At 44.0% G+C, this 144,179-nt stretch overlaps 1 long non-coding RNA gene across 1 annotated transcript; it reads right to left on the bottom strand.

The window, feature by feature from the left end:
* Window positions 1-33,833: 33,833 nt before the first annotated feature.
* Window positions 33,834-92,004, bottom strand: LOC136645930 (uncharacterized). The gene is made up of 3 exons (XR_010794177.1): window positions 91,746-92,004; window positions 72,220-72,289; window positions 33,834-33,913 (listed from the first exon to the last, which is right to left on the bottom strand). It is a non-coding gene; the product is annotated as an uncharacterized lncRNA (long non-coding RNA).
* Between the last annotated feature and the right edge of the window lie 52,175 nt (window positions 92,005-144,179).

Genomic DNA, 144,179 nt, shown 5'->3' with positions numbered 1-144,179 from the left:
GAGCTCCAGAAGGATCTCTCCAGACTGGCAGAATGGGCAGCAAAATGGCAGATGCGTTTCAATGTAAGTAAGTGTAAAGTCATGCACATTGGGGCAAAAAATCAAAACTTCACATGTAGGCTGATGGGTTCTGAGCTGTCTGTGACAGATCAGGAGAGAGATCTTGGGGTGGTGGTGGACAGGTCGATGAAAATGTCGACCCAATGTGCAGTGGCAGTAAAGAAGGCCAATTCTATGCTTGGGATCATTAGAAAAGGTATTGAAAACAAAACAGCTAATATTATAATGCCATTGTACAAATTGATGGTAAGGCCACATCTGGAGTATTGTGTCCAGTTCTGGTTGCCACATCTCAAAAAGGACATAGTGGAAATGGAAAAGGTGCAAAAGAGAGTGACTAAGATGATTACTGGGCTGGGGTACCTTCCTTATGAGGAAAGGCTACAGCGTTTGGGCCTCTTCAGCCTAGAAAAGAGACGCCTGAGGGGGGGACATGATTGAGACATACAAAATTATGCAGGGGATGGACAGAGTGGATAGGGAGATGCTCTTTACACTCTCACATAATACCAGAACCAGGGGACATCCACTAAAATTGAGTGTTGGGCGGGTTAGGACAGACAAAAGAAAATATTTCTTTACTCAGCGCGTGGTCGGTCTGTGGAACTCCTTGCCACAGGATGTGGTGCTGGCGTCTAGCCTAGACGCCTTTAAAAGGGGATTGGACGAGTTTCTGGAGGAAAAATCCATTATGGGGTACAAGCCATGATGTGTATGCGCAACCTCCTGATTTTAGGAATGGGTTAAGTCAGAATGCCAGATGTAGGGGAGAGCACCAGGATGAGGTCTCTTGTTATCTGGTGTGCTCCCTGGGGCATTTGGTGGGCCGCTGTGAGATACAGGAAGCTGGACTAGATGGGCCTATGGCCTGATCCAGTGGGGCTGTTCTTATGTTCTTATGTTCTTATGTCCCTTTAAAAACATTTAAACAAGAATAAATAGGGAGGAAGCTTCCCTTATCTTGCGCGGCAAGCTTGCGGGCAGTCTATGGTGCTCCTGGAATCTATTTCCAGATCACGTGAGCACCCTCCATTGGCCCTCCACTGTGGAAGCTATCCCACCAAAGGAGCTGCCCGGCACCTTGCAACACAGCTACCACAGTTCCTGCTGGTCTCTCTCTCTCTCTCTCTCTCTCTCTCTCTCTCTCTCTCTCACACACACACACACACACACACACACACACACACAGAAGGCTGTGCTTTCCTCAAGCACTGTGGTCCCCTTTCCCCCTCACCAGTCTGCCCCCCTCACCAGGTCCAACCCCTCAACACAAGTTGCCCCGGCTCAAAGGAAAGTTTAAAGAGACATCCCTAGTGGCACTTCTGTGAAGCAATTGGCTGAGATCAGCCTGTCTCTTTGACTGCTTGTTTTTTTGGTTCACTCACATCCCCTTAAAAACATTTAAATGGGGGGGGGGGGGCGGGTTGGCTTCTGCTTTCTTGTGTGTTGGGGAAAAGGGGAGCTTTGTGGCTAGCTGGCTTCATCTTGCAGGTGAGGAGGAACTGGAACCGGGCAAAGTGTGTGTCAAGTCTGAACTCTGCTCAAAGCCAGCCGAGCCGCAAAGCTTCTCATAAAGGAATATTGTATGAAGTGTGCTGGCCCTAGCACTGTGACAGCTTGCTCAAGCAGCAAATGTGAGACACCAATAAAGGGCAGCAAATGGTCAGTTACTTAATTTATTATTATTTTTTACTGCTGTTGTGTTATGTGTGATTATCTGCTGTTAGTGAAGTGCAAAATGTTGAATATGAGGAAGGGATCAGGGTAGGCAGCTGAGTAGTTATCATGAACCAATTATATCACTGTTGGTACAGCATCTATCAGGGCCCATGTAAAACCACCAGTTGGTTATAGGACTGGTAAACTCCTCCTGAGATTCTGAAAAGTGGGGTTCATAACAAGGTGCTTCCAATCTGAGTTCCGAACACAAGGCTACACATAATATAGAGCAGATCTCAACAAAGAAGTTTCTTATATTCTTAACTATCTTATAAATGTGACTGACATCTTGCTGTAATGCTAACGTCTGGCCTGGAGGTGTAACCTTTCTATGTTATTACATTTTCCTGCCGCTTGGTTTGGTCTAAAACCAAGCCATAAAATTAATGCTTTTGTTGGAGGAGTTTTGTCATATGCCACAAGTTCCACAAAGAAAATTAACATGGACAGTTTAACCCAAGTCACTATAAAATCTAATTAACTGAGGCCTCAGTACCACTCAGACAGAACTGCTTAATGATATAGTCCTGTATAACTAAGAATCTCTTCTACATGATGGTATTTGTTCTGTTGTGTCTGCCAGTACTTCCATGAGGGAAATGACATAGGAAAAGTTTACATCTGTGCCTGCTCAGAAACCAACCCTGAGTAGGCTGGGAATCTGGATGCTTCTTGAAGTATCTGTGTCAACTTCAAGAAGACCCAGGTATAAATCCTTCCTAAGTCATTCATTTCAGTGGTAGCTTTCAAAAGCACTTCCACAAATGTAGCATAGGAAGAAGATACTCTAAAATACATTGTGTTCATATGAAAGATTGAAGGAAATGTGAGAGTGCAAATGCAAGAGGGACTGGATCGTTCTCTATTTAGGACCCTTGCTGTGACACTGGGCCAAATTGTACTCATCGACCTCAAATGTATTTGTAACATGTTTGTTTAGAATGTGTAACCAACTTTCCTCCCCAGTACTTTAGGCCTGCTTTCTGAACTGCAGCTGGCAAGAAAGGAAGACAAGGGAGAGAAAGAACAAAGAGAAAAAAAACAGCAAAAAACTATTTACCGGAAGCCCAGGTCTTCCTGTAGGTCCCTGAAAAGAAACACAGCAAAGGACAAGTTGGCATAAAAAAACTTGGAAATTGGATCAGTGCAGAGAAGCAGTAATATATAAGTGAGTTGAATTTTGGTCATGGCAAATGCCACTCCTCAATGGTGGGAGTGAATGTGCTTGCACCTATAAGGGCCAGGTTTTAGTCCCTGTTATAGTCAGTTGAATGTCCAGAGATTACAAAACTGAGAGCTGCCTGACACTCTGGCAAACTGCCACCAATAAAAGCAGCCAATACAGAGCTGTATGGACTGATGATCTGACTCTGCACAAATCACCTTTGTGTATCCTGGAAGACCTGAGAATCACTCATGGGGATTAAAGCAGGATAAGTATCTTATTGCATGTCACCATGGATCAGTCACATTGCCATTATTTGTTCCTTCTACTGTGCTCTCAACAAGTGGATTTCTATGTTGGGTTTAACTGGCATTAGTAGGCCATACAGATTCACTCTTAGACAGGGAAGTTCTCTGTGTGAACAAACACACTGCATTAGTGAGAGAGAAACCAGTGGAATCATATTTGGAACAGTTAGTTAAAATATACTATTGCTTTTCAAAACAACCAGTTCAAAATACGTAGCAATCCTGATTCCTCTTCAGGTCCAGTACATTTAAAGTAAAAGAAAACAGGAACAATAACTGCCGTAACAATAACACACACGCTCACACACACACATGGGGCTATATTGTATCAATATTCTAGCAGCTCTGTGCTGGAAACAACTTGTGACAAGCTGAAACAAAAAACTGTTAAGCAAATCAACACTCTAATCTTATTTACTAGACTTTGGCTGAAATCCTTCCATCAACTTTGCCGCCCCGTTTGTTAGCTGCAAAGCTGAGAGGCCACTTTGGTTATCTGGGGGTGCAAACAGAAGTGATTGTGACACTTGTGCAAACAAGCGTTGTCCTTAGTGAGGGCAGGGAGCAATATTTCCTGCTTCTGTACTCACTCTAATTTACCTTCATGATAATTCCACATGGCATCATCATGAAGCCAAGAAAGAGGGGTAGTAGTATCAGGAACTGCTCCTTCCTATTCTCACTCTGATGTCTTCTGGGTAGGAAGCTATGAGAGCCTTTAGCATAAGTAAGTCAACAGGAATTTAAAAAAAAACACACCACCTGGTGTAGGTATTCAAATACATTTAATGCAATTTAACTTCAATGATGGATAAAATAAAGCATATTCAAGGCACCCATCAATTTGTTCTCATGTCAAGAAAATAAGTGCCATGTGCCCATTACAGTATATTGGCTTTCAGCCAGGAAAATCAATGCCCAGGCTACACCACCAGCCAAGAAAATAAGACAGCCATGACCAAGTGTAAAAAAAAAAAAAATTTCCAACTGACAACATAAACACAAAGCCATTTGCTTAATATGAAACCATTATGCTCATTGTTTCATGCTGCTACCATATACACATACCACACACAGTTAATTTGAAATGGTTTGCATTCTCCATGCAATTAATTCCAGACCATGTAAGTGAGTCCAGGTAAAATTATCAGGAAGGTGCATTCAGGATTGCAGCCTAAAAGGAACATTGGGTGTAGCTACTTTTCCTTTTATATTTACTGTACAGCTCTCAGCATTGGGTCCAATGTGATGGGGGGGGAGGAAGTAGGAGGGCCGTCTGGCCTGGGCCTTCTGCTAAAAGAGGGTTTTAAACACTTGTGGTTTTGTTTGTTTCTGCATTTGATAAGTTTCTCAGTTTCTTGTTATGTGCATCTCCACTGGACCAAAATATGACACTTTCTCGGGAAATAAGAGACTTGAAAAAATACATAAATATTCAAATTATGTCTCAGAGTTTGCTTTGGTGTTTATTTTGTTTACATGCATCCTCATTTTTTATTTTTATTATCGCTAAGGGTTTCAAAAGCTGGAAGTGGCCTTGGCCTCTCTGGACCTCTGAAAGGGCCTACCTAGTGCACCTCTGATGTTGCATCCTACCGCCGTGTTTCTCAACATTTGTCCACCATACCACTTCACATGGTCCACCAATTTCAAGTACCACCAGAAGTAACTGATGATGACATCATCACCAGTTACTTGTGGGTTGGGAGGCCAGATGCAAGGTGACAAACACCAGTAAGAGGTTCAGGATAGACAGGAGGGATTTTTTAAGAGTGGAAAAGCACGCTTTGGAGCTCTGCCTGCTGAGCCAAGTCTCCTATCACTGCTTGTTGTGTCATGTTCCTGGTTTTGCTGTTGGGCAGTAGGTGTCCAAGGGTCCCATGAGTACCACCAGACACCACTCAAGTACCACTGGTGGTACCCATACCACTGGTTGAGAAACACTGTCCTACTGCATTTTTCTGCAGAAATGCTCTATGGCTGACTGTTTCATGCCTGCAGTACTGAGTTGAAGCTATTTTGCCACCCAATCCTATGCATGTCTACTTAGAAGTAAGTCCCGTTGTAGTCAGTGGGACGAACTCCCAGGTTAGTGTGGATAGGATTGCAGCCTAAGATAATATTTGTTCATTATCTCAAGGATATAGGAGCGATCTATGCACAACAAGGCGGCTGAGATGAGTTAAATGATTATTTTGATTGCACCAGTTTAAACGTTTGCCCTACATCTTTCAAATAGCTCTGTAATAAATAAAGGTAAAGGTTTTCCCTGCACAGTCATGGTGCTCATCTCTGTCTCCAAGCCAAGGGAGTCTCCTCGGAAAACATCTTCCATGGTCATGTGGCCAGCATGACTAAACGCTGAAGCAAACAGAATGCTGTTACCTTCCCACTGAAGTGGTACCTATTTACTTGTATTTACATACTTTCACACTGCTAGGTTGGCAGGAGCTGAAGCAAGTAACAGGAGCGCACTCTGATCTGCAGCACCAGGGTCTCAAACTCCTGGGCTGCTGACAGTCCAGTGTCTTTAACCACTGAGCCACCACGCCTCCTTAATAAATCTATAATTCTTAGCTAAGCTTGGGAGTATCTCAGTTTGTTTCTGCTGTTCCCACTACAGAACAAATTGGTACTGAATAAAAGCTAGAAGAGCAAGGAGCAGATGCTTTGTAGTCTGTGCATCTATGGTTTCTATCTTGAGAATGATGTCCTTGGAACTGAGACTGTTGTCCATATTAAAATGTACCAGAACTGCTCCCTCCCTCTTCCCTAATGTCTCCCAGTCACCTTACCATTAGATGCATTCTTCACACATAGACACAAACTTTGGTACTTACAGGGGGGCCTGAAAGAAATGAGAAAGAAAACTTAGTTAACAGTATTAAATTTGTTAATGCTACAATACCCGAAAAACCTAGTTACACCAACCTAAGAATGCCTTCAGTAAATCTATCTATCTAAAAGATTTCTATACTACTTTTCCAGTGCTCTCCCCCCAAAATTGAATTAATGTATATAGTAGCTAACAGTATGAGCTGGCAAGTCCCTGGTTCAAATGTTACATTAGCCATGAACAGGATGACCAGACGCCCTCTTTTTCCAGGACATGTCCTCTTTTTTAGTCTCGTGTCCTGGAAAAGAACTTAAATGTCCTCCTTTTTTCCTGTAAGTGGACCTATGCAGGCAGCGCATAGCCATCTTGTAATTAATAAATTTTATGTAATAAGTTACATGTAATATAGTTTTAAATTTAATAATAAGTAATATAGTGTTTAACCACATGAAATCAATATGTGAGTGTTTTTAGCTGTTATTTTGTCATGTCCTACATTTTTCTTGGATGTCCTACATTTTGGGGTACCTTGCCCTCTTTGCTGTTATGACATCTGGTCACCCTGGCCATGAACTCACTGGGGTTCAGCAATTTGGAGACAATAATATTGGCCTACATTATAGGATTGTTATAAGCATTTCTGAAATAAACTATTTCACATATTTCAGAAACTCAAAAAGCATCATAAAAATGATGATGGTGATGATTTATTGTCATTTTCATTGTAACCATCATGATTTCTAACAGACTACTACAGTGGCAATTACCATAACACTAGTTAAGCAAATTACTTAATGTAGGGTGAAAACGTTTACTGTGCAATTTAGGACAACATAATTCAAATTTTCAACTAAGCCTAAGTCAAATAAGCCTCCACACTAATTCATCTGCCCTAGTACTGCAGAGGAGGTTGAGGTACAATCTTAATTCATACTAAACAATATTGAGGCCCACAGTCCTACCCATCAACCCAAGTGTTCTGGGGGTGCATCCAATGCTTCCCTGTAATTGTAGATTGTAATTGTAGATTGCAATGTTTTGCAATGTTTTGCTGCTATTAATCTTATTGGAATGAAAACTGCTAGTTTGGTGACACCCTGAGCATTACTGAACATGTTCATCTTAGACCCAGACCAAAGTGCAAAAACCCACATGAAAATGATCATTTCCCACGGAATAATTGCAAGTTTGGATGACAAACCCATATGAGTTTTTCATGAGACATCCAGTTTTTTGCTATAGAATATCAAAATACGGTACCTCTTTCCCACTTTTTCACCACTTGGTGAAAAGCTACATTTGGAGCCTTTTATGTGCTCCCACATGCAGTAGTCATTCATATCTGTTGAATGTTGAGTCCTCAGAGGAGATGAGACAGCAGAGCCCTTCTTAGCCACAGCTCATCCTCCTCTTGTTTTCAGTTTTAAAGAGCTGCCATCTCTCTCCCTTGTTCATAGTAATTAGGGAAGATAGCAGCAAAGCAGCTTTTGCTTGATCTTTTGCTTTGTTTCTCGTTGGGATGGGGGGGGGAGGAAGAGCCACTCTCATCAGCACACTGATCCTCTTCCCACTGGAGACAGAAGGAAATGTTCACTCCCACTGGAGAGAGAGGTGTTGCTGTTTATATTGCCCTCTGCATCCTCTTCAGAAGTAAGTCCCATTGTATTCAATGGGTCTTGCTCCCAGGAAAGTGTGTACAGGACTGCAATCCAAATTATGGGAAAGAATTTGTCTTGCAAATTACTGCTTCTCCACTTGCATGGGTCTCCTTGCTGAAAGGGCCAGCACTAAACATGTGGCTTCCTTCCATTGAGCAATTCTTTTTTCTCTACCTGCCAGTCACTTGGTTCCCTTCACAAGTGTGAAGCTAAAGTGTGCTTTGCTCCCTCACCCGGCATTTTGGATCAGCATGGGATCTGGAATGGGTAAGAGGGGGGAAGCCAACAGCACTTTGGTTCTCCTCCAGTTATGTTCAAGGGGCATACTCTTAGGAAAATGTGTATAGAAAGGCAGCCTAGGTAGATAGTGAAAAGAAAACAAATGAGATAGAGGCAATGGCACCTTTCTTGCCCCCCTTCCCCATTTGTTCCTGTCTCCCCCTCCATCTCCACTCCTCACTTTCTTCCAAGAGGATGGCTCTCATCAGTGAGATGATCATATGATGATCATCCAAAGCATGCCTACTCAGAAGTAAGTCTGAGTAATATTCAGTGGGGTGTACTCCCAGGACAGTTTCATAGGGTTGCAGCACAAGTCACGCAGCAGCGTAAACAAGAGTGAGGAAGGGAAGGAGGATGTGACTGAAATATATTTGTCTGCTTTTCTGTGTGTGGGTGTGAATGAGTTGGGGGGACAGGAGAGTGCCTGTTTTGGGCATAATCCTCTGCCTGCTAGCTCAGAAGTCCCAAGGAGTGGCTGGTAGCTTACTCCTGTGTACACAGCTCAGCCCTCTGCACACTGGCACAGAAAACAAACTGCACATGAATCTTGCTATCACTAGTAACACATACTACACTTAGAAGGACAAACCTTTAGGGTGAGCTCCCATCCCTTTCATCTGCCAAGGGTTACTGATGTTACACTTACTTTGTATTTGAATTCCAGTAAGGCTCCAAATTTTCTTTTCTATTTGCTTTTAATACATTGCAGGCTGATGAAAGCAATGTTAATGGTATGAAGTCCAGTTAAATAAAAACAGGTGCTGCATTAATTGCCACCAAATAACTCGAATCACAAGAGTGTGTCTGATTAGAATCAGTCAGTGTTTCATTCTTTTGTCATTGAGTGTGATGACATGTACTTACTATTCATGTACTTATTTTCACAAAGGTAAGAACTACCTGTAGTTACATTTAAGGAGCATGGACACACACATCCCTGACACACATTCCCAAGTTTCTTTAGCAAAAGATCATAGAAATATTTGAGCACCCCACATAGAGATATGATGCTTGCTTAGTATAACTAGATATTTTGCCTACATAAAGCCCCAAGGTTTCAGGGTCCAGCTTATATATTTAAGAATAGAATGCAGAACAGGAAATATAATCTAAAGTAGTGGTATTCAAAGTGGTGGGTCGCGACCCACCACTGGAAGTAAAAAAGGCCATTTCTCCTTAAAGGGAATGGCCCAAGAATGGGTCCCCCAGCAGTGCCGCAGTGATCATGGCACTGTGGGGACCCAGGGGCTTGTCTCCCTACCTGGGGAGTCTGCAAGCCTTGGAGAGGGTCCAGGAGGCCCATAGTCCCCTCTGTGGGTCTCCATGAAACGTGCTTTTGCTCCAATCTGCAGGCCAGAGCACACTTCCGGTTTTCATGCAAAAAGACTCTCCAAGACCCACAGACCCCCCAGATAGAGAGACAAGCTCTTGGGTCCTTGCAGTGCCATGATTGCTACGGTGACACCAGGGCACATCCACCTCCCAGTCCCCGCCCCTGCCAAAACTTACCAGTGGTTCTCGAACTCCCAGAGAGTTTGAGAACTACTGATCTAAGGCTTTCATAGCCGGTACTATTAGTGTTGCAGTAAGAACTCTTTGGGCCTAATGACCATGGTCTATGAAAATTTTCATTTCCTAACATTTTTCCTATGACTACGGTAGGCATTTTCAAATGACTAGAGCTGAAGCCTGTGGTTCTCACCTCTAGTTCTTTGAAAATGTCCACCACAGTCATGGGTGAAACATTATGAAATGAAATTTTTCATAGTTGTTAAGCCTGAACAGTTTTTACTGCAACGCTAATAGAAAATAAAATGCATGGAAGAGAACATTCCATTAGGCACAACCTCCTATCCCTGAAAGGTAGAATGGAGGTCCATCCATGAGGCCAACTGAGGGCCCAATCCTATCCAACTTTCCAGCACCAGTGTAACCACATTGCAGCCCTAAAGTAAGGGAACAAATACTTTGAGGAGGCCCCTGTGATTGCCTCCCCGCCACATGCATGCCCTGTTGGTCTGGCTGCCCTGGCACTAGAAAATTGGATAGGATTTGGCCCTGAATCAGTTGCTTCAGGCAGCTGATTTGTGGGAGTCACCCATCTCTGTCTTCCTACTTGTCCATTCTCCCACTCGCTAGATTGGAAAAGGAAGAAGGGGACAGAGAATACTTCTGGCTCATCCATGAAGCCAACTTTAGTGGTGACTTCAGGCAGCAGATTGGTGGGGGTGCCTATCTCTGCCTACCTAGCTCCACTGCTTCTCCTCCTCTTTCCACTCCTTAGAATGGAAAAGAGGAGGCAGAGAGGAAGAGAAAATGCAGAGAGGTGGAGAGCACATTGGAGAGTTGGAGGAGCAGAGGCTGGCATACACCTCAGGGGTCAGGAGCTCTTGGGCCAACCCTGCATGCAGCACTGGAATGAGCTGAAGCTCTGAAAGACACAGGAATCTTCTAAGGGTTTGGGTAGGGCAACTCTGGACATTGAAATATAGCAACCACTGTACCCTGCAACTAGGACACCAGACTTGCTCCAGATACTGAAGTTCAGTACTTAGGTGAAGGTAGGACCACAGAACAGGTGGCTACCATAAAAAATGGCAGACCTGAGTCAGTTTCTCCTCTGTAACAGGTAGCTCAATTAATGGCATGTCCTGACATCATTATACTGTGAATTTTCCCATTCCTGCCACTTATGGGGTGGAGAAACATTCAACATAATGATGTGAGAACATAGGACAAATTGTAGGACATATTATGCAGGAGGCAGGAAGAATTCAACATCATTTCTTTCTTTCTATTTTTTTTTTTTTTTTGGCAAACCTGTGTTTCCTATCATGTATAGTTCCATCCTGAGACTGTAGCTAGAGGTGTTTACTATGTTACTCATCATTATGGTTTCCCCTTCCTATCTAGGTTGAAAAACCATTTCCTCAGCATTTCCCTTAGCATTAAATCCAGAGAAAATCCTGTGTGTAGTTGTTCTGCTTTCAAGCAAATTGCTACAGTTTGGAGAGCATTTTTCACCCCTAATGGAAAGGTTTTCTTCCTTGTTGTTAAAACAAAGTGATACCATATACTGTGATGTCATTATCCATTACAGTAGCTGCTAAGTGACATCGTGTGGGAATTTTGGGCTGCCATTCAGAAACCTCATCCACTCAGACACCTTGGAAGCTGATGTGATCATGTTGCGGCAATGCATGCCAGACCTCTGTCATCAGCTAAAGCAGGAACACAACCTATCTGCCAGTAAAATGCATTTCACAACACTGCTTGTGCAGTACAACCCAACTTCACCCCACCTTGCTGGGATGTGTGGATATCACAGGCCTAAAACTCTATCCTTCTCCCTCTCTCCCTCTGACTGTACATATCATTGAAAGTGTACATATAATTAATTTCTTAGTATATAGAATAAGAACATAAGAAGAGCCCTGCTGCATCAGGCCATAGGCCCATCTAGTCCAGCTTCCTGTATCTCACAGCAGCCCACCAAATGCCCCAGGGAGCACAACTGATAACAAGAGACCTGCATCCTGGTGCCCTCCCTTGCATCTGGCATTCTGACATAGCCCATTTCTAAAATCAGGAGGTTGCACATACACATCATGGCTTGTAACCCCTAATGAACTTTTCCTCCAGAAACTTGTCCAATCCCCTTTTAAAGGCATCCAGGCCAGATGCCATCACCACATCCTGTGGGAAGGAGTTCCACAGACTAACCACACGCCTAGTAATGAAATATTTTCTTTTGTCCTCTTTTATTTAGCAGGGGGAGAGTAACTGGCCCACCTCACCCCAGCAGTGTCTTTTCTAGTGGCTGTCTGCTGGTGTTGCATCTTTTTAGATTGTGAGCCCTTTTGGGACAGGGAGCCATTAGATATTTGATTTTCTCTGTAAACCGCTTTGTTAACTTTTTGTTGAAAAGCGGTATATAAATACTGTTGTTGTTGTTGTTGTTGTTGTCTGTCCTAACCCTTCCAACACTCAATTTTACATGAATCCATTTTACAATTCCTCCATTTCACAGTTTTCACAAAACTAGTTCAGTGCAGTAGTTAGACTAATTAGTAGGATCAGGGAGATGGGGGTTCAAATCTCTGCTCAGCTATGCAATTCATTCCAAGGCCATGGGCAAGTCATGAATCATGATCTATCCCTTAAGGCTATTGTGAGATATAATGGGTTAACCCCAACATGGGATGCACATAAGATTAATGAATAAAATGTTGTGCAGTATATAAACCTACCCATCTTTTTGCACACGCTCAACATTCAGTACTCATCCAACTATGGTATATTTACCAATCTACATTTCCATTCACAAAGACCACTCAGTCAGTTGGCATCCTTCAGTCTCGGAAGACTATGGTATCGCACTCTGAATAGTGGTTCCGGAACAGTGTCCTCTCCAGTGCATGAAGCCTGGGTAAGGTAGATATGGAGGATAGACTGTTACCCATGCAGCAAATCCCCCCTCTCCACATCACTGAAATGGTCCAATGGAAAGGCAGAAGCCAGTACGGTTGGTTCCAGCGGCGTTGCAGGAGTTGCCAGAACGTGACTGTGTTCCGCCATGAACTGCCTCAGGGACTCCGGCTCCAGATTTTGCCTCGAGGTTGACTCCTGAAGCCTTTTCCATAACTGGATGTAGCCACAAGGCAGTGGAGGTTTGGGATCAGAGTTTTCCTTCTTTCAGGTGAGCTGCCTTCCCAGGCTAATGAGTCCCATCTACCCGGTGACTGTTTAGTCGCCTCTTACGACAAGTACAGCCAAACTGAGGGCCTATTCTTATCCCCAGCCCCCAGGGGAAACACAAAGACCACCACCACATGTATTCCCTGAACACACAACCCAGTCCTGCAAGGGACATCTGTTCATAGAACTGACACAGATGTTCATTACAATGCTCATACAATTCACATACACTGAGCTTAACAAAAGGTGCCTGATAGAAATATGTGTATGTGTTTACATGTGTGTGGGGGGGTCACTAGCATGAAATAAAGTGTCATTTGAGTTGAATTGGGGCCTCTGACTATATTACTACTTATTCATTACTGCCATTTCTTAGCACTACCAGCTATTGGGAGCCATCCTTTATTGTGCATCCAGCTAGAATGGAGTGGGTGTATCAAAGGTATAGCTCTGATCTGTTAAAATTGTTGTGGATATGATAGCATGACTTTTAATAGCTAACCTCTTGCAAGGCATCAGGTTTAATAGCAGATAGTCACAAGGAAGATGCAAATACAGACAGTTTTTGCGACCAGCACTTTTGCAGTTCTGGAGAGAGCAGCTGTGCACAGGAATGGACAGGTAGCCTTATTCTTGGGACTTTGCTGTGCATCCCCCTTCTCCAAACCATGCCTCTCTGGAAGTATCACACCGCTGCACAGCCACATCCTAACCACTGATGTACTACCACACCAGTTATGGCCACTTCCAGTGATGTTAGGCAAGGTAGATCAGACGGAAAGCTCTTCAACCTCTCCAGACTGAGAGCAAAGTCCAAAGTCCAGCTGAAATGTCTTCGTGACTTCCTCTTTGCTGATGATGCAGCTGTCACAACCCATTCTGCCAAATATCTCCAGCAGTTCATGGATCGTTTTAGCAAGGCCTGCCGAGATTTTGGACTGATGATCAGCCTGAAGAAAAAACAGGTCATGGTTCAGGATGTGGACTCACCTCCCTGCATCACAATCTCTGCGCATGAACTGGAGGTTGTCAATGACTTTGTGTACCTTGGCTCAATGATCTCTGACACTCTTTCCCTCGATACCGAGCTAAACAAATGCATCGGTAAAGCAGCTACCACGTTTTACAGACTCACAAAGAGAGTCTGGTCCAACAAGAAGCTGATGGAACATACCAAGATCCAGGTCTACAGAGCTTGCGTCCTGAGTACACTTCTGTACTGCAGCGAGTCATGGACTCTTCGCTCACAACAGGAGAGGAAACTGAACGCTTTCCACATGCGCTGCCTCCGACGCATCCTCGGCATCACCTGGCAGGACAAAGTTCCAAACAACACAGTCCTGGAATGAGCTGGAATCCCTAGCATGTATGCACTGCTGAAACAGAGACGTCTGCGTTGGCTCGGTCATGTCATGAGAATGGATGATGGCCGGATCCCAAAGGATCTCCTCTATGGAGAACTCGTGCAAGGAAAGCGCCCTACAGGTAGACCACAGCTGCGATACAAGGACATCTGCAAGAGGGATCTGAAGGCCTTAGGAGTGGACCTCAACAGGTGGGAAACCCTGGCCTCTGAGCAGCCCACTTGGAGGCAGGCTGTGCAGCATGGCCTTTCCCAGTTTGAAGAGACACTTGGCTAACAGACTGATGCAAAGAGGCAAAGAAGGAAGGCCCATAGCCAGGGAGACAGACCAGGGACAGACTGCACTTGCTCCCAGTGTGGAAGGGATTGTCACTCCTGAATCGGCCTTTTCAGCCACACTAGACGCTGTTCCAGAACCACCATTCAGAGCGCGATACCATAGTCTTTCGAGACTGAAGGTTGCCAACTACAGGGCAAGGTGGAGTAGTGCCAAGTGGTCATTACAGCTGTGGGGCCAAATACAACCTGTCATACTGTGAAGTAGCACTAGTGGAACTCATACTATAGGTTGAAACGCACTGAGGAAAACAGTTTGTCATGGGTTAGAAATTATTCTGAAACAAGTGCACATAGGTTAGTACGTTTGCACCAATCCTGTGCACATTTGCTCTGAAGGACATTTCACTGAATTCAGTAGGACGTAATTCCAAGTAAGTGTCCACAAGATTAGTTACTACTTAATTTTGTTTGATTTGTCCAAGAACTAGCATAGAAAACACAATATACAAATTTAAATAACTGTAATGCAACTCACAAGCATTTACGCAAACAGGGAGGCTAAAGCTCAGTTGTTGCAGAGGGATTAATTTAGCAGTTGTTTGGTATTCTCTTCTTCAAATGACTGACTGATTTCATTTTTCAAAGCCAGAGACCAAACAAACATAAAATGTACACAGACAAAAACACAACTTAACTAGACTGGCCACTTCTGGGCAAATTTATCTGATTTTTAGGGGCCTCCAAATTTTAATAAAAGGGGAAGAATTTTGCTCAGTTCTATTTCTACAGAAAATAAGCTTTGAGTCTCCATGTTTGTTTTATATAAAAGTGCCAGTCTACCTTTTGAGAGGGTTTTTCAGAAAGGACATCCATTCCTCATTTTCTTCATCAACTGATGACCCCATACCAGCTAAGTGCACATGCACCCTACCCATAAAGCCTATTTTGCAATACTGGGGAGCAGCAATTTCAATAAAGAGGTTGGCCATCCACAAGACTTTTGGAATGTTGTTGTTGTTAACAGTAATTTATATACTGCTTTTCATTGAAAAGTTCACAAAGTGGTTTACAGAGAAAATCAAATAACTAATGGCTCCCTGTCCCAAAAGGTCTCACAATCTAAAAAGATGCAAAAGAACACCAGCAGACAGCCACTAGAAAAGACACTGCTGGGATGAGGAGGGCCAGTTACTCTCCCCCCTCCCCCTGCTAAATAAAAGAGGAGCACCCACTTGAAAAAGTGCCTCTTACCCAATTAGCCGGAGATAGTGTTCCACCTCTAAACCCAGTGGTTTAAAACATGACAGTGAAGAAGCTGGTCATTCAGATTAAACAATAAAAATAACCATTTAATCACTAGCAATACTGAGAAAACAGGATGTTTCACTCAGACATGCTTTGCAACAGAGTTTGAGGAAACACCTTAGGAATTGCTTAGGTAGGCAAACCTGCTGTTGTTTGGCCTGGGTCCTTAGCAGGGGAGAAAGCAGGAAGCATACTTTTCCTTGAGGAGTTTGGGGAGGAGGACTGATTATGTGATAGCTGCAGGGTGGGATTATTATGCTCAGGCCAGGATTCAAATACTCCTAAGAGAAATCTGCTTGGCTGTGTCTGGTGGAACTTGCCCCTTGTGGTATCAAATCCACTAGATAACTTTTCATTGAGCATAAAGAATTCCAAAGAGCAAGCTGGGTTTCAGGAAAAACTAGAAAGGATCTTTCACTATTGTAAATGCTAACAAAGTCTTACACCCTAGTTTCTTTTGCTAGGTAGTGCTAAGGTAGCACTACCACAAGGCCCTTTGTTGTTATCATTTATTTTCATGTTGTCCTTCTGACTCCAGAGACAGTGGTCAATCATTCCAGAAGATGTTTCTTCTATACTTTCAATGTCTACATCTTTCAAAACACCCTTTGGAAATTGCCAGTGTGTAAAACTGAAGACCTCATGTACTGAAATATTTGATTAACTGCGTGGAAATATCTGGAGCTTAAGCTGACAGGCTTGTTTCATCAGGTTCCCAAACTTTCCTCAAAATGTCTACAGATATTGCTTGTGGAAAGCAGATTTGAATACCTTTTTGCGGTTTCCTTTCAAGGAGGGGAAATGGGATACTCAATACAACTGTCAAAGTTGTAAGGGCTTTTCATATATTCTAGGCTCTTTATTAAAGGCAGGAGGCCACAAACTAGACTCTCAAGTACAAGGCAAGAGCTACTAGAGAACTTGCCCCCTTAAGCTAAGTGTTATTGCAAATGTTGCAGACCTGAAATCCATTTTTGTAAATGGATAAAATCTGCTAACATCTCCAGTTGTACAGCCTCAACTTTGAAAGCAATGTTTTTAAAAAAATAAAAATTCAAACAATTAAACAAAACAGATATTAAAACTGCTATCATGTTTTCAGTTTTGTTTTCATTCTTCCTGAAAATCTTCCCACCATTTTGGCTTATTCCCCAGGATTCTTTTACAATATCTACTAATTGACAATTGTTTGGTTCCTTCAGTGACATTAGACATGATGCAACATGACATAAAGTCATTCCATGGTGTCCACTTCCCCACACTTTTTGTTATATCACCTGCACTGTTCTAGTTCCCCCTCTCCTCTGTTGTTGGTGCTGAGTCTTAGTCTGTCTCTGCCACTGAATTCTTGTTTTCATTGGCTGGTGTTTTTCATTGTTCTATTGCTTAGTTGTTTGCAATATCATCCTAGCAATAACATTTACTGAAGGTGTAGAGTGTATTTTGTACCTATAAATAAGCAAAATATAGAACTTCCATTGCAGACAACTGCCAGTGTACTGCAGTGCATGTGGTCCTGGTTGGGGCCAAATGTGGAAGGGGGAAAGAAGGAAAATGGTTTCACAGAGTGTTATGTGGATCCTTCCCCACATAAGCAGCAGTGTGCACAAAAGGATAGACCATGAATAGTGAAGAACAAAATCTACTTCTGTTTCCTTCTACTTTCTACCTTCCTGTTGATTAGCTTTTTGACACTACCATATATTTATACCATCTTTGCAGTTGTAAGGAGTAGAACTGTACTTCTAAAAGATGAACCATTTAGATTGGAATTCTGAACATTCAAAGCAGAAGCTACATACTGCAAAAACTAGATGGGTACATGTCCATAATCAGAAACACTGTGGTAGTGGCTGGGCAACCCAATTCTGTTGGGTTGCTCTACAGCCTTGCTGGTTCCTGATGATGGAAGGTGACAGAACAGACAGAATAACCAGGTTGACAGCAACCTAGGTAATATGCCATTCAAGCAAATAGCTTAAAAGCCACACTGCTAAAGCAAAAGCATAGAAAAGTAAAAAGCTGTTTGACTTCATTTAAAAGCAAAATTGTTAGTCTCACAGAAGCTGTCTAGACTTCCGTGTAAACACTCTGGAATGTCGAAAGAGATAGTGCAACTAGGCAACGAAGGAGATAGGCCTCATCTTGGCAGAAGAACACATGCCCTGGCAAGGACGTTCAATCTGTCTGTATTTACTTATAGCTTATATTCTAAATTCATGTTTTCAGAGCAAAGGGCACACATAGACAAGAGCTAGGACAAAACAGTATTTGCCCTAGATTGTAATTCACATATGGGGACATAGTAGTCATTAGAAGTAGTTTTTGAGGAACCAAAAGGTTGCTTGATTTTAGAAAAGTCTTTAGAAAAGACAAAAGCTTTAGTTTTGCAGAGAGGCTCCACAGGTGTTCAATGTTGACATTAACACAAGGGAAAGATATGCAGATAAGATAATGGTACCAGGCAAAAGCACATTGTGTCATCTCTTTTAATGAGGTTAGTAAGAAGACCTGTCAAAATAATTTTAATTGGATTGATGGATGTGAATAAGGTTCAACACTGGGTAAATGGTATTATAGCATACCCTACTGGTTTTTGAAAACTTTGTAATTCAATATGTTTAAATGTCTAATTTTACCTTTTATGGAAACCTGTAACCTGAAACACACCTAACAGGTGTCTCTAAGGTTATCTATAGCCTATTAGGAGTTTGCCCCATCTGTGATGTGGATTTTCAGCCAATGGGAAGTCTAGATTTTCAGACAAAGGACCCCAAAATAGTATAAAGGGTCCAGTTAACATTGACAATTGCTCTAATGCTTTGAGACACTAGTCCCATGAGATGCCCATTGTTTGCAATGAAATAAAGCCTCCAAACCTTCACTCCTGAGTACCAAGTTATTCTTGAGTTGCCTTCCAACCTTGCAACACTGAGAAGCAGTTGTAAAGCACACTCCAGCAGTGTGCCGAGCAGTGCACTGCTGGAGTGCCAGCAGGAAGATTGGAGCCTTCCCACATGCATTGCTAGACAGCTGGTCACTGTGGAGCAGGTAAGCCAGTGGAGGAGGATGGAATGGGGGTGAGAAAGGGTGAAACTGGGCAGGGTCGGGTGAGGAACGGGGATGGGGAGGCTGCAAGAGGGGATGGGTCCAGTGGTGATGGCACATACCAGATCATATCCCCTCTAGCAGCAGCCTTCCTGCCCTATCTCTCCTTGAATTTGCACCAGCAAAACAGCCGGTGCAGGTCCAAGGAGACCCATTGAGGGGCAGAAGGCTTATGGAGCGGAATGGGAATTTAAATCCCCTTTCCCTTCCAAAGTTTCCCTCTCTGCCCCTCTGCTGGATACAGTGAGTACCTTTTCAGTGTGTCTGCATCAGCAGAGGGTGGGGGTGGGAAAAGTAGGGTTGGGCTATAAGGGTATACTAGAGGGTCTACCAAAAATCTAGGGCCATACTAGATAAGTCATGGGAGACTGGTGACCAAATCTCCTGACATTTTCTATTTAAAAAACCTGAATAGCTATATGGGCCCCCAATCAAATTGAACCCATGACTCTGGGAGGAATTTTTACCCTTTCCTCCATGCTATTTTTATGTCCTAAATCAGTGTTTTTCAAACTTTGAGGGAGCTTTACTCCCTCAGTAAGTCTTTGTGGGGGAGCAGCTAGGGCAGTGATGCAATCCCCAGGATCCTGTCGCTAAAGGGGGGTGAGGGGGTACTTTCCACTTACTTTATGTAGGTAGGGCTGCAGCAGACTGCAGGAGGTGTGGGCAGCCCTGTGCAGCCTTCCGCAGTGCTCCCTGAGGCTTGCAAAACAGAAGTGCTTTGTGTCCACTTTTACGGACAATTCCAAGCCTTGGGGAGTACTGTGGAAGGCTGTGCAGGGCTCCCCGTGCCTCCTGCAGTCTGCTGTAGCCCTACCTACATAAAGTAAGTGGAAAGCACCCCCCTTGCCCCCCATAGGGACACAATCCTGGGGTTCGCTTCTCTGCCTCTCCCCTTCCCCTTAAAGGGACTGGGGAACCTTTACACGAACTGGTAGGTTGCAACCTACCAGTTTGAGAACCACTGTCTTAAATCATTCTTCCCTTGTGATAATTCTCTGGTGTCAATGCCTCCAGGGCTGTAGCTGGGGGGGGGCCAGGGGGGCTTTGCCTCCCTGAGCCAGCAGTTTGCCCCCCCCAGCATTTTTTCCAGACTTGTCATGTAAATGTGGTTGAATGTCCTCCAATTTAGCTTCTGTTCCTTGAGCGCTCAGCCCCTTCCTGCAGGCAGCCTTCTCCAATTGGCTCAGGCTGCTGTTGCTCAGTAACTCACCTTAGGGGACAACCATAGCAATCTGCTGATAGTCACAGGATACCAGAGAGGCAGACATCGAAAGGCCTGGAGGGAATGTGTTCAGTGACTTCCATTTCCCTCCTGTGAGCTGAGTGGCTGTGCAAGCACTTTGCAGGACCCTGAAGGCTGCTGCTGACTCTGGTGTCATTTGAGGGTGAGCAGGCAGGAGATTTTGGATGCACCATTTCAGCTGTTTCGGCCAGGAAGGGCCTTTCTTGGGGGGGGGGGGGGTTTGGAGAGGAAACCATGGGTCTGGCCTCTGAGATTTTAGATGGACAATTTCTGCTGTTTGGGCCTGTCCTCTTTCTGTCTATGCCATGGGTGCATACCCCTACCCCAACTGTCCTGCCAGCAAGGAAAGGCACCCACTGGGATGGAGAGCAAAATCGGGTGTCAGGGAAACACCCACTGGGTGGGTGCCAAGGAGATTGGTTGGAATGGGAGCCCAGGTCTATCCAACCAACAAATAGCCACAGAGGCTATAAACTCAATTTGGAGCCCAGGTCTACCCAAGCAGGTAGACCTGGGCTCCAAGTCCAGCAAATAGCCACAGAGGCCTGAGGGAGGACATGATTGAGACATACAAAATTATGCAGGGGATGGATGGAGTGGATAGAGAGAGATACCCTTTTCCCTGTCACATAACACCAGAACCAGTGGACATCTACTAAAATTGAGTGTTGAGAGAGTTAGGACAGATAAAAGAAAATATTTCTTTACCCAGCATGTTAATTAGTCTGTGGAACTTTGTGCCATATGAAGTGGTGATGGCATTTTACCTTAATGACTTTAAGAGGGGATTGGACAAATTTCTGGAGGAAAAGTCCATCATGGGTTACGAGTCATGATAGGTATGTGCAAGCTCCTAATTTTAGAAGTAGACTACCTCTTGAAGTAGACTACCTCTATCTGGAATGCCAGATGCAGGGGAGGGCCCCAGGACACAGGTTTTGTCTTGCTGTCTTTTGTGCTCCCTGAAGCATTTGATGGGCTACTGTGAGATACAGGAAGCTGGACTAGATGGGCCTTTGGCCTGATCCAGCAGGGCTCTTCCTATGTTCTTATGTAGGCTATAAGCTTAATGGGGAGCCCAGGTCTACCCAAGCAGGTAGACCTGGACTCCAAGTCCAGGTGGGAGCCCAGCTCTTCCTGCCCAGCAAATAGCCACAGAGGCTACAAACTCAATCGGGAACCCATGTTTTGTGAAAATCCCCTTTTAGCTGTGATTTTCTATTTATCTAGTTATAATATCATGCAAGCTAAACTGTTCTGCCAGTATATAGGCCACATTTCCAGGACTCTAGTCAAGTCACAAGCTCATGGTTACGCAACTCCCCCCATAGTCACACATTATGCCACCCCTCCATAATCACACATTATGCGAGGAAGTCTTATGTCTTAATCCAATCACTGTTTATGCAAATGATTTTGGTGTTACCGATTCATTGTATTGTACCTACACAGAAGCCCATGGCTGTGCAACCCCTCCCCCCCACACACACACAGTCACACATTATGGGAGGAAGTCTTGTGTTTTAATCCAATCACTGTTTAAGCATCTCCTACATTACTGTATGCAAACTTGAACTGCCTTGTGTTGGTATTGCTTCCACTCAGTCTTTGTTAGTTCTCCCTTCTAGGAAGCCAGTGATTGACCCCATTGGATAACTGACATCCTGATCCCCATTCAAATGTATACATACTCCAAGCACCCAACCTTGTGTTAGCAACCAAGCTACCATCCAGCTCAGTCTATCTCCCAGCCCCTTATAAGAGAGGGCTTCCTCTCACATGCTCTCTCTCTCTCCAAGGCCCAACACATCTGTGTCTTGTCAGAGGGTCCTCTCCACAGGACTCTCCCCCTCCAACTCCAACTGTTCTACAGGGCAGGTAACTATCTTGTGCCTGGAACTCTTTCCCTTCTTCTCCCCTCTTTTTTTCTCCCCTTCTCTCCCCATCTTTAGTTAGCAGCTGGGGTTGGCAGAGCAGGGACCCCTAAAATCCTTCCCTACATCCCTTCCTTTTTCTGATTTCCTCAGATTCACCAAATACTCTTCACATGCAACCACCATGAAAGCTAGGTACAGTGGATTCAAGCATTAGGACCAAGAAATATCATTTCTCCATGTGCATTATTTTTACTTTTGTTCTTTTGTAATAAACCATAATCTTTTGTTGAAAGTTATCTTTCTCTGTCTCCATGTGCATTATTTTTACTTTTGTTCTTTTGTAATAAACCATAATCTTTTGTTGAAAGTTATCTTTCTCTGTCTCCTCTTTAAGCAAAAGGGATTTCTCTGCATTACACCATCTTGTTATCCAGCCTACAATCCTAATGTTCCAATAAGGGCAATGTAATAATTCCCCTAAACAAAACAGCCCTTTTGGTAACACCCAGGTTTACCCAGCAGGTAGACTTGGGTTCCAAGTCCAGAGGGGAGCCCAGGTCTACACAGCAGGTAGAAGTCCAGGCGGGAGCCCAGGTCTACCCACCCAGCAAATAGCCACAGAGGCTATAAGCTCAATTAGGAATCCAGGTCTACCCGATTGGTTGACCTGGAGCCCAGATCTATCCACCTGGTTGACCTGGGCTCTGAAGGTAGTGCTCAAGCCCCCCCCCCCATACAGACACTGGATCCACCCCTGATTCTAAGGAGATTAAACTCTCAGAAAGATAGGAGAATTCAACTCTACTAGGTAGATTCAATAATTCAAATCTTCTGTACTTTGCTTTTTAAAAGTAATGAATATTGTAAAAAACTAATGTTCCAATGGCATTACAGTATTTGACTTGCATATCTTTCCTCTTACTTTTATGTAAATTTTATTTTAGTATGTTTCAATGTATCAGCAATGTGTCATCAGCTAATGAAAGGCTTTCAATACAAGCAAGTACTACCTGTATCACAGTGATATGTTTTACTTTTGCAGGGATGCAAACCTGTGTACTGTGCTGGTGTGTAAAATGAAAGGATATGTTGCATGTTATTTCTATGTAGACAAATACATTTTACATTGCATATAGAGATGCACTGACTCTATGCAAATTATTGTTACATTGCTTTACAGATCATGAATGCGTGTTTCAATAACCCCCCAAAAAATTTTCTCTTCATGAAATTTGGGGGAGTTATGTGTCTTTGATGTTTCTCCGCACTTATCCCTTCATTTTGCACACCAGTCTAGATATCCAACATAATTGCCCCCCCCCTGAAAAAATAGTTGGCCCCCCCATCTCTAGAATCCTGGCTACGGGCCTGAATGCCTCCCTCCTTCTTCCAGGTCTGCTTTTTGCTCAGAGCCAAAGAGTGGACTGCACTATTACCACAAGGACAGACAGAGAGAGCCTCTAGCCCAGTTATATGGAAGATGCCCAACAAGCTACACTGTAGTGTACAGCCAGTGATCCAGGAGGATTGAGGCAAAGCTCTAAGTTCACATCAAACAGGCGGGTGAAGAGTGAAAATATAAAAGATTAAAGCATTTTTTAAAAATGGTGGGCAGGATAGCCTAGGGAGGAAAAAGAAGAAACAAACTTACCAAATGGCTTGTGCCAAAACAATTAGAAATGCCCAATTGCATCTCTCAGTAAAAGTACCTGATTAGAGACAGAGCAGAATAAAACCCATCACCTGTGTCTCACCAATTCCAAACTATACATACTCAGGCATTAGCTTCTGAATCCATTACCCTTCTCCAAATCAGGAAGGTGAGTGGACCTAACCACACACAGATTCCCTCCAAAGGAGGCAGGTGAGAACACAACTGAGTATCTCTGGGCTTGACCTTAAACAACTTGGGTTTGATGGAGTCCTTGACCCACCCAGTTGGATGTTTTATGGCCACTTGGACTCCAGCCTACCTTACACTTTGACCTGGGCTGGAATGTACATTGGACTACAGGCAAAGGAGACAAGCAATCTACAGAATGACCTGTATCTGGTCCTGTTTTCTTTCTGTGATTGTGATGTTTTCAAAGTGTCATAGTGAAGCCTTAGATGGGAAGAGACATGAGCAAGAGAAACCCAATCATTATGTCTCTGAAGCAAATGCTATTGGTTGCACTGGAGAAAATACGTAAGTAAGAAAAAAAAATTATTTTCTTAATTCTTGTTCAAATTGGAAATAGTGCCATGGGACCATTTATCTAATGAAAGATAGAACAATTCTTACATCCAAAACAGTGACCCAATATATGACTTTTTGTTGACCTTGGTTAAAAATGTCAGGTTGAACATTTTATCTTATTTAACCAATAGACCATAATGAATAATTGCTCCCTGACTACAAGTCTGGGAGCTACTTAACTATAATAGTTTGATTAGAAAGACTGATGCATTTATGATGGCCTGTTGGGGAAAGGTCAAAGATCGAGTTACCTTTTTTACCTCCTAAATTTGATGGACCATGGCAAATACATTCACCAGACTTCAAAATTCTATCTCAACAGGGACAAGGAAATTAATTGCATCCGTCAGTCAGTCACCCCCTTACAACATCTGTATTGCATTACATAGCTCTTAGAACTGGAGTTGAACCACAATCAGAGAGCTTTAAATCAGAAACCTCTGGTATTGGCAGAAGGACTGGGTCAGATTCACGTTCATGTGTTTAAACTTACTGTTACAATTTTTTCAGTTCTTACACATGAGAGAGAGAGAGAGAGAGAGAGAGAGAGCGAGAGCGAGCGCGCACCTCATTTTCTTGTTACCAATTGGATGCAGCTAAAATATTATGAGAAAATTATTCTTTTGACAATTTGGCTCCCAAAGATGGAAACTTGTAAACCGGGGTCTCCAAACTTTTTGGCCGCAACAAATATCTGGCGTGGTGTGGAGGGCTGGAAAAAAAATTTAAATATAAAATTTAAGTAAATAAATTAGAGATGGAACTTAGATGAGTGAATAAATGAATGAATATGCTCATTCATTCAACCTCTCTGGCCCTCAGAACACCCTCCAGACACAATCAGAGTATAGTTCTGGTCATGTTCAGTTGAGTGGGCCAGAGGCTTTCAGGGGACAAGAGGTTGGCCACGGGCCAGAAAGAGGCTTGCTGTGGGCCGCTGTGGGCTTGCTGTGGGCCGCATCTGACCCCCAGGCCGGGGTTTGGAGACCCCTGTCATAAATGATGTGTCATTCTCATTATATTTCCAATATCTTTGACTAGCACTGAATCAGTACATGCTATATGATTTTGGCACTTCTCAGTCTGAACCTAAACTAAGGCTAGAAGAAGATTCCAGCTCATACAGCCATTACTACAAGGAAAGTGTTTGCCAGGTATGGGGAAATCTAGTTGTTTTGTGGGATGTCACATTTCTGAAAGCACATTATGAGAAACTAAACGCAAAACAATGATTCACAATTAATAGCCATCCTCAACTTTATTTTAATGTTGAGTATACATTATTTTAATGTGTATTTTAAAAAGGTATACCCCACACTGTCTTTAGGGACTCAGGACAGCTTGCAAATAGTAATTTAAACAATGCAATATAAAACAATACAATATAAAACTGTAGCACCAGCAACATTAAAACCATAAATCAAAGAACCTCATAAAAGTGCATCAAAAGCTAGCTGAAAAAGTACATTTTCAGGCCATGGTAAAATACCAACAATAAGGAAACCTTCCTCACCTCACAAGGTAGGGAGTTCCACAAGGTGAGGGCTACCACCAAGAATGCCCTCTTCTAAGTTACTGCCAAACAAAGCTTAGCAGGAGGCAAAGCCCACAAGAAAGCCTCCATAAAAGATATCACAAGATGGGTAGATTCATGTTGGAGTAAGCAGTAACTAACAGCTCCATCCTATGTATCCGAGATACTGTATGCCCCATTGTTTACAATGGGGTTTACTCCCAGATCATAAACAGCATCTTGAATTGCACCCTGAAACACTGGTAACCAGTGCAGCTACATCAATGGTGGTGTTTCATTATCATTTCAGTGGGCTAGTATACCATGGATGTTCATCACAAATGACTGAAACACATTATGATGGCTTCCATGTGTGAGTGGGATCAGCAAAAATACACAAGCTTCCATATTACATTACACCAAACTGTCAAAACTAAATGGTATGTGGAAAGCATGACTATTTCCCTAGGCCCCACTCTGCATCATTGGCTGCAACTTTTGGAGATTGGGCATACCACATCATTGAGGAGATGTTGGGAAGAGATGTAACATGGCGGCAGCCTTTTGTTTCTTAAAAATGTGCTTTGAGCCTAAGCTACCAGTCATCAAGTGTATAGTAACTGACCAGTGTGAACAATAAATTGCATGTTCCCATTCTGTCTGGTGAGGGAAAGTCCAGATAAGTACAGACACTTGAGATTTCAACTTCAAAAGTAGGATTTTCCTTCCCCCCCCCCCCATTCTAATTCCCTCACCCTGTCAAATGAAGATTAGAGTCCCTGCAACCAGTAGAGAAAATAAGGGATCATCAGTTAAATGTGCCTTCATGAGACTAGACAGCCTTAGCCTTTTAGGATTGCTTCCTTGGGATAAGTCCAGCCATGTGCCTATGGGTTGATCCATCACTTGGGAGTTCTCCAGGCTAAAGAAATTACAGTACAGAACTTTTTTTCTTTCCCTTCTCTTTAATCTGAGGATAGGTGTGGTTTAATTACCAGAGATCAAGAGCCAAATCAAAGCATCAGATAGTCAGGATTCCTTTAAAAAACAAACAAAAATTACTAAGAATATGTTTCTACCCAGGATTACAAAATAAATATGTAAAATAATGATATTATCCAAGCGCATGAGCAAAATAAATTAAATTGGATAAATGTCCTACTGTCCCTAACTTATTTCTTTAGATGTTGGCTAAACATCTTTAGATGTGCATGTACAACCTCCTGATTTTAGAAATGGGCTATGTCAGAATGCCAGATGCAAGGGAGGGCACCAGGATGAGGTCTCTTGTTATCTGGTGTGCTCCCTGGGGCATTTGGTGGGCCACTGTGACATACAGGAAGCTGGACTAGATGGGCCTATGGCCTGATCTAGTGGGGCTGTTCTTATGTTCTTATGGCTCAGATTGTTGCAGATAGTTTTCTTAAAACTGTAGGATTTGAGGCTTGGTCTGCCTCACTGTAGCCCGGATGCTCATCTTCATAGTGGTTCCACAGAGTCAAGAGAAAGACATGAGTCTTCTTGCCAGGGAAACAGAAACAAAAGCAAAAGATAGTCCTACAGAGAAATCGCTTTACTATATATCTTTATGTTGACTGCACCTCTTTTTCTTTTTGGGAGCTTCTTATCAGTTCTAAACCAAACATTTCTGGCTAGGGTTCTCTACTGCCTACATGCTATCTCTCTGGTAGATTTTGAGAAAGACAATGGCCTCAATTAACAGGTTTCCCTGTTAATAGGTCTCCCTGTTAACAATTAACAGTCTCCCTGTCAAGGCAAAGATGAGGTCACTTAAAACTGACAACCTAACCCTATGCATGTTTACTGGGATGCAAGTCTCACAATGTCCAAAAGTATGCATAGGATTGTAACCTGAGTCAGTTTTCTTAATTTGAATTCTAATTTGAAGATACTTAATATTTGAAGATATTTGAATACTTAATTTGAAGAATACTATTCAGAAAAATTAGATGGAATGCAAACCAAATAGTTACAGAAATTACAAATTTCCTGGGGGCTAAACTTCATTTGGCACCACCTTAAAGAAACCTGTGTAAAGCAGCCACCCTGTTGCTATTGGCAAATTTGATGATGCTTGAACAAAATATTGTAGCGCTCTCTCTCTCTCTCTCTCTCTCTCTCTCTCTCTCTCAAAATAGTATCCCACCTTTCCCCATTACAAAAATTTCATATAATTAATCATATTAATTAAACATACATAAAATCATAAAGAACAAGAAGAAAGATAAAAATCAAAGTAGTACAAGCAGCTTCACAGTAATACATTTGAACTTTTTAAAAAACAGCCAACAGAACAATCCCATAAATACTGTGAACTAAGCATAATAAAGCAAGCCATCTGAACTTGAGTGGGAAAGCCAAATGAAAAAGAAAGGTTTTTAAACTCCACAGGAAGGCTAACAGAGAGGGAATAGTTTTCAACTCTGTCAAGAGGGAGTTCCATAGTAATGGCACCACCACAGAGAAGGTCCTATTCCTTGTTGCTGCCAATCTGACTTCCGCCAAAGATGGCGTGCACAGCAGCACAACCGTCAGATGCATTTGTCTGTTGTAAGAGATACATTCATTTGTCTGTTGTAAGTGGTATTTTATTTTCTCCAGGTGCCTCATTTGTGACCCACTCCAATGGGAAGAATTTCCCCACATGTGATCTTGAAGCTCCCTAACCAACCATTCCACAAGGGCATTAGGGATTTCCACATATAAAGATATGACTTGGCAAAATCATGCCCTGAAGAAAACAAAACCAAGGAATAGGGCTTCAGTACTGGCAAACAAATTGCTGTGTTTGGGAGGGACAACCTTGCAGATTTTTCTTTTCAAAATCCATGCATGTTAGCTATGTGGTATCATAGCAGCAAAAGAAGCAGACAATAATTTAAAAAAAAAAAAATACATAAACTGCTCAATGATGTTCTTTGTCCCTGCTTAGAAAGCCTTAGCAGTCATAATAGGTAATGTTGCAGGCAGAATTATATTATGTTGCTTTGCCTGCCAGCCTGAGTTACCTTATGTTACACAACTATGTTACTTCCCTTCCGCATTACCATTAATTTGATATAGGCTGGTATAAAGAAGATGAACTTCAGAGATGCTTTTTATTTGAACATCCTAATGAGTACAGAACTGCAGGCACTACTAGATTTACTGTGTGTCTTAAGATGTAACCACATTATCTCTGCCATGACAAAATTTAACCAAAGATGTGTGTATTTTGTTCTTTGACAAAGAACATCATTGAGCAGTTTATGTATTTTTTTTTTATATTATTGTCTGCTTCTTTTGCTTTTGCAAGTCAATTAAGTGCCTTATTATGGACACATGTAAATAAAAAAGAGACTGCAGGAGAAAGGGGAAGGGAGTGGGAGAAAGAGAGGCGGTAGATTTATACTGTATAATACTAAGTGGGTCCCATGTTGCCAGCTAGGGTTAAATGTCAGACCTTCATCAGACTATTTCAAAGACCACTGAAGTATACCATTTTTGTGTGATCACATAAGTTCGGGATCCCTGACCAAACAGGAGAGAAGAATTGGAGTCTTCCAAGAATTGGGGAGGCCAAGGAGCTTCAAAATGGCCTGTAGGGGAAGGTTAAGCCACCTGAATGGAGCAAGTTAGTGAAATGCAAGATGGGGGTGTGGAGTCAGATGGTGTGGTCACCACACCAATAACAACACATCTGGCTGAAGTAAAAACTTGATGTTTCATAGGAGCTGGGGAGGGCTTGTGATGCATGTTCGGCTTGCTGCACTCTCTTCCAAAGGGACTGGGAAGCTGATGAGGAGGTGACAAATGAACAGAGACCTTGCCACACAGACATGACTGAGAGAACTGCCAAGGAGGAGGAGGAAACAGGTGGGAGTTTAATCCCTTTTCCTCCTGTTTGAGGTCATGAAGAAATGTGCAGGGCCACTTTCAATCACAGCAGCTGGGATCCATCACAACATAATATGCACAACCTTGGTGCAGCTGTCCAATACTACCATTATAATGATATGTGGGGGTAGAAGCATCTAGAGCTAAGGCTGATGTCTCTTACTATCTTCAGCCCTTATCAAAAGCCAGAAAGAGCCAGCAGAGTTCTTAGTTGCCATATAGGCTGTAAGCTAAGTTTGTTTATTCATGACAGAAGAAGTTAGTCATGGCAATGTTCCATTGAACTCAATTAAAAACTTGGTCATTAATAACTTCCTTCATCATGACCAACAGGGCTGCCAACTATGACTGAAGATATTCTTGGTTATATTTTTTACTAGCATAATGTAATGGTGAAAATCCCTGGAGGCCTCATTAACATCTCTAGGATTGCCTGTAGTAGGCACCTGGACATTGATACTGTTTCCTGGAGACTCCAGCCAGATCTTGGAGGGTTGGCAACACTAATGGCTAAACTCACAGCATAATCCTAGACACGTTTACTCAGAAATCAGTCCCATTATGTTCAACTGAGCGTACTCCCAAGTAAGTGTATGTAGGATTGCATCCTTCAGCAACAACCCTTTACTCTGAACATAATCTTCAGATGGATAATGTTCAGATGGATAATGTATGGATGGTGAACAATCCTAGGCAAAGGCTTGATTTTAGATGGTTTCTTGTGCTTTCCCCCATGACTCATTTGCTTCCCTTTCAACAGAAGAAAGATTTTGTCAAGAAAGGATATTCATTATCCTTACATTATTTTTCAGTATTCTTTGTATTCTTTTGTAGAAGGATGAATAGAACACTTTTTGCTTCCAAACAGAAGGATAGTCTTCTTGTAAATGGTGGAGTGAAAAAACAACTGCTGTGATGTGGGGTGTTCTAAACCTTGCCATTCACAGACCCCTCAGAGAGTCTGTGCATCAAAATGTAGGATGTCACCTGTTTGTTGGTCTGCAGCTGCAATAACTGGGAGATCTTCTCAACACTACAAATTCATTTCTGATGCCATGGATGACAAACCTTGATTCCACATGAGATGCCACCCAGAGTGGCTTGTCATGTGGAGACATTGGCCATGGAGAACAGTTTAAAGTGACATGTCTTCTTTTCATATGCATCAGCCTTGAGATCCACATATAACAACAACCACAACAACAACTAGGTATTTATATACCACCTTTCTGGCCATCAGATTACTCCTCTAACTTTATTCAAGGCAGTTTACATAGGCAGGTGTTTCTAAATCCCTCAAGGGGATTTTTACAATCATAGAGGTTCTCTCTTTCAAGAACCAACATTTCAGAATGGATTTTCCTGGTTTGGTCTCACTTCTGGCCTCCAGTTCTCCCACGCAGGCTGACAAGCAGCTCCATCTCTCACATGGAGGGCAGCCAAAACGTTTCTTGCTCACACCAAGAGAAGGTGGAATCACTCTGCTGGGCTTGTCAGCTGCTTCAGGGTCTTGCGCTGCCGGTGTCCTTGAACTGGCGACCTTCTGATGTTATCTTCAGGCTAACAGAGGCTCTACCCTCTAGACCAGACCTCCTGCCCAGTGGTTCTTATGGTTTTCATCACATGGTGTATTCTACATAATATGGCTATTTAGCATACTGTATCCCACCCTTCCTCCAAGATAGTATATATTGAGGCATCCCATGTTTTCTTCTCAACACCTCTGGCAAGATGTTAGACTGAGCAACATTGTCTTGTCCACTTATTGGCTATTGAGCATCATGGATGATTTGAACTGAAATTCCCTGGTCTAGGTGCAATGCTCTGTCCAATAGACCTCATCTCCCTGTATCAACTAGCACAGCTCTACACTTCAAAGCAAGATATTATCCCAAACATTTGTTAGCATTTACACACATGGTAAATCTACTATGAGGCTTTCTGGCAACAAAGGCTCTTCCTGTCCTAACCCATTTTAGTGTGGATATTTGTAGCGAACAGTTAGCCAGCACCCTTCTAAAACAAGAAAAAAGAACTCAAGAGAAGAGTAGAGTAGCAAAAGATAACTGGGCTTTAGGATTAACTTTTTAAAAAGTATTCTCAGTAACAACAGGGTGAACTGGCACCTAAGTACTTTTGGCTCAGCTGTTGAGCAGTACACTAGCATATCATACTGCTGTAATGGGTGATAGAAAGCACCTATTGAATTGCACATTCTGTTGTATCCAATGCACCATATTCCACGTGTATTTAGATTGTTATTACAGTGAATTCACAAGATTCAGTGTGGATCCACTAAATACAAAACATGGATGTCATTTATGTGTGGAGCTAATCATTTCTAGTATCTACAGTTACTTATACTCAACAAACCACTGAAGAAATTTAGATTCACACAACCACCATGCTTTTCACCACTTGCTGCTTTTTGCAGGAATTTTGTATTATAAACCTGATTGGTAAGCCTATATCTGGGTTCTACCACTTCAAGATCAGGAAGGGGTTCACATGATAGAATGGTCTCTCAAACACAAAATAAGACATTCCAATACATAGAAAGCTAGCATGTCATGGAGAAGGCTGGACCCCACCCAAATAAATAATGTATTTATCATCTCTGTGTAAAACAATGGTCATGTCATAGGTTCCCAAACTGGGTGCCATGGTGAACTCACAAGGCACAGAGGGATTTTCCTCACAGTACACTTACAGGGCACAGAGGGGTGGTCTTTTCTTCCCAGCTGTCTTGGGTACTGCCATCTTGGATCACATGAGATCTCAGGAGATCTTGCAAGAATTACATGTGATCTCCCATTATTCAAGATGACAATGCCTGGGAGAGCTGGGAAGAAGAGGCTACCACAAAAGGAGAGCACCATGACCATGGTAAGTTTGGGAACTCCTGCCATAGGGTATACACAAGGAGTTTTTATAAGATCTAAGAGATGTAGTGTCAGAGTACAAGTGAAGGGATACCATTTTACATCTTCCCCCAAATATGGTCTGTTTCTGATGAAACTATTGTGATGTGGCATCTAAATTCTGAATAATCTTGCACTTTAGTTTTCAAAAGCATTATCTTCTCTTACACAGTATTTAGAGATTTTATTTTCTTGTTTTAATTACCATTTATCTAGAACTGGGTTTTTTTTAATGATCCCTGTTCTTTCATGCTATTGGCTCCTAGCCCTGTTATCCATATTTGTGATGTATTTAAATATTTGGGAGGGATATGTTCCATCCAGTCTCATTCCCTCTTCACTGAAGATGACTTGTATCCACCAAAGCCACTAATTAGCATTACCAATTTTAGCTCAGTCTTTCTGTCCCTCAAATAGCCGGTTTGCTGTCTTCTGGAGGCTGTCATCTTTCACCTAAAAGGCAGATGAAAATGGCTAGCAGTGTCTTCCAAACCTCCATAATTAGGAGGAAGAGAATTTTGTTCCTTGTAGTTTTGCTTCTGCAGAAGAACGCCTATCCAAGGGCCAGGAACAGAACACAGACAAGTCGTCATCTTATTAATAAAACTGGAAGCTGGTTATGAATTGATCACTATGGCCAACTTCATACACTTACCTAGTGGTAATGCTGTTCATGTAATAGAGAAGTGTATGTTCTGACCCTCACCTTCTGTACAATGTAATGTGTGATGGAGTCACTGCATATGGAAGATGGGGTTTTTTAAAGAGAAAAGATTTGGTTAACACACATATGGGAATCTGTGTGGTGCATCTGCCTCATACCATGCATATAGGCAAGAGAGCACCTGCTCAGACCCAAAGAACTTTACCAGTCCGGCAACCTGACAAAATTGGCCTAAGATTTCAAAATTGATTGAAATATCTGGCTCACACTCAGCACTACAGGAACCTGTCTCTGCAGCAGCAGAAAACTCATGAGATTTCAACATCAACTTTCAGTTTCAATTTGAGTTTGCTTATATGAGGCATCCTCAGAATGGTGGTGGTTGTGGTGGTAGTAATAGTATGATAGTCATTGGCTCTTGAACTTTGTTGTATTGAAGACTATTATCATTGTTCACTTGCTCATTCAGAATCACCACATTTTCTTACTTTTCAGTTGCAGAGAGAGAGAGAGAGAGAGAGAGAGAGAGAGAGAGGCAGAGAGAGGCTGAATTCGTCTTTTGTGGTTACAATCAAAACAAAGCTATAAAATAGAGAATCATCCACAGTTGGAACTTTCTTGATCATTTTTATTCTAGCTGTTTCCATTGTTGCCTCATTGAAGAGGCAACTTACTTAAAATATGGGTTGCCTCTTCATTACATGGTGGAAACTTCAAAGAAACACTGATCTCTTCTGAATTTCTTCTGTTGTTTTCATTATGATCTTGGGACCACCTGAAAGTACACCAGGAACTGATGTTGATTGCTGGACCAAAGTTCAAGAACCACTGATTACAATAACACTGGAATAGTAGCTGTTCTTAATTAATAGAAGTCAGGGATTCCCCTCAGCTCAATCAGGGCCATCACATGCTTGCAATTCCCAGCAGCTACTACCACCTCCTCATGTAAAACCAAACTCTCTCTCAGAAAAAAAGAGAGGGCTCAACTTTGTCTGTCAGCCTAACTCTATGAGAGACCACATCATATAACCCATGTGGTTCCTAACCGTCTTCCATACACTGTTCTAATCTCTCGCTGCATCCCTACCTGGTCTTTGCTGACCCACACAGCTGTGATGTTTAAGGAAGAAGGGTGAAGTGTGTGTCGCCTTAGAGGAAATTGACTGGGTGGTCTCTTCTGTACTACACATGTTGCCTGGAGCAATATAAAATCATAATAAACAAGTCCCACACACAACCCCTGTCAGTTGAAATTCCATTTAGACTGATACAATCTTCATTTTCTCTTTGAACAATGAAGGGGTGGGGGAGAAGACAGACATCCTTTCAAAGAGGCAAAAGGGACATGTGATTTATGGGTAATACCCCTGTTGGCAAAGTGATTTACACTGGGTGTGTGTGTGTGAAAATGTGCTATTCATCAGCCCCAGCTTCCTTTCTGTACTACACTTCCCTCCTCCCCCATCAAGCTTCCTGGGGGAATACAGTGATTTAATTACATTGCTCTGATTGAGGGGCCAGTGCTGAAGGAACTCAGTGATGACATCATAAAAGAAGGGCAACCTTAAAGCTCTGCAGTCTTATTAAAAAACGAAAATTAAAACCAACCCAGAACTAGATGAGAATATACTGATTGGTGCCACACCACAAAAACAAATCTTAAGAAAGGAAGAAAAAGCACATACAGAGAGAACACTTTGACTCAGAAGCACAATATCTGTGACATGTATTGCACAGCATATGTGCCAGAAAGTTTCGTGGATTGTGCATGACTACAAGGAGTGCCTTTTTTCTTCTCAAAGATTCAGAAGTGCCACTGAGTGTGGTTCAGATGGATTGGTCTCTGGTCAGTGCAAAGATACACACAGCTTTGCAAATACAACAGTATGTGTCTCTGTGAGGCCATGCCAATTGTTCAAAAAAGTCTCAGATATTTAAGGCAAACAACCCAGTGAGAAATATATTAGATGTGGGTGGAGAGATATGTCATTCCTTTAACTAGGAATGAACAGAGCTTGAGTCAAATGGTTTCCAAGTGTTTTCTTAACCCAACAATGCAGTTTTATTTCATTTGAGACCCATCTTAGTCTCACTCTTTCCCCTGTGAATCCAAGCTGTTTGCAACTGTGGTGGGGAGGGCTAGCCTTAGGGGTTAGCACTATTGGGCTAAAGCAGCATTTCTCAAAGGTGGGTCACTAACCAATTTCAGGTGGGTCCCCACTCATTTCAATATTTTATTTTTAATATATTAGATTTGATGCTACCGTGTTTGTTACTGCATTTGGGGAAATGTTCCAGAACCTGTACTTTTAACAAGCTACTATGTATAATTTAACAATGATGATAAATGGGACTTACTCCTGGGTAAGTGTGGATAGGATTGCAGCCTAGGATTGTTAAAAATTTTCCTGCTTGATGATGTCACTTTCAGTCATGACATCACTTCCGGTGGGTCCTGACAGATTGTCATTCTAAAAAGTGGGTCCCTCTGCTAAATGTGTGAGAACCACTGGGCTAAAGGACCAATAGATGGCAGCAACAATGGGAGAGGGATATGTCATTCCTGTTTATAGACTTTTCTGTCTAGACTTTTCATTGTGAGAAACAGAATACTGGACTAGACGAGGCCTGGGCACAGTCTGGCAGGGCTTGTCATATGTTCAGCTGACTGATCGGCTGCATTTAGCATGATGGGTAAACTAGTTTTGAAGTGTTTTCAAAACAAAAACTGTTTCAGGGGTTTATGAAGACCAGACAAGTAGCACCTTAACATTTGGTTAATGTTTGTAAAAGAGTAGATAAATTATTGGTGGATGGCCTTATTCGTCATGATGGTTCAGTGAAACTGCCATGTTCTGAGGCAGTAAACTCTGAATACCAGATGCTGGGGACAAACAACAGACCACAGCTATTGTCATGCCTTCGTGAAGACTTCCCAGAGGTACTGATCCAGCAGGGCTCGTCTTATGTTCTTATGTACTTGGCTGGTCACTAGAAAAAGGATATTAGTAGATATTTGGTCTGACCCAGTCTTGAGTTGTACAGGCTTGCCCTAGGCCTTCTCACTCTTGATCCCCAGTCTAATGGAACTGTTAGAACTTTGGCATTTAAATTCCTTGACCTTTTAAGGATTGAGATGTTGCAGAGCTAGTATATACAGAATTCATGTTTAACTGAAACAGACACAGAGATGGTAATGAGGGTCAGGTCATCTAGCAAACAGGCATGTCCAGCTTTGGTTCACTTCATTTATTTTACGCATGAGTTGACAGATTGAGAATGTCCACAGCCTTCCTGTTACTCCTTAAGGATTCAGTTCTCATCTTCCTTTCACTAATGCTCTGTTCACACAGATTAAGGCACAAAGGACAGATACAGATGTACCAACATCTGCACTTGATGTGTGGTAAAATTCTCCTTAAAACAGAGCAGAATGATCCAAATAAGCTACCTCTAGTATTGTCATCTTTATGGGCTCAACATGAGGTGTTTCTTCAAAGGTTGCTTCAGAGGCTCACATATCACACATCTGTTTACCTATCTAATTTAAATGATTCATAGCTCCCAAATTCTCAAAGAGATTCAAGGAGGCCAACAAAATTTTTAAGAATACAGTGAATAAAGCATTAAAAATAAGTATTAAAATAAAAACAATAGAAGAGCAAAACCAGAAACTAAACATAATCTGGAAAAGCATGAAAGAATAAAGTAAATCTTCAGAGAGCAACCAAATGAAAAGAGAATGGGAGCACAATGAATTTCTCAGGGGAGGAGAATTCCATTTAAAAGGGTCAGCGCTAAGGAGAAGTACAATTCCCACGTCTTTCTCATAATAATGAGGTTAGTCCAGGTTCCTCAGGAAATTTTTTTTTACTTTTCTCTTCAATCAGTTGTGCTACCCTCAGGAGATACCCATAATCCAGTTCCTTCTCATGTTAATTTTTCTCTCCAAGCCCATACAACCATTTTGTCACATATCTTCCCCTTCCCTTGGAACTCCCTTCCCCTTGACTTGAGAATGGCTCCCTCTCTTGAGACTTTTCGGTGAGGCCTGAAGACCCTTCTGTTTAAACAAGCCTTCTGAGCTCATGGCCTTTTTAACATCTTTTCTACATCTTTTAGTATTTTTACTGGCCTGATTCCTTATGATCTGCTGCTTTATGCTCTTTTTACCTGACTTTTTATCTGACCACTGTTTTTTTATCATATCTGTCAATGTGTTATTATGTTTTTATCTGTTTGTTAAATCATGTTTTAATCTGTTTTTAACCATTGTAAGCCGCCCTGGGTCCCTTTGGGGAGAAGGATGGGGTATAAATAAAGTTGTTGTTGTTGTTGTTATATCTGTAGTAATGTGTAAAATTCTCTTTACCACAATCCTGGATTAGTTTAGTCTTCTGTATGGGCTCTCACAGTGCAATCCGATGCATAGAAGTAAGTCCTATTGTGTTCAGTGAGTCACAGGAAAGTGTATATACAATTGTAGCCTAAGGGCCAAATCCTATCCAAATTTCTAGTACTGGTGCAGTTGTGCCAATGAGGCATGCACTGCATCCTGTGGTGGGGGGCAGCCACAGAGGTCTCCTCCAGTTAAGGAAATGTTTGTTCCCTTTCCTCAGGGCTGCACTGCACCAGCACCAGCACTGGAAAGTTGGATAAGATTGGCCCTCCTCACCTTAGGGCTGAATCCTATCCAATTTTCCAGTGCCAGTGCAACCATGCCCATGAGGTGTGCACTGCATCCTATGGTAGGAAGGCAGACACAGAGGCCTCCTCAAGGTAAGGGAACATTTTTTCCCTTACCTCAAGGCTTCATTGCAGCTGCACAGGTGTTGGAAAGTTGGATAGGACTGGGCCCTTAGTGAGGAGAGAACAAGAGTCAAAGTATACAAATGATTTGTTAAACTGAAATATCCGAAAACTAACAGGATATGCTGTCTGGATTTCAGGTAGCTCACAGAATGAAAGTTTGATTTTCCCCCCACAAATATTCATGATATACAGTTGTGCAAAGGTGTATTGATAATAGCCCCATGGACCACTGCTCCTGAAGAGAGACAGAAGTGAATGCCCTCCTTCTTTACATTTCTTAACATGAGTTGGAATGCTAATCCAGTGAAAAGTGAACCTGTGTTTACTTGAGGGTGAAGGCAATAGCTTAATCATTAATTGCTGCAAGTTTTAAACATCAAAACTAAACCCAATCTCAAAAGTATTGCCTAGTCTTCAGTGACTGTTGATGATGGGAAACTCATTGGAGCATGTATTTGGAGGGGAAGAAGGTTAAGATAATTAACTGGTGCTAACAAGTTTAGGATGTGGAAGAAATATTTTGTTGGACATCCATCAAAGCGAGGATTGAATGTTCCTAAGTACGGTAGTGGGGGAAGGAGGAATGGAGGTGGCTGGAGGGTGTTATGTGTTTACCAGATGAAGTTTCTCTACCAGCTTTGCCTTCTGAGCTGTCCTTCCTAACAGACACAGCAGCATTTTCCTTTCTCTGCTCCTAGCCCCCACCCCAGACCTAACATAGAGAGACCCTCAGCTAAAGATGTGTCCTGGCAGCTGGGCAGAAAAATGATCCAGGAGGAAGATGGCAACGTCACTTGCTCTTCCTGTTGATCTGTGCATTAAGGACACCCTTTGGATGCCGGTCTCAGCAGATCCTCAGGCCTGTCAGTCTCCAAGGATTGCATTAAAAGGTTGGTCCAAAACTGATCAGAGCAGGTGACAGTAAATCTGTCTTAATCCAGCCACTAAATGCTTCCTAGAGAAATAACTACCAATCTTTTTCAGACTGGAGCTATGCTGTGTTTCTTTTTAAATGCAGGTAGGAAGGATAGAGGGCAGGTTCAACAAAATCTGCATTTCCCCCATACAATATAAAGCACAGGTTTGAAAATGCTGTCCAAGGTCAACCTTGGAGGTAAATATGGTAGAACTTTCTAGGTCAGCTTAACTGGATTTCCTAGTTGCAAGCATTGCAATGAAAATACAATCCCAATGCTGATTTGGATTGCAGTGTTGTTTCAATCGTGTTTTCAGGGGTTGTGCCAAATGTTTTTAAACGATTTGGGGGTCAAAGACAGTGATTGTGAAAGGACTATCTCTTCTGTTATCAACCCCCCCAAAAAAGACTTCATATAAATACAGACGTGTGCCGCTTACACAGGCCTACAAAACTGAGGGTTAGAAAAGTTTTTCCCAAACTTTATGGTGGTTCGATATGAATTTGGAGTGCTGATTCCAAAAATGGCATCCATTTTGCCATATCATGTCTAGTTTTGGAGATATAGTATAACATCATTAGTGAATGGTTCAAGCAGCTTCCTCATGAGGAAGCCATGGTGTAGTCTTCCTCATGAGGAAGCTGCCTGAACCATTCACTAAAGAGGCTATACTATATCTCCAAAACTAGACGTAATAGGGTGAAACGGATGCCATTTTTGGAATCAGCACCCCAAATATACCCAGGAATTGGTTTATAAGGAAACATTTAAGGAAGCAAAATGTGGACTATATATAGAAAGGTGATCAAAGCACAACAAAGAGGCTCTTAATCAGGCAGTCAGGTTTCCCATAGCCTGCAGCAGAGTGTCTGTTTACACAACAAAGAGGCTCTTAATGCAAAGAAGAGGCCATCAGTCTCCAGTACCCTGTGCAGCCAGCTAGTGTGTGGCAGGGAGTGTCTGTTTACACAGCAATGGCAATTGATTGGGCTGAATATTTAATAACCTAATCTCATAACAATGGGGATCAAAGAATGTTAAGTGACACACACCTGTACTCAAATTTTTACAATCCTGTTTTCTTACCTGTTGCTGCTTTAGCAACATTTCTCTGGTTACTACTATTTTCTTCTTGGATCAATCATATAATGATCCCCACTAGTCAGAGATGACATACTGAATGAGATCACTACCCCTATGTGAAAAATCAGATTTGGAGCCCAATCCTATGGATGTCTTCTGTTGATGGAACTAGCATTCCGTTATTGGAAGGCTCCCTTTGTCAGTGCTGCAGATGCAGCAATGATGCGTACAACTGGGCCACAGCTACTGGAGTACTCAGTCACCACCGATGCGGGTATGTTGGTGGCAGGGGTAGGCTGTGGGCTGGGCTAACAAGGGGTAGGCTGTGGGCTGGCCTATGCCACCTCCACTGCATGTCATTTGGTGGCTGATGATAGGATTGGATTATTGATTATGTGATGGCATCACCAAGGGCAAGAGAGCAGGAGAGGACAGTGTAAGCAAAGAGAAGAATTTTCAAGCAGTGCCCAACCATTATGGCAAAGGAGAATGTTCCAACACATGGAAAATGTTCCTGGAAAACAGTGAATAGGTTTGGTTCTGCTTACAGGTTGAGCAGGTACCAAGTAAGCAAGCACAAAAAAAAAGATAGCGCTGAATGCACACACTGGCATTCATAGCAGAAAAGGCCCATTCTAGCAAGAGGTGTGATGTCTGCATAACCCAAGGTGCAATCTTGCATCAAACACAGAGAGCTTTAAAGGTTTCAAAGCTCTGTAACAAACTGTTGCCAACCTGTTTTTCTATAATGGAAAAGAACATCAGAACAGCCCCACTGGATAAGGCCATAGGCCCATCTAGTCCAGCTTCCTGTATCTCACAGTGGCCCCACCAAATGCCCCAGAGAGCACACCAGGGAATAACGGACCTGCATCCTGGTACCCTGCCTTGCATCTGACATAGCCCATTTCTAAAATCAGGAGGTTGCACATACACATCATGGCTTGTAACCCGTAATGGATTTTTCCTCCAGAAACTTGTCCAATTCCCTTTTAAAGGCATCCAGGCCAGATGCCGTCACCACATCTTGTGGCAAGGAGTTCCACAGACCAACCAGACGCTGAGTAAAGAAATATTTTCTTTTGTCTGTCCTAACTCTCCCAACACTCAATTTGAGTGGATGTCCCCTGGTTCTGGTGATAAGTGAGAGTGTAAAGAGCATCTCCCTATCCACTTTATCCTTCCCATGCATAATTTTGTCTCAATCTTGTCCCCCCTCAGGTGTCTCTTTTCTAGGTTGAAGAGGCCTAAACGCCGTAGCCTTTCCTCATAAGGAAGGTGCCCCAGCCCAGCAATCATCTTAGTTCCCCTCTTTTGCAACTTTTCCATTTCCACTATATCCTTTTTGAGATGCGGTGACCAGAACTGGACACAATACTCCAGGTATATGGGAAATTATTGGCAGCACAGTTTAATGTTTGTTTCAGGTAAACTGGCAGAAAGCATACATCAGGATAAAATTATTAAACATACAGAAGAATGAGTCTTGTTCAAGGAGAATTAGCATGGTTTCTGCAAGTTCAAATTCTGCCTCACTAATCTTCTAGTGCAGGGCTCTCCAGAGTCCAGCCCATGGGCCAGATCTGGCACCCTTCCAAAGCCCTCCACCATGTGAATGGCGCTTACCATTCTGCACGGGAGCCTCGACAAAGCGCCTCCATTACCATTCCTCCTCGCATCCAGCTGCTTCTGACCTCTGATGCCCCAGCAGGTTTTGTGCCCGGAGGAGGAATGGGGGTGAAGAGGTGCTTTGTTGAGGCTCCCCCACAGAACAGAAAGCACCATCCATGCTTAGGAAGCCTTTGTGGATGCACAGCGGTCTCCACTTTGGAGACCACTGTTCTAGTGTCAACAAGCACTAAGAATTTGTCAACAAGCATGTTTGAGAGTCAAAAAACATCTGAATAGAGCAAAAATAGATGGTTTAAACTTCTTCACACTATGCATTCTTAGACTGGAATTCATTGCCACAAGATGGGGTGATGATCACCAGTTTGAACAGCTTCAGAAGAGCATTGGACAAATTCATGGAAGACAGGTCTAGTTATTGCTACTAGTCATGGTAAGTATGTGTTGCTTCCAGAGCCACTGGCAGAATGAGCAATGGAGGGAGAGAAGTATGCCTTTCTGTTCTGCTTATGAGCTTCACTGAGGCAGCTGGTGGGTCATTCTTGGGAAACAAAATGCTGGACTAGATAGGGTGTTGGCCAATCCAGCAGGGCTTTTCTTATACTCTTAACCATGGGTGGCAAATAAACTAAGAGCTCCCTTCCTCTACTTCTCTACTCTTGGTTGTTCCCATCAGAGAAGCATCTTGTACTGATCTATACGAGCTGTCTGTTTACCATTATACACTTTCAAATGCAATTTGTAGCTTCTCAGCTTCTACATTTAAACTGTAAAGTTGCATTCCTTTTAATAAATTAAACATATGCAAAGAAGAAATTGACCTTTCACTTTCCTCCCTCTCCTTAGCAAGCAAAGCAACCCTTCTACGAGGGTCGCCCAGAAATTAATGCACCACATTTTTTTTCTCAGCCTACAGTAATGGTACGAATGCGAAACTTTAGATATACATTATTTGAATTTTCAGGAGTGCGCACACAAATTTTTGGTTTCTTCAGACAGATAGCGTAGCTGCAGCAGTGTTTTGAAATGGCGTCTGTAAGTGATGTACGTTACAAGCAGCATGTCATCATTGAATTTCTCACTGCGGAGAAAGAAACTGTTGGGAACATTCACAAACGTTTGTGTACAGTTTATGGAGAATCTGCAGTCGACAGAAGTACGGTTAGTCGCTGGGCACAGAGGGTGAGGCCATTAGAAGGCGGTTCGGCAGAACTCCAAGATTTGCAGTTTTCGGGGCGGCCATCCACGGCTGTCACACCTGACAAGACGCAGCTTGCTGATGTGCTCATTCGCGAGGACCGACGCATAATGACTAGGCAGTTGGCGCTGAAGCTGTCAATCAGCAAAGGAAGTGTGGATGCAATCATCCATGCTCTTGATTACTCAAAAGTGTGTGCATGATGGGTTCCGCGCTGTCTTACGGTGGACCACAAATCCCTCAGAAAAAACATTTCTTCTGAGTTGCTGAAACGTTTTGAAGATGAGGGGGAAGCGTTCTTGCCCAGGATTGTGACAGGTGATGAAACCTGGGTTCACCATTTTGAGCCCGAAACAAAACTACAGTCAATGGAATGGCGTCATCCTCAATCTGCACAGAAGAAAAAATTCAAAGCAACTGCTTCCGCCGGTAAGGTCATGATCACTGTGTTTTGGGACTGTGAGGGTGTCATACTCATTGATGTGATGCCAAGAGGCAGCACCATTAATTTTGAAGCTTATGTGAAGACATTAACCAAACTCAAGAAGCGCTTCCAGCGACTTCGGCGCCATAACAACCCAGGTGAATGTTTGATTCAACATGATAACGCTCGGCCTCACACAAGTTTGAGGACTTCAGAACACATCACTAAACAGGGTTGGACTGTGTTACCCCATCCACCCTACAGCCCTGACCTAGCTCCCTCAGACTTCCACTTGTTTGGGCCATTAAAGGATGCCATTCGCAGAAGACATTTTGAGGATGATGAAGAGGTGATTTGCACAGTGCAGAAATGGCTTCGTGACCAGAACAAGGAGTGGTACCGACAGGGCATACATGCCCTTGTGTCTCGCTGGAGGAAGGCCATAGAACTGGATGGAGATTACATGTAAAAATAGGGAGTGTAGAAGAAACATCATTCTTTCTTGTGTGTAAGTTTCATTGTGTTCAATAAATAATTGTTGAAGAAAAAAAATGTGGTGCATTACTTTCTGGGCGACCCTCGTATTAATGGCTTCTGTACAATTGTAGACCTGGCCCCAGTGCCTTCCAGGGGCACAGGTCTGCAAAATGCTGCCCTCCCCCGAAAGCATTTCTAATTTTCTGTGGAAACTGGAAGTGCCATTTTTTGGCATATTAAAGGTCTTTGAAGGCCTTCTGGAAGTCAGGGAGGCCACAGGCAACATCCCCAGCAAACAGAAATGCCAAACAATTGCATTTTCAGCATTTTGAAAGGATCCCAATTTTTTTTTTTTTGAATGGTGGCAAGGGAAGGGTTGCGGCACCCCCCCCCCCACAGGTTCTGCCTAGGTCATTTGCCCCCCAATCCTCCTCAGGTACACCATCATCTTCCCACAGTAAATGGATCAATTTTACTTTCCTATAAGACTGTTACTCATTACTGATCTTCCCTTGAAATAGAAAAAGAGGTTGTCATCTTGTAGTTTAAGCAGAATGATGGCAAGGCCCAACAAGCTAGCACTCTGCTTCAACTGAATGTTCATTCTAAAAGATGACCCAGAATCTTACGCAACCGGGGGGGGGGGGGTTTACTTGGCACATCAGTCAGTGTGGAAAGTGCTCCCTGGTGACAAACACTTTGAACACCACTGGCTGATATGTATACTGCCTATGTATACATGAGAACATCCCTATGAGAACAGATGCCACATCCCAAACTTTGATTTGGTAGCCTGTGAAAGTGAGATCTTTTAAAGCATTTTAGATATACAATACAGATATACACAGCGACCACTTACTGGGAATGCTAGTGAAACTCTCCATTCATTGAAATTACAAATTCCAAGTGTCTGGTTTGAGCAACAGAAAGAAGCATACACACCTGAAATAGATCAAGCTTCTGCATATATATTTAAGACCTATAATACAGCAATTTTCAATCTTTTTCATCTCGTGGCACACCGACAAGGCACTAAAATTGTCAAGGCACACCATCAGGTTTTTGACAATTGACAAGGCACACCATGCTGCCAGCTGCTCACACTCCCATTGGCCCTACTAATAAATGATCTTCCCCCAAATTCCTGTGGCAGACCTGTGGACCACTCGCGGCAAACTAGTGTGCCACAGCACAGTGATTAAAAATGGCTGCTATAATATAAGGAATTCTTTGTCCACAACAGGGTGGCAGAAAAGCTATGTTAATTCAACTCAGTAGTATGTAACATTTTCAAGAATTTCTTCAGCTCCTTGTCTGCAGTTGGGACATTGGTACTTGGACTAGGTATTGATTTATGTATGTATGTGCTACTGATGATGTTGTAAACCTGAACAGGTATGCTCTGGCGTAAACACATTTGCTAAATATCTGTGCAGAAACACACGCACGCACGCACGCACGCGCGCCTTGGAGGGAGAAGGCTAATCAATCACTTGGCAGTTGTCAGCATGGAAAATACTAAAGAACTGCTCTATAGGCTATTCATAGGCTAGACCAGGGGTCTCCAAACTTTTTGGCCAGAGGCACGCATCAAGTGTCTGGCATGGTGTTGAGGGCTGGGAAAAAATTTAAATATAAAATCTATATAAAATCAGAGATGAATAGGCTCATTCATTTATTTCCCTTCAGACCAGACACAACCCTCCAGGCGCAACCAGAGCACAGTTCCAGTCATGTTCGGCCAAGTGAGCCAGAGGCTTTCAGGGGACAAGAGGCTGGCTGTGGGCCAGATAGAGGCTTGCCACGGGCCGCATCTGGCCCCCGGGCTGGGGTTTGAAGACCCCTGGGCTAGACTAAGATACAATTAAATTGTATGTTGGTTTCATAAACTGTGTTTAGAGTGAATAAGAAGAGGAAGGGACCAAAATGGTATCTACCCCAACTTCTCAAAAAGACAATTTACACAAGCAACTGTCCAAGTGAACGTACATTGATATTTTCAGTGTAGTAATGCTTCTTGAATTGGTCTTGTGAATAGTTCAAGATCTGTCCAGATGCACAGTCTTTTTTAAACATCTTTCAACAATATTTTGAGTTCCAGTCAGCACATATGTTCATCTGTTCAAAAGGCACATGCAAGATGTGCAGGCCCAGGCAATTTGTGTTAGCTTCCAATGTGTAAAAAAATGGATTATGAATCAGCGCAAAGATGCCTATTAATATGCACCACCTGCTTTATCAGATGCAATGAATCTGCAGTTGCATCCAAACATGTGGCACACAGACCATAGAATTATGTAGAAATATGCAGTGACCATTCATGTGACTCAATAGTACAATGAGAAAGCTGACTAGATTGCAGAGTAGGCAACTCAACATTGAACAAGTGCTTCACTCTGAGGTGAATACACAATCTAGATTTCAAATGAAACTAGGAAAACTGTGGCCAGGTTTGGATTTCTTTACCCGCACTGAAGATTCTGTCCACATGGTAAATGGATGATTTCTCCCCGCCACCCCAATAACATGATGTTGGCACTCCAAACAGATGCTTATGTGGAAATTCTAAATGTTACAGGCTAGGCAGGAATTGTTTATCACAGGGAAGCCATTTTCAGTGGCACTTACAGGACTGGCCCAAATGGGTCTGTGGCCTGATGCTACTTGCTACTGCTAGCTTTGCTAGGGGCATGCATAAGCATGGGAGGGAGGGAAACAGATGATCCAATTCGCACTCACTTTGGAGTGGAGAGTGGAACAATGCACTTTGCATTTTTGGTAGGCTGGAAGGAGGTTGCAGCAGAGTTGTTGTTGGCATCCTTCAGTCTCAGAAGACTATGGTGTCATGCTCTGAATGGTGGTTCTGGAACAGTGTCCTCTCCAGTACGCGAAGCCTGGCTAAAGTAGGTATGGAGGATAGGCTGTTACCCATGCAGCAAATCCCCCCTCTACACGTCGCTGAAATGGTCCAATGGCAAGGCAGAGGCCAATACGGTTGGTTCCAGCGGTGTCGCAGGAGTTGCCAGAGTGTGACTGTGTTCAGCCATGAAGTGCCTCAGGGACTCCGGCTCCGGATTTTGCCTCGAGGTTGACTCCTGAAGCCTTTTCCATAACTGGATGTAGCCACAAGGCAGTGGAGGTTTGGGATCAGAGTTTTCCTTCTCTCAGATGAGCTGCCTTCCCAGGCTGACGAGTCCCATCTACCCGGTGGCTGTTTATTCGCCTCTTACGACAAGTACAGCCAAACTGAGGGCCTATTCTTATCCCCAGCCCCCAGGGGTAACAGAGTGAAGGGCACTCATAAGAACAGCCCTGATCTATATGGGCTGGATCCATATGGCTGGATCAGGCCATAGGCCCATCTAATCCAGCTTCCTGTATCTCACAGTGGCCCACTCCAAATCCACCACCCCCTTACTTCCCTGGCCATCTGCTGCTGATGCAAGCTGCATCAGGTCACTTCAGGGCGGTGCCAGCCATGCAATTTGAAGCTTTATTGAAGAGAAATGGAAGTACAATCTTTCCAAAATAATCTAGTGATCAAGAGAGATAATAAATGTCTTTTCATTTAGTGTACATTTGACAAGACAGTTAAATTCCACTCAAAATATGAGAGGTGAGATTTCTAATCATCCCTAATCCAATTCACATTCTCAGCGTGACAGCGTGATTTGACCTTGTATCTTTAATGTACTTGAAATGTCTCTAGGCTGAAGCCTATTCACATGTAATAACTGTCATCAGAATTGTAATGAATGTTTGCCATTATAGTGAGTTGTAGGCAGCATGGGGAACAGCAGGCATTAGGCTGTGGGACAATCAGGCAAGATCAAGGCTTCCTATTATCCAAGGAAAGACAAAGCCTTACCTGGAAGCGCTCCTGGCCATACCAAGTCAGAGGAAACAATTGGGCTGCATGGATAGGTGGAGTCACTCAGAAGTTTAGGAGGTTATAACTGTGAGAATTGTTTAATCTGCAGCATGGAATATCTCATTGCAACAGAGCACAGACTGTTTCCTAGTTCTACCCTAATTACTTCCAAAGGTACAGAAGAAGTTGAGGAAAATACAGTCTCTCATATCATATCATAAAACCTTTATTGGCATTTAAAACGATTAAATACACAGGGTAAAAATTAAACATTTTAACTTCGTTGTGGAACTTACCTTCATTATCACATACTGGGTAATAATTCACAAGCAACTACTTTTTTTTACGACAGTCACCAGGAAATCTGCTACCAAGTTGGTAATTACATTGGAGCTATCCTCAAGGATACCTTACAGTCTCTCCACAATCCCTGTTTAGTTAACCAAGTCTATGGTCAATAAATGTGGAGGGGGGGGAAGTGAGATCATGCCTTTTGGCCCCATCTCAACCTTTAGCTGTTCATCCAACCTTTTCAGAAACACAGGATACGGAGCCTGTGTGTGCACACCTTACATTACTGTTATTCATGTTTGATCTCATGTTTCTTCCAAGCAGTTCAAAGTATTCTCCCAACACCACCGTGAGATAGGTGAGGCTGAGAGATGGTGACTGATTCAAAGTCACACAGTGAGCTTAATGGCTAAATGAGTATTTGAATGTCAGGCTCTCCAGTCCTATCCTATTCTAACTGCTACACCACACTGGCTTTTGTATGCATTTATGTTCTGTGCAGAAGGTCAGATTCTGGTGGAGTAGCTGAGGGACATGCCAGCCAGTGCAGACCTGATTCCTCTCCCACTGCACATATTCACTGATTGCAGATGAGCAGCCCAGTCCTAGCCAACTTTCCAGTACTGATGCAGCTGCAATGCAGCCTAGAGGTAAGGGAACAAATATTCCTTGAGGAGGCCTCCATGACTGCCCCTCCACCACAGAATGCAGTACATGCCCTGGTGGCATGGCTTCATTGGCAAGGAAATATGGTTAGGATTGGGCTGTCAAACTAAACTAGGCAATTTACCTAAGCAACAAAACACGAAATAAACTAGAAATTGGTCATTTACCATCCCACTTTTGAAGGACCCATGGAATTTTTTGCATGCATTTGTATGCTGAACACAGATGAGTCACTGGTATTTCTAAAACAAACAGGCCTCCATCTTGAATACTGTGTGCCGGCAATCCATTACTTAGGAATAACCCCACAGATCGTTGCTTACATAAATAGTGGGAAAGTAAGGCTTTCGCAGCAGTAAAAGCAAGCAGCAGTTCTCAGTTCAAAATACTGGGGGACAGGCAAAACAAACTCCAAAGAGCTATAGTTATAAGGAAAGGTGGATTGAGACCAGGAAGGGGGATAAGATATTGGCAGAGCCACTGCCACCCATACCAACCCACTTCCAGTTGTTGACACACACCACTCACTGTCTCAGTACTCATCCTGTTAAGAACATAAGAACAGCCACACTGGATCAGGCCATAGGCCCATATAGTCCAGTTTCCTGTATCTCACAGTGGCCCACCAAATGCCCCAGGGAGCACATCAGACAACAAGAGACCTGCATCCTGGTGCCCTCCCTTGCACTGGCATTCTGACATAGCCTATTTCTAAAATCAGGAGGTTGCACATACACATCATGGCTTGTAACCCATAATGGATTTTTCCTCCAGAAACTTGTCCAATTCCCTTTTAAAGGCATCCAGGCCAGATGCCATCACCACATCCTGCGGCAAGGAGTTCCACAGACAGACCACAAGCTGAGTAAAGAAATATTTTCTTTTGTCTGTCCTAACCCTCCAAACACTTAATTTGAGAGGATGTCCCCTGGTTCTGGTGTTATGTGAGAGTGTAAAGAGGATCTCTCTATCCACTTTATCCTTCCCATGCATAATTTTGTATGTCTCAATCATGTCCCCCCTCAAGCATCTCTTTTCTAGACTGAAGAGGCCCAAATGCCGTAGCCTTTCTTCATAAGGAAGGTGCCTCAGCCCAATAATCATCTTAGTCGCTCTCTTTCGCACCTTTTCCATTTCCACTATGGCCTTTTTGAGATGCGGCGACCAGAACTGGACACAATACTCCAGGTGTGGCCTTACCATCGATTTGTACAACGGCATTATAATATTAACCCTTTTGTTCTCAATACCTTTTCTAATGATAGCATAGAATTGGCCTTCTTTTCTGCCACCGCACATTGGGTCAACACTTTCATCGACCTGTCCACCACCACCCCAAGATCTCTCTCCTGATCTGTCACAGACAGCTCAGAACCCTTTAGCCTATATGTGAAGTTTTGATTTTTTTGCCCCAATGTGCATGACTTTACACTTACTTACATTGAAACGCATCTGCCATTTTGCTGCCCATTCTGCCAGTTTGGAGAGATCCTTCTGGAGCTCTTCACAATCACTTCTGGTCTTCACCACTCGGAAAAGTTTGGTGTCATCTGCAAACTTAGCTACCTCACTGTTCAACCCTGTCTCCAGGTCGTTTATGAAGAGGATGAAAAGCACCAGTCCCAGGACAGATCCTTGGGGCACACCGCTTTTCACTTCTCTCCATTGTGAAAATTGCCCATTGACACCCACTCTCTGTTTCCTGGTCTTCAACCAGGTCTCAATCCAGGAGAGGACCTGCCCTCTAATTCCCTGACTGTTGAGTTTTTTCAGTAGCCTTTGGTGAGGGACCGTGTCGAACGCTTTCTGAAAGTCCAGATATATACTGTCCATGGGTTCTCCCGCATTCACATGCCTGTTGACCTTTTCAGAGAATTCTAAAAGGTTTGTGAGGCAAGACTTACCTTTACAGAAGCCATGCTGATTCTACCTCAGCAAGGCCTGTTCGTCTATGTGTTTTGATATTCTATCTTTGATGAGGCATTCCACCATCTTACCTGGTATAGATGTTAGGTTGACCTGCCTATAGTTTCCCGGGTCCCCCCTCTTTCCCTTTTTAAAGATTGGTATGACATTTGCCATCCTCCAATCCTCTGGCACTGTGGCCGTTTTGAGGGACAAGCTGCATATTTTAGTCAAGAGATCAGCAACTTCATTCTCTAATTCCTTAATAACTCTTGGGTAGATGCCATCAGGGGCCCGGTGACTTATTGATCTTTAATTTATCTATGAGGTCTGAAACATCTTCTTTTAACCTCTATCTGACTTAATTCCTTGGTCTGGTGGGGCTGTTCAGGCAGCGGTATCTGCCAGAGGTCTTCTGCCATGAAGACAGATGCAAAGAACTCATTTAATTTCTCTGCCATCTCTAAGTCTCCTTTTATCTCCCCTTTCCCTCCCTCACCATCTAGAGGGCCAACTGCTTCTCTGGCGGGTTTCCTGCTTCTAACATATATGAAGCTTTTATTATTCCCCTTAATGTTGCTGACCATGCGTTCCTCATAGTCTCACTTGGCCTCCCGTATCACCTTTTTACATTTCTTTTGCCACAGTTTATGTTCCTTTTAATCTCTTCATTAGGGCAAGACTTCCATTTATGGAAGGAAGCTTCCTTGCCCTTTACGGCCTCTCTAACTTGGCTGGTTAGCCATGCGGGCACCCTCCTGGACTTAGTCGAGCCCTTCTCCCTTTGTGGTATACATTTCCACTGGGCTTCTATAACTATTAAGCAGCCCCCATGCACTCTGGAGAGACTGGACTCTTTTTACCTTCCCTTTCAACCTCCTTCTAACCAGCCTCCTCATTTGAGGGCAGTCCGCTCGTCAGAAGTCAAGGGTTTTTATGAGAGATTTGCCTGGTATTCTTCCCCCGACGTGCATGTCGAAATGGATCACAGCAAGATGACTGTTCCCCAACGGCTCAGTAACATTGACATCTCTAACCAGGTCCTGAGTACTGCACAATATTAAATCCCATGGAGCCCACAATATTAAATCCTCTGGTGGGCTCCATGGCTAGCTGCTCTAAGGCACAGTCATTTAACATGTCAAGAAATCTGGTCTCCTTTTCATGACCAGAACACAAATTGACCCAGTCTATATGAGGATAATTGAAGTCCCCCATGATTACAACCCTGTCCCTCCCTGTAGAGTTTATAGCCTGGGATTGCAGTATACCACTGATTTTCTGCATTCCACCAAGTTTCCGTTATGCCCACAATGTCAATGTTTTCCCTTGTCACCAGACATTCCAGAGCTCCCATCTTTGCTTGGAGACTTTGGGCATTTGCATAAAAGCATTTGTACATGGAATGCCCCAGGATGGGCTGCTTATTCATTCCTTTGTCCCCGCATCCTCTCACTGTGCCAAACCGTCTATCCCATCCCATCACGCTACCATTCCCAATTTCTTCTCCTACTCTGCCTTTACCTTGTTGTTCTCTAACCTCCCCGTCCTTATCCCATAAGGATGAGGAGTTCTGAAATGGATGCCCTCAGCTCCTGTCAGCTTTCCCCCAGCGATCAGTTTAAAAGCTGCTCTGCCACCTTTTTAATGTTATGCGCCATCAGTCTGGTTCCATTCTGGTTCAAGTGAAGTCTGACCCTCTTGTACAGGCCCCGCTTGTCCCAAAACGTTCCCCAGTGCCTAACAAATCTAAACCCCTCCTCCCTACACCACCATCTCATCCACACATTGAGACCCCTGATCTCCGCCTGCTTAGCTAGCCCTGCATGTGGAACAGGTAGCACTTCCGAGAACGCTACCTTTGAGGTCCTGGCTTTCAGCTTCCCACCTAATAGCTTAAATTTGGTCTCCAGGACCTCCCAGCTACACTTGCCCATGTTGTTGGTGCCGACATGCACCACAACCGCTACCTCCTCCCCAGCACTATCTACCAGCCTGTCTAGACAAGAAGTGATGTCCGCAACTTTCGCACCAGGTAGACAAGTCGGCATGCGGTCCTCGCATCTGTCACAAACCCCCGTCTATGTTTCTAATAATCGAATCCCCCACTACAAGAAGCCCCTGACCCCCCTCCCGCCGAGAAGTATCCTGAGTGCATTCGGATATGGGCCCGTCCCCTGGAGAAGGGGTCCCCCCTAGCAGATTGTTTCCCTCCTCTCCAGGATGACGTCCTCCAGCCCCGAGATTTCCCATGCGGGCAGCTGAGGAGCTGCATGCCTGAGGCTGGGACAAAGCCTGATCACCCCCGGAAGTCTCCCCATGGTCCATCTCTGCCTGCCTCTGCTTCTCCAGGTCAGCCACCAAGGCTTCAAGGGAGCGAACACGTTCCCTGAGACCCTGGAGCTCCTTGCACTGAGGACACACCCATGACTTATGCCCCAGAGGCATATAGTCATACATGTTGCACTCGATGCAAAACACTGGATAGCCCCCACCCTGCTGCTGGCTGTCTGACTGCATAGTTTTTTGTTTGTTTGTTTAGGGGTACTTAAAAACCCTTCACTGGTTTGCTGCCCTTTTCTCAAGGGAAGAGAGGGGCAGTGTCTGGAGTCCTGGCTTCCTCGCCCTGCTGCTGAACATGCACCAAAGCTAAACTCGCAGTGCCTTACCTGCACTTTGTCCCCGAGGCACCAGGTTCCCAGAGGCATGTTCCCCCCCCCCCTCTGCTCCATTTTGTCAATCTCTACCACCACCTTACCTCGTTCTGGCAGATGGTGGTTTGGCTATTGGCTTATATGTGCAGCTGCCAGCAATTGCTCTGGCAGGCTTGCTTCGCTGGCCAGTAGTGCCAAAGCATGCAACAACTTCACACAATTTCCAGCAGAATGTAGGTACTTCCACCTGGATGCTGTTAGCTCTACTGGCAAAACATGCACTCTGCCAGTGGAGGTCTTACATTGGACTGGGCTGAAATTTTCAATACTAAGAAAGGATTACCATCAAATTGTTCTTAGATGAGGCCTGATGCTTGCATAGGCTAGGAATGGAAGCTTTGTAGGTATAACCTGGCAGACAGTTGTGGATCTGCCATTAAGTCCAATGGGGCAAATGCCCCACAAGTGGGCCTCTAGGACCCTGCAGAAGCTTCTCCGAGGCTTTCCAGAAGCACAGTTTATAGCGTAGTGGAACCTCAGAGAGGCTTCCCTGATGCAACCCTGGGTCGTGTGAGGCTCTGTGAGCCTCAGGCGAGTAAGGGGGGTGGATTTTTGTGCGGGGGCAGCGGCAACGGCCCGTGGGGGCACCATCACAGACCTTTACCCCGGGTACGGGGTTGAGGAGGTACGCCGCTGCTGGCAGAATCTAACAGGTCACAAGTGCAGCCTAGAAGTTTGGGAGCACGGAGACTAGCTCTGTCTTTTTTGACCCAGAAAAGAGAACACAGTTTTACTGCTGGACCAGAACAATAGCAGATACCTGGGAACCCTAATGTCTCAGTTTCCTGAAAACCAAATATATACAGATGCCCCCTCCCCCCCAGTAACTGCAGTTCCAGTATCCTATGATTCTACTATCTGCAGATCCAGCGGCCCCAATATGCCTTCCACCCATTATCGTACCTTAGTTTTTGTTTATTAGCACCTGAAGTATGGATGTTTCTTGCTTAACAAAGGAACATTCTTGCTTAACTGAAGAATGCAACATATAGGCAACCAGCCTGCATGCTAGAAGGAGACTAACCGAATGCTAACAGGAAGCAGAAACTGTCTTGCTACCTGTTATTGTGGTTAGTTTCCTCCTTGTAGCATGCAGACAATCTCACATTTTTTGGTTAAGCAAGAATGTGTTAAGCAAGAAACATCAGTGCTTCAAGCACTACCAAAGGTAAACATAAGGTAATGGGAGCAGGGGGTGTTGGGGGTGCTATTTACACAGGTTTCCCTGTATCCATGGTTTCCATATCTACAGGGGGACTGGAGCAGAACCACTGTGGATAGGGGGGATGCCTGTATCTATTTACATGAACAGGCTCCTACAGGCATACAAGTGTATGCATATAGGCTCTCTTCAGGTTCAATAAATACACAAAGGTAAGAATGGTTCCTGCTGCTGTGATGCTACACACCCACATTTATGCAAGTTAGAATGCATAGGTATTCTAGTTAGAGTATCTGCAAGGGGCAATATATATTATATATAAATATATACTATGTGTGTGTATATATACTATGGGCACAATCCTAATGAACTTTCCAGTGCTGGCATAGGGATGTGTGCTGCATCCTGCACGTGGGGGGCACTCATGGAGGCCTCCTCAAAGTAAGGGAACATTTGTTTCCTTACCTTGGAGCTGCATTGCCTTTATGTCAGTGCTGGAAAGTGGGTTAGGATTGCGTCCATAGTATATACACACATATAGTATATATTTGTACTGTATATCACACACACACACACACACACACACACACACACACACACTATATACATAGTACAGACAACATACATATAAACACATGACTATGGGTTCAATGAGGATATAACTTCTTTTGGAGAATGGATGGCATATCGGTAATGTACTGTAAATGTATGCTAGGTAGCATAAAACAATGGACTGCAGTCTCACAAAAACATCCGGGATGGTGTTTGCTTGTCACTAAACATAACCTTCATCTTTCCTCTCCCATCTCCTTCTGGCTCTTCCCAAAAAGCTTTCATGTATGACAAGCAGACATAGCTGTGGTATCTCGTTACAAACCCTGCCTAGCTCTTTCGGTGGCCCAAAGCCAGACAAGCTGACAAATCACACTTCCTCTCAACACAGTCTCTGCCCTGAAATAGTCAGACCACTCCACTTTGGAGTCCCCCACCTCCAAGAATCCAAGGCATCCCTCTGCAAACCTATGGAGCACATGGCAAAGCCAAGAACGAAGCTGGATGTCCAGGCCTTTAATCTTAACAGGCAGCTTAGGAGCCCCAGTGTCTGTCATGTTGTGTCTTATGTCAGAGCCAAGTGAGGCCCCTTAACAGGACATTAAAAAGGGGAAAGAGGAGGAACAATAGCTGGTGGACAGACAACCTGCTTTCTAAATAAGCAGTAATTTTTTCAGGCTCTTGAGGATGGCTTCCCAAGTTATGCTTATTTGAACAGTTATGAAAATGTGGTCTTTATCAGGATCACTGGCTGTGTAGAAGATGTAGCAATCTGTGTTGTCAGAATAATATTCAGCACAGATGGGCCATCTACTTGTCAAATTTAAGATTAAGATCATAAAGGCAAACATAAAAGTTGTCTTGCTGGATCAGACCATGTCCATCTACCATTCTGCTTCCAGCAGCAGCCAGATGTCTTTTCTGTCTCTAACATGTGACTTCCAGAGGTATACTGCCTGGGTACACAGAAGTTCTACTTAGCACGTATGGACTTTATTGCAAACCATATTATGGTGTATAGGCACTGAAAATCCTATCCGCCACAAATTTGTAATCAATTTTAAAGCTATCTAGCCATCATCAGATTTTATGATACTGACAGTGTTATCCAGTGCATAACTACTCAGAAGTGTTCAACTGTGTTTAGTGGGGCTTACTCCCGAGAAAGTGTCTTTAAGCCAGAGGGCCCAATCCCATCCAACTTTCCAGCCCCAAAGCAGCTGCAATGTAATGTTCCCTTATCTTAAGGAGGCCTCAATGACTGCCCCATCACTGCAGGAAGCAGCACATGCCCCATTAGCACAGCTGCATCCGTGCTGGAAAGCTGGATAGGATTGGGCCATGAATTTCACAAGCTAATAATACTTTGGGTCAGGCAGCACTTCCTTTTGTAAATCTTGAGCCTCTAGCCCTGGAGCAGCCAAAATCTGGCGTGTGAGCTGGATCCAGAGCTCCAAAATAAACTTTCCAGGCATGGCAAAGCCTTACCATTCTGTGCCGCAGTCCCCAATTGTCATTCCTGATCTTCGCACAGATACATGGTGGGCAGCCCCTTCCACCCAGAAATCTAGATGCAGAGCCTTCTGGGGCAATGAACAGTAGAAGCAGCTTTCCAGCACTAGTCTGTGAGAAAATCAGTGGTGATGAATGGGGGCTGTGGTGTGGAACAGTAAACCTTCACCACTGCCACATCTGGACTGCTGCTCTAGCCTATTACATTCATACAGCAAAGGCAAGTTTCACTACACTAGGACTTTATCCACACCATTACCATTACCATGCCTTGGTAATCTTAAGACTCAGCTATTATAATGCATGTTACTTGGGGCTGCCCCGAAGATTGTTTGGAAACTGCAGTTGGTGCAGAACACAGCAGTGCATATGAAAGGCAAGGTTTGATTCTGTCAGGCTGCTGCTCCATCAACTGCACTGACTGCAGTTAGTTTCAGAGCACAGTTCAAAGTGCAGGTTTTGAGCATTAAAACCCTTGCTTGTTTGGACCACCTTCTTCTAGCTCACCATCTTAAGTTCATCAGAGGGGGCTGTGCTGTAAGTTCTGTCCCTGGCTGAGGCCAGGTTGATGGCCACAAGGAATAGGACCTTCTCTTTAGCTGTACTTCAACTTTGGAATCCTACACTTTTGATCACGATTGAGCTGGCGCAGGACCGAATTGACCCAAAGTGGCTGTGTGGGCTAACCCTAGGGCAGGGGTCGGCAACCTTAAACACTCAAAGAGCCATTTGGACCTGTTTTCTGGAGGAAAAAAAACCTCAGGAGCCACAAAACCCTTTTGACATCTAAAATGAAGATAATACTGCATATATATATTTTTTACCTTTATGCTCTTATAGGTCCCGTTTTTATAATGTAGCCCCCCCCTTGTAGCTTTTAGTTAGTTTTGTCATACATTCTTGTCCCGTGTTTTCAGACGCCTGGTCCCCTATGGTGTTTTGCTTGATTCCAAGGCCATTCTCTGCCTGGAGAATTATGCCCACTTTAAGCAAATTAGCTCCCCTTCTTTCCCCCAACAAATGACCCTGGTTCTGCCCTACACTCCTGCTGGACCTCACCTCCAGGGTAGCTCACCTGTTCAACCTACAGAGGTCCTCTCTCCTGCCAGCAGCCTCCCACCACTACAGCAGACCCTTGGTCCTCAGCAGGTCTTGGGCACAGCAGCCACACACCGAACTCCAGTGTCTCCAGCAGTCCATTAGTCACAAAGTCAGTCAGAGTACCCAGGGCAGAGTCCAAAGTCAATAAGCCAAGTCACAGTCCAAGGTCAGATTCCAAAGTAAGTCAGTCAAATCAGTCAGAGTATCCAAGTCAATAAGCCCAGTCAGTCTCCTCTCCAACCTGCACTCCTTCTCCAACCAACACCCCTCTTCCTGCCTCAGGTGCTGGTTATATCCCTGAGGGCCCTATTGCCTTCAAGTGGCTGCAGCTGTGCAGCACACTCTGCTGGATGCCCAGGTCTTACCCTTAAAGGGGCCACTGCTGACACCACATCTACCTCCTCACCAAATCTTCCAGGATTCCAATACCTATGGTGGTTATGACATCTGCTTATTTACATGGATACTAAAGAACTCCCCCCACCTTCTAGAGGCACCCTGCTGGAAGGAAGAAAGGACACAGACTCCAAAGGTGGGGAAGAGAAGAAGGGGGGGCAGCCACAGGCCAGCTTCTGCCCTGCCTGCCTGCCTGTCCTCCCTCACTCAGGCTGGAACCCTCTCCACACTATCCTGGGAGTAAGCCCCATTGACTACAATGGGACTTCTGAGCAGACAAGTTGGTTGGAGCTCTCAGGTTGCAGTCCTCTCCACACTTTCCTGGGAGGAAGCCTCACTGACTACTTGTGAGTAGACCTGCATAGGAGGGGGCTGAGGCTGCAGCCCTCCACACTTTCCTGGGAGGAAGCCCCACTGACTACAGCAGGGCTTACTTGTGAGTAGACCTGCACAGGATGAGGCTTAGACTACAGCCCTCCACACCTTCCTGGGTGTAGCCCAGGGACTACATCGGGGCTTACTCTCAAACAGACCTGCGCAGGCTCCCACTGGCTCCAAGGCTGCCATCCCAGGCACCCTTTCCTGGGAGTAAGCTTCATCTGTTGTAATGGGGCTTACAACTGAGTAGACACACAGGATGTCTCCTCAGCTGTGGAGGAAAAACCTCTCCTTGCACTGAGTGGGGACCTGCTCAGGGAAAGGCAGGCTGCAAGGGCTCGCAATGGCTGAGAAGGAGGAAGGCTCAAGATTGGCTGGTCTGTCTGCCAGTGAAGGGCCCTGAGCCATTCCAACAGAAAAAGCTAGGAGCCTGCTGGATGCTGATTGGCTGAGCCTGCTGGAGAGTTGGAGAAGGGAAAAACAGGGAGCTTCAGCCTGCAGAGCGGGCAAAATTGAAAAGGGAAACCAATGCGGGGCAGGTGGGGGTGAAGGGAGAGGAGGGCAGTGAGCTCAGGGGACAGAGAGAAGCAGCCTGCCCTCCCAGCACAGGTGCCTCCTGTTACCCCCTTTGCCACTTTCACCGGAGGAGCCGCAGCAGACAGCTGAAAGAGCCACATGCAGCTCTAGAGCCGCAGGTTGCCGACCCCTGCCCTAGGGCAAGAGAGAAAATGTCCCCTTATCCTGAGGATACCTCCAGCAGACAAAATTTCCTTTGGGATGCAACAGATGCTGTGCCAGCACCACAGCATTGCTGTGTGGTGTTCAGTAGGATTGGGCTACTCACTACTTATTTTTCTGCTGGGTTTTTTTTAAGCTATAATGACTTGTCTCTTTTATTGTACTGTACTTTAATCTTTGTTGCTAGCCACCTTGGGCATCCCATTTTTATAGGAGGAGGAATACAAATATTTTAAATAAATAAAATAGAAATAATAAATCCCTATCATATCTCTCCATACTATTCTTTTGTGAAACAAAACAAATGAGCCTTTTCATATCCTGAAAAAAATTAGCCTTTTCTCACAGAAAAGGTTTACTGATATCTTGATCATTTTAATTGCCTTTTTTGTGTTTTACACTTACAAGAACTAAGGCTCAGTCTGATTTAGCTGCCATGCAATTGGCAGATTTTACACTTTGTTTTAAGCTGGCAAAGTCATTGCATTGTTTCGATGGCTGCATTCATGAACTCACACTTCTTGCGGGTTAGGAATGGCATTTGTGGCTCTCTGTTTTCAGACCATGCAAACAATGGTTATTGAAGGTCAACATGTGAAGACTGATTACAAAACAAGTGTCTGTATCTGTGAAGCAAACATGGCAGATAATCTTGCCATGCTATTTATTGCCAAGTTCTTTATGTTCATACAGCACATTGAAAGGATCTTCTCAACCGTACTGCTGGTATTATTTCCAAGAGGTTTCCATTTATAAAATGAATGTATAGTACAGCAGGTACAAGACAATAACTTGTTTTCAGTCATGGGACTTAAACGTTTGGCTGGAGTTGCCATTCTTCAGGTATCAACTCTCTTCCCCAGGGAACTAGACCTGAAATGGCATGGGGAGGGAGGGGCAGGATGCATCTTGTCTCTTGTCTCTGTGGTGCACAGAGGCACCACATAGTGTAGAACACAGCCTAAATACATTGCATATGGTTAGGGCCAGTCCATCCATGAGACCAGCTGAAGTGATTGCTCCAGGCAGCAGATTAGGGTAGGCACCCAACCTGCCTACCGACTTGCCTCCACTGCTGTTCCTCATCTTTCCACTCCCTGAACTGGAGAAGGAAGAGGAGGGCTGAAAGAAACGGTTGAGAGTTGAGAAAGGGTTGAGTTACATCCAATTTGAACCATGGACTTCCCAATTCAGACACTGGGGGCCCAACCCTATCCAATTTTCCAGTGCCACTGCAGCTGTGCCACTGGGGTGTGCACTGCATCTTGTGGTGGGGAGGAAGTCTCAGAGACCTCATCAACATATGAGAACATTTGTTCCCTTCCTTGAGGCTGCACTGCAGCTGCACCAGTGTTGGAAGGTAGGATAGGATTGGGCCCTGGGGCACTATGGTACACTACCAGCTCTTGCTTATAAATCAAAAGATTCCTCTTGGAGGAGAAGCTGACATTTTGCTTCATTCATTTACACACATTTTGTTTGTGAACTGAACTGAACTCAACTGAACTCAACTTTGGAAATCCTTTTAGATAAAAACACTGCTCCTGGCTTCTGCATGTGGATTGCTGAAGGCTTTAGCTCCTTCTTTCTCCTCCAGCCCTGGAGAGATGTCCTGGGAAATGTAAAGGGCAATACAAAGACAACTGCTGACCTCGGAGGTATATAATTTCTACTCAAACTTAGATCAATGTGTTACAAACATTAGTGACGACAAGGCCAAGAGACCTCTTTACTTAAAAAAAAAAAAGTTTGTTTTGGGGGCTTTTTTGCCATTTCCAGATTCCCGAAAGTTCATGCTGTGAACTAGAATATAGCAATCACTGAAGTCTTGGCCTTCTGTAATACTATGTAGCACTATTGCCTAAAAAGATGCTTTATGCCTAATAAAGGTTGATTTATGCCTAATAAAGGTTGACTTGACTTGACTTGACTAAAAAGATGCACGGATTGTTTAATTATACTGTATACAGAATTCAAATGCACCATGGTGGCAAAATTATCATTTCTGCTTATGGAACAAAAGTCTCCGATTACACTCCTGTGAAAACAAGCAAATCTATACAACAGACAAATTGGTTTAACTATAACCAATATAGTTATACCTATAACTATATCCTTCTCACCAGGCTACTCTGGGAATTGCAGTTCTGTACCCCCTCTCTAATCTCACATGGTAAAAAGTGCATTTGTTTTTTAAAAATACATGGGAGACCCAGGGCAGTGGGGGGGGGGGCGCACCAGGTGATGTGCTGGAGGGGTGATACACCAACTACCTGCCCCGCCCCCACCCTTCCAAGGAAAGTGCACTCCCCCTTCCTGCCTTAAAGTGCAGCCGGAAGCTTCTGAGGCAAGCCTCGCACATGCGTGATGCTGCAGGAGCCTCCTGCCTTTCGGATGCTTTTGAGGCGCTGCACGCATGTGCAAGCGTCACACATGCGTGCAGCGCGATGCATGGCAACCTCCAGCTCATCGGAGGGGCTTCCCCCTGCAAATGAACAGCCTGGGAGCCCCGCGGCACTGGGGCTTTGCACATCATCACTGCTGCCAGCAGCCTGCCCTCCTCCCTCTCTATGCACAGATAGGGGGAGCTACTGTGCTCCTCTATCTGCCTGTTTCCCACCTGCCTGGCATTTGCTTTGCAAACAGGCAACTCACTGTGCTTGCAAGAAGCAGGCTTTGTTTTTAAAGAGACAGTAGCCCTTCCAGATGTCTACTCAGAAGTAAGTCCCATGATAGTCAATGGGGCTTACTCCAGGAAAGTGTGAATAGGATTGCAGCCTTAGAGCCCAGTCCTCTGCATGTCTGCTCAGGAGTAAGTCACATTAGAGTCAATGGGGCTTACTCCCAGGAAAGCATGGAAGGGCTGCTGTCTCTTTAAAAATAAAGCCTGCTTTCTGCATGCCCAGTGAGTTGCCTGTTTGGAAGGGAGGGTTCAGTTCTGCCTTTGCCCCCTGTTGGGGGGGGTGTGGAATTACCCTTTTTCTGGGGGGAAGCCTGGAAATGCCTGTCTCTCTGTAATATTGCATCCCAGCAGGATCAGTGTCAGGGCAGTACTACAAGGGTTATAATGCAATTCTGTCCATGCTTACTTAGGAGTTAGCCTCAGTGTGTTCAACTGAACTTACTCCCAAGTAAGGGTGTGTGGGATTGCAGTCTCCTCCTTTGCTTGAAATTGAGCACTGGACGTTGTTGTAGGGTATATCACAGAGCAGCATTTGCACAACTGCATATATATTTCGCAGGGTATATGTGCTCCAATTACAAAACTGGGAATTATTCAAGATGTTGAATTTTTGATTTCTGTTTTGTTGAGGGGAGAACTGGGGAAGAACAAGGAGTGATGATATTCAAGCTTGTATTATTGGTAGGGAAATAATGAGACAGGAACTCAAATCTCCTAGAGCTGAGAACTGCTGTAGTTTTGGAGGCTTTTGAAGAGCGTGACACAGTGTATCTTTAAGCAGAGGCTGGGTAGCCTCTGTCTGGAATGTTGTAGCTGTGCACTAGCAGAGGGTTGGACCTGATGATCTTGAAGGTCCCAACTCTGATTTCTATGATTCTCCATGTGACATCCTGTGATGACTCTTCACATGATGTTGAACATTGCTTGTAGTATGATTTCACACAGAAGGCATTGAAAACCAGTATATGTGTGTATAGAACAAGTGTGTCCTCTATTGAAGCCAGTAGACTAAACCTGTTGAAGTTGAATCAAGTTTAGTTCCAGAAATGTGTACATTTAGACAGCATGTATAAAAGGTGCAATTTTAATGATGTGGGGGGAAGTGGTGTGGGGCGGAGCAATGATACATTACCACACCCACTCCTCAGGATCATTGCCCCACCTGCTGCATGGGAGGTGGTCCATTATGGGGGGTGATGCACTGGCCTCGCGCACCAGGTGACACAAACCCTAGTGATGCCACTGACCCAGGGTCCAATCCTATCCAACTTTCCAGGTCTGGTGTAGCACAACGCAGCCCCGTGGTAAGAGAACACATGTTCCCATACCTTGAGATGGTCCCAGTGACTGCCCCTCCACCACAGGATAAAGCACACACCCCACTAGCACAACTGCACCAGCACTGGCAAACTGGATAGGACTGGGCCCCTTATTATTTCATGGCCGCCTCTGTCAGGCATTTTAAAAGGAAATATGCATTTTACTTCATGTGTGTTTTCTTCTCAAATTGCATGGCATTTATATATTTTGTACTCTGTTTTTATACTAGCTGTTCAAAAAGTTTAGAATGAGATGACACCCTGAGCAGAAGAGGACAATAAAACTCTATGGAAGATTGTACTGCACATTGGGCAGCCCAATCTTAAACTATGCTGGCTCAGCACAAGGTCAGGACTCTGCTGTGAAGGGACTAACATTGAACCTTTTCTTCTGCCCCTAATCCATAAATTGATCTGTCAGAAATGGCCATGCCTCCGTTAGCTAGCAGACAGTTGTGAAAAACAACACCTTAGATATTTTAGTAGCTTGTGCTATGCTTCTTACAAATTCTGCTTCTCAGCCATACACATTTTGGATCTCCATATTACAGTTAGGTCTGCAAGACAGAAACCTCTCTTCATGAGTTCATGGCCAAGCCAAGATTTGAAACAGAAATGTCTTAGCTTATAGTTCACACACACACACACACACACACACACACACACACACACACACACACACACACACCCACAAAGTGAGTTTCTGGTCTGTCCATTATTTGCCAGGTTAAAGACTAGTACTATAATCTACATTCCAAATACACACAGTCCCATCCCTGTCTTGCCAGTCACCCTGCTATGGACCTGATGAAATGTGCCTACAGATATTCAAAAGCATGAGCTTCTTCAGAAAGCAAGAGCTGAATATGACAGCAACATTATTTGCTCTCCATAAACTTTTCATGCAGTAAAAAATAAAATGTTCAAGGGAAATAAGGAAGTCATTAGTGCAATGGATTTCCAAGAACACCCCTAAAACAGGCCTGAAGATGTTCCACAGCAAAACCTTTTTTCACTTGACAGATGGTAGAATCATTTCATCCAGTTGTGCCAACACCCAGCTCACATAACAGAAAGCAGGGTGGGGTCAGGTTCCTGCACTTTGGATGTCCATTATGCAATGCTCCTTATGTCTTAGCGTGAGAAGATGTGCCAATAGCCTCTCACTCCCAGTACGAGTACAGAGTTACCTCTGAGTCTCCTCAAGCATAAAACTTCCACAGCTATGGAAATCGTGAATTCTCTCACACAACCAACAACATGTCCAAAGTGTGTTTTGATTGGTAATTGCTGTTTACTTCATTAATAATATGTCTCAATTTTATTTTTCCCTTTCTTACCACATCTACTCTTTCCATTTCTTTTAGAATATCAGCCAGTTGTCTGCCTCTCTTTAAATGCAAAGATTACGTGAGCTTGAGAGGTCAAGACTTCCCTTTCATTACAAGCATAGACTGGGCCCAACACCCAGGAGTCCTGAACCTGACTGCAAATGCAGCCTTTAGGCGTTACCACAATTCACAGAAATAATAATGTGCTACTCAGAAAGATGGAAAACTCATTTTGCGTTTGTCTTGAACCCTCTTGTGAGTTCAAAAGTTCGACTTGAGCTCTGTCTAAGAGTAGCTGTGAGGAGACAAAGAAAAGTGCTGATATAGAAAAGGGTGGGGAAAACTGAAGTGGAATTCCAGCAGAATAAAAAAAAATGAATGAAAGGCAGTAGTGAAAATTAGAGGTGCTAAAAACCAAAGTCCCATAGTAAAGATAGATTGGTTGCCTGATTCAGGAAAATAATTGTGATTGCAAACCTGGTTTCATATCCCTTACTTGTGAATTTCATGGCTGAGCAAGGATATGAAACTGGGTGAGCAAATCTAAGTGCAGCATTGTATCCACTATACAACACAGTAACAAAAAAAATATCATGAGGTTATATAAATTTTTTCAGTCCTCATAGAAATATTGAGCAAGTCACTCAGTCTAACTTCACAAAATTGCTATGGGGGTTGAAAAAAATAACCTCATGTACTCCAGCCTGAGTGCTTTACAGGAAGAGTGGGGTACAAATGTGTTTGATTTTTTAAAATGTTTTCTAGAATTGTGAAGAACTGGGTATAAAATGGCTGAGCTGAAAGAACTCACTCTAGTAGAAGAATATTTTTCATAGAGTCAAAAGTGGCCTGGGGGTGGCTCAGGCTCAGGATGGGAGCAGGGACATCGGTAGAGGCTGCCTCCTGATCCTATCCTCCCTCCTGTGCCTGAACACCCTACATGGGCTACTGAGATCTGTGCTAGTGATTTCACTGGTGCAGATCCAAGTAGACCAATGGGGGCTGCGGGGGAACTACACATGGTAAGGGAACCAATGTTCCCTTAACCTAACATGACCTTCAGCTGCTTCTCCTGCCCCCCGGGATGCAGCGGTGGCCATTTCAGTGTCGCTGTACCACAGGGTGGGTGACCAATGTAGAATTGGGCTCTAGATGTGTTTTGCTTTATTCTAATGACACTTACAGGATGAGTGAATGTACATAGGGGAGAGATCTATGCACATTCACTTGCCTGACTGCATGGAGCCAGTGTATGTACAACAGTACGCATATAGGGCTTTCTCCCTTCAACTGGGATCCTCCTGTTCAACAGGTCCAATTGTGTAGAGAGCCCTATCCAAGTACACATGTTGATTCCATGCAGACATTCATATCAACACATATAGGTCTACTACTGTGACCCTGCTTTCCCGCATTACATGTATTCACTTGCTCCATGGATATGTTAGGAGAACAGGACTCTAGTCTTTAAGGAGCCACAGAACCCTCTCATCTAACAAGATGCTTAAATTCATCCATTGTTTAGGCTTCTTTTTCCAAAATTAGGGGTGAATTATTATTTTGGAAGTGAGGTCAGCATGTCACACAACACACAGCAACCCTTGTTCTTTAAATTTGGAACCTGACAAGGTTTACAATAACATTCATCAGACTCAAGAACGACAGGAGCAATGGCCAAGACCACAGCTTCTGACAATCATGGCTCCAGCACAGAGACTCTCTGTGTTGCTTTGACCTTTCCACATTCAGTGACCCTGCAGAGAAACTCCACTCACAGTGGGTGGCCACACCTATCCCAAAGCATTACAGATTAAAACTGTCAGCTTCCGCAGTCTAAGGAAACATAGATTTCCTTATCAAGTCTATAAATAACATTAGAATTCTGGTTTTTCTCCTGCCATTATTAGTTGTATCCTCAGAGCCAAGATAACTGAGAAATACACACCCTTACATGTCCTCCTCACAGCTGCAAACTTCTCAGCCTTCTGCAAGTCTAATGGCCCAATGCTATCCAACTTTCCAGTGCTGTTGCAGCCACAATGGAGCCCTGATGTAAAGGAACAAATGCTCCCTTAACTTAAGGAAGCCTCCGTGACTACCTCCCCACTGCAGGATACAAAGCATACCCAGTTGGCATGGCTGTATCAGCCCTGGAAAGTTGGATAGGATTGGGCCCTAAGGCTGCAAGCCTCTACACACACTTACATAGGAGTAAGTTCCACAGAACTAAACAAGACTTACTTCTGAGTAGGCATGCCTAGGTTTGCTTTGTAAAAGTACTAATGAAATCTCTTACACTATTTACCACTCCTAAGTAGTATTTATCTTTTCCTGCTTGCCCCAAGGACTGCTTTCAGAGAGCCTCCAAATGAACTTGTATTTCTTTTGCTCTTCTGTATACCAGGCAGAGCTTGACCTGGGGGGAAATATCTGTGAGTGATGTGATGTAATATCACTTGTGATAAACATTTATTTTCAGCAAGGAACATCATGTCCACTTGTTTATAGGCACTAGAGAGGGTTAGTTTTAGAAGGGAATCTCCAAAAATATGTGCATTCTCCTAACTGCTTGTAAAAAGCCTCAGGGCTGCCCTTGAAGACCATGTTGTGCAGGACTCAAGAGTCTGTCTAGCCCACAGACATCTTGGGCACTAAGAACAAATGTCAAGGGTGAAATGGCTTCCCAGGTCTTCATCTGGTTTTAGAAGCACACAGAAAGAGCCCTCTTGAGTTGTCTAATCACTAGCTAGAATGCCACCAGTTATGAAACATGGCTACACACCACCCACTGGATTGAGGAAGCTGATTGACAGGGGCAGAGAGTTGACATTTTGTAGATGGAAAGTGTACCTGTGCAATATTTAGTGATGTTAAAAGACGTGTGCTATGGGGGGGGGGGAGTTTTGCACACATGAATGCATACCACATAACATTTAGTTATAACACATAACCACATAACATTTAGTTATGGAGCATCATTCATTTACAGTAAAGTGGACTCTGTATAGGACAATACTAATAACAATACACACAGACCAATCCTATTCTCTGCTGGCCCAGAGAGTACAGCACCATCAATGGTGCATGAGTTGCATGCTGTGGGCTGCCAGGAGACCAGACAGCCCAGGAGAGATAAATAAAGAAGATTTTTACTTACCTCCCTGGTCCCCAAAATGTCTCCTCAAGCCTATACCAGCACATTAACTGGCATACATCTGAGGAGACTCAAGGTGTGTGTCCAGGACTGGAAGGAGGGAATAGGATCCAACATGCACAACTGCCACTATCCTCTGTTTCCCTACCCCAGCTCAGACCACTCCCTGCCCTGATCTGCCCTTAATCCTCCCTGATCCACCCACACTACTGATTTATCAGTGACAGTGGAGGTTCTACTGGCTAGTGACACCTGTGGGTGGCTCTAGGAGTCTAGGGTTTGTGCTGAAAGCAGTGGCCTGCAGAACAACAGAGCACTTGCCACATGAACAGCCCAGACCTTATGATGGTGGATGATGTAAGGCCTGGATAGGATTGGGACATTAGGATTTGCATATCGCTTTTTGATTGTGCAAAACACTTCATATGCATTATCTTGATATAATCCTTACAACAACCTGCCTGAAGGTAAGAATTGCTATCCCAGGTGAAAATGTCATGGAATAAGTAGCCTCTCAAAATTCTGCAGAAAGCTTGCTATTTTTGGCTAAACTGCTCAACAAAATAATGAGTAAGCATCACGCAGAATTCATGTGCAAATGGGAAAAATTACAAGGTGAAATCACATCATCTGTAAGAAAAGTCAGGGCTGCTTCCCAAAGTGCATACAGGACTATAAAGCCCTGTACAGTACAGTCTGAACCCAGCTACCTGAGAATGCTGTTCCACCTGTATATTCCTCCTTAGGCTTTCAGATCTCAGAACAATATCCTGAAGAAGTAGCTGCGTAAAACCTTTGACAATGGCATCATGGTTGGAAGTAGTGCCACACCAAATTTTTGTAATGGTTTATATTGACAGTGAGAGTTGCTGGGTTGAGATGGGGCAGCTCCCACTGAAAGACAAACCGCCACTTGCAAAAAAATTGCTTGTGGGTCCAAACAGTGGCCAGTGTAAAATAAGACAACAACAGATGGCAAGAGACGGAATTTTACAAGATGTCTCAGTTTCCTTGTAGACCTTGAGGCATTGCGAGAGTCACGCTTTCACTGACTCAGTGGTATGTAGACAGACAGCATAACATCACTCTTGTGGTCTGTTCTTGCTCATGATGTTTATGTTCTGAGGAATTTGTTTCAAACACATCCTTCATTGTACTTATGCAACCAATTGTCTCAGCCTACATGTATTGTGTTTGCAGTTTTACTGTTTACACACCATGTATGTTCTATCGCACGTTCATCCGTTGTGTTGATGTGATACTGTAAAAAATACTTTAAAAAAGAATGTAAGGAAGAATACTTTAAAAAAGAATGTAGAATAAAACAAATTCTTATAGGACATATGAAGGTGCCAAGCAGTTGTAGAAGGGGTCCTATTTGTGCTACCCTAATATTTAGCAACATAGGTTTAATTAGGATTGCCACCATACAGATATACCAATATATCAAGATACGCAAGAAAAAACATTTTTATCTATACCCTTCTAAAGATGTTTGGCCTCATCCACTCATATGCATGCATATATACACACTCATTGATAGGTAGGGATGCATGAACCTCCCTTAAGAAACTGTCACTAGATTAGGGCCCAAAGACACATTGCTTTAAATTTGTATGTTAGCTCTGTATTTTTCATTCGTTTTTGGTAACCAGAACATGGGGGGGGGGGAGCCACAAACCAGCAAAACTGTCGCAAATATCTTTAACAATTGCCCCCACCACAGTTCCAATCAGAAATGTGCCCCCTCTTCCATGCAGTAATTTAACATGGGGGAGGGACTCAGTTTGCTTTCAGCTGTGCAAGTGCAAAGTGTTAAACAACAACAACAACAGTATTTATATACCGCTTTTCAACAAAAAGTTCACAAAGCGGTTTACAGAGAAAATCAAATATCTAATGGCTCCCTGTCCCAAAAGGGCTCACAATCTAAAAACTCCTGCTCTCCCCATTTCACTGTAGTTCTTAGGTCCCCCCATATAGATACTATTAACTAAAATTTAAAAAAAAACACCTACAGAAGAACTCTTTATAGTAATGGGCAGCCCAATCCAACAAAACTTGCCATATGGCAATGCAGCTGTGTCAGTGTGGTGCCTACTGAATCCTGCAGTGGTGTTTCAGCCTCTGGAAGCTTCCTTGGGGTAAAGGAACATTTGTTTCCTTGCCCTGGAAGCCCATGATCACCTCTGGGTCTACTCATTCCTGTACCAGCTCTATAGCTGACTCAAGTCTACATGAACCCAGGTCATGGGAGCAAGGCTGGGAAGGGACCTAGGAAATCAGCTACCGATAATATCACCCCCTTCCCAGCCTCAATCCACTCACCTCCCTGTCTCCATCTCTTCTCCATTCCTCTTCATCCCCACCCCATTCTGCCCCCTCTCTGCATCCTTCAAACCCCTGTGCTAACAAACTGGCACTGGCGGACAAACTTAGTCCATTGGTGCATTGACCTTGTCACATGCCAGTTACAGTGATGGCCAGGCTCCACTGAATAGCTTGTGGCCTTTTGCAGCAGTTGTAAAGGGCCTTCTGCTGCAGGAATAAGTGTTCTAGCGGTGCAAGGACAGAATAGGATTAGGCCAGTAATTTGGCCTTTGAAACTCAATTGGCTTCCCTCAAAATTCCTCATTTGTTTCTCTTGTGATGGAATCACCAAATTTGCTTTCAGTTTCACATAAACAAAATATACCTGATAACTCTCCTGATGGCAATCATTCTTTGGTGTCAATTATACATTTTCACGTTCACCAGATGTGTGAAGGATTGGTAACAGTTCCTCATGACTGTCTCTGCATTTTGGTCAATCATTCTGTAACTTTATGCATTTTAGAAGTTCTAAGCTGCTATTCTTCAATTGTATCCAAATTTGTGTACATAATCCTATTGCTTAGGTAGATTTATCAGGCATACTTTTCCCACCTCCCTATTCATTGTGATGCAAGAATGTGCGTGTGTTCTTTCTTGCCATCAAGGCAAACAAGGTGATTTACAGAACAAATAATAAAACTGCCATTTTTAAAAAGCAGAAATGTGAAGGTGGTTACTACAACAAAACATTCAAACTGGAGGCCATCCTACTAGCCCCCAGTGGTGTTGCTGATACATTTCCTGATTGTTCAAAGAGCCAATGAGATTTTATTATGACACAGCATGGAACTAATAAGATGTTAAATAAGGTGATACTCTGGTGTGTGTGTGTGTGTGTGTGTAACACCACTAGTGACCCAAATAGCTAAAATTGCAGTTTATAGGAATAATACCATCATGTTATATACCATTCAATGTGTAATTTACAGCAGAATGCAGTGAATTAAACTGCTTTGAAATATCTCTATCCTATCAAAAGGTATAGCCAAAAAACCAGTGAGGGCAGGGGATGGTACATCACCACACCCACCACCCGGGTTGTTACCCCACCCACTGCATGGGAGGAGGTTCACCATGGGGGTGATGTGCTGGTCTCCTGCACCAGATGATGAAACCCTAGTGACGCCACTGCTAGCCCCCCACTACAATACTTCAGCCCTTCCAAATGCAAGTTTTTACCTAGTCTCCTGAAAGAGTGAAATAAATAATAATAAAAACACATGGCTTGTATGCAGTGCACATATAATTAAATTTGAACATAAATCAAAGTGTAAAGAACTTCGCAGATCCAGTTAGCAGCCTGGTCCATGGCAATCCTTCAGATGTCAGAGTAGCTATGTCTGCAAATCAGAGCAGCTGTGGCATCACTACCTTCCCAAGTGATTGTGACATCACAGCACATCTGCCAGTGATGTCAAGAGAGGCGGGGTATTGTGAAGAAAGGTCTGATCACTGCAAGAGTGAAAGAGTGCAAGCCTCTGTATATGATATTCATATACAGGTCCCATTACCCAGGTCCCATCCACCAAAGGTCCCATTACACAGTGTGCTCATACTGTTATTTTGCATAGATTGGAATTCAAACATTCCAACATTAAGTCAAAGCAGAATGCAGATTGAATCCTTCTCCAACTACGCAGCCCTCCCCCTTTTCCAGCATTCCATCTTCCTATTCAGAGCCACTGAATTTCTCTCTCCCACTCTGCCCAGCAGCTCTGTGTCCTGTATTTTCAGCTGTGTATTTTCAATGGCAGCTGAGCTAGGTGCTATGTGACCAACCTAGTGGGTCCCAACCCACAGTTTGAGAAACACTGTTGAGAAACTCATTAACTTCTAATGAATCCAAGGGAGGACTTTGGATTTTGGTTGCCTTCTCCATCCCTTAGCTCTGCTGTTTTCAAACTCGCAGGGAGTTTGAATCCCGCAGTAAGTCTTTGCAGGGGCGGGGGGGGGGAGGCAGCAGCGTGATCCCCAGGATCATGCTGCTCAGGGGGGCTGCAGGGACTTGGTGCACTTGCCCAAGCCCCCTGCAGCCCCCCGGGGGTGCGAGGAGCCCTGCGCAACCTTCGGCAGGGCTCCCCAGGTCAGGGAAGGTGACAGCAGAGCGATCGCGTCCCGATCTGCTAAACTGGAAGCGGTGCGCAATCATCCCACTTCCCCTTTTGACCGGGCTGCAGGGAATGGGGTGCATCCAGTCCATCCCTGGATGCGGGGAGCCGGGCGCGAGCATCTGCAGGGCTCCTCGGGTCAGGGAAAGTGAGAGTGGGGCGATATACAGATTATAGCTAAACATCTAATAATAATCTAATATAACCTATAATTAATATCTAATATATAGATTTTCCTTATCTATATATGTGCTATCATCATCATCTTATTTTAGGGTTCTTACCTGCTGGGCAGTTGCATCGCTGGTGGATGTCCCTGGCTTCCCGATGTCTTGGCAAATTGAACTTTAATCTCTATAAAGCGAATGAGAAGAAAAGTTACATTAAAAATGATGAAACCCAAGACTTGTGCACGTTAGAAAACAGCTTTTGAAAGGAATTCAGCCCTGAAATACTGTGAAGTTAGGAAGAGACATCTGGTCCTGGGTTGAAGACAGACAGTTGCCTTCAACTTTAATCTCAACATCTGCTTGATTGAAAGCAGGCAGAGGAAGTTTGACAGAACTTCTTAATGCAATCCCTTGTGTAGGGACTGAAAAGTCAACTGTCTGCTGTTGCTGTACAAGGGAGTTCTGTTTTTACCAGAAAAATAATACTAGTTTTAATGGACTCCCTACATTTCTAAATGTGGGGAACACACAGCTTAGCCTTAATAATTGGGAAGTTATTAGCATATAATTTGCTCTGCTCTTTACATTGTGGAATCAGGTGCATTGTGCTGACCAGCTCCTATGCATCTCTCTTAAGTCTCAGGATGGATTCAAGTGATTGGTTTTATCCTACCTTATGGTGACCTTCCCCACCCACCCCAGCTACTGTGACATTATGGTGATGCATATAAGAACAAGAACAGCCCTGCTGGAACAGGCCATAGGCCCATCTAGTCCAGCTTCCCATCTAGTCCAGCCCTGCTGGAACAGGCCATAGGCCCATCTAGTCCAGCTTCCTGTATCTCACAGTGGCCCACCAAATGCCCCAGGGAGCACACCAGATAACAAGAGACCTGCATCCTGGTGCCCTCTCTTGCATCTCGCATTCTGACGTAGCCTATTTCTAAAATCAGGAGGTTGCACATACACATCATGGCTTGTAACCCATGATGGATTTTTCCTCCAGAAATTTGTCCAATCCCCTTTTAAAGGCATCTAGGTCAGATGCCATCAACACATCCTGTGGCAAGGAGTTCCACAGACTAATTACACGCTGAGTAAAGAAATATTTTCTTTTGTCTGTCCTAACTCTCCCAACACTCAATTTTAGTGAATGTCCCCTGGTTCTGGTGTTGTGTGAGAGGGAAAAGAGCATCTCTCTATCCACTCTATCCTTCCTGTGCATAATGCACAAGGGGACTTGTCTAATATGAAAGGTACATAACACGTTGAGCACCACTACCCCCAGTGTAGTGGGGTCCAGAAAACTGTAGAAATCCAATTTGCCAAATGCAGGGGAACTAAAGGCCACTCATATTGTGGCTCAGTTTCGTACAGATTTCATACTCATAGTTTACATGGTTACATAACTCTTCAAAAAAAACAAAAAATCACAAACGTGGTCTGCATGTTTTGGAATAGCACTATATCAGATTTATAAGTGGAAGGTCAGAAAATTTAGCAGATTGGAATTGGGTTGGAGGAAGTATTCCTTCAGTGTTGATTTTAGCAGATCTAAAAGAACTATTGGAAAATACAATTTCAGGGTTTAACCAGTGGTACCCAAACTTGCCCTGGTCAAGGCACTACTTCATGGGAGGATGAGAAGGCCACAAATACTTCCCCAAGATTGCATGGTATCTCAAAAGATTCATCTGCAATCGTGCTGTATTGCGCAAGATCTCATGTTCTCAGTCCTGCCAAGATAATAGTGCCCAGGGAGAGCTGGTACCACAGTGAGTTCACCGTGGCACACAATCAGTGGTGTGACCAGTCATAGATAAACAGTACAGTCCCAAGGAGCCAAATCAATTTTTGATTTGGAATTATCTAGAGAAACCCAGGGATGGAGAGAAAAGAGGTGAGGGAGCCTCAGCGAGGGGGTGGGGAGGTTTGTAGCAATCATGCTTTCCAGCCTCATGGCTCCTTTGGGCTCCATTGTTACTTGGGAGGAGGAAGTCTCATTGAATGACCTGCACAAATAGGATTACTTCTGAGTGAACCTGCATAGGACTGGGTCATACTGGTAAGGGCTCTTAGCTGCTGTGTGTGACCTTCCTCCCCCTTGCTGCTTCTGTCCCTGCTCCCAAGCAATTTGTCCCACCCCCTCCAGCCTTGTTTACAGATGGGAAGGAACATCAGGGGAGTTTTAAAGGATAACTCCGACACACACACACACACACACACACACCTTTGCAGCAGCTCCATTTTTTCCTCAGAGCAGTGGCTGGCTTTTTAAAGGAAAGACTCGTGACTCAAGTCTTTTCAAGTCATGAAAATGCGCTGGAAGACTTAGAAAGTCTGCCTGTTAGGACTCCTCTTCAAGTCAAGTCACGAGGGGTGGAGATTTGTGACTCAACTCAAGTCAAGCCACAGTGGACTTGTCCATCCCTGATTATTAGAATAATTTAAAGCAAAGGAGGACAACTTTGCTGAGGTGCAAGAAAAGAAATGCAGTAACACTACTTAAAGTAAGGAAATTATCTCATTCTGATAAATGTTTTCATTTAGTTTCAGTCTTGCTCATACTATGTTACAACTGCCAATTAAAAACTTGTTTAAAAAATGTACAGGTCCAGCCTATTTATACACGGATTTTTTATACACGGATTTTACTCAACACGAATGGCCACTGCAAATGAGAAGGAATGTGCTGATCCCTGGAGAAGGGGAAAAATGCACCCCTTTAAAATCAGTTTAAAAAACTGAACAGTCCTTTAACAACAGCCTCCTTAATGAGAGGGGGGGGGGGCAGCTGGCTGACAATCCATCAATCCTTCTCTCTTCAGCAGACCCCTCCCTTCCCCCTGAGCAAGTGAAAGAAAAGAGATCACTTTGCACTGGTGAAGGGAGGGACTGAGTGAAGGGGACAACTGATTGGTGGATTTGCTATAGTGCGTTTTTTGCCATCCACATGACTGCTTGGAAGGAACCCATGCGAATAATGAGGTTCAACCTGTAGTAACATCCGGTTTGCAGGAAAATTTAGGAAAGGAGGCATCTTGCCCTGGGCCCAATGCCAGCTCTCAGCAGCCCTGATGAGAGAAATACATTCATGTGAATTCTTTTCCATCTTCAGGTACTTGTCTGTGAAATGGGAATAATAATAATCTAAGGGTGCAGTCCTAACCCCTTATGTCGGTGCTTTCCAGCACTGATATAAGGGAACAAATATTCCCTTACTTTGAGGAGGTGTCCATGAGTGACACCCATGAGTGCAGGATGCAGCACGTCCCATTGGCACTGCCATGCCAGTGCTGGAACACACTGACATAAGGAGTTAGGATTGCGCCCTAACTCACTTGGTATGACGATGAAATAGGTAAGGAAATGAAGGATACTAGGATAAATTTATTATATTGGTTTCAAGGGAGAAAGATGAAGATGTGTGGTGAGTAGTGCACATTGTTCTTGGGAGATTTGACACTCTGAAGTTCTAATGACAAATATTTACCTGGAGGCCCTACCAATTTTGCTTCATAAGCACTGCCAGAGACGACAACTCAGTGCTTCAAAAACTCATGAAATTCATTTACTGCAGTCAATGGAGAGTTTGAGCACAGTATTGCCACTTACTAAGGAGCGTAGCTTCAAATCCATCAGGTATCATATTCACTTTCTCTTACCCACATACCTGATAAGAGGAGCCAAGATGGTCAGAAATAGGAAGCTATCTTTAGCCTTCTAAATCTATTCTTAAGACTTAATTTATGTGACATAAATTTCATGTATCCTGCCAAGCCCAGCAACTCCCTTCCCAACAAACACACACACACACACAGCGCTACTGAAGTTGGCATCAGTGCAGGAGATCCACCACTGGACCCAGGAAGATATGTCCAATAGAGAAAGGGTGTGGGAAGAATGGGGAGGGGAGGGGAATGGGGAGGGGCTGGAGCTATGATGGGAAGGAGGCAGGGTCAGCAGTGCTGCCAATATCCTCCTTCCCACCCTTGATCCACCTTTGCAGCTCCACCTAGCAAAGTAGCTGGCACAGATCTGAGTAGACTCATGTAGGTAGCAGAGGTTTACAAATGCTCCCTTACCCAGAGGAGAACTCCAGGGCCTGAAACTCCCCAGCAAGATACAGCTTGCACCCTGTTGGCAGGGCTGCGTTGGTACATGGAAAGTTACATAGAATTGAACTTGCATATTCTTACATTTGTAGAACATTTCTCTTGTAATGTTAGCTAAATCACTGGAGTTTCTTTCTTAACCAGCAGTTCTCAAACTCCCAGGGAGTTCCAGCCCCACTGTAAGTCTTGGCAGGGGAGGGGGGGAGGCAGCAGCATGATTGCCAGGATTGTGTCACTTTGGAGGGGCGCAGGGGGCTTACTGAGACTACCAAAGCCTGCAGCTGCCTCCCCCACTCCAGCCTCCGCAGGGCTCCCCAACACGCAGATACAGGCAAAATAATGATTGCAACCCACTTCTGATTTCATGATTGTAAACTGTAAGTGGGTTGTAACAGTTTGTGCACTTGGGGGGGCCTGCAAAGGATGATGTGGAGCTTCCTGCACTCCTGGGAGGCTGCTGCAGACTGTGGTAAGTCTCAGTAAGCCCCTGCGCCCCTCCAAAGCAATGCAATCCTGGTGATTGTGTCACTGCCTCCCCTCCCCCCTCCCTGCCCCTTAAGGAGCAGAGACCAGGGCTGTCTGGTTGGGGCATCATGACACCCCAGTTTGAGAACCACTGCTCTTAACCTTCACAAATGCACATTTAGATAGCTTTTACTTACATATTATCACAGGATGTGAGAGACCATACACAAATCTAGACTGAAAAGATGTATTCTCCATCCCAGGGAGAAGTCAGTTGCTCGGATGGAGCCATGTAGAATATGCTACTCTCTTAATCAGGCAGTGGAAGACAGCTAGGCTCCTAGTATTTATACCAGGCCTCACCAATTCAGGCCCTTCACACTGCCTGCCAATTACAGAAGCCAATGTAGCACACCACTATTCCCCTCTATGCTCTAAGAAAACTCTGAGGGATAAGAATAAGCTGTCCAAAGTCCTAGGCTAGGTGCTAACCTTGTGCCCTTGTTAGAAGTGGAGAAAAGAGCAACAACAATGCACAAATATCTTGCACTGGAAGGGGGCAAGATAGCTAGCAAAATTGCCAGATGGGATGTGGTGGTTTCCCCCATTACTTTTTCAGTAAGTTTTTATTTTTTTGTATGCAGATGGCTAATCTCAGGCTATCTTTCCTTCCTCTGTCTTTCCAGAATCCCTTCCCAGATAGATAGCACATATGCAGGACCAGTAATGTTGTAACCTGGAATGCCATGCAATGCTGCCTCCGGTCCACCACCTCTGCACATGCATGCATGTATACACGCATGCGCGTGCACATGCACACAAAAGCAGGCACTTAGTTATGCGGTTCTTAAGTTGTGGAAGTGAAGGACTCCACATTTGACTTAAAGGTACTATGCAAATGAACAATGCAACCAGAATCACCTCATCTAAACAATGGGCCACCTGGTCTAGGACCCCCCTCTCTACCCCCACAACTATGGAGTTCCTGTAAATAAAGATTTCCTTTCTTTATAACCACATGCCTTGAAGCAATCTTAACAGAAATCTCTCAACTCTGCTATGTGAACCAGCTCTGCTAGCTGTTAAGAATTCCTAGTCAAAACCCCAGGTCCCTGAGGAAGATGATGCAATCATCCTTATTTATTAAAATATTTATATGCCATCCTTCTACCTTTTTGGGTCTCATGGTGGAGACAACAACAAAGAAATGTTACAAAGATAATAAAGCATAAAACAAATCAATATACCAACAGTACATACCATCATAAGATTGCTGAGCAACCAAATAAAAAGCAGTTCCTTCTAAGGCAACTATTTTCAACCCCTGTACCATGGCACATTGGTGTGCTGCAAATAGTACCCAGGTGTGCCATGGGAATTTGGGAGAGGATCATTTATTAGTAGGGCCACCGGGGGATGTGAGCCCCCCACTGGCAGCACAGTGTGCCTTGTCAATTGTCAAAAAACAGATGGTGTGCCTTGACCATTTTTGTGCCCTGCCTGTGTGCCATGAGATTAAAAAAATGAAAATCACTGCTCTAATGTAAGTTTTTCACAAAGGCATTATCCATGGTCACAAGCCCTTCAAAAAAGGGGTTGTTTTCACAATCCTTTGAAAGGCAGTTCTGGAGGAAGTCAGGTGAGTGTAAGCCAAATCTGAGCCAAAAAGTCCTAACAAGATGGTTTATGTGGTAGACTCCTAGTATTGATATGTCGGCTTGACAGAACAATCCACAAGGACACACACACACAAACAGGGTTCTCTCAAACTCAACAGGGATGTTGAACAGAGAAAGAGCAAAAAGGTAATACCAAAGCAAAGGGGGCTAACAGCCTGGTGACATTCAGGGGTGAGAGCCAGAGACTAATGGTCCCAGTGCCTTCTGAGACCGAGAGGGGTTAAGGAGGAAGGGCAGTGGGCCTGATGGTACTGAACCAGGAGACTGGTTGCCCTCTCAGAGTGAGAACCAGCTGACTAATACCTACTACTAGTCTTCAGAAAGTGAAAAACCTGAGCCCTTTTGTATGTTCTGCCCTTTTATATGCGGTGGATGTGAGTTGGGAGTTAATGCCCATATATGGTGATGATTGGTAGCTGGACCAGGTGTTCCAACTGTCATTAATTGCCACTTGGAAAGGATGGGAAATTTTTACCTCAGAGGGAAGAGGTTTAACTCCTTTAAAGCCACTTACCCCCCTTCCTTTACACAAGTTTACTTATTATGCTGATTTAAACATTACCTCAAGATGTTTCAACAATATGTCTTCTCTACTATTTACTATGTTGCCTATAGCCACTAAGCATGCCCTGCCTCACAATCAGGGTGACCAGATACAATGGAGGAGAAAGTACCTGTACCTTTAACCAGTGTATAGAAGCGGGGATTTTGGCAGGTGTAGCTTTTGAAACCTTCCACGTTGAGCTGCACCTGCCAAACTGCTTTCTTCTAAACAGTGGTTAAAGGTATAGGCACTATGTCCTCCATTGTATCTGGTCACCCTGCTCACAATGTTAAACGTTCTCAGATTTTTCCAACGTGGAGAAAGGAGTTCCACAGCCTGCCACAGAGAAAGTGCTAACCTGAATCACCTTCATGTGCATTATTAACAAAACTTTTCAAAACAAAAGCATCTCTGCTCTGGGGATGTTCATGCCTGTATCCTTGTCTGGATGCTTTCCTCAAGACCACTGGCAATCAAGATTCTAATAGTGTATCTTGAATTTCAACCCTGTGTATAAAATTTCAGGCAGTACCATAAATGAGGTACCTGAATTCTTTGGTTCTATTTGTTACCTGGTGTCTGAAGACATGATTGCCACCTTTTATGCTCCCAAGTGTTAATTTAAACATCTTACTGCATACATTTGCTATCTCTGTGAGGTTGCTTCATTAGAAAGCTGGGAAGCATATGTCATTTCTTCTGGTGAGTTCAGAGGTGAGGCCATGCTGCATGATTTGCGTGGTCAGAAGGACTCTGTGACAAGTCATCACCTAACAACTGAAAACTAATGCTCTGTTTGGCATTCAGTTCTTTGATGTACTGTTTATAGCACTAGAGTATGGCAAATGCAAAATGAGCAGTTGGTCAAAATGTACAGTGAAGACATGAAAATGCATTGTTTTCAATTTGTGGAGAAAAAGTTTTGTCAACAAACAGCTTGCTAATTCTCCACAAAGGATGGCAGTGAAAGGGCAATCTGGGATCTCGACAGAAATGCAGCATTTACTGGTTCTTACGCTAACAGAATGCTTGCCTCTTCCCATGCTACTGCAATGACATATAGGTAGAGGTGTGATTTTTGTGTGTGTGTTTCTGCACTTCTCTTTTTTTTTTTTAAACACACACACACACACACACACACACACACACACAAACCCCAAAATTTAGTGAAAAAATGAAACCAATTTCTACATATTGGTCACTGGAGACTGGTTGGGCTGAACTGGGGAATGCCAGCTCAAAGGCCTGTGCTGGCCCACTGGCACTACATCCAAGAGCAGCACCAGCCAAAGCAGGTAGGGTCATACTGACTAGTGGGGTCATGCTGGCTTGGGGAAGGTGGCAGGGAGGTAGAGGGGTGGTGTTCTGGGATGTGGAGAGTGCAGAATGGGGAGTGTCTGGCCCAGAAGGGGGGCTGGATCAGTGGAGGCCTCCTCCACCATATCCTAACCCAAGTCCTGGGTCGCCCAACATTACATCAGGTTTCCCGGATTTGTAGAGGGTTTTGTGCCAGCAAAATCTGGTGCAGGTTTTAGCTGATGCTGATATGAGAGGCCCTATAGGGCAGGCTAGGGCATTACTTGGGGTAAGAAAAAATATACCCCCTTACTCTGAGGAGACCTCCAGCCACCTCCTAACCTGCACTTACAGTCTGGCTCTGGTGCAGGTTAGGATTGGACTGGTAGTGAATTTTAAATTCCAAAACAGAAATTAAGGCCCAAATCCTAACCAACTTTCCAGCACTGGAATAGCGGTGCCAATGGGAGATGCGCTGCATCCTGCAGTTGGGTGGTACACATGGAGGCCTCCTCAAAGTAAAGGAATGTTTGTTCCCTTACCTCAGAGCTGCGTTGCCCTTATGTCAGTGCTGGAAAATGGATTAGGATTACACCCTTAGGGCGCAATCCTAATCCCTTATGTCAATGCTTTCTAGCACTGGCATAGCGGTGCCAATGGGATGTGTGCTGCATCCTGCAGTTGGGTGTCACTCACAGAGGCCTCCTCAAAGTAAGGGAGTGTTTGTTCCCTTACCTCAGAGCTGCATTGCCTTATGTCAGTACTGGAAAGCACTGACATAAGGGATTGGGATTGCACCCTTAGTTGCCTAAAGTTGTCTATGTTCATATAGGGCAATACTCGATTGTCCTTCCACTATTTTGCCTCTAAATCTCTTCCACAGCTCTAAAAATAACATAGGTTACGGGGTGCTTTATATATACCCATCGCTTTTGTCCATATATGTGCAGATGCTAAGTGATAATTGTCGACAGCTCTTTTATATGTAGAAATGGGCCAGTTGGGATCTGCTGGGAGAAAGTTGACTTTTCTGATTGCAAGCATTGCCTGTGTCTTAAAGGCCAATGTCTGTTTTCTTAAATGTCCCATAAATGCTGAGGAATTTTGCTTTGCAGCCAGGGATCTCTCAGGACCTTCCACATCATTCTTAGTCAGCAAACACATTTGTCAGGGGCACATTCTGTACACATTCCTGGTTGGCAGAAAAGTGCAGTTAGTTGCTTCCTATCCCTTACGAAGGACTGCACTAATGTTAAGCAGGAAAACAGCAAACACCAGCTGAAAACCTGAACTGGATTGCATAGTGACCCAGAGTAAATTTAAACCATGGAATGTTAGAGCTGGAAGAGATCTTTGAGGTCATCTAAACCAGTGGTCTCCAACCTTTTTGGCACCAGGGACCGGTTTTGGGAAGACCACTTTTCCACGGACGGGGGGGGGGGGAGAGATAGGGATCATCAGGCACCTGCCCTCACTAATGGCATCATCAGCCAGAGATGGCCTAGAAGGCCCCAGTGTTCCCCAGCATGTCCCTGCCAGAGAAGGTGGGGCAAGGCTTCACTCGCTCACCTGCCTGCTGTGTGGCCCGGTTCCTAACAGGTCATGGACCAGGACCAGTTCATGCCCCAGGGGTTGGGGACCCCTGATCTAGACTAATTTCCTGTTCATTGCTGGCCACTACAGCATCCCTGACAGTTTTCTGCTTGAAAACTTCCAATGGGGGACAGCCCACAATGGCATGAAGCAGACTATTACAATGGCTGACAGCTCCTATAATCAGGAAAGTCTCATTTCTAGTCTAGTTTCTAGTCAACCTATTTATTCTAGTTCTGCCCTCAGGAACCACCAAAAAGCAAACACTCTCCTTCTGCTTCATGTCAGCACTTTAGATACTACAATATCTCCCTTTAATCTTCGCTTCTCCAGGCTAAGCATAGGACAGCCATATCCTAACCTGCACGAGCACTGCCAGGCTTCATGGGCAGGTTAGGAGGCGGCTGGATGTCTCCTCAGGGTAAAGGGATATATTTCCCCTTGTCAAACCCCAGCCTGTCCTATGGGACTACTTGAATCCATGCCAGCTATATAGCTGGCACAAATCCAGGAAGCCCAGTGTAACGCCAGGAGGTTAGGATATGGCAGAGGCAGCCTCTGCTGATTCCGCCTTCTGCAGGCCTGATCCACTCCATTCCACTCTCCTGCCCCAAAATGCCCCCTTCCTGCCTCCCTGCCATTCTCCCCACAACCCTGTGCCACCTGGCATGAGTCTACCTGCTCTATCTGGCTTGGCTCCTGGATGCAGTGCTGGCACATGCCTTTGCGCTGGCACTGCTGGCTCACAAGTAGTTGCAAACATGCTCTATGACATGTGTTCAACACTCTGAGCCAGCACAAGGACAACTTCACTGGCTCAGGCAGCTGTTTGCATTGTGCTGTGAACTCCTTTTTTACTATTCCTCTTCGGACTTGGTTTCCAAATTCTTCTCCATCTTAGTTGCACTCCTCTAAACTCGCTCCAACTTATCACTGCCCTTCTTAAAACATGGGGCCCAAACCTGGACACAGTATTTGAAGTAATATCTGACTAGTGCAGTGTAGAGTAATTACTTCTTGTGATCAGGACTCTATGCCTCTGCTAATGCAGCCCAGCAATGCATTTGCTTCTTTTTTGCAGCTGCATCACACTGCTGATTAAAATCTGAACCAGAAAAGTACTTTGGGGGGAAGAGGGAATCACAATGCTCATGTAGTATTTTAGCAAGCATTGTTATGAGTTGCCAAGGTTCCTATTATAAGCCAAGGAATTTCAAAGTTCAGCAACATTTCTAGCTGGAACTAGGGCTGGACAAAAATGTTCCTTGTAATTCCTCAGCCTGTTCACAAACAGTAGATTTGGGGGGGGGGGGATTCTGACAACTTTGGATGAAATTTGCCCAAAGTCTTAGGGGTTAGTAAAATACACCTTAATACGATAAGGAAGGGAAATCCATAAATACAACCTGAAAAGGGCAATGCCCTTTGCATTTTGTTATATGTAATATATAACATATATAACATATATATATATATATATATATATATATATATATATATATATATATATTATTTATATATAATAAAATGCAATATTGTTGCATTTTGTTATATAGGTTACAATATATATGTAACCTATATTGTTATAGGTTACAATCTAACCTAAAATAATCACCTATGTATCAAACTAATTTCAGTGTGGGTGAGGCTGTTCAGGAGATTATCAACTGATTTTCAGCTTAATTTTTCAACTGAAGTCAATGAGATCCTAACAGTGCAATCCTAACTTGTGCTGCAACAGGCAGGCCGGCAGGCCTGTGCTGTATCCAGCATGAGTTTGGGGCTGGTTGAGGTTTGACCCAAGGTAAAAAAATTCCACTTACCCCAGGGAGAGTAGCAGAGGCCCCAATGGGTCTATTTGGATCTCCACCACCTGATGAGGTGCCCTAGGTCCCACGCCACCCAGGAACTAGGGACTAGGATCTGGCATAACTGCTGCGCCGGTTCAGGGTGCAGTTAAGACTGCACCCTAAATTGCTGACCTGGACTGAATTGGGTCCATAGTTTTTAAAACATCCCATGCTTCCAGGATAGAGCAGGGGAAAAGATGGACAGATAGAAAGACCAGATCAAAACACTGAGAGAAAGCGGAGGTTCTTTGCAGACTCAGTGCATTTGCTTCCCTTTGTCTCCCTGAAAATCTGCACTGTGTTTTATGCTATGTTTTTGCTGAATAATGTAGACCTTGCAGCTGCAAAACTCATTAGGGTTAGAATATCAGGAGCCACTGTAGTTTGTTCATGAGAATGTGGTGGTAAGAAACACTGACAACCTGAAAGAGAGGAGAGACTTAATACTCTGCTTGGGGGGTGAGTCATTTTTTATAGCTTTCTTTCCTGGTTCTGTTCCGCTATCCATCTCTTTTGTCATCTTAGCCAATAGTCTCTTTTCTTGCTTACTCCATTTCCCTCCCAGTCTCTTATTAGATTCATTTGCATTTCTTTTCTCCTTTATCTTACTTCAAGATGTCCCCCATGCCTCTTTCCTCCACACTGCTTGACAGTCTTTCCTTTGACACTCATGGGGAACAATGTAGAAAGGATTATTATTGTACAACATTTTCCTCTCACCTACTCTGGTAACTCCAGTGAAGCAACTGAAATTGCATCTGAGTCAATCTAATAAAACATACTGCTTCTATTAATCAAGGGCAATGGTTTTCAAATGTAATGCCAAGGAACCCTGATATTCCTTGGTATCTTACCTGAAATAGAAGGTTAGTTTTGCTGAACAAAAGCATCTTGTCCACTATTACTGCTTCTTCCCAGCAATGCACTGCATGGTGGGCACCTCCCAGGACATGCACTCAGATTGCCTGAGACAATGGTGAAGCTCATTGGTATCCTGTATAGACTAAGGGTCCAATCCTATGCAGTGCTCACCGGCTCACTGGTGTGCACTATAACAAATGTGCTGTAGGGCATGTTTGCGGCCCTCAGTGCCAGTACAGCACCGATGCTAGCTCAGCACTGGCTGGTCGCTGGACAGCAGAGAGGCAGGTAGGGCATGTGGGGAGGGGGGAGGTGAAGGGATGGCAAGGAGGAGGCTTGCTGGGGGGAGTGAGCTGGGTGGAAAGGAGGCAGGACCAGTGGAGTCTTGCTCCACCTAATTCTGAGGCTCTTAATTCTACTTTGACCCTTGGGCTGCCATAGAATGAAGTAGCCCCATTGTGGGGTTTTTCACCTTATCCAGGGGAGGGGGACAAAAGCCCCCTTCTCCTAAGGAGTCATCAGCGCTGCCCACTGAGCACGCAGGATGCAGCCGCAGCCATTTTCAGCGCCGCTACAGCCCTGTGTGCCGGGCTGCTCGGGATTGGGCTATGAGAGATCTGTCCGCCCCATCCTTCTTCACAGCCTTGCTTCCCATCTGCATAAGATCTAAGAATTGCCTTTCTAGCTTACAAGTACATCTAGTTAGCATTCAGTCTCCAATAATGGCCAGCCACATATATTGGGAAGTGCACAGGCAGGGTGACTATAATAACCATGCCCAGCACTTACAGATACAAGGCCTATAATCATGGAGTGATCGTAGTTTGCAATAGCTAAAGTTCATTTCTTGACCATGCTGGATCATGACTAAGTCATAGGACTTTTCTATGTATCATAGTTTGTGTCATAGAATCTTAGAGTTGGAAGTCATCTAGATGGATTAGTCATCTAGTCCAACTTCCTGACTGTAGCAGTAAATCCTCTTAGAGCATCTCCAGCAGGTGCCTGTTGAACCTCTGCTTAAAGATATCCAGTGAGGAAGAACCCACCACCTCCCTCGGCAATCTGTTCAACTTCTAAACTTAGTAGCATAGCTGGGAGGGGGAATAGTAAGTGCTATATGTGTTGCAATGCAGCAGATCCATGTAAGCAGCCCCTCCCATTCACCATCGGAGCCATTCTGAGCAGCGATGGGGGGGCACTTACATGACAAGTTGCAGCACCTGCAGTACTTACTGTTTTGCCCTCCCTCTTGCAACGCTACTGCCCAAACTGCCCTTACTGTCAAAAATTTCTACCTAATATTTTACTGGAACCTCCTCTCTTGCAGTTTGTACCCATTTGAATTAGTTTTACTCTCACAGGCAGCTGAGAACAAATTTGTTTCTTCTTCCATATGACAGCTCTTCAGGAATTTGAAGAGCACTATCATATCCCCTCTCAACCTTCTCATCTCCAGGCTAATCATAAAAGTTTTCTCAACCTAGTAGGGATTGTTCTCCGGTCTTCTGATAAAACTCACTGTGCTTCTCTGAACCCACTCCAGTTTTGGCTACATCTTTCCTAAAGTGAAGTGTCATTGTAGTCTTCTTTATTTCATTCAGCTTTCTGATGTGGTACCACTAATCTTGCTATTTGTAAGTTTTTATTATGTAACCATTACTATTATTCATGAAGGAGGCAACCCTATATACATTTTTCTGTGAGTAAGCCCCATTGAACACTATGGGATTTACTTCTGACTAAACATGCATAGGCTTGCACTGTAATTCAGGTTGATTCAGCTTCTATGGCCAGCTTGTAAGGTTAGAGTCTCAGCAGTGGAAGCAAAAGTGTTGGCAGTGCAGTAACTGAGGTTGTAGCAAATGACTTAAAGGGAATAGTTTATTCAAAATCAGGATATTCTGAAGGCAAACATCAGAATTCAGTGAATGCAAAAAGGGACAATACCCAAACCTTTCATGTCAGTTCTTTGTGTCCATCACACAAACATTTTGTAAATACTTGGACATGTGTGCGTGTTGTGGCTGCCTGCCCCAACCTGTATGCAAATATGTTCCAGAAGAGGATGACATGTGATCTTAATACACCAGAGAACATCACGTACCACCAAGCCAAAAAACATTCTTTGTGTTAAGCCATTTCTGCCCAACATTGCATACATGCAACAGGGACCAAGTGTGTACACCTGTGGGCCAGGCAAAAATGGGTTTCAATGTAATCGTGTCACTACTTTGTCAAAATATGAACCAGCAGTTAATCATCACAAAAGCAGGTTACCTATGTTTTCTAGATCAAGAATTTTCAACCTGTCTGTGCTGCTCCCTTCTGTCACAGAACTGGGCCTGGTCTACATGTGCAACTGAATGAGGTGGGAGAATCCTACAGCCCTCACATGAGCTGTATCACTCTGCACTGGTGTAAGGCTGCTGGAGGGCCTGGGCTTGACTGAACCCCAGAGTGTCTCACCTGCTCACCATCTGAGGATGCACTGAGCATTATTACTGGTAAAAATAGGCTCAAGGATCAGCCCAGTCAGGCAGCCAGGTCAGGCACCCAGAGTCCTTCCTGACCTATCATATACACCATCCCTGGTTTCACTTCAGGCTACAGCAGGGGAATGATGTTTTTTAATGTTCCTCTCTGTAAAAAAATGTGGTAAAAAAATAAATAAAACCTTATACTTCAGAGATTATGAATCACATCATGCTAACAGGTGTAAAAAAAAAAAAATCTAGCCCATGAGGAGACTAGCACAGCCCACTCCTTGCTATGCTAATGCTCCACTTACAGGGAAGTTATCTTTAAAATGCAAGAGAGCTTTTCAAAGTGGCACTCTCCATCTGCAGTCCAAAATAGTACAGTCCACTGTACCTCTTCAGAACTCTACCACTTCATTCACACAGAGATCAGGTCTCACACATACTACTATCCCAAGAACCACTCCCAATGCTGCAGCAGTGCTGTCTACACAACCTGGTTGCCTGACCTAACCGTTCCACTTCTTTCATCTATATGCTTTCAAAATCTGCCATATGTTCATGCTTCCTAAAAATACGTTATTAATTAATGTGCAACATAGCTGTTTTTAGAGAACAGGAAATAGCACTAATTTGTTGAGAATCAATAATTCATTGTATTTAATATTTTACATATGTAGGGATGAGATATTAAGGTTGGGATTAGTACATCATTCGATGTATCGAAAGGGATGGGAGATGGAGGGTGGTATTTGCCCCTTTCCGTTAGTAATGTAGCAGCTGTTTTCATTTTTTAGAACCGCCAGTTTTTTCAGCTCCATTTTGCTTGGGACCCATTTGAGCCCATTTCTGTATATTTTGTTTTTATAGTCCTCTTTATTTTGAATTTTTTAAAAGGAAAAATGTAACTCTTTGCAGGAGCTCAAATGCGCAGCCACCACCTAGCAGGTGCCATCATCCATATCCACTTGCCCCAGGATGCAGAGTCATCACAAGGCAGTGTGGGTAAAAAAAATGGCAGCAGCTCTTTTTTATGTACACTGCCCTGTGACATTGCTGTGTCTCACAACAATACTGCATCCTGAAATGAGGCATCTGCACTTTAGAGCTCCTGCACAAATCTAGAGTTACAAGTAAGAGGTTTTTTTTTCTTTTCCTTAATTCCCTTCCTCCTGTTGAGAATCAATGGCAATGAATGAGAGTTCCAAAAACAGACATCCTCCCCAATTTGTTGTCATGCATCCCATTCATTCCCTGGTGCATTTGTTTCAGAACAAATGGAACCTGACACAAATGGGGCCCGCAGGTATCAGGTTCCATACTTTCCAAAAGTGAATGCATGCCCCTACCTTCCATATTTCATGCTCCCTCAGCCTGGCCTGTTGTGAAGGTGCTCCTCTTTGAAAAATACAGATCTTGATAGAAAAGGGAGTTACTACAAAGAAAAATGAGTGTTTTATTCTGCAGCATGCAATTAATGCATGCAATTCATTGCTATAGGGTTGGGTGTGGCCACTATCATAAATGGCTTTTTGAAGAAGACAAATTTTTAGCTATATGAATGGAAACTAGCCATTATAGCTAAATAGAACCTGCATGTACAGCAGCAGTATTCCATTATTCAACCTGCTAAGGTTGAACAATAAGGGAAGGCTATCACTTCACGCCCCACTCATGAGCACCTGTCCCAGTGGCATCTGGCTGACAGCTGTTGAAACAGAATCCTGGTCAGCCTAGATGTGGTCTGATCCAGCAACACAATTCTTATCTTTTTACATTATGGAACTGATCAATTCTGCTAATTATTCCCTATCCCCCACCATGCTCATGTTATCTGCATGAGCAATCCCAACTGAGATATTTTAAAAACTTTTTTTTCCATACTGTTCTGCTCTCAATTACTTGTGGTAAGTTCCATTTGCTTTTGACAGCATGTGTAGCATGTGTAGAACTGCATTTTATTAAACTGTTGTGGGGAGTTCATTGACCCACTTGCATTGCACAGAAGAGCTCTTCGCAGTGTGCCAACCTTATGGGTGCCAAGTTTGGATTCCAAACAACGTGGTATATGATCTGCTTCACGGAAGTTCATGCCCAGGATATAAGCAACACAGGATGAGTACCAGCAAGAAGTGTCTCAAGAATAGCTTTCTTAGAAGCAGCAGTTACTAAAAGTCATGCACTCCTTACTAAAGTCATGCACAGGTTGCACAAGGCAATCAACAAACAGCTGGCACATATCAGTGAGAGACTCTGATACCATACAGTGGACTATAAGAGCTTCTTAATAAGTAACCTGTCCTAAAACCAGTCCCAACAACAGCCCACAATGAATTATAACATACTCCTGCAGCTGACTTTTTGCTTTTGCTTATTGACAGAGTCTGAAATATTTGTGCCCAGCAGCATGCCTGTCTGTGATGATGGTACATCATGGTTCTATTGTCAATATAACATCATGCTTTCTGGTCTTATATCAACATATCTGTTGATCTCCCCCATTCTACCCAATTGTGTGCTGATGCAGCATATGTTAGGATCGTATTATTCCTGGTTCACTAAAAGAGCAATTTTTAAGGGGGAAAAAAATTCCACCCCTCCTTTACTTTTCTATTGATACTAATGGATCTGACTATTGGAGTGAACTGCAGCAATCACATCAATTGTTTTGAAGGCAATGCTTTGGCAACATTGACCTTATCAGACTTTTCTGCAAGGCTAATGAACAACACCAGGAATCAGCTTCACCAATAATGTGGGCTACACAAGGGGCAAATCTCTTCTGGACTCTACACACAAACACCAACATAATATCTGAGGTTTATATGAACTAGTTTGTACAACATACGGTGAGGATGTACAGGCTACTGACAAAGTCTTTCAGCTGAGATTTTGGAGAGCTGTCTTCCTGCTACCTATGAAACTCTGCATATACCCAGTGCCTCACTTTCATACCTGTGAAATTGCAGGACGTTTCATGGAACTGTTCTGAAATACATTAAAATATACCCATATAAATAAATATGGAGACCTGCCATAGTTTAGTGATAAAGCACATGCAGAAGTACTAAATTCAAATCCTGGTGTCTGTGGTTGAAAGGATTTCAAGAAGCAAGTCAAAAAAGGCCTCTGCCCAAGACCTTGAGCACTGCCAGCTGGAAGGAGAATATTGGGTGAGATAGATCTATCAGGATAAGGTAACTTTGTTTGCTCATGTATTTCGTGAGGCAAAAATGATGCACTAGAACAGGGGTTATTACACATTTAGCACCGGGATCCACTTTTTTAGAATGAGAATCTGTCAGGATCCACCCAAAGTGATGTCATGATTGGAAGTGACATCATCAAGCAGAAAAATTCTTAACAATCCTAGTCTGCAATCCTGCCCACACTTACCCAGGAGTAAGTCCATTGACTATCATTATTAAAAGAATATATACAGTAGCTTGTTAAAAAAAACAGGTCTGTAACATTTCCTCAAATGCAGTTAAATACCATGGTAGCATCAAGTCTAATACATTAAAAATATAATATTGAAATAAATGGAGACCCATCTGAAATTGGCTCGCAACCCACCTTGTGGGTCCCGACCCACAGTTTGAGAAACACTGCACTAGAACCATCAGCAATGCTTAAGAGGAAGATTGAGGGGCACTAGGGATGGGCATGTTGCACTGAAGTAACAGGAGCTCTCACACCACTGGATTGGAGAGGTTTGTCTCTGAGCTTTGAGATTTCTTTCCTCTCTCTGTGTGGTCTTGCCAATTCCTGGCAACAGCATTTATGAACAGCATTAATGTCAGTAAACAGATCCTCTCTAATTTAATTGCAATTTGCACCCACACATTGATCAAGAGATTCCACACATTGATCAAGAGGTTCTTCTTTCTAGTGCCTTGCTAATAGAGTGCTCCTTGCCATCATATATTCCCCCAATCATAAATCCCCCCAAAGCAACCTGGCTTGAAATTCAGAGCTGCTTCTCCTAAAAGACCTCCCGTGAACTTTGAAGAATCAAGATGACCCCTCAGCTCTGCCCAGTATTCTTTCCCATTTACCTGACATGCTCAAAAGTCAGTATCGTATTCTGTTTCTACCACCAGCAATTCTCTGGTTAATTATTCTAGGGAACTTCATCCAGATTTACCCCCTGCCATGTGCTACTTCCGGTCACTCTGCAATTTCTAACTGCACATTATGGCTGCAGTCCTACAAATACTTACATGGGAGTAAGGCTGCAAACCTATGCACACTTACCTGGGAATAAGTCCCATAGAATACAGTGGCACTTACTTCTGAGTAAACATGCATATGGTTACACTGTAATTTTATTACTTTTATGTAAAAATGCATAGGTTTGGGCTGCAGCAGCTGCATCCCTATGCACTCTGGACTGGCAGAAATCTGATTGAACTTGCTTCTGAGTAGACAAGGGTTAAGCTGCATAGATAAAAACAGATGATGATAGTGCTACATAGCTTTTGTTTCTAGACTGTCAACCTACCTACCCATCTATTTCTAGTGGGACAGCAAAGAAATCCACTCTGATTTAAAGCTGTCAAGGATGACTTAGAGAAATCACAGACTGTCAAACAGAAGTGAAACCCCAAATGCATGAGAAGGAAAGAAAGGATCAGAAGAATTGCTCAGAATCTGACAACTCAATTATCATTTGCTTAGGACAAGAAACTTTTACTTTGTCAGAAGGAGGAGGAGACAGAGGGTTTATGTATATGTGAAAATGAAAGAGCACAGACCTCAGCGAGCAGTTGGTCAACTCTTCCCAAAATAGCTGTCTCCATTTGGTCTGCGGAGAGCCAGGCAGGGAGCTGAGAGGATCTGTCCGCCTCCAAATGTGAAACCCTGGATTGCAGGTCCGATGTCCTGAAGTAGAGCAGGAGGCTCAGCACCAAAGACAGTAGAGACACTCCAGGCAGCCCCGAGCCCAGCAGGAGAGGCACCTTACAGCATCTTTCCCCATCCCCTGTCCTGGGATGCGAGAGGCAGCCACTCTCCAAGGCAGCCCCCTTCCAGACCTTCTCCTCCACCATTCCTTCCCTGTCCTGAGAGGCAATAAATAAATAAATACAGAATAAATAAAGCTGCAACCTTCCTCTCAGAAGCACAGTCCAGAATGCATGAAAGAGCAATGTCCAAGGGAATTCCACTGGCACTGGAGGAGGACAGGTAGCAAGATGCAAAAATGATATGGAGGAAAAATGGGGCTGGTGGAAGGGATTTTTCCTCCTAAAGAAAAAGGAAAAAAAAAAAAGCAAACTTCAGAAAAGTTTTGGGAAACAATCTAATCAGTTTGTTTGTCCTTCAGCCTTGTATGCTGTTGCTGTTTGTTCTCCCTCCCTCTTTGTTTGTGAGGTTTTCAGTTCCTTAGAAGAGAAGGCAACAGATAGTACGTGAAGCAGGTCCCCATTAGAGAGAGGTTATTCTCAACTGATTGGAAGTTGCACTGTGGCTGCTCCTGACTTCTCTGTAACATGACACACGCTCGCCCTCTCTCTCCCTCTCTCAGATGAGCTGGCGGCACTGCTTCCCAAGCAACCTCCTCGACTCTCCCCCTCTCCCCGCGATGATTTATTTATTTATGCAAAGTGCTGGGTGGGATTGGGTTCTGGGGCCCCCGCCCCCTCCAAAGCCCCACCGGTCCCTGAAGCGCCTTTCATCAGCTCTCCTTTGAAGTGACAGTCAGTGCAGTCAATTACAGCTGCAGCAAAGTGATTGTAAAGCAGACTCGTGCTGTCTCCTCACTCCCCCTCCACATCAGGATGGGCTGACCTGTGATTTTTGTTTTGTTTTCCATTGCCCCATGGAAGACTTTCTGAGATGTGCAGCATATAACTGGCCCATAATCCCAGACAGGTCTGCTGTTTTTCTGACTGACTTGAACCCAAAGAACTTCAGAGAGCTCACTTCACTTTCAGTCTGTTGATTTGCATCGAACCTTTTTTGCTGCCTCCTTTCTTTGTGTAGTTCTATTGCTGAAATGTTTGGGTTCCTTTGAGCCTGGTATTTCACACACATGAAGCACATTGCTAATGAAGTTAAGGAAGCCAATGCCTACAATTGAGGGCAATTTTCACAATGGAGAGAGGTGAAAAGCAGTGTGCCCCAAGGATCTGTCCTGGGACCGGTGCTTTTCAACCTCTTCATAAATGACCTGGAGACAGGGTTGAGCAGTGAGGTGGCTAAGTTTGCAGACGACACAAAGCTTTTCTGAGTAGTGAAGACCAGAAGTGATTGTGAGGAGCTCCAAAAGGATCTCTCCAAACTGGCAGAATGGGCAGCAAAATGGCAGATGCGTTTCAACTCAATGTGCAGCGGCAGTAAAGAAGTAAGGAAAGGCAGTAAAGAAGGCCAATTCTATGCTTGGGATCATTAGAAACAGTATTGAGAACAGAACTGCTAATATTATAATGCCATTGTACAAATCAGTGGTAAGGCCACACCTGGAGTATTGCATCCAGTTCTGGTCACAACATCTCAAAAAGGAGATAGTGGAAATGGAAAAGGTGCAAAAGAGAGCGACTATGATGATTACTGGGCTGGGGCACTTTCCTTATGAGGAAAGGCTATGGCATTTGGGCCTCTTCAGCCTAGAAAAGAGACGCTTGAGGGGAAACATGATTGAGACATACAAAATTATACATGGGAAGGATAAAGTGGATAGAGAGATGCTCTTTACACTCTCACATAACACCAGAACCAGGGGACATCCACTCAATTTGAGTGTTGGGAGAGTTAGGACAGACAAAAGAAAATATTTCTTTATTCAGTGTGTGGTTGGTCTGTGGAACTCCTTGCCACAGGATGTGGTGATGGCATCTGGCCTGGACACCTTTAAAAGGGGATTGGACAAGTTTCCGGAAGAAAAATTCATTACGGGTTACAAGCCATGATGCATATGTGCAACCTCCTGGTTTTAGAAATGGGCTATGTCAGAATGTCAGATGCAAGGGAGGGCACCAGGATGCAGGTCTCTTGTTATCAGGTGTGCTCCCTGGGGCATTTGGTGGGCCGCTGTGAGATACAGGAAGCTGAACTAAATGGGCCTATGGCCTGATTCAGTGGGGCTGTTCTTATGTTCTAGGGCAATGTCTCTATCATGGCATCTAACTATGCACTACAGACTCCAGTCTTTTCAGATGGATTGGTTGGAATTGATTTCATCTCAATCATCATTTAAAAACAATAGGGTTATAGGATGGGTTAACAGTTATGCAAAACATGTTAATGTATAAGTCCTTACTGTGATGAAATTGTCTAGGAGCTCTCTAGTGAGAAGATATTTAATTCCAATCCTCTGCTTCACAGATCAGAATGTGGCTATCATCTCAATCCAATGGTTTCCTCCACCATGGCATGCAGCTGTGGCAAATCAGGCTGTACTACATGCTGGGGGGGGGGCTGACCTGGAGGCTTGGGAGGGGTAAGGATGAATACTACCTCCCAGTAAGCCTCAAATCGCCAGTAGGTCTCCTTGGATCTGAACCAGTTCTTCAGCTCGTGCAAGTCCAAGGAGACAAAGGGGGTGTGTTGGCTGCCAGTGCAGGGGATAGCATCCAGCGCATGTTGCCCACACTGGGTGCCACCCCATATGTCTCCCATCTTCCCCCGTTCTGCTCCATTCCTCCTTTTCCCCTCCTCATTACACGCCATCTGCTGACACATCTTCATCAGTGGGCACTCAACTTCCCACCATCATGGGGTGGGCCACTACAGCCTTTCTATCAGCTGTCAAGAAATATGCAGCTAGGCAGGCTGCCAGATCACCATTTTAGATGGCCAGGAAGGGGGCGGGCAGGCGGGGAGCAGGAGGCAGGGCTGGGACCCGGCAGTTATGCTGGATCCCAACCCCGTTCCCCAAGCAGCGCAAAGCAGCTTCAAGCCACTCTGCTTTCCTTGAACTTGTGCCACTCAGGAGGTGGTGCAAGTCCGAGAAGACCCATAGGGGCTGCAGTGGCTTATCCAGGGGTAAGGGGAAGGGTTTCCCCTTACCTTCAGCTAAGCCACTTTGCAGCCCTATCTCGTGCTGGATACAGTACAAGCCTCCTGACTTGCCTGTTCCAGTGCAAGATAGGATAGCGCTGTTAGTCTCTCACACACTTTAATCTGGAAAGTAAGCTATGCGAAGTATTATGGTACCTATTTCTTTGTCTTTTGAGAGTCTTATAAAGCAAAACCTAACAAGATGCCTACCAAATGGAAGAAATGTGTATAGAATATGGCCATACAGATGGCATTGAACTGAAACACCAGGAAAGTGCCCCAGCTTTTCTTCCCTTTTCTCAGCTGGTTTTGTTCTTAATTTCTTTCCCTTGGCCCCAGATCTGTTTATTTCTTGGCTCATTGCCATTCTCTGATGCCTCATCTGCTACTTTCCCTCAGGAATCTGTTGCCTGCCCCTCTCTGTACTCTCAATTCATGCTTCAGTCCTAGTCAGCTGTAGCTGATTTCTACTTGGATGGAAATGTGGCCTAGAAATGGCAACTCCACCAACCAAGACGATGACACAAAGGATGGACTCTCTATGAAAGAGACCACCATTCAAAGCAAGAAGTAATATCTGAAAGGCAAAAAATGGGAGGAGCCATTCATAATAAGCTGTCATTGGTACAATCCCGATGTACTCCCAAATCACAACAGTACTGTAGGTAACTATAGCAGGGCTGATTTTGGGGAGGGGGGCTGAACTGGGCATGTGCCAAGCGTCCATGACTCTGATAGGGGCCCAGCTGCTCCACCCCCTCACTGGCTGCCAAAGGAGTCACAGAAGCCTCAGAGTGTCATGGTGACTTTAGATTTTCTTAATTCTGTTCAGGTGTCACATAGACTCTGAATTTTCGCAAGATTTTGAGGCTGCTACAACTTTCACAGCAGCCAAAGGAGTCTTCTAAGCAGCCAGAGCCTTCTAAGACCTCCTAGAATAATCCCTATTGGCTTTTGGGGGAAGGGAAAAAATGTGCCCAGCAGGGCACTTTCCCTCTCCCCAGAAGGATAATGCAGCGGGGGATGCTCTCAGCAGTGGCGGGACATTAGCTGCTTCTGGGAGCGCAACAAGGCAGTATGAAGAACTGCCCCTACTGCTGCTGCTAAACCTGCCTGCCTGCCAAACTCACCTACAACTTGGTAAATGGCAGGAGCAGAAACTAGTCCACTGGGGGGGGGGGAGATCGAATCAGGGGGGCAGTGTGCATGCATTTGCAAAAGGGCCCTAAAAATCTTTGTGCCCCAGGCCAGTGGCATCACTAGGGTTTGCATCACCCAGTTTGGGAGGTCAGCGCATCACCCTCATGATGGACCTCCTCCCATGCATTGCCTCGCTCCCACTGGTTTTTGGCTATAACACAATTTCCTCAGCACCCACTTTCTCCTGATCTCAGGCACATCTACCTCCCAGGCAGACTCATGAACTTCAAAACTACAGGAACTGATTTGGCAGTTCCTTTGATTGCCCAGTGGCCAGAAGCAGTTCTAACATACTGTTCATAATATAGTGCCCTGGAATTATTCCTGAGGAGTAATCATATGTTGAAAATGCTGAATCAGAATTGAAACTCCATGCTGGTCTGTCAGGAGTTTGGCCAATAGGCAGGAACCCAGCCAGCTCAGGTTCACAGGCAAGTGGCCAGGTTGAGTCGAAAGAGTTTAAATGTTTAGTCAGCTTCAAAGTGAGGCACGATCTGTGGTCAAAAAGACAAGATCATGGGTTGTTACCTGGGAGGCAGTGCCATGGTGGGGTTAAGGATGGTGATTGGAACCAAGAGCTGGCTAAGAAAGGATTGAATAGAAGAGAGAAAACTGGTCAGAGGTTACCCTAAGAACATTAAGGACTGGAAATTATCTGACAGATTAGAAGGGTCTAACCTGGAGCCAATCATGGACTGGAACCACCCAGAAAAAAGGAGGAGATGGAGAAAGGAAGGGAAGGCTAGCACTTCAGTTAAAATAACAAAGGGCACAATGCTGCCCTTGCGCCAGCCCAAAAGTGTGGCAAAAGTACAGTAAGGCACTTTTACACAACTTTCCAGGGAGATAGGCCAGCACACGGATGTGCACTGGTCTCCCTATGCCGATGTAGGCCCCAAAGGATGAGTGAGTTGTGTCGGCCAAACTTGGCCGATGCAGGGGTCGGGGGGGGGGGACGTGGGAAGGGTGAGGAGGCGGCAAGAGGCGTTTCGGGGCAGGGGGAGGGCAGGTGGCAGACATTCCCAGGAGTGGATGATGGGGAGCAGGAGGCGGGGCCAGGATCCAGCAGTTATGCTGGATCCCATTTCCAGGTGGCCCAGGACAGTCCTGGGCTGCTCATATTTGCGCAACCTTGTCAGGTGGTGCAGATCCAAGTAGATCCATTGGGGCCACTGCAATGCAACATGGGGTAAAGGGAAAGGCGTCCCCTTGCCTTGGGCTGCACTGCTTTTGGCCCCAAACTTGCACTGGATGCAGCGCAGGCCCACTGGCCCGCCTGTTTTCAGAGCAAGTTAGGGTTGCACCCAAAGAGTCTGGTAGTACATTAAAGATTACTAATTGTGGCACAATTTTCCAAGCATTCCAGGCTGTGTGAAAATCCTACACTTGGACCCAAAGAATTCTCATTCCATGTGTGAGGAAGCTGTGTGATGGCTGCTTCTGTTCCATCATACGTTTTCCACATGTACTCTTACTTGGAAATCATTCCAGGCACTCCCATGGAGAAAAATGATAAGTAGGAATCAGACTCCAGATGCTTGCACTTATCATGCCAACAAGATGCTCACACATTTTCAAATATGTGGGAGCAAGTCCATGTTATTAAGGGTCAAACTACTTGTTTGCCTTAAATGCATGGTTTGGCCCCCATGTGGGTGTTAGCTTAAAAAACAAACTCTTTTAAAAATATGCAGTCATGGGGGAGGGATCAGGCTCAGGATCACAGCATACAGGAAGGCATAGCTAACCCTTGTGTCATGGTCCTAACGAAAATGTCCCTCCCAAAGCCCCTAGGTAGAAGGAGGTTCCCATGGATACAAATGAAATGTTCTCTCTTGGAATTAACAGCAACCTTTGAGGTGAGGATTATTTTCCAAGACCACAGTGCTAGATGAAAGAGTTAAATATCTCCTCCCTCAGTGATACAGCCCTGATCCACTCCCCCTTCCCCATGTAGCTGCTATTTAACTTTAAGATGAAACACACATAAGGCCAAATTACACATTCAACATAACAAGTAGCTTGGCCCTTAATTGTAAGATAAGGAAGCTGCAGGTAAAGACGGAGGATCAACCAAAAGGGGTCCTGGGCACAGACAAAATCCCATAGGCAGTGCATCTGTCTGGCACTAAAAGAACTGGCATATCTACTTTAATGGGTGTCTGAAGGAACCCTGCTGTTTCAATGCAAGGCTCTTTAGCCTTCCTGAACAACCTTAGGCCAAGTGATCTCCAGATAGAGTGTGAGGGCTAATTTGTACAATGACCCTTTTTTTAGTTTTGTGGTTTTTAAACTGTTCCCAGGGAACCCTGACAGTCCTTGAAAGACTTTTAGGGTTGATTTTCAATGGGAAAATCAGTAATGGCAGACAAGGCAAAAGATAGTTCTCCCCTCTTCCCCACTATAGATTTTCCCTATATGCTCATTCATAGGTGAGCTTTGGGACTGTTCTAGATCATCCTTCTTATTAGTGTGGGGTGATGGCGAGGCTTGATAGGCTAGACAGATGCCTTGTGTGTGAACTGAATGCGCACCTGAGAACACGTCCAAAGTACCCTGCCCACATGTAGGGATTCATTGGCAGACAAGTGAATGTGAAAAGAGTTGCCTAAATGGAGAAAATGTGAAATAATGGTTTTTGATTAATGTGCTTTGTTCTAAAATGCAGCAGTTCCTCAAGACCATAACAGGCATACCCTCTATCAAAACATCCTGATAGACACCAAAACTTTGGTCAGTCTGCCTCATACGGACATGCTGAAAGAAAGCAGTCAAAGGCTACTGTAAAGCATGCTTCCTAAAACACATGCTGAAAATTGGCCTCTTAAATGGAGCTCCCCTCTGACTCTTTGCCTGTCATTTGCACGGTTTAAATGAACATTTTGCGTGCACTCTGTGCTGGAAATTGCTGGCAAAGGAAACTCATATTTGTCTCCGGCCAGAGCTCAGTTTCACAGTGTTTTGAAGAAATGGACCTTTTGGGACCCAGTTGAAGAGAGGGAGAGAGATCTGTTACCCTTCAGTCAAATAAACCTTTGAAGGGCCCAGGAGCACACGGCGTTTATTCTTTGAACAGCCATATCCCTTTTGCAAGGCACTTGTTTTCCAAAACGAGAGTTTGGTGTCTGCTTAACAGGAAATCCTTTCTTAATTTCTTCTAATGGCTTTCTTGTCATTTAACAGCTCAAATGAATGCTGTGCCTTTGGTGTGTTTAGCAAACACGCTCCTATTAACTGATACCTTCTTTCAACAGCTTTTCATATATACAAACCAGACTAATATATAATGAGGGACAGAGAAAAAGTGCATTAATTTTAAAAGAACATTTGGTGGACTTGTACTGAGCTTCCAGTGCTTCTTTTATTTATTTTTTAACAAAGAAGGCTGCTATGGGTTTTGTCTCAGTGAAACAGTCCCATTGCTGTACCATTGGTGGGCTCAATTCAGTAATTCCCAAAGTTTATCAGGAGAGAATTGTTAGTGTGCTGCTGGAAAATAACTAAGGGCCCAACCCTATCCAATTTTCCAGCACCGATGCAACCACAATACAGTTCTGAGGTAAGGGAACAAATGTTCCCTCACCTTGAGGAGGCCTCTGTGACTGCCTCCCCAACACACGATTCAGTGCATACCCCATTGGCACAGCTGCACCGGCACTGGAAAATTGGATAGGCTTGGGCCCTAAATAATTAAAGGCTATTGTGAACCCAAAGCACCCATCCACAGAGTTGTTCTGGTCTTGCCTGTCAGGTGGCATTCTCAGAATGGGATCTTATGAGAGTGGCTAGTGCTTACCTTTTTATTCCATCTGTGGTGATCGGGGGGAAGGAAGCAGGGATGTGCCAATCCACCACCATGAGACTTGAGTCAAGTTCCAAGTCCCTGCCCCCTTTGACTCGACTCATGCACAAGTCTTAATGGGTGGCTTTCATGACTCTGCCAGAGCCTTTTTGGGACTGTTTGACTCAATTCAAAGTTTTTCAATAAACTAGTCAGGCCTGGCTCCGCATTAAAAATTGAGCTGCTAGTGGTTTGTGTGTGTGTGTGATGTTCCCATCCCAGCTGTAAACAAAAGCTCTGCTGTTTATCAAGTGAGTACAGCAGATCAGAAAGCATCGAGTTCCTCAAAGTCTCTCTTGGCATGCCATATCACCTTACATTTCTCTTGCCACCGTTTATGTTCCTTTTTATTCTCCTCATTAGGGCAAGACTTTCATTTATGGAAGGAAGCTTCCTTGCCCTTTACAGCCTCTCTAACTTGGCTGGTTGGCCATGCGGACACTCTCCTGGACTTAGTGGAGCCCTTCTTCCTTTGCGGTATACACTTCCACTGGGCCTCTATTACTGTTGTTTTAAGCAGCCTCCATGAACTCTGGAGAGACTGGACTCTTTTTACCTTCCCTTTCAACCTCCTTTTAACCAACCTCCTCATTTGAGGGAAATCCGCCCGTCAGAAGTCAAGGGTTTTTGTGAGAGATTTGCCCGGTATTCTTCCCCCGACGTGCATGTTGAAACGGATTGCAGCATGATCACTGGTCCCCAATAGCTCAGTAACATTGACATCTCTAACCAGGTTCTGAGTACCGCACAATATTAAATCCAGAGTCACATGTCCTCTGGTGGGCTCCATGACTAGCTGCTCTAAGACACAGTCATTTAGCATGTCAAGGAATCCGGTCTCTCTTTCATGACCAGAACACAAATTGAACCAGTATATATGAGGACAATTGAAGGTGAAATAAAATGAGAGGTGTAAAGTGGTGTGCCCCAAGGATCTGTCCTGGGACTGGTGCTTTTCAACCTCTTCATAAATGATCTAGAGACAGGGATGAGCAGTGAGGTGGCTAAGTTTGCAGACGACACCAAACTTTTCCGAGTGGTGAAGACCAGAAGCGATTGTGAGGAGCTCCAGAAGGATCTCTCCAAACTGACAGAATGAGCAGCAAAATGGCAGATGCATTTCAATGTAAGTAAGTGTAAAGTCATGCTCATTGGGGGGAAAAATCAAAACTTCACATATAGGCTAATGGGTTCTGAGCTGTCTGTGACAGATCAGGAGAGAGATCTTGGGGTGGTGGTGGACAGGTCGATGAAAGTGTCGACCCAATGTGCGGCGGCAGTAAAGAAGGCCAATTCTATGCTTGGGATAATTAGAAAAGGTATTGAGAACAGAACGGCTAATATTATAATGCCGTTGTACAAATTGATGGTAAGGACACACCTGGAGTATTGTGTCCAGTTCTGGTCACAACATCTCAAAAAGGACATAGTGGAAATGGAAAAGGTGCAAAAGAGGGCAACTAAGATGATTACTGGGCTGGGACACTTTCCTTATGAGGAAAGGCTACGGCGTTTGGGTCTCTTCAGCCTAGAAAAGAGACGCCTGAGCAGGGACATGATTGAGACATACAAAATTATGCATGGGAAAGATAAAGTGGATAGAGAGATGCTCTTTACACTCTCCCATAACACCAGAACCAGGGGACATCCACTAAAATTGAGTGTTGGGAGAGTTGGAACAGACAAAAGAAAATATTCCTTTACTCAGCGTGTGGTTGGTCTGTGGAACTCCTTGCCACAGGATGTGGTGACAGCATCTGGCCTGGACGCCTTTAAAAGGGGATTGGACAAGTTTCTGGAGGAAAAATCCATTATGGGTTACAAGCCATGATGTGCATGTGCAACCTCCTAATTTTAGAAATGGGCTATGTCAGATGCAAGGGAGGGCACCAGGATGCAGGTCTCTTGTTATCTGGTGTGCTCCCTGGGGCATTTGGTGGGCCGCTGTGAGATACAGGAAGCTGGACTAGATGGGCCTATGGCCTGATCCAGTGGGGCTATTCTTATGTTCCGGGTCTCCGCTTGTTCCTGAGAAAAACTGCCAAGTCACTTCCAAACACGTATGTCCTTACACGTTCAGAAAATGTGTGTTTGGCGACTTGAATCCGAGTCTTCCAAGTCAAGTCTCCCATCCCTGGAAGAAAGGAGCCTTGGTGATGATGATGATCCTTTCTTTCTCCAGATCTGCCTCTATGACATTGCCAAAATCAGAAGACTCTACAGCAGGGGTGCCCAAACCCCGGCCCTGGGGCCACTTGCGGCCCTTGAGGACTCCCAATGCGGCCCTCAGGGAGCCCCCATTTTCCAATGAGCCTCTGGCCCTCCGGAGACTTGCTGGAGCCCGCACTGGCCCGACGCAACAGCTTTCAGTGTGAGGGCAACTGTTTGACCTCTCATGTGACCTGTGGGATGAGGGCTCCCTCCACTGCTTGCTGTTTCACATCTGTGATGCAGTAGCAGCAGCAAAGGAAAGGCCAGCCTTGCTTTGTGCAAGGTCTTTTATAGGCCTTGAGCTATTGCAAGACCTTCATTCATTCATATAAGTTCATCTTTAATATATTCGTTTATGTAAACTTATGTAAATTTTAACATTCAAATTTTAAATGTAAATTAATTATTTTTTCCCCGGCCCCCGACACAGTGTCAGAGAGATGATGTGGCCCTTCTGCCAAAAACTTTGGACACCGCTGCTCTACAGTCAACACAAAGTCAGGCAGAGAGAAAGAGACCATCCTCAAAAGCCTCCCTCACATTTACAGGGCTAATTCTCACACCTCTACAACACAATCCTATGCATATCAACTCAGAAGTCCCATGTTGGACAATGGACCTTACTACCAGGAAAGTGTGTAAGGTGCAACTTAGGGTCTAGGGACGACAAGGTTCTGAATGAGTTCAATCAATCACAGGCAGATAAACGGTTGAAATGTAAAAATGGTTTATTTGAAATACAAAAAGGGGTGGGTAGGGGTAAGGAGAAAATAATAAAACTAGTAGGGTTGGAAAATGACTTGAGCATTGACAGTGTATTGGTATAGATGTTAGTGGTGGAAGAACTGGAGAAGGTGTGCCACCAGTGTGATCCTTTTCCCACGTGCTGTCAGGAGACTGCTTTGGAAAAGGGCCTCCTCCTCCTCCCCTGCCTACACCCCACACCTTCTAAACTGGCCAGGTGAAGAAGATGGTGGGAGGGGAGAAGCTCCACTCTCAGGAACCTCCCTGTGTTGCCATTCCAAAAGAGGGAGCAGCAGCGAAGGAAGTGGTGGAGGAGAAAGACAACATCAAAGACAGTGCACAGTCTGTAATTTTTTTAGAATGTGAGTCTGTATTTTCCCCTATTTTGGACCCCTTCAGATGGGGTCAGTGCTTCAGTGTTCTAAAACGGCTACTGATAAATCCTGTTGCAGCAGCCATATACCTGGGATTCTTCTGTGAAACCCTTTAAAATCAGTACCATGGCGGAAAACCTACATAGCCAAGTAGACAGTTATTTTGTGAGTTTGCTGTCTTCTCACCTGGTTTTCTACAATATGCCCCAGCTAGCCCAGCTGCTGGGTCTGGCATCCAAGGACACTGGGAGGATCAAAGGGCTTTTAGGGATGACCAAGCAGTTGAAAACCATCCCATCATCAACAGTTTTCATATTTTCTCAGGGGAGTTTGTATTAATTCACAGGCAGCCCAATCCTAACCAGTTCTGGCTCCAGGAGGCAGCTGGAGTCTACTGGTGGTAAGGAGATATTTTCCCCCTTACCTTGAATAATGCACCAGCCTGCTGTTTGGGGCTACTTGGATCTCTGCCAGCTATTTAACTGGCGGATGTTCAAGCAGCCTCGTGTAAGGTTGCTTGCCCCTGGAATGGGGTTAGGGTATGGCAGAGAAGGCCTCTACCAATCCCCCCTTCCAGGTCTGATCCACCCTGTTTCACCCTCCCCATGCCTAGTAACACTCCCCTCCTTGTCTCCCCATCATCCTCCCCATGCCCTTGCACTGCTCAGTGCCTTGCCTGCCTGCACTTGTGGCAGGAGGTTTGGAATGCAGTGTCAGTGGGATGGCACAAACCTCCCCACGAGTGCGGCTTACTCTCCAGTGCTACAAAGTGCTTTACAGCTCATTTGCAACACCCTTGGCTGGCACAGCTGCCACTGTGTTGGCCAGGCAAGCACATTGGATTTCACTCTACTTCAAAGATAAATCAAATGAATGTTATCCTGTGGGGCACTGATTAGGCTTTCCTTATCCCTGTTGAGTAGGCTATCCGTGTTTCAAAATGGCATATGGGTGGTTCAAAATGGCTTCCAAGACAAATTTTTGCCTCAACCAATCTAAACCAGAACAGATTGTCCTGCCAATATTTGCTGTTCAGTAAAACTATATTTACATGTGCTGAACATTAGACCTTATTCAGATAGCACTCAGTAAAAGTTGGCTTACTTTACTGACATTCTTTCTGTGGTTTTCCCCCCAAAAGTCCAATATAACATATAAGTTTATGTTTTTAAGGGAAAACATGTCCGATATCTATCTCACATACAAAAATAAATCATTGCATTAATGGTACTTTTGTTGTAGTCAATAAATAAAATCACATGGGAGACTGATTAATGCAGAACTTGAATTCAATTTAGGCTTGAGATAGGCAGGAGTTGTTCAGAGATTTGAAGATGCTACCAAAGGCATTGTTTCCTGTGGTGTACACTTTGCTGTCTTCAGTCAAACAGGTTTTGCAGATTTTTGAAGGGCTATAAAAAGAATTACAAAACCTGTGAACAGAGAAAATAATGGCCTGAAAGCCCATACTTACTGCACATTCTTGGGTCTTCTATTCCACTGGCACTGACTGCCATAAAGCTGTCAGCGCCAGTTGCAAAAGGCACTCTGTCAATTTGCTAGTCGGTGCTCTACCGGGAGAGTCGGCCGAAAGGCCTGCACCTTCCCATCTGCTCCAGAACATCTCCCCCCCCCCCCCGCCCGATTGCTGATGAACTTAAGATAGCAGGAGAAATGGGAAGGGGTGGTAGGATGGCATAACAGGGATGGAGAGGGGCAAAACAGGGCAGGTGAGGATGGGGAAGAGGGCAGAAGATAGGCAGATCAGGTCCAGGAGGGGAGTGGGATCGGCATTACTGGAGCTACAGATATCCTGACCCCCATCCAGGGCTTGATACTGTAGTACCTTTTCCTCCACTGTTTCAATTCTACAGTATCTTCCTTTAAGATAGACCAAGCAGAAAAATACACAGTATTACAAATATGTCTGCACTAAAAAGGCATTATGATACTGGTAATTTTATTTTAAATTACTTTTTCAATAAGAATTTAGTTTTCTTTTTTTAATTGCAGCTACTCATTGAGTTGATTCTTAGTGAGGCAGGACCCCATAGTCTCTTTGTTGTTTAGTCACACCAGTTCAGGCTTCCATTAGTACAAAGCTGTTTGCTCTACAATGCATCGCTTTATGTTTACTTACATTGAATCTCATGTTGCCCATTCTCCCAGTTTGGTCTTTTTGTCTGCTCTTCATTGTCTGCTTGGGTGTTTATCATCCTGAATAGTTTGATATCATTTTCAAACTGTTCATCCTGTACTCGGTCCCAGACTAGATTCAAGATCATATTTATTGTTGGTAATATAGATGTATTACCAAACATGCTAAAACATGCTAATCTAAAACAACCCAGTAACTTCGAAGCCACAAAATATCAGCCCTTCCAAACAAAAGGTCTAATTTTGTATGCAGATTATGAGCAGACTGTGTGCTGCTTCACATGTTATAAATATTGTACCTGGAAGGCACTTCTGTGTGGAAAATAACGTGCGCTTCAGAGGTAGACTGTTGTCATGTGCCAATAGGCTCTGGACAATAGTATTCTAGCAAAGTCTCCACAAACGCCATATTTTCCACATCATTCTCCAAGCAGTGTCAATGGTTAGCTTCCTCAAATGCAATTAAGATGTTAGCTGAGCTCACTCTTATTATAGTGCGGAGGAGGGCAATGGAGAGAGGAAAAAGAAGCTCTCACAAAAATAAGGAACCACTCAACTGGCTCCCATTGGCACCAATCAACACAGATACTGAGTCACAGAAAAATTCAGATTGATTCTGTTTGGTTTGTGAAAAGTAGGTAGGAGAACAGATGTGGTTACCTGGCAACCATCTACATGGTTTGCCTTATTCCTCCCACCCCTTCTCCAAGGACAGCTTTCCTGCAAGTTTGGGGTTGTGAAGCCACATATCAAAGCGGACAGCAGTACGAGCCTTCATTTAGTTCCACAAGGAGAGCCGTGCAGGGTAAGGTAGCCTGTTTCTCATCAGTTTTTCGAGTACTATAAACAAATAGCAAATAGTCAGTTATGTCATTTACAGCCCACTCCTATCTAAATACCCCCAGCTGATGGAGCTGTGCCACTGGAGCGCATGCTGCGTCCTGCAGGGGGGCAGTTCTGGAGGTCTTCTCTGTGTAAGGGAACATTTCTTCCCTTGCCCTGAGTGAACCTCCACTGCCCTGATGGATCTACTCAGACCTGTGCCAGCAATTTTGCTGGTGCAAGTCCAAGTGGACCTGGGCAGATGAAACATGGTCAGGAAGAGGGATAAGCTATCAGCAGAGGAGCTGCCTCCAATAACTGCCCCTTCCCACCCTTGACGCACACAAGGGCCTTTGAGAGGAATTTTATCAGGGGGTACAAAGTTTCTTTTGGGCCTCTTTGCAAAAGGGGAGGGGTGAAACAGAGTAGGGGAGGGTGGTGACAGGCAAGCAGAATAGGGGCAGGGAGGGGCAAAACAGGGTGGGGGGAGGGTAGAGACAGCTGGAAAAGACTTTGGAGCCCAGGTCTACCAACCCATGTGGCATCAGCAGTGTCCCCAGCATCCCCAATTGTGGCAGTGTTGCCAGCATCCAGTGCAGGCAACAAGTCTGAGTAAAGAGGAAAATGTAAGATCCCTTCTGGGCCCCCTCCTTTGGTTCCTGGGCCCCCCTTTTGACTCTGGGCCAGAGTACCCCCTTTACCCCCCTCTCCTAGGCCCTGACACACACCATCCCCACCCTTCTTGGGTAGTGGAGTGAATGTATGTATGTATGTATGTATGTGGCTTTAGACCCTGGGGGCTGGGGATAAGAATAGGCCCTCAGTTTGGCTGTATTTGTCGTAAGAGGCGACTAAACAGCCACCGGGTAGATGGGACTCGTCAGCCTGGGAAGGCAGCTCATCTGAGAGAAGGAAAACTCTGATCCCAAACCTCCACTGCCTTGTGGCTACATCCAGTTATGGAAAAGGCTTCAGGAGTCAACCTCGAGGCAAAATCCGGAGCCGGAGTCCCTGAGGCAGTTCATGGCTGAACACTGTCACGCTATGGCAACTCTGGCAACTCCTGCGACGCCGCTGGAACCAACCGTACTGGCTTCTGCCTTTCCATTGGACCATTTCAGCGACGTGGAGAGGGGGGATTTGCTGCATGGGTAACAGCCTATCCTCCATACCTACTTTACCCAGGCTTCACGCACTGGAGAGGACACTCTGTTCCAGAACCACCATTCAGAGAGTGACTCCATAGTCTTCCGAGACTGAAGGATGCCAACAAGGCTTTAGACACCACAGGCCTTGCTTCTTGGCCTCTACCTGCCTCCACCAGTAGGCTGGTGCTATCAGAAGGTAGGCCAGATGGCTGATTCAGAAACCCAAATCCATTCTTCATGTTTACAATGGAAAAGGTTATACATGCACTGTATATCTAATCATCAGACCTCAGAGCTAACCAGAGAGAATTCTCTGCAATTCTTTCCTGATTTGTGATACAGCCAACACCCCTGAGCTGGGTGAGTGATCTTATAACTGCCTTTTCCTGCCTCCCAACCACCTCCATCATTTCATTCACTGGCTATGTCACACAGTTGCTGTGGACCCAGGGGAGCTCCACGTCAGTGTAGTTTAGGTCAAATGAGAAACTTTGGCTGCAGATGTGCAGGGAGGGTAATTTCTTTATCCATGAGGCATTAGGGAGTCTTATAATCCTGTGCCAATATAAACAGACTAATTTAGCCACAGACTGTATCCAACTGGTATACTTTGAATTAGCAGAGTTGCTCTGCGGAGTGCCTCCAGAGACCATTCCTCTGCTGCCCCCACGTTTGGAATCACCTTCTGACTCTTTAATACTCTGTAGAACTCCAAAGTGCAGGGCAGGAGTGTGCGTCCCTGACCCAGATGTAGTATTACGACTGCTTGTGTACAAAAGTGTGAGAAAGATAAGCAGAATGCTAAATGCTATCAAACTGTGCAGTTTCACTAGCAAAGGGCCCAATACTATTACCAATACTATCCTGGTTCTTGCCTTGTTCTTCCCCCTCCTTACTCTGTTCCACCCACCCCTGCCCACCACCCATCTCCCACGCCAACATACCAATGCTGGGGCACCTTTGCAGGCCAATGTTGTGTGGCCACCACTGCTCAGTGTTTGTGGTAGTGGCCTAGTTGCACATGACAGTGTGTCAAAGTTTGTGATGTCAGAAAGGCTGCTGGAATGTGAGTTTCAATATTGCAGCAGTCTGAAACTAGGTTCCAGTGGTGTAGCAGCCCACCAGGGTGGGAACTGGGGTATGTCAAGAGAGGGAAGGGGACAGTTATCAGCAGAGCAGTGGCCAGGCACAGGAGGTGGGCGGTGGGCAGTGGGCAGAGGAGAAAGGGGACTGTTATAAGTAGAGCTGCTACCACTGATATCCTATCCCCCTTCCCACCCTTGAACCACCTTTCTGGGTCCACCAGGGTTGCACCAGCAAAAGTGATTGCACAGGTTCAAGTAGACATATTGAGGAAGTGGAAGCTTGCCCCCAAAGTAAGGGAACATTTTTATACCCTTACCTTAAGGAGGCCTCTAGGATGCAAGAGTACAGTATGTGCTGCTTTGGCACGTCTGCATCAACAGGGATAGGGTTTTAGTTGGGATTGGGTAGAAAACAACTCACTGTGAAATTCTACCATACAGATAGACTACTATTATGAGCTGAATCTTGTTTATTTGCCTCTAAGCTAAATATCTGTTGTATTCCTGTTTTGTCTGAAGCAGTAAAAATATTACATCCCAAACAATCACATGTACCCCCCCCCCCATTTAAGTCATTGTCCTAACTAGAATTAAGTGGCTTCATAGCCATTGCCTAAACAGTGAATAGAAGCTCTAATTCACTCTGATAATCAAGTTGAGTCCTTCTTAATAACTGGCAATTCTGGGTAACAGGCAAAGTGTTAGCTCTGAACAAGAAAAACCTACACTGAAATCACAATTCAGCCTGGAAACTCTGTGAATGGCTTTGGACAAATCACTATCAGCCTAATTTACCTGACAAGGTTCTTGTGAGGACAAAATGGTATAACCCATGGAGGAGGTGCAATGTTACAAAAGTGATAACAATGTTTTCTGCCAGCTCTGTAGATTCCCAGCATGCAGCTTTCATCTCCAGTACATCATCTTCCAAAGATCCCAATTAATATGTTGAACAGCACCATCATAACCATGAGGCAGCCATTTAAGTGGAGTTCTGAGTGAATGTGTACATGGCCTTTTGCTGATTGATGTATGGGCTTTCTTAAAACAAGTGTCACTTTACTGCATGCAGCTATGTACCAAGCTTGTCTTACTCACCACACCAAGTAATGGCTTTGTCTCAAACTGCCATTTTAGGAGAAAAAAATATCCCTTGTTTCTTTTTGTTTGGTCAGGGAATGAAAACATTTTGACTTTTTTGGGTGATCCATGCTGTCAATAACCACCAGGCCAACATCCCAAGCAATTGTAAATATATTCGTTCAAGACTTTCTTTGTATTTGTTAGACTCAAGAATAACATCTGGAAACAGATGTTTTCTTAGGCAGTATAAAAGGCAGAGAAGAACATAAATGACTCCTATTAATAGAGGAAAGGCGAGGAGCAGCAACAATAGAGTCTGTCAATGATTAGACACTGCAGGTCACATGGGACAAGCACAACAGGAAGCAGTCATAAACGGTTGTTTACAAATTTAGCATTTAATAACAAAGACTTGAAGCTGCTGGTGTCTTATTTTTACTTCCATGACAGCATCAAGGCAGACTGCTTAGCCTGTGCTGTGCCTGAACAAGAATCAGACTGAGCATCAAGGCCAGAGTCAGCGGCTTTATGGAGACTGGTGGAATCCTTTTTGGACTCCTTTGTCCCATCACAACTGCTGAACTAGCAGCTGCAATAGCAACTCTGGCCGTCCCTGTTGGTAACAATGAAGCAACTCTCCACTCTGACAAGCTAGTACAGTGGTGACACACATGTGTTCTGTTGCCAGGATCCCCAGTTTGAGATCCTTGATGCCTATGAAAGGCAATCATTTCAACAACTTAGGGCGCAATCCTAACCCAGCACTGGCATAGCGGTGCCAGTGGGACGTGTGCTGCATCCTGCAGTTGGGAGTCACTAGGAGGCCTCCTCAAAGTAAGAGAATGATTGTTCCTCATTTGCTGCAGAGCTGCATTTCCATTATGAGCTCAGAGCTGCATTTCCATTATGTCAGTGCTGGAAAGCACTGACGTAAGGGGTTAGAATTGCACCCTTAGAGAATCTAATAGCATCACCAAGAAATGGTAGTTTTGTTTGGGGAGCATAGCAAGGGGGGAAGGAAAGAAGACTAACATACCCGTTGCATCATGTATAAAACAGGATTGGGATAAAATTGCCCAGTTCTGATTTATACCGACAGTGTGATTTTACTTTTACTCATGAAGAGACACTGTTGCTGTTTTCTTAGCACAGAGATGAAAATGATTCAGAAGGTCTCCTTGTCCCAAGGGCAAAAGGCAGGGCCTCAGAGAGGAATTTTATCAGGGGGTACTAAGTTTCTTTTGGGCCCCTTTGCAAAGGGGGAAGGGTGGAACAGAGTGGGGGAGGGTGGTGACGGGCAAGCAGAAAGGGGGTGGGGGCAGAACAGGGTGGGGGAGTGTGGAGACTGGAAAAGTCTTTGGAGCCCAGGTCTACCCACTCGTGTAGCATTGGCAGTTAGATACAGTAATATGGAAAAGCAGTCTCCTAAGTCTCTTTAAAACCTTTTAAATATAGAAAATCATGCAGAAAATTAGCATCATCATATTTAGGCTCACACTTGAATGGAAAGTGTCTTGTGTGCACCAAAACGTCCTTCTGTAGTCCTACAGCTGTGTCCCTGAGCTCCTATACACTCCTTCATGGTTAGCGGATCCACAAGCCAAAGAGTTACTGTAGGCAGGCCAGTAGACTCCCAGATTTGACACTGTTTTAAGGAGTGTCTTGTATGCATTTCTCAGTCCATTATATATGGCTTGCCACTAGCTCAGTAGCTGCAACTGCACTCTCGCAGTAGTGTCCGTAGCGTCCAGTGTGGGCAACGAGTAAATGGGAAAATGTAAGATCCCAGGAAATTTCTCCCCCCCCCTTTGGCTCCTGGGCCCCCTTTTTGACCCTGGGTCCAGGTACAAATTACCCCCTTTACCCCCCTCTCCTAGGCCCTGGCAAAAGGTGAAGGCCGGGGGGGGGGGGGAAGACATCATTTAGAAGCAAGAAGATTGCTCCTCTGTTATGGAGTCCTCATGTGGGATAGCAACAATAAAGTGTTTATCATTAGCACACAATTATGTTTGCATTAGTCATCAAAGCTTTGGTGTCAGTTCATCCTTGGCTTCTGCTCCCCTCCTCACTTCTTGAACTGTTCCTCTCTGACTACCAGCCTAGTATCATTTGACATTCTGCCCTTCCTGCTTCCAGATTCCTGCATGGACTATCTACTTCAGAGTTGTCACCAAATGTTGATCAAAATATAATTCCAAATCTATTTTGAAATATTTCTCAGTTATCCTTTGTCTCAAATTACTGCCCAGGGAGCTTGAAGAGTAATCAGTTCCTATCAGGACTGTAGAAAAAGCAAATTCTTTCTCAGTGGAGCTGAGTTGCATGAAGTATTTTTATATGTTCCAAAACAAAATGATAGAAGCAACTGGTCATGACCATTTGGGCAGAGATACATAACAAGACAGGAAAGGAAGCTAATGCAAAGTCTAATCAAAGTAGGAGAGAACAACCACCTGAATGGGTAACTGCTCCCCCTACTGGTGGAATTGAACACTGATACATTCACACCACTGTTATTGTTCGGATCTAGCTTGCATGCCATTGTTTTTCCAACAAGAATAACAAATATGCTGGGTTTTTATCATAAAGCAACCTCTTGACGTAAAGTGGCTGATGATGCTCAATTGAGCCTAATATTCTTTTGAGGTAGAAGTGTGCTTATCAGCTGTCTCTCAGAACAAATTGAATAGAGATGGGTCCCATTATATCTAAGAGATATGCTGAATGGAATTCTCATATAATCCAGTAAAAATCATTTTGCAATACTAAAGGCAATACACCTGCCACCTTACCATTGGCATGTCATGCCAAAGCTTTATCCAGATAAGGGGCACCGGTGGTGACACAATGTTGTTACTAATGTGAACTCAGATGTTCACATCTGGCATATAAATAATTAGCATGAATAACCCTTGTCCTTTTCTGACTCTGGGGTAATTTCACCCACATGCAGTCTCCTATTTCAAATTTGTGACTTCTAAGTCCTTTAGAACAGTGGTTCTCACACATTTAGCACTAGGATCCACTTTTTAGAATGAGAATCTGTCAGGACCTAACAGAAGTGATATCATGGTCAGAAGTGATATCATCAAGCAGGAAAATTTTTAACAATCCTAGGCTGCAATCCTATCCACACTAACACGGAAGTAAGTCCCATTTATTACCATTGTTAAAAGCATATACATAGTAGCTTGTTAAAAGTACAGGTCTGTAAAATTTCCCCAAATGCAGTCAGTCACTTGCCATGGTAGCATCAAGTCTATATTAAAAATAAAATATTGAAATGAATGGGGACCCCCCTGAAATTGGCTCGCGACCCACCTAGTGTTTGAGAAACACTGCTTTAGAATGATCTACACGCCATCCATATTTCTCGATGGGGAGGGGGTTTACGTAGGCAATTTTTGCTGTGGCTAGAATGAGATGAATAGATGAGAGTCCAGTGTGCTCCCTCATGTTGATATGATTTTCATTTTGTTTTTCAAACCTGGATGTTATTTTATGGTGATGCAAGTCTGGTTATATACATTCTGAATTCATGTAATATTACATATTGTATATGGTTCACCTGAAAGCAGACATTATTGAATTGTTTTACCATTTTGTATTAATTTTAACATTTAGACGTTTACATATTGTTGTGAGATTGGGATTTGATGTGAATGAGAATGCCACTAGAGCCAAGACCTGAGGCTAGTTTGCCTGGAATTGACAAAAGAAGGTTAACAAGTATAAATAGCCTAAGAAACTCCTTAAATGGAAACCTCTGTGTAGGCTCCAAACCAAAGCCCAAGCACTGCTGCACCTTGAGACTTTTCACTGCTTGGAGAAGTGGGGCACAAGCACATAACAATATGTCATATGATAAACACTATGTTTATTGTGCAAAATTGAATTATTGACTTTTCAGAGCCCTGTACTGGTGATCTGGCAGAACATAGTTTTACTGGTTGAATAGTGAAATACTCGATAGCTGGCTACCCAAAATGGACAGATGCAGGAGCGTTCCCCTGGACAAAGCCATATTCTAGTTACCATTGCAGAGAAGGTGATTCAAATACCCAGTTGTTCACAGTGCTGCATCAGATGGAAATTCTGTGTTTCATAGAACCAGTGGCAATTATTTTTCTTCTGTGGTGCCTGGATTTGATTTCCCATTCAGCATACCACTCTGCTACTGGAGGTCACAGAGATGGCCATCTTCTCCAGCTGCAGCAGAACAGTGATCTCACTTCCTGTTCATCTTGGGTGGTGAGAACTTTAAAAGCAAAATTGCAAAATGAATCAAATATTTCTTTAGTGAGAAAGAAGAACATGAAAGTACTGACCCGAACAGTTCAGAAAAGATATCAAGGCACTCAGTACTGTATGTGGATATTGGGGGGGGGGGAGAGGAACAGGTGGGGAGAGTATGCATTTATCATTGTTTTACATGATAGTGTACAATTGCTCCCTGTATGATAGAAACTACATTAGACAATATAAAATTTTTGGCTATAATAATAATAATAATAATAATAATAATAATAATAATAATAATAATAATAATAACAGCGCATATACTACGGCGATATTTGTAACGCAACATTATGAAGACAAAAAATAGCTACCTATCCTAGGTTCTTGGGAAGGACTTGATAGGTAGATACAAACAAAATCCAGTCGAAAACAACATGACAGTGAGAAAATATTTAATAATAATAATAATAATAATAATAATAATAATAATAATAATAATAATAATGGATTATTTAAAATACAGCATTCTTCCTTTAAGCAATTATAGATAACAGACAAAAGCTTCTGAAGGAAACATAAGTGCAAGAAGGGAAGCAGCCCACAGCTGATTCACTGCAATCATGGCTGGCTTCCAATGAAAAACAGACAGGGTGCCTGTGTCAGTAATCTCTGAGGAGGCAGCAAGCAGAGTTGCCTCTAGCAGGTTAAGCTGTAATCATGGTTGGCTTCCAATTTTAAAAAAAGTTCTCACTAAAGCACCAGGAGAGACAGTTTTTCTGTTGCTTCAGAAGGCATGCTGCTGAGCTCTCCCTAGCTCTGAGTCAGGGAAGAAGTGAGTTTTTTTTAGTTTATTGGTGTGTGTGTGTATTTCAAGGAAGGTACTGAGAGAGACTGAGCTTAACGGGGAAAGGAGGCAGTGTGTTTATTCATGTAGCTGTGCCTCCGTGGGCTGGACCTCACCGCACTTCACTGACCTGCACTGCCCAGGCAACACTCCCTGCCTTCTTGGTGCTTTGAAGAATAGCTTAGCAAGATAGAGAGTGTCACTTGGTTGCATAGGATGCCCCTAGTTTCCTGCACAATGCTGCCAGCTTGTGCAGTGCAAAAAGATAGGAAGAGTCACTTGCTGTCCCATCTTTTGGCACAGAGCTAGTGCCTTCCTGCTTCTAGAGTTGCACACTTTAGTGTGGATAGAGGCAATTGTCAGCCTGTAGTCTCAATTTGACCCCGAGGAGCTTCCCATCTTACCCCCACCATAACCTCTGGTTTTAAGTATCCTTGAAAATACCTCTTTTCTTTCTACATATAAGTGGTTGCCAGCCTTTCATTGTTATGGAAAAATGAAAAATACTGCTTTTCAGGGGCATCTTTGCAGTAGCAACAAATCCTGATCCCACCCAATTCAGGGGGTGGGCACTTCCACACTGGCTGTTTGTACCCTCAGCTAGTCATTAGCTTTCTCGTTGCCCTCACATGCAGAATGGCAATGTTCTTTCTACATAGGTGCTGTGGTAGATTGATCATACCCTCTTTAGGCTTCCTGACCCTGCTGTTATCTGCTGTATCTGGTCAAGCACCAGTCAAACAAAGACAGACCAATTGTAGTAGTTGCATGACTGGACATCTGTTCTCATAAATGAATGTGACAACTTAGCCACAGAAAAAATAAGGATGGACTAACGGATGATGATGGCATGTGAACCCTTAGAAAAGAGTGAGTGGACAATGTGTGACGATTCTGGACTAAACACCCTGCCTAGCAGGGTCTAATTGTGAACAGAAGAGAAGACAGTGGAAAAGAGAATCACTGTAGTAAGACAGATTGCAGAAGAGCTCAGCAGAGAAGTGGAAATGGACAACGAGCTCAGGAAATTGAAAACAACTTTAGTAAAAACTTCCTACCCCTCAAACACTTAGTCTTTTATCAAAGCTGCTGCTCCTTCTGACAGCAAAGTGTAGGGTTTTGGCAAAGCCCAACTGTACTCTGGGATAATGCAAAAGACAGGCATGGTGGCTGTGAGGTTCACAGCTAATGGACCAGAGACGTTTTCAATTACTCTAGGCAGTGTTAGCAAAGCAGAACTGGGGACAACGAACGCTGCTAATATCATTTGGGAGCTGCATCATTTCCAGCATTCCCGGACACAGTCTTAAAATTCATTCCCTGTACTTTCAAAGATCATCCTGGGTGTTATAAGCCAGGAGGGAGAGCTTGTTCCTCTCCATCCTCAGGATTGGTTTTAGGCTTGCTTCTGTGTTCAATAACACCTGGGCCCTCCCTGCAGCGCTAAAGAAAGAGAGAGGCCTAAGCGTTTTAACATGGGGCACTTTATTTACATTTTCAGCAGTGACATTATTTTTATGATTACAAAACCAGTGTGGTTATAGCCGGATGGAAATTGGTTTACAACGTTGGGACTCCATCCTCCCACGCTGTCGCTATCACATATGACAGCTCTGAATTTTCTGAAATAGGCAGCCTAGAGAGGTGAAGAAACTCAGTGCGTGCAGCTTGTTGAGGAGGAAACCATCTGTTAGGCAGGACAGCCCTATGGATGGGCAAAGGGTTATGGGTAGACATGAGAACACAGCAAGGAAGTGCAAGAAATGCACACATCACCACCATACGATATCAAAAGCACCAAAATTAAAAAATTTGGGGGGCTAAAAAAAGCAGATTTGTGGGCAGGCAGGGGTGGTCATATCATGTGCAACAACAGCATGGCAGAGAAAATTTCTCCAAGACTTCCATATGTGTCTGTTGCCTGATGGACCACTGCCTTGTCCATGCAGGTCTAAAAGATGAAGATGAGCTGTGGTTATTTGGTCTCAGAGTGGCCATTCTGCTCACCAAGAGCCCAACTTGCTATCTAGGAAACATTCAGGATGAATTGCCTTTTGCAACAGGTAAGAAGGTAGATGCTGAATGCTGTAAACGTGGGGGTGGGGCTAAGCCCAGCATCATTAGTGGGGTGTGTGCCTAGCACACTCATTCCAATGGAACCCCTCATATGTTTCCTCTCCACAGAGATGGGGACATAATATGCATAGGGTAATAGAACTAACTGCCCAATCCTAAGTAACTCCCCCCATGCTGATGCAGCTGCTCCACTGGAGCACATGCTTCATTCTGCAGGGGTGCAGTTCTGGAGGTCTCCGAGTAAGAGAACATTTGTTCCCTTGACCAGGGATAAGTGTCTGCAGCCGTGGACCTCTGCAGCCCCGTGCCCAGGGCAAAGCTCCAAGATGGCACCCCCATGGGCTATCGCCACCCCCATGCAGAAATCCAGCCCCCTACTCACTAGAGGCTCATGGAGCCTTGCGCGACCTTCCGCCACATCGGGGAAACCTCTGTGAGGTTCCCCGACGCTATAAACTGTGCTTCCAGCAAACCGGAAGCACAGTTTCCACCCCAATCGGGAGCCTCAGAGAGGCTTCCGCAGGGTCCTAGCAGCTGGCGCCTGGGGCATTTGCCCCAGGGAACTCTATGGGAGGCACGCAACTGAGTGTCTGCTACCTGAATAGGTCCACCTGAATCTGTGCCAGAAATTTTGTTGGCATAAGTCCAAGCTGACCCAGAAAGAGGAATTGAGGCTGAGAAAGGGGCTAGGATATCAGCAGTACTGCTGCCGCCGATACAGCCCCTTTCCTATGCTTGATCCACCCTTGGCCCAGTGTCTGTCCCATTCCTCCCCTCCCCACTCCCCACCCACACTCACTGCTGGCTTAGTGGGTCTGGTAGGGGCAGCAGACTCCAGCGGTGAAGTCAGCACATTACTGGTGCCCTCAAGACCCATTCCTGCAAATTGTTCCAGAAAGCCTCTGAGAGGTTTTGGAAAACCAACAGACATGTACTCATCCTATCTAGTTCCTGGTATAGGTCATTAATCAGGGAGACTCGGGCTGTTCCCATTCAAAACTTCAGCCAGAAGCCAGTGAAATGAGTCTAGTTAATCAGACTCATCCAGGATTCTCCAGAGATGGGTCAACTTGAAAGACAGCTAGATAAATAGATAAACAAATTAAGGAATACAATGCTATAGTTAATGTGAAAATGATGGTTGCAATCACATTGGCCCCACTCCAGCCAAAATTAGTTGTGACTAAGCCACACTGGGACAGCCACGATTCGGTTCAGCTGGATTAGGAGCATTGTCTTTTGAAAGATTTCCTGCTTCCTGTATAGTGCTGAATACATTGTCTAAAATAGCAGTGGGAATAATTTGTTCCATGTGAATTGTTTGTTTTTAATATAGGACTACTCTTGAAAAAACTGTAAAGCTCAAAATAGGATATTTCTGAGGATAAGAATACAGTAATTTCTTCTAGGGCACCTCTAGATATTGTCTTCAGGTTTTTGTTTACCCATAATCGGCAGACCTAGTTGTATTTCCAACCCACCGGATGTAGTCCTGGCTGCACCCTAACACACCAGATTTCTTCAGGCTGCTGCTGCTGCCTAGCCCTGTCCAGAGGGCTAAGATTTTAGGGAAGATTTTAGGGAATAAAAAAATAGGTAACACATCTAGCTACATGGTGCTGGTGATGCCAGAATACCCACACGGTTCTGGTGATGCCTGCCTCCATTCCTAAAGTAGGTCTCTGGCCACCTGAGAGCTGGTTTTAGGGCAGCCGGGACTTAAGAGACCAACTGCCCAATCCTTTCTGCAGTGCCACAATTCGTGTTCTACCTGTTCAGTGTGGTTTGTAGCATTGCAAAGTGCTGTTGCACGCTACTGGGCCACTGCTGCGAATGGCGAGCAGTGCTGGTCATGCAGTAGTGGCTCGCTGGGCTTGCCCAGCACTGGTAATTTGGTGCTGGAAGCAGGCAGTGGGTGGGGAGCAGGAGAAATGGGGCAGAGGGAGGGAGGATCAGTGCAAAGATCGGGGCCACCAGGAGGTATGTCTGGGTGAACAGGACGTGGTTATTGGTGGCTCAGGTGCTGCCATTATCCTATGCATTCCACCCAGCCTTGCCATGTTCCCTTCAGTCCACTCTGACTTTCACCAGTCAATATGCTGGTGCAAATACAAATACACCCATATGGAAACATGATACAGCAGTGTTCATCAACACCTAACAACAACTGGGCTTGTTTTACTTGTATTTCATTTTTGTATTTATTTGACATTTTTTATATAATACGTAGCACCACACAATTGGTTTTAAAAAAAAAAATATGTAAAGAAGTGTTTCTCTTATGTTTGGGTAGAGGTGACACATCAGCAGTCAAATTAGGTATTTTCTGAATTTAACATGCCCAAAAGGTTCACCATCACTGACTTGGGCTGCAATCCTATCCACACTTTCCTGGGAGTAAGCCCCACTGAGCACAACAGAACTTGCCCCTATGGGTCTCCTTGGACTTGCGCCACCTCCTGAGGTGGCACAAGTCAGAGGAGAGTGGAGCAGCTTGAAGTCGCTCCGATCTCCCCGGGAACGGGGGTTGGGATCCGGCATAACTGCCAGATCCCAGCCCTGCCTCCCGCTCCCCACCCGCCCACCCTGGGGCCGCCCACTGCCCACCCTCTCTCCTCCCAGGAACACCTCCCTCCCGCCCCCCTCCCGCCCAACCCAGAGCCTTGCATTGGCCCAGATGGGAGCCTGGATTCATCCTCCATGTGTCGGCACACCTCTGTGTGCCGATGCAGCTTATTCCCAAGGAGGTGCAAATGTGCACATTTGCAACCCTCCTGGGCCGATGCACGGGACTTGTGCTGGCACAACTCATTCTCAGGATTGTGCCCTTGGTGAGTCAATTCACAAGTTTTCTGACCACGTATCAGAAGTTTTCTGTAGCTTCTACCTGTTGCAGGTAGTCCAGAATGCAATGTGATCCCAACCATGCTAGTAAGCTTCTGGGTCAACCACAGGCATTAAAGTGGCTTCCATGTTCAAAGCCACTCATACAAATACTGTACAGAGATGGATTCTGTTTGGAATATGTTTTGAATGGGTATAATGTTTGCAATCTAATTTGTATGTGTTTTGCATATAATTTGCAGTAAATCATGGCTAAGGATGCCATCGGTATTTGTAACATTTCTTGAGGTTTCTTGACACTCAAAGCTAAGTCAAAAATAAGAATTAGCTAAGTAAAGAAATATGTTTCTTTGGAGATAAATGGAATCACTCTTCTCTGCCCTGGGAAATTTTGCCAGTTTTAACATGTCTCAGACATGCAACAAAACACATTTCAGGTGTTTCTTAAAAGCAGAAACCAGAAAGTGGGTGTAACATGCACAGAATCACCGGGAAGGCTGTGGCAATTTTATTTTTTAAGACAGGTGAGGCTCTGCCTCCCCTGAGCACTTGTCCTTGCCTCAGACATATGCCACCTATTTTGATGGTGTATGTCTGAGGAAGGAAAAGGGGCAGGGTGGTTTTCTAAAGAACTGGCATAAGCCATTGCTGCTGGATGCACCCCTCCCTCTCCTTCCCCACCCTCAGGTCCTCCCCCAGAACAACCTAATTCTCCACCTTCCCACCCATAGCCTTCCTCTGCTGCTGACTTACTGGCTCCATGGAATCCAGGAAGGCTGCTTCCACATGTCCAGTGCCATATCCAGGAGTGGCCCAGCAACACCACTACAGCACAGTGCATTTTCCAACGCCATAAGTCAGGTTGTAGTGCCAGAATGCAAGTTCCAGCAGCACAGCCTGTTGATAGAATTGGGTAGTATAGTGCATTGTCTAGGAATATATTCACAACACACAGGACACTGTTGCTCTCTCCAGAGTCCATTGCTATGTGTCCTGATGATTATACCCAACATTCCCCTGTGGTTGCATTCCGCAGAGAAAGATCAGTAGTGCTGAGCAAGCTGTCTTTCTCCTTCTCACTGAGGATCCCTAATAAACTTCCAAATCACCCAGTGTTTCCCAGAAAATAGTTTGAAAACCACTGGTGTCTGATGGTTGACCTGCAATGCTATTCAATATAAGATGGTTTTTGGTAGGTCCCTTGTAACAGTGTCTTTTTGATCCTAGAGCATTTGATGGCTAACACACATGATTTCTGGTATTTGACAGTATTTGATGGCTAACACACATGGTGTTTAGGATTTGAAAGCTGACACATCTTTAGCTTTCATATTTGAAGACTGCTAAAATCCAAACTGTCAAGAGATGCCAACAAATCTAAAACATTCAGATGTTTAAAAATTTACATTCAAGGTGTGATAGAATTTGGCTTTGAAATTTCCCATTCAAGAATCTGACCGGCAAGATTTAAAAAAAAAAAGTCGGTAAGCTCATATTTGCTTATTTCAGCTCTCTTTGCAGCGAAATGATTACATTCCTGGCATCCTTCGTCTCCTGGGTTCTGGCACAGATCTCTACTTTACCGATGGGGTCAGTTGCTGCTGGAAATGTCTGACTGGAGGGGGGCAGCAGAGCCTTCCTGGAAGAGATTTCTTGCTGCCTGCATGGAGACATCCACTGAAGTCATTCTAGCTTACAGCTGCTAGTTGTTGATAAGGTAGCAGCTGCTGCTGCTTGGATGGCTCATGTTAAACACACAGTTCTTATTGCATCGGGCCTCTCGGCATCCTTGTGTCTGCGGTATGATGTAAATCTTTCAGTGGCAGGGGTTAACCTGTCTTACTAAAGTCAGCCAGTAAGGAAAAAAAAAATTAGCCCAGCCATCTGTGAGACCCCTTCCAGCATGTCATTCCTTATCATGGCTCTGATGAATTGGCATTTCAGGAGGAAGGTAGAGGCACTCTCTAAATCAACACTTTTCCTTTGACTCTATTGTAGTTTGTTCATGCTCTCTCTCCTAGCACACAGCATATGGCTTCCTTTTTCTGAATAATGACTTAATAATAATTAATCATATTTGTATCCTGCTTTTCCTCCATGGAACTCAGGATAGGGAACATTTGGGTCATCCAATCTAATCCTCTCAACAGCTCTGTAAAGTACATTAAGCTAGTTACGATAACTTCCCGAAGACTGAACAGGGATAATCCTGCTGTCACCCACTTATATTATTTGCTGATGGAGTCTTACATATATGTCAAATTCTTTCTAAAACAATTCACCAAGATGGACAAAATTACTTAACTATTGATAATCAAATGCAAGGATAAAGACACAAATAATAATGAAACACCCTGCCTAACCAGTTTTGAAGAAGTGCCATCCATGAGGAGGTAACGGTGATGGGGGCAGTGGTGAAAGATCATTGCTGACATAGGCCCCAATCCTACCCAACTTTCTAGTGTTTGTGCAGCTGCAGTGCAACCCTGAGGCAAGGGAACAAATGTTCCCTTACCTTGTGGAGGCCTCCATAACTACCCTCCCACCACAAGATGCAGGGCACCCCCCCACTGGCACAACTATACCAGGGCTGGAAAACTGAATAGGATTTGGCCCAAAGTCACCCCCACATCCCCACCTCTTCTGCAGCTGGCAATTCTTCAGAACGGGCTGAGTGTAGAGGATCTTGGGAGTAGAAAAGCAAAAAAAAAAAGAGGGGTAGTGGAATTCAGACATTGCTTCAGGCACCAATTTAGCACCAGTTAGGTCTGGTGCTAGACCTTTTCTACTCTTTTAGAAAAACTGCAGAACTGTTGACAAAGGGTTGGATATCAGGGTAGAAAAATGATGCATCTAAGTTTGCTAAGGCAATTGGGCTGATGTTCCTTTGCCTCGATCCACTTGCATACAATTGGAAGGGCAGAATAAGGATGAAGTTGCACATTGGGATGCATGTTTTCCATTGAAGGAACACTGAAGTGCAGGCGCATAGCAGTGACATGCAGATGTGTATAAGTTATCTGTCTGGATTGCGATACTGTCAAAGGGATGCACATTCAGAGATGTGTATTTAAATCTGCATCCTCATTCTCACTCTGTCCCAACTAGTCATTATGCATAATTCTGCATGACTAGAGTTGGATCAGGGCAAAAGATTGGCGGTAGAGTTGAAACTGCCAAAGGAGCAAGCAGCATAGGGTTCGCCAGCCTACTTACCTGGGTAATGGGGACATGTTCCCTCTTTCTTCTGTCATTCAGAAAAAGGGCAATGGAAGGGTTTCTTTGCCATCAGTGGTATTGTTATGCAGTTATGTTATGATATCATTATGTGATCCCAGATTGGCTGGAGTCCTACAGTGCAGAAGCCCTTTCAAGTAAAAATATATGGTGTCAAAACAGCACCAGAGCAGGGCAAAAATGGCCACTAAAGGACATGAAAAAGATGTATGAGAGATAGAGCTTTTCATGGGCCTTTTTTGTCCTCCCAGTATTGCAGCTTTCACACTGAAAATCATCCACCCACCCAAAAGTGTGATGCAATGCTATTTGGGATGCTAGGAAATCCAGGTTCAAGTCTTCAAGTCTAAACTCAGCTATGAAGCCCGCTTAGGCTACAATCCTTACACCATTACCTGGGAGCAAGTGCCATTAAACTCAATGAGACTCACATCTGAATAGCCAGGCGTAGGGTTTCACCACAGGTGATCCAAGGCCCAATCCTATTCGGGTGCCATGCTGACATCACACATCATATCCTAATCCTGTCCTGGCAATGCCACCCGACAGCACACCTACACTTACACAACAAGGGCCAAATGTCAAGCCTGTGCTGGAAAAGCAGTGCTGGCTAATCCCTTCCCAGTATCACCCCCAGCATCCATGGAAACACTGACAAAGCTCATTATCCACAGGAAAGTGCCCTTATGGCAGCAAGTCATCGCTGAGTTATCAATATGTCATTACCATGGCAGCGGCATATCATCCATGTGTCACTGGTATGATGTCCGAGGAGCCAATAACTGCATTCAATGAGCCCCAACACTGGTAGCCATAGAAGTGCCACCAGAATGAACAGAGCTGTGGGTGGGGACAGGTGCAGGGCAAATGAGCAGCTAATGCTGGGAGGATGCGCTCCACCAGCCACTGGGAAAGAGCACAGTGGGGCAACAGGCACCACCTGAATTGTGGGGAGATGTCCCAAGGACACCACACACAAACATGTACACACACACACATAGTCAGGCAGACTAATACACCAGCAGGGCTGTCACTGCACCAGCATATGTGGAGATATGCCAGTGTATCTCAAGGATCAGATTGGACTTTTAGTTTCTCATTCCAATACACTTCTCAGAAAACACTAAGTGTTCTGCGAAAACACTAAGACAAAAACTGAAGTCCTGGGAAGATGCATCTGGCATGGCAAAAATGAAATATGACAAATAAAACAGGAGGACACTCACTCTTACCATGGTTAGTTACTGATAATGCAGAAAAATCTGCCGCTTGGCCCATTTGTAACAGTGTGACTTTATAGTTCCTGGGGACAGAGAATCTCTCTAAATGCTTAGGAATGCCAGCAGACAAATCCATGTCATCCTCTAACCTTTTTTCCTCTTGGTTCTTAAAAAAACTGGACAATTGTGAGTCTATGTAAGCACAAGTGTCTTGAAATATTTGGAATGCATGGGTTAGAGGGGAATGAAATCTCATGCCTTTCAGCAGGGCCATATGGAGAGAAAATAGCAAAGGATCTGATAGCAGGTTCCTTTCAAGATGAACAGGAATAGCAGCTCACATCTCGATGGGATCATATGGATGAAATTCCTCGGGCCTTGAAACCTGTTGAGAGTCTTCAAATTCTTCAATATACTGGAAGGTTTGGGGATTTAAAAAAAAAAAATTTACAGGACCTCAATCTTAGAAATTTTTTGGTATTTTTTAAACAAATCCTTTTAAAAAACTGTCCCAATTCACATGCTTTTGGCTCCGGATTTTGTATAGTTTTGGAGAAGTTGATAAAAGAGGCTGATGACATGAAACATCCCATCAACCTGAAGCAGACAGGACATGGAGACTAATATCCTAAGAGCTGTTTCTCTAGCCCATGTGCCTTGATTGGGTTTTGGATTACTCTTCCTCTGGCTGTGCTGAAATGTCGCTGAGCTCTTGCCAAAAACACTCCCAATCATTACAACCACAAGACCATTGGGTACAACTCTGAATGAAGGATGAGAAAAAGTTGTGTCAGTCTTAAATGGGAAGAACCCAACCTGAGGAGAAATATTGGAGTCAGCAATGTGAAAACCCATACATTCATATTCCCAATCTTTATGCTTGGGAGAAGAGAAGTTGCATGTGACATTCTCTATTATTAGAGGGCATCCTTGGGCCCCTAATAATAGGCTATTAAAAGAGGGAGGAAAAGATGAGGAATCTCTCAGTTATACCTGCTAAGTCTGGAAGCTCATGCTCATTCCTGAAACTGGAAGGAGCCCATGTCATACTATTTGGAGCATAGGTGCCACACTGTTTGAAGCAGTCAGAGGGTCCTTTACATAACTTCCTTCCTCCCTTCTCCCATCTCTCTCTCTCTCTCTCTTTTTTTTCCTGACCATCAGAGCAGCAGCATCAAGGCTCCTGAGCTCTGGCCCTGAATGAAGGGCAGCTATTACTGAAGAGTGTTCCTTCCACACAAATAGCATTCAGGGTTCTCTGTTCCCTAAACTGTAGGAACCTCTGATACTTCAGAAGATGCACAAGTAACTGCGAGTAAAGTGTTTTCATTGACACCTTAACTGACTGTGCTCCTGTGTATTTCCTGATAATGGCAGACTAGATGTGTGGTGGGATTTACTATAAGAAAAGGGCTCTTCTGCTGATTGCTCTGGCTTATTAGAATCCCCCTTTTCCCAACACATCAAAATAGACTGTTTTATCCCTGGAAATTCTATAACTAGAATGATTGACACAATGCATTTTTAAAGTGTCCAAATTAATCCTGACTGCTACTGCTGCTATGGTTGTTATTAAAGAAACTGACAATTTGAGAGATATACTCAGTATAATGAATCAGGGTAAATGGCAGATATTTTTCATTTCCACCTTAAGATCCTGCATCTTAAGATCCTGCATGGATAGAGCATGTAAGAGCAAAAACCTGAACCTGTGTGAATAAGAATCCAAAAGCGACCATCAGACACTTTTGCAGACTTTGCAGGTTGATTTATGCTCTTTGATATATTTACCAAGCTGGTCAAGGAACAAAGGCAGCCTTTTGAAAGCAGCTCCAGACTTTGCAAAGCTGATTTTTGGGATTGCTTGAGAACAGAACTCCTGTCTGGACAACAGAAACCATTTTGCACAGGCAGATGGAATGCCTATGGCTTGTTCTTTGCCATTATTAATGTTCAAGGAAATATGGTTGGAAGAGTTCCATGATCTGAACCATAGGAAGGGGTTGGAAAAGCTCACGAAATGCAGCAGAGAAACCAAGGGTCTGTGGCTTCCTCATCACAGCTGTGGTTCAGAATGAGCTTGAGATTCTCTAACTTTTCAGCCATCGTCTGCCAAACATAAAGACCTCAAATCATTCCCAGTTGCATGCATAAAAATAGTGTTTTTCATTCAGGCAGTGCCAATGCAATATAAGTCACTGAACGAGAACTGCTATGCACATATTACTTTCATCCTGATTAATGAACATTGACCATGCTGTGGTGTCTGTGAAATTTTCACACGATGACATTCATAGTCGCACTGATTGGGGGCTATCTGCTTTGTAGGGTCCCCTCCCCACCCCTCCAGTCCAATTGTTTGCCACATTACAATTAAGTGCACATGGCTACAGTTAAAAGTGTTTAGGAAAGTGTTTTGTGGAAGCCAAGTAGGGATGTCAAGAAACATAATCTTGGTGTTTCTATTTCTTTACCTGTAATTTTGAGCAAATTGAGTTTTTAGGCCTGTGAGGTTCAGGGTCTCTCAGGAACAACATTCCAGACATTGATATGAACCGTTCCCTCGTGGTTAGAGTTACAGCCCAACATCCGATATCAAACACTCTCACTGTTGTTTTACATGTGTTTCCACATATTTCAGGGTGAGCGAGCTGTGTGTTTTTTGTTTAATAACATGTGCTGGGATGAAATTAGCTGTGGGAAGAAATGTTTAGGAAAAGCACGGTTTGGATCTCTGCCACCCGGTGTGTGCCGTTGAAGCTGGCCCTCAAGTAATACAGTAGGAGACCTCAGTGGGTTTGGAAAGTGTTGTGAAACATGTCTTTTTCTAGGATTTATTAATGTCTTGGAAACAAGCTTTCTGGCTAGCACAGTCCTCCATTTAAATGCAAGATCCTTTCTCTTACCTGTTTCTAGTGGAGCAGACTACAGTGGGTGTAATCTTATACATTCCCTTGTGGTTTAATAAAGTGTTTGTGGTAGTCTAACAAGATAAAAAGTGTATAGCCGCAGTTCAGCAAGGCACTGCAGAAGAGTAGATGTTCTCTGCTCAAGCTGCATTTACTTCAGAGGGATATTTGTTCTAAAAGTCTCACCGAGCAAATACCAGATTGGTTGATAACTAAACTATGACAGATCACAACATTGGCCACTGCCCAAGTTATAGAAATAAGTTGAGAAATACGACTGGTGTTCAATTATGAGCACTGTGCATAATATACAGCACAGCATGGAAGGAAGGAGCCAGATCTTCCAATTTTAGGAAGAAATGGTCTTAGGCGGGAAAGGCTAGAAACAAGCCCTTTCAAGAAACCTGTATTTATGCATTGTCCTATCAAAACAGGGGGCATGGTGGAGATGAGAAAACATATCCATGTATAGAACCAGCAACTAAAGGGTAGGGATGTGCTGAAGTCATTGAGTCTCCGTTGCGAGTCAAGTGGTGGGTCAGTGACCCCATGACTTGACTCACAAGCCACAGCATGTAGCCGTCGCAACTCATATTGAGAAAAATTTTGATTCTTCTGAATCCCAAGTCAGAGTCATTTCAGGAAACGAGTCACGGCGCGACCTACTCTCCCATCACGTCTGCTTCCACTGTTCTTCTGAAGGCCAGCTTCCGGATCACCCACGAGGTCTGTCAGCACAACACAGAAGTGGCAAAGAAAAAAAAGTAAGCAAGAACACACAAACAGACACTAAAGAGAGTAAGGACTCATTTCGAGTCCACACTCTTTTCTTGAGTCACTGACCCTGAGTTGCAAGTTGTGTCAGGGTCAGTGATGTCCACAACTCTAGTCAATTTGAGTAGTCAAAAACAGTCAGCATGACTTGACTCAAATCAACCAGAGTTGAGTGTCCATCCCTGCCAAAGGGTATTCAAATGGTGTATCCAGAATTGTTCCCATATGTGTAGTTTATATTTATGATCACTCTTACAGCACAATCCTATGTGTGTCTTCTCAGAAGGAAATCCCATGGAATTCAATGGGGCTGTATACAGGTTGAGTGTACACAGGATTGTAGTTTGGTCTCTTGTTTGTTTTAATATACCATACCAACGTGGCTCCATGAAGCCTTCAGGGTCACTACTAAGATAATCATAACAAGATAAATATCAATTTTTTAAAATATACAAATAAACACTATATGAAGGCCAGCGGTGAAAGAGGAAAAACATTAAAGATGCAAAAAATGTTAACAGTTGTACTAAAGGCAATGCACAATGTTCGCTAAGCTAACCAAGGCCATTTAGGGTTTGAAAGGTTAAACCCAGAAGTTTGGATTATGTTTTGAAACAAATTGGCAGCCAGAGCCGGTCTCTTAGCACAGATGTTGTGTGCTCCCAATTCCTCAATCTTGGATGACCTTTTGATTTTCCTCAGATAGGCAACGGAACAGTTGAAGAGACAACTGGAGCGACAGCAGGGAAAATTCATGATGAGTTTGAGAACTCATCTTCAGGCCTACTCCACTGTGATGATGGCAGCAAAGAAAGCTTCCTTCTCCACCACTGTTGCATCCACAGAGAGCCATTCAGGAGAGCTCTTCCCAGTGGCCTGGGGTCCATCACAAATTTGGCCCACAAGTGGAGAAGAAGACATCTCAGGTGTCTGCAGTGACCAGTTTAAAAAGCATTTTGCAGATAAAATTGTTCACATCTGCCACAAGGTAGACTCCATGTTAGCAGCTCCAGATGAAGTCCCTTTTTATGGAATCACAGAACACTAGTGTTGGAAGGGATCTTGCAATCAACTGCTCCAACCTCCAGCTCAGCATCTGAATCAATATGTTCTGTGATTATGGATTCTTTTCAACTTATTCACCCTGAGGATGTGAACAGGTTCCTTGGAAAAGTGAGGTCGTTCACATGTACTCGTAACCCTTTCCCAGTTTGGCTGATAATTGCTATATACCATAATTGGGCTGGTGGAGTTGGTAGTGAGGGTAGTTAACACTTTGCTGGCAGCTCACTTTGCTAGAATTGGCTATTATTTACCCTCTGTTGAAGAATTCTTCCCTTTACCCCACTGTGCCGGATAATTACCAACTGGTTTGCATGGTATTCTCCTGGATCGCCTGGCTGAGATGCAGTGGTGGTTGGGTTACTATGTTTCAATGGCTGCAGTTCTTCCTAGAAGGTAAGTTCCAAAAGGTGATGCTGAGAGTCTCCATGCTCAGTGCCATGGGCTATACAATATTCAGTCCCCACACGGTCAACCATGGTAGGTAACCCTGGGAGGCTAGAAAATGTCCTTTCAGTGAATGCCTATCACTGGACTGTGGACTCTAAGGTACACATAATTTTACTCAGAGAAGCCAAACCTGTTACAGATTTGTGGGATAACTGGGGGGGGGGGAGAGTTTTTTCTAGCCTAAGTGAAAATTCAAGGTCTACTGGTCCAGATAACAGAATTTATGCAAAAAAATATTGTATACCCATCTCTTTGCCTCTGACAGCACTTTGAGACTTGTCAGATCATATATTTTTAGATATAAAAATGTCCTGCATAGAGCAAATCCTCTGCACTTTGTTTGGAGCCCAGGAAATTAAAAACCCCAAATCTTAAAAATCAGTAATGTTTGCAATATGTTCAACAAGCACTTCCTCTGCCTTTTCCAGTTTCCCAATCTGTTTCCTTTGTGCCGCAACAGAAAGAAGTCTGAAGGCTGCACAGTAGCTTCCCTCTGCACCTGACACCTGCGTATGCACAGAAGCCACTGCATACAACTATGTGGTCTGGCCAGGAGCAAAGGCCAGTCAGTTTTTTTTCAATCCAAAGTGCAATGGAAAGGAAACTTCTAGGGCAAAGCTACAAAACTCCTGACACACCATCTCTGGTCTATTACATTTTAACCCATTTTTACCCAGCCCACGGTGTACACATTTGGTCCCTGTTGTGTATATGCAATGTTGGGCAGAAATGGTTTAACTAAAAAAGGCACAAGAAATTTCATGGGTTTGGTGGGAGGAGAGCTGTTGTGGTGACTGCCAGTCTCTTACATACACAGTATGCTGAATACTGTTTTGTGCCTGTACTTTTCCTATATCCCTGTAGCAGGCCTCACCCATTACACATCATCCCATGGGGGCAGGTCCAATCATAAGGTGTGGAATAGGACATGATGGAGTGTGGCTGGGGGTGGGAGTACAAAAACCAAAGGGAACCAGATGTTATGCTATCAACCCCTTTATTGGATGCTAGGTTACAGTCTGGCTTCTTTGGACTTGAACACGTCTTCAGTCCATGCTCTCTCCAGCGGTTCCTATGAGCACATGGTTCCTTCACAGAGACCACATCTCATGCATAACTTTATAAATGTTTGGCTGAGGCAGTAGAGGGGATGCTCATCAAATTTGCAGATGACACCAAACTCAGAAAGGAAGTTAATACTAGAGGACAGGAAGAGGATTTAGAATGATCTTGACAGGATGGATAAATTGGCAACTTTATTTATTTTTTAAAAATTATATTTCAACGTTCCAAGTTTTTTTAGAACTGCACAAAGCGACTAAGGGCACAATCCTAACCAGGTCCACTCAGAAGTTTTTGTTCAATGGGACTTACTCTCAGGAAAGTGTGGTTAGGATTGCAGCCGAACAATCTACGGGTGCAATCCTAACTTGTGCTGAACCAGGCAGGCCAAGTTGCCTGCACTGTATCCAGCGCAAGGTTATTGTGGACTGGAGTGCCATGGAGTGGGGATTTTTATCCTCTTATCCCATGCAGCACGCCAGCCAGCACTATGGCGCTACCTGGATCTGCGCCTACAATTTTGTGAGTGCAGATCCAAACAGCCCATGTAATGCTGGTTGAACTGGGGCCGGGGATTAGGATCAGGCCTGCACTGCAAAATGATACAACAGAAGATAAAAATACATTGAAACATAAAAGTGAACAGATAAAGAGCAGCAATAAAAGCAAATAAAACAGTAAACAGACAACAATGGTAAAACATTAAAAAAAACTCACTCTTGTAACCAGAACAACCCAAAACTAAATGCACTTCAACAGGGAAAAATGTAAAGTTTTGCACCTCGACAGGGCAACAGGGGCTTACCTTAAAAAGTTTTGTTACATAGAGGGGTAACAGTATGCACCTCCATGGCATGGCTGCATTGGCACTAATGGTGGAGAATAGGATTGGGGCATTTGTTTGGGAAAACCAGTGCATCTTTTCAAATTCCCCTATCCTTGTTACTGGAATTACAAGTGCTTCATCTCTAGAAAATAAAACCTAAACTACTTGCTTATGAATACATACATGTTGGGTTTACAGCCATCACTACTCATTGACCTGCTGAATCAGGTATATTTCATGCATACATAGCTATGCCTGAATGCATGCAAATGCATGTGAAGAAACACACAGAGGCATGCACATTTGTGCGCTTCGTGCAAAGGTCTCCCCAGCAGTCTCCTACAGAGTTGGCAGTAATTAAACTGTAAATGTGGCTTTTTTCCTCCCCATATGTTTTCACTTCAGACTTAACAGCAGAAATATTTCTTAACATCTGTGTCCAATTGAAGAAGTGAGCAATACAGCATCGAATGAGGGAAGATCGACATGGGGCATGTAATCTCTCTCCTGCCAGTCTACCTTAGCTCCATTCAGTGACCCCTTGCATGAAAAAAGGCAATGACGGGAAAAGTTGTTGTTTTTTAAATTTTTGTCTGTTCTGGAAAAGAACTGCTAGTACAACACCAAAGACAAATTAATTCCATAATCAAAGGCTCCTGTGAGCCCAAAGACCCCATCCACAAAGGAGATTGCCCTTTACAAACCTTCATGACTCACTGCTCTTGACCTCCTTTCAGTTGACTTCTCCTGGAGGTAAGACATTTCTCTGCATCTCTGCAATCAATGAGTTTGAACTAAGGAGCCAAATTTCCTATACGTAACAGGAAGCATCATGTTCAACAATGTGACCAACACAAAAGCAAAGATGGCAGGCTCCTTTGAGAACAGGTTGTACTTTTCTTGCACACTCTAAGAGAAAGCCATTGTAGATGAAGAACGAAATGCGATTTGCTCTGTTCTTCCCCAGTTGGCTCAGCCAAGAGGCTTCCTGACATAGCCTGCAGGAGTAACAGATGACAAGGGGGTGGCAGATTCAAGTACCCTTCATCTCAAGTCTGCTGTCACCTCCCTCCAGCCTGCCATGGACACAGGCCACATTGAGTTGCTCGAGAAGGAAGTGGATCAACATCTTCCTTACTGTGCTCCATTGTGCAATTTTCACAAACCTGGAAGTGAGAGACTTCTGATTTTATTTAATGGGACCGCAAAAATGAAGGAGCTCCTTCATCCCCTTTAAATAAAAGTTCCACACTTCTGAATTAGCAAATGTCACACCAAGGAGCATTGCTCTGCCCATGGATCCTTCCATTGAACTATTGCAGCAGTAACCCCCTCAATGTGTGAATCAAAGCACAGTGCCTGATAGCATCCTCAATTGTATATATGAAGACGGAAATATCTTGAGTACTTTTTAATGATAATTTTATTTAAGTGATCATTTAAAAGTGAACTTTTATAGGATTCTTATATTACATTTGCTTTTTAGGGTGGTACAGTACTAATTGTGGATCAGTTATTCTCAGTTCTCTTTTTCTACCTGAGGACAAATTCACACTGCATGTTCATCAGTGAATTGCTTGTGACAGAATACCATCACTGTGACAGAACTTTGATCGAATCTAGTGTCCTCAAACACAATCCTTTCGTATGGACAGGATGTGCATGTACCTGTGAATCAGGATAGGCTAAGGAAAAATGAAGAGCTTCTTGGAAGAAAGGCTGAAGAAATAAAGCACGAGAAAGACACTAAATGGAAAACCAGAAACTGTTAAAAAAAATCATTCCCACTCTTCCAAGATTCCTGCCCTGCTTACAGTTTTACAGAACATTAAGAATGGGCAATGACTTCATTGGAAACATGATTTCTGACATTCAGGTGTTGTCAGGTAAATGAATCCCAGAGTGATTCAGGCTGCAATCCTATGCACACTAGCTAGCTGTGTCTAGTTGCACTTGCGCCTGATCTGTGCCAACTGGCCTCCTTGCTGCCTTGCTATAGGTCCAGCAATAAACAAGCTGTTTTCTGCTATACCTTCCCTCAGAGTGTTAAAGTGGGATGTAGCACTCTGGGTAACGAACCTCATGCTGCCTTTATGGGTTCAAGGGCAACAGAGGCAAACTGATAATCAGCAAATAACTCAGAGACCTCTAGCTCTCTCTGCTCCTCTCCTCCATATGTCTTCTGCTCTATCATTTTCCTTTTCCATTCCAGGGAGTGGAAGGAGCAGAGACTGGCACATCAACAGATAAAGCATGGCAGCAACAGGCACCAGAAACTCTTGGGCCTGCCCCACCTGGAAGTTTGCCTGTATAGCACACAATATTGTATGCACATCTGATCAGCAATTTCTGAGCATGTAAAGTGCCTCTCATGTATTGTAATCCTTACAACAACCCTGAAAAGTAAGGATTTAAATCCCCGTATTGCAGCTGGGGAGCTGAGGCAGAGAATGAGTGGCTTTCTTAAGGCCACCTAGTGAGAGCACAACAGGGGTGAGATTTCAGAAGTCATGATTTGCAGCTTGGCCTCTCAGCTACCCTATTACACCAGATCTCTAAAATAAAGGACTGAACTCTATTCAGCTCCTCATGGAATTCTTTGGATCCTATTTTATCTCACTATTACTACATGCTGACTTTGGCCTCTTTCCACCATTCTTCATAATTCACCATCCCAGCTCTGTACAACAGACACAATTTTTCTTCTCTGTGCTTTTTTTTATTTGACATATTTGTATTTGCCGATGATCAGCTTGTCTCTGCTAAAAGGTTTGTTAAAATTGCCAGCCACCCTTTCTGGTGGAGTGACACTGAATAAGTGACTTCGGAACTCTGCTGGGGCCAGAGTTGGGGCCACTGGCCCCCATCGAGCTCAGAGTTTAAACAAAATGTAATCTGATGGAGTATCAAGCCTACTTTTCGTGTGAAATTTCCCACAGTTCTACTATTTATAAACTCCTGCTCCCTGTCATACACTTCCTCATTACAAGGTCTTTGATGTCTCAAAACTAAGGGTGAGTCTTTATTGTTTCATTACAGTTTCCTGTCTCGGTCTGCGGGTATATTTGGATTTTGTTGACCTGGCACTTCAGTTTATTTCACATTTTGATGGTTGGGAGGAGAGAAAAAAAAGTACCTTGACTTGCTTCTGTTACTCTTCACTTTCAGATGCTTTTGACCAAGATCTCATAAATGAAACCACCCTGGAATTAGTAGACAAAATATCAACAGAATACCAAACAAACACCCAAACTGGGAACAATTTTCAAGTTAATTGGCTCCATAAGTGACCCTAGCAAGATATCTCTGCATACAGTCTGCTGTTGCGGCCAACATACATGCTCGAACAAACTTGAGAAAACTTCTGTAAGACAAATGAGATTTAAACATTCACAAAATGCAAAGTGAAAGGAATAAACAACACAGAATGGGGTACAAATGGAAAGACATTCTTGTTTTGCAGTACTGTCATCTTTACAAGTCAGATTGTAAAGATTTGCTACTTCACAAATTTCTTTGCATCTGAATTCTCATCAAAGAATAGGTTCAAGTAATTGATAGCAATATCTTAGCAGTTACTCCCTTCCCAAAAGAAACGTGCAAATTTGTTGCACAATAACTGCAGAATACAAAACACCAAATGTTAGAGAAACTGTAGAGGATAGAGTCCCATGCCATAAGCTGTGAACAAGGCCTGAGATCAAAGATGGCATCAGTCCAGTCAGGCACTGGCTGAAGGCCCATACCCATCAGAGGGTGCACCTAGCCCTTAGATTTCCACACATCACATTTTAGGTGAACATGTGACAAACTTGTGCTTGCAAATACATATACCTGTTCATTATGGAGTTGTAATTGTCTGCAGCTTCTTGTTAAGTATATATTTACACATTAATGAGGTTCCTCAAATTTTGCTTTTCTGTCATCAGCTGGAAGAGGATTAAAATTGTGATTTTTTTTGGGAAATATCTAACTATATTGCCATATATATTTTAAAAATAGAAATTGACAGTGCCTGTCCCAGTAGGAAAGATCCTACTACGTGTTTACTTGGGCCCATTTGCAGCAAAGGCAGAACCCACTTCTACCTGTCTCTGTCCCTTTAATTAATAATTTCCATCTTGCCACTTTCTTTTAAATTGGGTTCTAACCACATATAGGCATGTGCCATTTAAAAACCTTTTGCTTAACGACCACATATATGACAGTGGTCAAAGCACAATAAAGGTCCTCTTAATGAAGCAATTGTGTCTCCCGTAACCTGCAGCAGAGTACCTGTCTACACAACAGAGAGGCTCTTAATGCAAAGAAGAGGCAACTGATCTCCAGTAGCCTGTGCAGTCAGTGAGTGTCTGGCAGGGAGTTTTTGTTTACACAACAAAGGTAATAGATTGGACTGAATGTTCACTTAATGACCTAATTGCATAACAATGGGGATCAGAGAACGTATCCCCATCGTTAAGTGGCGCACACCTGTAATTGCTTGTTTCCTGAGCATGTAAAGCCCCCCCCCCATTCAGGGATTGCCCCTTAATTTGTCAATTTTTCTCTGTTGGGGGGGGGGAGGGAATTCTTTAATTAGTGGTTTCTTCTTTGCAGCCAGAGCAATTATTACTTTATTTTTATGAATACCAATTCAAAATGAATAATAAATGGACAATCTAGGAATGCTGCAGCTCTGTGAATTATAGGGGCAACTAATTACAGGGGCAGAAGTAGATTTAAAGAAAGGCAATTTAAGGGCCAGTAGCCTTGAAAAGCCGCAGTAGCCATTAGGGCTTTACTGGTTTGCACTGGACAGACTGATTGCCACAAATAAAGACAGAGCGAAGATTCAAGGTCAGTGTAAAACCATGGAATGCAAAAGTTTGGTGCAAATGTTGCTAGGAGCCTCTATTAAAAGTTGTGTGATATAAATTTCAGAGTAAACAGGATGTGTGAATACATCTTATTAGCAAACCTGGTTTCCCAGGTGTTACATAGCCCCATCATCAGGATCATTCAGCCTATGCTTTGATCTGCATCTTTGTTTTGGGCACCCTGAACATTAAAACCAGATCTGAGCCAAACACAAGACATTATTTTTAACAAACATTTTCTGTAGTGAAAAAACCTCCATTTTCTAGTGATATTTCATTATGAGGATAAAACTAAAATAATGGTTTTTACAAAATCAATAAGAAGGACCAATGAAAGATGGAAAATTGGCCCATATAAGTTGCAGCTGGTTAATGAATTTCGCTATCTTGCAGTAGTGTTCCAATCTAACCTTGCATGGTCCAAATATATACAGTATCTTAAGGGGAAAATTGAATTGACGCTACTAGCATTGAGAAAAAATTTTTACATCAAAGGAGGACAGTACGTGCCAGCACTTCTAAAGGCATATAAAGCAATGGTATTGCCACGTAAGTTATATGGCTCACCGATCTGGTTTTTGGGACCAATAGAACAGCTTGAGCAACTCCAGCAAGTCTTTTTTCAGAAGCTTTTAGACCTACCCCCATGCATAGCCTCTGAAGTTATATGGTTGGAATTGGGACTTCCAAAGATTTCAACCTTGATTTGGAAAGCTATTATTGGATTTAAATACAGACTTACATATTGCTGAAAATTTTACTATTTTCACAAAACTAGCAGCACAAGAACGCTGCTGGGTAAGAACATAAGAACATAAGAACATAAGAACAGCCCCACTGGATCAGGCCATAGGCCCATCTAGTCCAGCTTCCTGTATCTCACAGCGGCCCACCAAATGCCCCAGGGAGCACACCAGATAACAAGAGACCTCATCCTGGTGCCCTCCCTTGCATCTGGCATTCTGATATAACCCATTTAAAATCAGGAGGTTGCGCATACACATCATGGCTTGTAACCCGTAATGGATTTTTCCTACAGAAACATGTCCAATCCCCTTTTAAAGACATCTAGGGTAGATGCCAGCACCACATCCTGTGGCAAGGAGTTCCACAGACCGACCACACGCTGAGTAAAGAAATATTTTCTTTTGTCTGTCCTAACCCGCCCAACACTCAATTTTAGTGGATGTCCCCTGGTTCTGGTATTATGTGAGAGTGTAAAGAGCATCTCCCTATCCACTCTGTCCATCCCCTGCATAATTTTTTATGTCTCAATCATGTCCCCCCCCCCAGGCGTCTCTTTTCTAGGCTGAAGAGGCCCAAACGCCATAGCCTTTCCTCATAATGAAGGTGCCCCAGCCCTGTAATCATCTTAGTCGCTCTCTTTTGCACCTTTTCCATTTCCACTATGTCTTTTTTGAGATGCGGCGACCAGAACTGGACACAATACTCCAGGTGTGGCCTTACCATCGATTTGTACAACGGCATTATAATACTAGCCGTTTTGTTCTCAATACCCTTCCTAATGATCCCAAGCATAGAATTGGCCTTCTTCACTGCCGCCGCACATTGGGTCGACACTTTCATCGACCTGTCCACCACCACTCCAAGATCTCTCTCCTGATCTGTCACAGACAGCTCAGAACCCATCAGCCTATATCTAAAGTTTTGATTTTTTGCCCCAATGAGCATGACTTTACACTTACTGACATTGAAGCGCATCTGCCATTTTGCTGCCCATTCTGCCAGTCTGGAGAGATCCTTCTGGAGCTCCTCACAATCACTTCTGGTCTTCACCACTCGGAAAAGTTTGGTGTCGTCTGCAAACTTAGCCACTTCACTAAAATGTGAATAACAACGTTATTAAAATGGAATAACAACGTTAATATGAAAATATGTGAGCTGGGCCTACAGTCACTAGAAAAATTAAGTGGAAGAAGCCATTTGCTGCTTGTTGAAAAGCTATTGATTCAAGATTGGGATTGCCTTCTAAGGGAGGCTAAGCGTAAATGCTCCCCTTCTTATTTTGGAATTAAATTTCCCACTAAATTTTCTTTACCCATTTAATTTTATGTACTGACGGTTCCCAAGTTGAGGCGTGCTTATATGATTGCACGATGCAATGCTTCACCAACGGCACAAATGAAGGGTCGTTTGCAAAGGATTCCTCCTGAGCAGCATTATTGTGATTGTCCCTTAACTGAATTAGACACACTGGTGCATATCTTTTTCCGATGCCCAAAAAATGCAGCAGGGAGAGATCGATTCTTAAAGAAATGGATACATAAATTTTCTATGTTTTCGAACTCTTGAAGACTGAAATTACTGTTAAGTAGTCTTTGCAACGAGTGTGTTGTGGATATAGCCAAATTCTGTTTCTATGTGGTTTTAAACTCTGGTTTTAAGATTTTAGATAAATAGGTGTATGGCTTATGTGCCGATCAACCTAATAAACTTGAACTTGATATTTCATTATTCTTTGCAAAAGGAGTTTCACCCAGTTATTTAAATTTTTCTCTTTTTATTATTGGCTACATAGTGTTGTGATGTCATCCTGTCCACTATGCAATCCTTGACTGGGATTCACTCCATGTGACTCATTCAGGAAGAAGGAAAACAGAGCAACCATTGGAAAAATTGTACCAAGAAAACAGCAGCAATGGCTGTAGGATATAATTGCGCCAAACAGGATAGAATGAAAGAGAGCTACTCACATGATCTAACCGTTTTTCAGGAGAAAGTTACACCTCGCTAAAGTTGTTACTTTTGACCCAGAAATCAAAACCAGTAAATATTTGGCACAGCCCTAATTAAAGCAGTCTGGAAATAAAACAGAACTTCTATTCCAAACATTTGCTTTACTATTCTCTTAATTCTTCAGCAGTTTTATTGCAGGCCATCAGGTTTTCTCTTCAATATACTAAGTCCTGAAACAGATCTACCTTTCCATATTCTAGCTGGGATGATTTTAGAACAAAATGCAAAGTCGTTTTCCGGGGCATATCCTCCAGACCCCTGCTTGGCTTCTCATCACGACCTGTATCTTTCTTCCACATGTACATGTCAATGCGGAATCTCTTTACATCTGGGGAGGGCTGCTGGTACGTAATGTGCCTTTTGCTACAACCTCCCTCCCCTTGCACAGTAGCATTTTGTTTAAGTGTTCACAATTCCAGGCACCACCTATGCTATGAATTCTCAACTTTTACATGAAAAGCCCAGATCTGAATCTTTTTCCAAACATATAAAAAGGACCTGCAATGATAATGATTTTTTAAAAAAATGGTTTATAACTTGAACTCTTCATGATCCCAGGAATTTAACCTTAAATAGAATAGAATAACTCTCTGCAAAGGAGACTATGTAGCAACCTTGGAGACCAAACTTGATGGTGTCAAGTGGGTTTCTGGTTTTAGCTTTGCAGAAATTTTTAAACCAGCTTTCAGTAGGCTCCAGAACCAGGCCTGGTTTCAGAAAGTGGCATCTGTCAAGTCTTCCCAGTTGGGGGCTCACTGCTAATGGAACTGCTGTCACCACATAAGAACATAAGAACAGCCCCACTGGATCAGGCCATAGGCCCATCTAGTCCAGCTTCCTGTATCTCACAGTGGCCCACCAAATGCCCCAGGGAGCACACCAGATAACAAGAGACCTCATCCTGGTGCCCTCCCCTGCATCTGGCATTCTGACATAGCCCATTTCTAAAATCAGGAGGTTGCACATACACATCATGGCTTGTACCCCATAATGGATTTTTCCTCCAGAAACTTGTCCAATCCACTTTTAAAGGCGTCTAGGCTAGACGCCAGCACCACATCCTGTGGCAAGGAGTTCCACCACCACTTTCTGCTGCTGCCACCACCCCTCCTCTTCACACGGCTGCTCATTCACTCATCTTTCTGCCCTCTCCCTGCTAAAAATGAAGCCAAAGACAGGCAAAGGAGAACAGAAAGCTCAGGTGATCTTGAATGGTCCTCAGGCCACATCCTTTTCAAGAGGCAGGAAGTGAGAAGAGGATGACTCAGAGGAGGGCACTGCTGAGATGTACAGAATGCAAGTGTCTGTGAGGAAACTACAGCTGCTGCTTGCAGAGTGCCTCATAGCCCAATCCTAAATCACTTTCTAGTGCTGATGCTGTTGTGCAAATGGGTCACATGCTGCATCCTGAGATGGGGGGGCAGTCATGAAGACCTTCTCAAGGTTTGTTTTTTCCTTTACCTTGGAGCTGCATTGGCTCTGGAAAGTTAGACATGATTGGGTTGCTAGAGAGGTATGTGTGGGAACACCTGTCCTATCCCAATTTTCCCTATCCCTTCTAATGCCCACTTTTTGGCTAATTAACACCCTCCTTTTCCAAGAACAACAGCTGTGGTGTGCAAAGAAATGAACAGAACTCCTTATCAGTTGAACAATTAACAAGAATTTATTGCTACAAACACATACACTCCCTGCAAGTCCTCTTGTCCAGAGGCTTTCCCTCTCCAAAACTCCACTTAACTCAGTGGGTAAAGGTCTGAAGCCTCCAGTCCAAGTCTATGGTCTCCAAAGCACAGTCCAGTCTTCTGCAGCAGAGTCCCTCCTCTCCAGCAGTGTCCTGGCAGTCCTCTCGGCAATCCCCTTCTCCCATGGGTCAGGTAGCCCTCTTAGTCTGGTTCCCTCTGGGTCAGGGTAGCTTTGCTCCTTCTGAAGCTGCCTTTTATCCTTGGATGTCTCATAATCCAAAATGCAGCTCACCTGTGAGCTACCTTGTTAGCCCCTTGTTAAGTCCAAATTAGGCTCAGGTGAGCCATCTCTTCAGTCCATGTCCATTCAAAGTCCCATCAAGGTCAAATGAAGCTCAGGTGTCCATCCAGGTCTCCATTGGCCTTGATTGATTACAGCTGTGGAGCCAGCCCTGTCAAGCAATGTTCAGATCTCTTTGGAATGAAGGGGGAGCTGTTTTGTGCAAATTCTGAGCTGGAGAATATAAGGGATATAAGGGAGTTGAAGTGGTACTCCCCTGTAACAAACAAGAACCTACATCAACATATAGGACAACATATAGCATGAGATACTGGTATGTCAAACGCTCGATTTAACAGACTAGTGTCTGTTAATGCCATAAATCCATTAAATTGAAATGCATTTAAGTTGGTGGAGAAGACTAATGGCCGATCCTATCCCCCACCGGTTTATGCCATGCAGCTATACTGCCAGAGTGCGCACTACATACTGTGGTGGGGAGAGGGCAACCAGAAGGTCCAGGAGAGGTAAAAAACATTTTTTCTTACCTCTCCATAGGCTGCCTGGCCATCAATGGGTCTCCTCAGACCTACACCAGCTATTTTAGGGTGTGTTGGGACAGGAAAACAGGGATAGGATCTTGGCATGTGCTAGTATTCATCCCCTCCAGCTCCTGAGTCGCCCCCTGCCCACCTCACCTTACCCATGAACTGCCCCCGCTGCCACCATACCTGCTAGTACAGTGTAAGAGATCTGCTGGCCAGCACATGGAGCCTCTGGCGTTTTGCACTGGTGGCACCACAACACATGATGGTGGTGCATCATTTGCACTGCCATAACTGGACTTACAGCTGTGGATTGTAAGATCTGCTGCCATAGGCCCTGCACAGGATTGGACCATTAATTGGTTTTTAATGAAGCAGAAAACATCAATTGTTTTCAAAGTCTGTTAAGTCTTTTGCCGTTAAGGTCCATTAAATTGAGGGTTCATTGTAGTCTGAAGCTTTCAAACAAGTATGAAGCACTGCTTTCTGCATTAGAATCTAACTATAACTTGTTGCCGAATCTTCTCCTATCAAACCATCCACGTATTTGATAAGTCCTTGTTGAGGAGATGGTTCAATCTGTTTAAGTAATACAGATACTGTATGTAGTTTGCTACTTAAAACCCCCCAGTATTAGTAGATAAATTCACCAGAGATCCATATGACTGAGAATGCAAAAGACTTCTTTTACAACCAACGAAATTCTATTTAGATCTCAGCTTACCCGAGAGAATCAAATCAGTGTATGATTATGGTACTTTAAAAGAGGTGAACATAAAAAGTTCAAACATATTCTCCCATGCATCCTATAAAAGTTAGGAAATTCGCAGCCCCTGCAGCAGCTACAGAGCCCAAAGTGCAGTAACTCTTGCTTTGAGTCTGAGTAGTTTTCATTTTGTCATCTGAATAAAAGAAGTGGCTTTTAATTCCAATTGACACAACTTTGGCTAAACATTCAGCAAGATTTCCTTCATGGAAAGTCTGGAAAGGGTGGAGATTCAGATCCCTTTGATGATATTTAGCAATAGTCCATTACAATGAAACATTGACCTCACCAGTGGCATAGCTAATGGTCATGTAGCCCGGTGCCAAGCTCAAAATGTTGCCCCGGAAGTGATGTCACAACCAAAAGTGACATCACACCCGGGCTTTTTAAAAAGTGAAAATTGGGAGGAGCCCACCTCCTCCCCCCAGCAGCTCACCACCCACTTGCTCTGCTGCCTCCCCCCAGTCAGTGACATAGCTAAGGCCACTGATTAGATATCAGCTAGATAGATAAGCTAGATATCTATCTACTAACTGGGGTCAAAAATTTTGTAGCCCTCCCCTGCATGACAAAATCAAATTTAATTAAAAAAATAAAAAGTAATTGGTTCCATGCTGTATCATAATAACATCTCATTGGTACTCAGAACAATCAGTCTCATAGGTCAGTTTGGAGCTAAGCAAATCCACTTTTTGTTCCGTAAAGCAGTTGTATTTCATTTTCTGGTTAATTGGCCATAACTTTTGATAGAATAAAGATATTCCAATGCAGTTTGTTTCATTGCATTCTACATTAAATTACCATTCCAATGATATATAACATGATTGTATTATTCATAAACGCTAAGATTTTCACAATTTTGGTCACTAGCTTCAAGCTCAACTTGTTGCCCCCCTAAAGCTTGATGCCTGGTACAACTGCTACCCCCTGCACCCCTTTAGCTATGCCACTGGTGCTCACCCCAAGAATGTCAGATGAATGGGAAGATTATTGAATACAGGACACAGAAATATATTATTAGATCAAGGATTCACCTGAACAAGCTGAGACAGAGCTCTCTACTGTCCTTTTCTCCAGCAGCTGCCACTTGTCTAACATTTATTGCTTTTCTAACGCTATTTCTTTCAGAGCTTTTGGCTGTAATGCTGGTGGAACAAGCTACCATTCTGGCAGTGTGTGGCACACTGCCAGAGCACCAGGGGGGAGACCAGAGCCTTCACATTCATGTTGGAGGATCATCATGGATATTCCAAATCTGGTAGGATAGCTGGAGAAGAAGGACGCAGCAGGAGGAGGCCAGAAGAGGGTGGGACGGGGAAGCTATGGGACTGGTAATGGGGGCAGATTGGGTCTGGGAAGGGGGTTGGTTTGGTGGCAGTGCCAGCTGCCAAATCCAAACCTCCTTCCCAGACACAGTCCCACAGCACAGGTCCACACAGGACTATACCAGTGATAATTGCTGGCATAGGTCCAAGTAGGCTTATCTATGTCATGGAGGCTTACTTCTGGATAAGGGAACATTTGGTCCCTTACCCAGAAGAGACTCTGGGACAGCTACCCCCACAGGATGCAGCGAGTGCCATTCTGGTGTGGCTGCATCAAAGGGAGGGGAAACCAGATGATTGGCCTGGTAGTTTATTAGGTCTTTTGAAAGATCTGCCCTCTCTAAAAGTGGAAATCTGCACAACTGTGGACAAGTTAGATGACCAGTCTGGGGTATAGCTCCAGACATAGTTTGACAGAAAATAATTTTTCATTTGGATTTCATCAAAAGCATAGGAACTTATAGGCAGGTTCTGGTGGCTCTGGAGAAGACTTCAGTGTTGTTGGTCATGTATACCAAGAGCCCTGTTGAGCTGATATTATTCATATGAAGTCTTTGGACCCATGGCAGAACCCTGCAAGATTCCAGTTAACCTAGTCCAGCTCAGGGAGGTTACATCACAAGTTAACCCACAAACTTATCAACAGATTCTAGTTATTACCAGAACTTGACAAATCCCTTGTAGAATCTTTCAAGGAATCAAGAATGGCATGAAGTGGAAGATTGTCAGATAAAAGCAGGAAGGCTTGGACAAGATTGACTGGGG

Source organism: Tiliqua scincoides, chromosome 3 (genome assembly GCF_035046505.1).
Source record: "Tiliqua scincoides isolate rTilSci1 chromosome 3, rTilSci1.hap2, whole genome shotgun sequence".
NCBI classification, from domain to species: Eukaryota; Metazoa; Chordata; class Lepidosauria; order Squamata; family Scincidae; genus Tiliqua; species Tiliqua scincoides.
The sequence above is the reverse complement of the archived record's forward strand: the minus strand, read 5'-3'. Positions and strand labels throughout refer to the sequence as shown.